Source organism: Castor canadensis, chromosome 3 (assembly GCF_047511655.1).
Source record: "Castor canadensis chromosome 3, mCasCan1.hap1v2, whole genome shotgun sequence".
Taxonomy (NCBI): Eukaryota; Metazoa; Chordata; class Mammalia; order Rodentia; family Castoridae; genus Castor; species Castor canadensis.
Genome location: NC_133388.1, coordinates 164,996,619 through 165,140,797, shown reverse-complemented (window position 1 = coordinate 165,140,797; position 144,179 = coordinate 164,996,619). Strand labels below are relative to the sequence as shown.

The following is a 144,179-nucleotide window of genomic DNA, read 5'->3' as shown; positions in this document are numbered from 1 at the left end:
TGGGTTCTGTCCCCAGAGATTCCTATTCAATTGATTTGGGGTAGAAAATATACTAGTATTGTTTGAAGGTTCTGTAGGGGATGTAACATGTAACCAGTATTTAGATTTAAATTAAATCCAGATCAACCTATCAAAGGGGAGAGGGAGGTGTCTGGGAATAGACTTTCATGAATTAAACAAAATGGTGTTGTGAGCCACTGCTCACAGTCACTTTTGTATCCTCTTAGGAAAAGGTGCCAATAATGAATGCAGGGCCATAGACTAGGTAATCACAAATCTTTGCTTTTAAAACCAATGGGGTTTATATCCAATTTATCAATTTTCATTTATATGCCAAGATGCATCATTTGGAAATAAAACAAAACACCTGAAAATAATTTTCTAGACAATGGCTATCCCATCATTAGCCTATGGCAAATAGTGATTCAATATACTGATACATTCAAGAAAAAAAATAACTGGAAAGAAATACATATTTTGAAATTTGCTCTGCTTTTTAAAAATATAAACTGTTCATACTTTGATTTTCCATCCCCTAGGACACATGGACATGGGCAAAGTTACAAGCATAATTTATGCTTTTTTTGGGTGGGACTGAGATTTGAACTCAGGACTTTATTTTGCAAAGTAGGCTCTCTACCACTTGAGCCACTCCTCCAGCCTGTTCTGGTTATTTTTGAAGATGGGGGGGTCCTAATGAACTATTTCCTTGGGCTGGCCTTGAACTGTGATCCACCCAATCTCAGCCTCACAAGTAGCCAGGATTATAGGCATGAGCCACTGGTGCCTGGCTACATAATTTATTCTTAACCAACCCTTATGAGTTTGTCACAGTTGACAACATATTGTATTTATATGAAAGGAGCCTTGCTTTTTGGTTAGGTAGGAAAAGTTCCTCCCAATTTATTTCTCCAGGGTACTCACTGCAAGGAAGTTCTTGTATGAATATTTTCTTTTGAGAATAGTGATATTTCTTTCTTTAGTAAGTTATCTCCCCCACCCCCATCTATAAGCCTCATTTGAGTTAGAACCCATTTGATGAGATGTTCAGCTTATTAAACCCAGAAAAAATATTTCAATGATATTTTATATTCACCTTTCAGTTCCCTGGAAGTGAAAAAGGGGCCCTTGAGCTGTTGTCTATGATACTCCCGCCATTCATTCTCAGCTTTCAGTCCCCCATGCACCTCAGTGTGCTAAACCTTATATCCAGATGCTGCAGTCTTGTGACTGCCCTTCAGAGAGTTGAAAATAAAGATGCTGTCATGCTGTAGAAAGGCACATTTGTTCACAATGGGAGTGTAGGTCTTGATGGGAGTGACAATAAATTCAAAAGCAATATGCTATCAAATTATTAGCAAAATTAGGTTACTGTTGTTTCCGGAATTTTTATAAGGCATGAAATAGCTCAACTAGTATGCCTACCTGAGTACATTATTAAACAAAAGAAAACAAGTACGGTCTGTAGGATTTCTGCAAAGGAAGGAAGAATAGCTGTATAAAACACTTATTTCTAATGTTTGAATAAAATTTATTCAAAAGGAGTTATTTCACAAAGATCATACCTTTAGTTATCAATCAATAAATAATAACACAAGTCTCCAGAACAGAATAAAAGCTCCAGCATCCACTGCTCAAAACCTGCCAGGAAACAAATCCCCCAAGGAAGAACGGTAAAAATATCAGAGGAAAAGTGGCAATATCTCCCAGGCATCTACAAGGTGTCTAGAAGTGAATGTCATTTTCTCACCAATAATCTGCACTTTAATCTTACATGAAACAATTTTTCACAAAAAAGTCTCTGTTACCTTGTACTTGATAAAGAAAAAGAATTAGAAATAGCCCCAATTTCTTTAGAAAAGTAGGTTTCTTCAGCTTTCGATTGGCCTTTCTCATGACCTCCTATACAAGAAGACAGATAATAAATATAATGATTTATACTGAAAAAAGAGCAGTGAGGATAATGGCCCAAACAGTGCTGTCTTTTATTATGTTACCATAGTAAATAATAGCAGTGCCATTTGCACTGTCATACTTAAGGTTGTAGCAACGATTCCATTATAATTCCTGTTTTTCAGAAGTTTATAACTTGGGCCTGGCAATATACTCCAGTGTGAAACTAGCTATATACATATATATTTTAGTCAAACACTGTTTTTCCTTGATTGCCATGCTATTATTGAATAATCAGATTGGAATTAAATAGCATTTTGCTATTTTTCTGCCTATATTTTTGCATGTGTCTTTTGAAAACCAGTTCTGCAATACAAACACACACACACACATATACACACACACTCACACTCACACACACACTTACAACCTTAGCTTGCCTACACATTGAACACTTGTATTTAGGAAAATGGAGCATGTTTAGTGTATTCAGTGTTCATTAGGTGATCATTAGGGTCACCAAGATAACATACTACAATATGCCTAAGAGGCATATAATAAAAAGTTTTCAAAGAGACTTGCTAATTCTGTAAATAGCAGGAGATTTAACTAAGGTATATAGCCTCATTTGAAGACAGTACACAAGTCAATTAAAGGCTGGCCAATCCGACTCAAGAAAAGACACCTGTAAACAAGCCATACATTTGGGTAAGTCTGAAATGAAAATGAGTAATTTTTCTTTCACTGTGTTTCATTGCACCCCAATTTGAGGTGAGACATCAGATTTAGGCTCTAAGTTTAGCTTGTCTAAAATTTTATTGTCCAAGAAATTTACTCAGTCCCTCCGCCCCTTTATTTTGTTTTTAAAAAATTACCGATTCACAAGAATTAAGAACCACATAGAAAACTATAAAGAGTGTATAGAGTATTATTACCTGTGTCCCACAATGTTTGAAAATTCCAATAAGTTGACATTGATGTTAATCTGCTAATCTAAAAATATCAATAGTCTTTTGATAAAAGAAAAAGAAAAAATATTTTTATGAGAGAATAAAGGTAAAACTCTTAACTCCATAGCTCTTATTTGGGCCTAAGAAAATAAAAGCCTAAATCCATACAGTTCCCTATTTTAAAAGAGAGAATCTCTCACTTTAAATTAGAAGGTAAGTAAAGAATGCTGTCTTACTCATTCTTTGTGCTCAGTACCTAGGAAACAGTTTTGCCCTATAGCTGGACAGAAATTGGGATCCATACTTTCATAGTAGGTGGTCTAAGACTTAAATTCAAATATCAACAGCTCTTTTAGTTTTTTAGGCTAACCAAAAAAAGGGGGGAAAGAATTTCTACATTTCTAGAAGTTCTTTAAAATATTTTAAGTTGGAAGAAATTTATTAATTTTATATTTTTAATTACAAACTCAAGAGGACCCTAAATATTGACAAAAATTAGAAAGAGTGGAAAAAGTCCCATCATAATGGTAACATTCTTTTAGCAATTATTTTCATTATAAATTCACCAGATCAGACTCCGCTTTATAAGATCTGTACATAAAGATAATGTGGTGCTTATGTGTCTACTTGACTAGACATGGAATGCCCATCATTGAACACTATTTCTGGGTGTGTCTGTGAAGAAATTAGCATTTAAACTGGTGGACTGAGTACAGCAGGTAGCCTCCCCAGTGTTGTGGGCATCATCCAATCTGTTGAGAGCCTTAATAGAACAAAAAGTCTAGGAAGAGTGAATTTACTCTCTGCCTGATTGAGCTAGACATGGATCTGCTCTTCACTCTGCCTCCAAGTCCTCAGGTCTTCATTAGTTCATTGGCTCCTGGGCCTTAAAGCTTACATGTCTGACTTTCTTTGGTCTCTAGCTTGCATTTGGCAAATTGTATTAGTTACATTTCCATAGCTGTGAACAAAACACCTGACATAAACAGAACTTATTTGGTTTTATGATGTCAGGGGGTTCAATTTGTGATTACTTAGCTCCATACACTGAGCAGAACGTCATGGTGATAAGAGTGTGAGATTCTCCTATCCCATGGTGGATAGGAGAAAGAGAGGCAGGGACAAAATAACCCAAAGGACTTCCCCAGTAACCTATCTCCTCCGGCAAAAGTCTATCGCCTAAAGTTTCCAGAATTTCCCAAAGTAGCACCACCACTGGGGACCAAACTCCCCACACATGAGTCTGTGGTAATATTTCACATTCAACCCTTAAACAGATTATGTAAAACAATGCTTTATTGCACACACACGATTTATATATGTAATATGAAAAAAATGTAAGTGACGAAAAGTCTACCAGAGATTTCATTCAGACAGTGATCCAGAAAAGTAGAAAAGACATTGAGGGAAAAATAGGTAGTCTGCATTGGCTAGATTGGAACTGTGTGTAAAACAAATGTTTGAAATTATAAAAAAAATCTCACATTGTGAGTGTCTTTTAAATAAAAATATAAGGCACTAAAATATGACTGTAAATTAAGACTACAGCATTCAGTAACAAATACTTGCATTATTTTCCTTCACAAAATCTATTTTATATGACACAAAGTCTCATTCACTTAACACTTTTCCTTGTAACTACCCAAATCCAATACAATCAACACAGTGGAAAACCATGAATTCTTTGCCTACTTTTATTTTACAACAGGGCATAAAGGCACATCTAAGGTTCATGAATAACACAATGGGCATGATGGAGACACTCAGATGTGGGACAAATGAGGTTTAAATTTGGGGGTAAAAATAAGAGTAAATAAACAAAGCACAAAAAGCCCAGGCAGAGAATGGCTAGAAAATGACTAATCTTTGCAAGATTCACCAAAGAGAAATATCACAAGTGGAAAGCAGGATGGTATAGTGGTCATCAGTGTATGTTATGAAATCAGGTTGCCTAGGTCCTAAACCAGTGAAACATGTGCTGCCTGGGTAAGACCAGACAAATCATTTTATATCTCTGTATCCCAGTGGTTTTGGGTATAAAATAGGGATAACAATGCCAACTTTCAGTAAAAAATAGATATCATTTGCTATTATTTCAGTTTTATAGAGAACAAAATAATGATCAGGAAATGTCTTCATTCTTTTGGGGTGCTATGGCAAAATACCACAAACTGGATAGCTTATAAATGACAAGCATTTATTTTTCATAATCTGAAGGCTGGGGAGTCCAAGATCAAGATAGGGGAGACTTTGGTATCTTATGAAAGACTTTCATGTGGAAGGTCCAAGGACCTCTCTTGTGTGTCTTTTTATAAGGACACAAAGCCCATTCATGAGGATTATACTCACATGACTTAATCACCTTCCAAAAGCCCCACCTCTGAGTGCCTCACATTTGGTATTAGATTTCAACATGTGAATTTTAGAGATGCACAAATATACAGATCCTAGCAGGAAGGCAAGATATTAGTTTAAGATTGCATTCCTTAAAAAGTAGAATCAGAGGAAAGGTTACAGTCTCTGTTAGATTCCAGTGATCTGAGTCTTTCCACTACTGTACAACACCTCTTTATTTTTCTTGAGGATTTACAAAACTGACCCTTGAACTTTGTATCTTCAAAAGTTTGGGATAAAAAGAGAACAATGACGTAAGGTAGAGCATCCTGAGAACTGAAAACCATGGAGGGTCACAAGGGCTCTTTCTCACTGTCCATCCTGAAGGTCTATCCCCTGGCAGCCTCTGGTTATTGGACTGGGGCTCAGTGGGATACAAGTGCTAGCTAGCATCAAGGAGGCAAAATCATCCACTGAAAGGATAATTTCCTTCCCAAATATTTATTCTTGACTTTGTGGCTGTGAACTTTTCCACCATTAGTAGTCACAAAATACTAGTAATGCTCTTCACCAAGTTATTATTTGCTTAAAAATAAATTCCTATAGAATAACTAATGTTGGTTATGAATGTTTCTGTTATTGATTTAATTCTATCACACAGTGGTATGATTCTTTGATTATTACTGCAAAGATGTATTATGTTTTCAAAATGATCATTAAGATAGCATAATTACCATCAATTGTTCAAAGAAATGAAATGCTATTTATTGTATAACAGCCAAGCACAAAAATATGTTTTTCCTATTCAATTTGTGTTGATTTAAGTGCTTATTATAAGTGAAAGATATTGATCAAGGACTTTTGCAAATGGCCTGAAAATATACGAAGAATTCCTTTTTCCTTTTTTTTACTACCAAGAATTTCAATATAAAATATCTTGCCAGTATGCTATGAACACCAAAAATATAACATAAACCATGGAAAAATTCTAGGCTGTGTTGACATATTTTATGAATGTTATGGGATGCCAGATTGGAGGTGTACATCTGTGGGGTTGGCCAGTCATCCTACTGCCGTCTGTGTATCTGCATGCTTAAATGAATTAGCTAATATAAAAACAGTGCATAAACAAGTTTAATGTCATGTAATTTTCTTTATAGAGTACAGAATATTCAAATCTAAGTAAGGAAGTAGAGAATTATGTACAACTGCTATTACTTGGGGGAGAGAAATGTATAAAATGAAAAAGATAGAGCACCCAAACTGCCTTATGTAAAGTGCTTGGCTGTTCTCCTTTTTCTCCCTCTTATTATGCCATCTTGTTTTACTGGCAGCAATGTTTTTTGCAAGGATCTTTTATTAGAGGACTGAAGAAACTATCCCATACCTCCAGGCCCTTAAGTGACTACTAAATCCCTTTCTTCTTAAGGAAAATCGAAGCCATGATGTTCAACACTCAACTCTAGATTTCCATCTCTGAATCACTTATTATAAAACTAACATTGTAATCACTGATCCAGAGTGCCCCCCTTGATAACTGATCTAAGAAAAGAACCACTTAGCAATGTGACATTCTTGTCCTATCCTTTACATACATATAAACCTCGCTCAAAGATAAGCCCCCCAGCAACAGGGTTTGATGTCGACAGCTTCACAGTGAAGTTTCTGCTTCCCACCCCTCTCCTTGTATTTAATCTCTGCATGCTGCCTCTTACTGGCTAAATAATGTAAGTGTTTTGTTCTGATATATTGGTTGCCCTTCACTTTCATTATGTTTTTTTTAATTCTTAAATATTATTTTGCTTGAGTCATTATTTCTCCCTTGGTTCTTTTATCTGCTAAACAATGTATGTGTATGTGTGTGTGTGTGTGTGTGTGTGTGTGCAAGAACTACACAAATGAATAAAAGGAATCAACCAATGATCCCTTGGGGAGAACTATACATATGCATATACAGTAGGTATAATTGGTGTTAATTTCAATGCTGAGATTTTTAAGTTGGACAAGAAACAATAAAACTTTTATTTTTAGCTAACAGTTTGTGGGTTAATTTAGTCCTTGAAATCCTTCCAAGCATGATAGCTTAAATTTGCCCCAGATGGACTTTCTCTTCTGTTCAAATTGCTCGACAGCAACATAACAGCCATTTATAACAAAGTCTGCAGAAATGGGCTGGCGCTTCTAGTCTTCCAAATACATTGGTCTGTTGTAAGGACAGTGCCCCCATAAATCACTATGAATTAAAGAGGAACGCACCCGTCCCAATCAAAACATCAGGAAGAAACCATTGCCCAATAGATAAGAACACAAACAAGTGCAAAGCATCACTTGAGTTTTTATAGAAGGGCCATATTTTTGGAAGGCAACCAGTGCTGTGTTTCACATGCTGTACTTTTTCTAATCTGACTGACTCACAGTCTTGTGATAGTGAGATAAGCTAGGTAGGCAAATTTTTATAGAGTTGCAATTACTGAAATTGTCATTACGCTGCTCACTGTAAAATAAATATAGATAGAAGTGAAATTATGCACAGGCTAGAAGTAGAAAGTGTTTTGCTTCTGTTTGCTAAATTAATCTCTTCCTAAATGGCTGCAGGCCAGGTAGGTTAGCATTTGTGGTTTCAAAGGTTTTCAGCGCTTGCAATGAGCCATGAAATTACTGCATGCTGCTGAAAATGGCAGCTGATGAAAGGAAAAGAGTGAATCCCAAAGGCAGAAAGACAGGAGGAAGCAAAATTACAGGCATAAAGTCTGATTTTTGATGTTGCTCATTGTGAAATGTACACCCAAACTTTTAATAAAACATAAAACATTAATAAACCTGCTAACAATTCTTTACAATTTCTTTTGAAGTCTGAGTATAATTTCTGAATACTTATTAAAACAGGCAATGATTCAGAGGGGGGTGAGCAGGTTTCTATGTATGGGATGTGCTATATTGGTAGAGACTCTACTGGTGACTTTTTAAATAAGATTTTTATTGATGTTTTTAATTGAATCACACAGAAGGATTGATTTTCAGTTAACAAAAGTAGCCAGATTCTTTTAGTTCCTGTTAGGATTAGGTAATCTTAGTTTTGATACTGTCATCAACATATACTATAAACAATACTGATATCCTGTTTTAAATTATTTGCATTTCCACAGAATAAAGTCATACCTGAGTCTTCATGCATAGTTCTGAAAGCTCTGCTGGCCTGAATCTGTGTCCCAAGGGTCTTTCTTAGGAAAAATAAGAATCAGTTTGATTTCACAAAACCACTAACATAACACCTTGCCATAGACAGGCAAGCTACCCATGCCAAAGTAAACATTTTCCCAATCCCCAGGTTTTACTTCTTGAGGATCAATTTCAAATTGAGGGCTGCAGCCGTCCTTAAATATACTTATAAAGGTATTTTCCATCTTGTAATGAAAAACCAGTCTTTAAGACTTTCAGGCATTTCATTGCCAAGACAGATTCCTGAGAAATGAACTGATCATCAGTCAGAATTCCAAATTTCTGGATATTAAACAGTCTGTGTGCAACTGGAGTTCGTTCCTACTAAAATAATCAGGCTACCACAAAAGAATGCAAAAAAAATTACACCTTCTTAGAGATTCTAAGCACTTACACTTGCATGATTTTATAGATTAATTACTAGGAAGACAGCATTGTAGAGATTTTTTGGATTAAATTCTGTTATAGAAGGCATAAATAATATAATGATTACTATGCATGCCTGGTCAAATAGTTACTGTCACCAAGTTATTAGAGTGCTGTTTTCACTTCTAGCAAGGAAATGATCTGAACTGAAAATTGAGCTCAGCTGTAAGGAAGCGATGCTTCGATCTGAGCTACCCAACCTTCAACAAAGAGTGGAGCAGGGAAGTTAGGCACTTACTCATGAGATATTTAAAAAATAAAAGCCTCACACAGGAAAAACCTAACTACCTACTGCAGTCATTTATGCATTCATTTTTAAATGCCCATAAAATGCCTTCCTTTCTGTATTCTTAGTGTACTCCCAATTTTTCTTCTTTTAAAAAATAATCACAGTTATGTGATTTCAGCAAAAGTGGTTTATTGGAAAGTGTATTTGATTTGGAGTTGGAAGAACACAGCTTTGCCACTTAGCCATGCTATCACATGGTGAAAGGACATTTCTTTACTGAGTCTGTTTTTTTTTTTTTGCGTCATCCAAATAATGATAGAAACACTGACCTAATAGAATTAAATGAGTGCATGCTGAGACACTTTCCATTTTCTAAACTAAAACTTTCATGCAATTGTGAGAGATGATTGGAAAATGAATGTTTGAGACATTGTTAGTTTTCAAATAAGACTGATGAGGAAGGTAACCAAGGAGTCTGGAAAATTAATCAAGCCGAGGATATAGACTAAGTGGCCATGTGCAATGCGGCTTCTAACGGGGAAAATCCTCCACCCTGTCACATACCTGAATTGTTTCCTGATCTCTGGGAGACATTTTTTTCTCCCTTTTTCCTATTTCTAGCTCACCAAATTTTAAATTAACTACAATTTTTCAGGTAAGCCAAATTAAGTTTCCATAATTCTAATCTGTACCTGATATGTGTCAAAACCAAAGCTTCAGTTAAAGGGGGAAAAAAAGAAAGGAAATCATTTATGCCCCTTGCTCAAACCAGCATGAAAGCATAGTTCCCAGTGTAACACTCAAATCTGGATCCAAAAAGATGTTGACATTAGAAAAATAGGGTACAAGTTTTTTACCACTCACTTCAATTTAGTCACAGTCATACCTGCTGTCAACTTTGATCTAGAGTTAAATTATAAATTCAAGAGCAATGGACCTGGAGGATGTTATTCATATTGATGATGCTGGAGGTCTTTGAAAATACGGCCATTTTCCATGAATTTTTCTGTTGTAATTGCTATAATGCATGGCAATTCAACAGAATTATATTTGCAGTTTTTAAAAAGTTTCTCTTACAATGAACCCTTGATATCCAAACAGCATCAAAATCAAAGATTTCCCTTAATAACATCATAGTTACTAGTAAGTTAAAAATGTTCAAAAATAAATATTCCGTAAATACTTCATTAAAATACTACTGTGAATGTGAAAGTTGTTTTAATCTCCTTTGAAAACTTTCTGCCCACTGTTATTATTTGTCTTTCATTCAGCAAATGTTTACTGAGTGCCTAGTATATTATATGATTATTGTAAACATCAGAAAACAGAATAGACAACTCCAGAATCTACTGGAGCTCATATTCTAATGAGCATGGATATATGACAGGGGCCTTAAATCAATTTCACTTTGATTATCTATGCATGTTCATTAGTGATGAGCTTAGAGAACTCTGATTAAAGGGACCATGTATTTAAGTTCAAGAGGAAAGACTACCAGATTGACGAGTGATGCCTATCATAGAGCATCGCTTCCCTGTCATAGGGGCAGAGAAGTATGGCATGAATGCTACACTGTTACTTCTCCTCCTTGATGGAAAAGTGACACAGGGCTCAGGCATCAAATTCATAATTGTTTCCCAAGAAAAATATTTGTTCCGATCATATGTTACATCTTGACCTTCTTTTGTGAGCTCCTTTGTGATGTGAAATAGAGAAAAGAATTGCCTGTTATTTCTATATGCTCTGAAGTAGGCTCCTGAGTTCTCACAAAACATTAACCTTTCCTTTCCTTTGGTTGTTTACCAAAACATGAGGCTATGTCCTTATTCATCAATAGAAAATATTGGCTCTTCACATTCTTGCCATATTATGCCTACTACTAGTTCTCAGCTATCAAATTCTTAACCATACTTACAGGTTAAGCTCACTCTAGGATAGTAGCCACAAACTAGATAATTGCCAAGTTGACAATAAAATATCTGTGAAAACATGCAAGCACAGAATATGAACTGGCCATTCAAATAAGAAATATAAACACAACAGAGAAAATAAAAATCTTCGACCATATTAGCGATCAGGAAAATGCAAATTAAACAATGAGCCACTATTTTCCCTGGCAAATCAGCAAATGTTTTAGAAGAGTAAACACACTGTGTTGGCAAAACAGACTCCTTGGAATAGAACAATACTACCTCTTGGAAAGCAAATTTTCACTACTGAAAAATATATAATTATGCTATGTTCTTAGAAAACTACCATTTTTAAGAAACACTCATACAGGTACATCTGCATAGTAGATCCATACTATATAATACTATGTAACCACTTAAAAATAAGTTCAATAATGTAATGAGATAAGATCCATGATATATTCCCAAGGTGAAATGTAACTTGCAGAGCATTATGTATAACATGTACTCATTTTTTAGAAAAATGTGTGCATTTCTATACATTGTATTAAATACCTATATGTATATAGAAAAATATCTGAAAGCATGGACATCAAAAAGTTGAATACTTTTCTTGATGAGTAAATATTGAGGGGTGTAATCTTTTTTGTTTTCACTGTATAAAATTCTGTGTGATTTGAATGTTATCAATGAGAATGACTACGTTGTAATGAAAACTGAAGAAAAGTAAGAGCAAGTTTTTTCAGAAATATTTAAATAAAACTCACATAAGAAGTAAGTGCTAATTTCAGACAAAATAAAATTAAGCCCCCCTCAGCCTCATCTGAATAATAATTCAGATTAATAAAGAGCACGTTAAAGGTATAATAAATGCTGTGTACCAAAGAGCATTATCAACATATACAAAGCAAAAACTGCTAGGAAAAAATTAAGAAAAAGTAGGTAGAAATATGATCTTTAGAGACTAAAAAATCCTGCATCTTTTGTATTTAAAACAGACTAAATATAGTGAGATAGTAAGTAAAGGAAATGCCAAGTAGTTATCACATTTTCCTGCATGAGTCAAGGTAATCAAAAGGATGATGAGGGGAATTTTCTCTTTATACAAGGCTTCCTGTTAAGATAAGAAGAAATGATAAAATAAAATAGTCCTCTTTTGCAGCTCATAAAGGACAGATGGGGCTGGACAATGATGGCAAACTTGTAACATCACAAAGATCAACAAGTAAGCACGGTGTGTCTCCTCTTGGAAGGGCCACACTACCACATGCTAAGCAGGTTTGCTTTCAAAAGAAATTGAATCTGAATCTGATCTAGTTATCTATATCTAGTTATCAAATTATAGTAAGTACAGAGAGCAGAGGAAGATTTTAAACCAGATTACAGGGGTAAAATTAATAATATTCAGACTATGGGACATGATAAATCAAACCATCTGATTTCTTCAACAAACAGATTAAAAGAGGAAAGAGAAATCTGTAGTTTCAGAGAAATACTGGATACAAAAAATCTCATGCTGTTTGGACTTTATTTGGATCCTTATTTTAACAAACCATTAAAATAAAGGAAAAGACAAAATTATGAGACACTAACCAGGAGATATTTGATATTGCATAATTATAAATAGTAATATTATGATTATTTTCAAACAGTCCTGCTGTTTTAGAAATATATATTTAAATAATTATAAATAATATTATATGGCATCTAGGATTTACTTAAAATAATTCAGGAATTGAGAAATATTATAGATAAGGATGAAATAAAACTAGCTGTAAGTTAGTAATTGTTAAGACTAGGTAAAAGAGAAGTATAGTATTTTATATTTTTTTAAATGTTTACTGTTTTGATAATACAAGATCTTAACATACAGCATAATAATATTGATATTTACACTGTGTCAATGTAAGTATTCACAAATTTGGTTTCTTATAGAAAATTCTTTCTTTAAAGTATCCTTGGAACATTTACAAAAATTAATCATTTAAAGGCCATAAAGAGAATCTTAATAACTTCTAAGAAAGGAACTATTTAGCTAGTAGTGATCACTTACAATATTACAAGAAATTAGCAGCATTGGGAAGAATATCAATTTTCCCAAGTTAATTTACAGATTTCACCGTTTCAATGTGATTTTGATTGAGGGCTGCCTTTAGAAAATTCCACTATATTTCATCTTGAATTAAAATCCAAAATAATAATTAGAGAACTTGTGAACATTAACAGAAAAAGAGGGTTGCCTCCAAAAATTGTTTAATAGAGATAATTAATTAAAATGCATAAGTGGTATAAGAAGTAACAGACCAATGCAATAATAAAATCTCAAAATAGACCTTAGTGTTTAGAAGAATTTAATATTTCATAAAGGAGGCATAAACAGTGAGAAAAAGAAGTAAATTATTAAATAAAGATGTTTAGGAAGTTAACTAGAGAAAACATAAATCCTGTCTGATAGAAAACTAGAATGTTTTATAGGGTCTGCATATTCTCCAATTTAGGTTAGGTAACTTGTATAAATCACTGAATAGCCACCATCATCCCTTGTATCATGTGATCATTATCCCTCTGGCCATAATTTTTGAATAAATATATATAATTTATAAGACACATATTCCACTATTGCCTGGACTGCATCACTAAGTTTCAAAAATATGAGCTCGACTATCAAACCATCTTCTTGAGAATATGAAACTAAACACTGAAGGATTTTAGCAGTTAGCATCAGGGGCATAAGGATTCCTAGAAAGCCACAACTGAGTACTTATGCCATGCAATATTGTTAGAGTCTAGCCAATGTCTAAAAGTCTCTTACTAATTAATAAAAAACAAAACTCTATTAGACACTAGAAAAAAATACTACAGATATTTATAGAAAAATACAACTGGTAGTCATTTGGAAAAAATGGTTAATCTTCTTTAATAATCATAGAAATGCAGGTAAAAACAATGACATATGAATTTGTTCAACATCCCTGGCATAAAGGAAATGCAAATCAAAACCACATTAAGATTCTACCTCACTCCTGTTTGAATGGCTACCATCAAGAACACAAACAACAACAAATGTTGGCAAGGATGCAGGGAAAAAGGAACCCTCATACACTGCTAGTGGGAATGTACATTAGTACAACTACTATGGAAAACAGTATGGAGGCTCCTCAAAAAACTAAAAATAGAACTGCTATATGAAGCAGCAATTTTACTCCCAGGGATATACTTGAAGAATTACAATAATCCTTTGATTATTGTCAGGTTACAATAAATGCACCCATGTTTATTGCAGCACTATTCACAACAACTAAGCTATGCAAACAGCAAAGATGCCCCACTACTGATGAATGGGTTAAGAAAATATGGTATTTATATACAAAGGAATTTTTTTCAGCTACAAAGAGAATGAAATTTTGTTGTTTGCTGGTAAATGGATGAAACTGTGGAACGCAATGTTAAGTGAAGTTAGCCAGGTTCAAAAGGTCAAAAACCACATGTTTTGTCTCATATGTGGAATATAGATCTAATATAAATACAGCAATATTGTGAAAACAGGTCACACTAAGGGGAGGTCACATATGAGAGAGGGTGGTAAAAGGAAATTAATAAGGTGAATATGATTGATGGTTGGTGTACTGTTTACAAGAATGAATATAGAATATTTGAACCTATTGAAATCACCATAAGGAGACTAGGGTAGAAAGATGAAAAACAGAGGAGATGAACCAATGCAAGTTATAATACATACATACATAGAAATATCACAAAGAAACTCCTTGTGTAGGTTTCTTAAACAAACAAAAATATCATTTTTTTCTTTTACTAAATCAGAGAAGAGGAGAGTGGAACAGATCCTGCCTGGGGGTAGGGATTTATATCATTGGAAAAGGGGAGGAGGTAGGGAAAGGATATGGGAGGGTGAATATAGTGTAAATACTGTGTACACATGTATGTAAATAGAAAAATGATATCTTTAAAATTATATCTGTTGAAACTGTTCCAGGAATGGGGAGAGAGGAGGATAAAGAAGAATGGTGGAGGGGGTGAATTCAAGTATGTTATATTGTAAGAACTTTTGTAAATGCCACAATGTACTCCTACCTAGTGCAATGATAAATTAATTAAAAATTGAGTTACTAATTTTACTAACAGGTTGGAAATGATAAAAATTAGTATCATACCTCTGAGATATGATATCGCCATAGTTGTACTGAGATAAATTATGCCTTGTCTACTGCTGATGGAAATATAAATTGGTAAAAATACCCAATACATAAATTTTCTTAAGAAAAATTTATGTAGATTCTATCAAGAATGTTAAAATAGCACATTCTCTTTGATTCACAAATGTCATTTGTAGCTTTCTACTCTAGTGAAATAATCAGAAATATTTACCAAGTTTCATGCATAAAGAATTTTTAGTATCCCATTTTGTAGTAATAAAAATTTAGGAAGTGAATCTTAATTATGTTGTGTTGTAATAACACAATTGATCACTGATATTGGCAAGTGTATTAAATGCCATAAATTCTTTGTATGCATCTTGGTTTAATCTAGCAACAAACATGGATATGTGTACTAATATTACTTTATTTTCCAAATAAGGAAACTGAGACACAGAGAGGTGAAGACAGTTGGTAAACTGCTGAGCTGGAATAAAAGTCTGAGCATTCTGACTTCACAAATGCTGCATTATTGCAACATTTTCTGAGTCTTTTAATATGTCACATGCAATGCTAACGTTTTATGCTGCATTATTTAAGACAAAGAAAAAAATCTGTTGATTTTGTCATTATGAGCATCAGAAAGTCAAAACACAGGAAGTCAGTAACTGAGAAAGGATTATAGAGCCAATACTGAGAGTATCAAAGGCCAATTAATGCACATAAAGATAGCCATATTATAACATGAACATTTAAGTACAATGCTGAAATGTAGAGTTTGGGGGAAATTAATTTTGTCCCTGGGGGGATACAAATAGCTCAAATGTTTGGAGTTTGGTACTCTCTTTCAAAACTATGAATATGCAGGACCACTTGTGAGCAATCCCAATTTTAGGATTGCATCCTATAGAAATGCCAGCTCATGCTATGAAATATGTGAACAATTGATGTCTACTTCAGTATTGTCTATAAACAAGTTATAGGAAACATATCAAATACCTATGAATGGGGGAAAGTTAAATGAACTATGATAAATCAACACAATTTGCACCATACAGCTGTGAAAATGATTGAAGTTGATTAATATGTGATGACTGAGAGAAAGCCATCACTTGATATATAAAAAGAAGGTAATTATAGGAAACAAATATGTATGCATACATGTACTTGCTAATATTTGTGTGAAAAACACCTTACCTATATCTTTCAGTATGTATGCAAATATTATATACATGATTATACTTTAAAATGAACATTTATGCTAAACTGATAGTATGTATTACTTCTGGGGAATATATTGAAAAAGTAGAGATAGAAGAAGGTTTAGTTTCTATTTTGATCTATTTCCAAAAGCAAGAAAAAGACTAGAACTGGGATTTGAATAATATTTACTTTTTTGCTTCTTTTCATGTATTTTCTAAATTTCTGCTATAAAACTATATTTTACTTTTGTCATAAGAGAAAATAAAATCATAGAATGTTGAATGTTAAATGGTTAATTTCTATCTAATTTTGCAAAATAAAATATAAATTTCTATATAAAATAGGAAAAGAAGATAAAGAAACCCAATGAAATTCTTAGCTTTCCTTGTCTTTCCAAGTTCTTCAAAATGAGTTCATTATGACTAGAAAAATACATACTGAAATGACAGAGCTAGGAAACAGTAGTGCATCCTTTTCTCTAAATAACCGAAATTCTATTTTTGAAGAAATCTTGGGGTTCTAGAAATGCATCCACTTGGACAAAGTGAATGTGACACCTGATTAAATTGATTCTCTGTTTCATGACTTTATACCATCAGTCTTCAACATGTGGTATTCTAAGGAAGTAAAAGACTTCTATTGTATTCAACATAGATACATTGTCAAGAAATTCACACAGAATTTCCTTCATGGTTAAACATGAACATAAAATTGGAACAGAAACATTTGTGCTGAATAAAAAGTGTCTATACTGTATGACATTGTGCTTCTACAGAACTAACAGTGTTCCCCTCTTTGCCTGGAGTCCCAGGAAGCCCACCTTAAGCAACTGTACTGAATATGAATCAATCATATTCTACATCAGCTGTCACCTATGGATTGGACTCTGCTTTTCTAATTAATTTATTATTTTATCATTTATTATTTTGTGCAGATTATATTTCTTGAAACTACTTAAAATTCTCTTTTTGAAATAATGTATGGTGGGGGAAAACATCTCAAAATATCTTAAATATAAAGGGAGAAAACTACGCCTCCTTTCCTCCCTTTCTTCTTTCTCTTCCATTCTTTTGTTTTCTCTCTCTCTCTCCTTCCTTCTGTGCTTTCCTCCCTCCTCTTCATTCAACCCATTTTAGATCAGTGGTTTGAATCTAGGACTTTGAAGCACAGAAGTAAAATTTTTGGTAGAAATATTTTAAGTACCTGTAGTAAGTGTAACATCAATGTTAACCAGAAAATCTCTTTAATGGTGAAAAGTAATAATCATTCTCATTTTTCTCTTTGAGGACTTTGCTTTCAAACATGAATTTTCATAGGTATAGTGAGCTTTTTAATGTCTTGTTTATTTTTAAAAAAGAAGAAAATCCTGTCATTTGCTATAATGTGGATGAACATTTTTTATTCTAATTATCTTATGGCATTTACAAGTACTTTAGCCTTTGTTTAGGGTATGATATAATGATTCCTTTTTAAAAATAAATATTTCTGAGCAGGATCATTTAGGTGATAATAGAAAATTATTGTCTAAAAAAAGTGAAATTGTGTTGCAGTTGGCTGAAATGTAGGGAGCACCAAGCTTTACCATATGTGAGGCACATGTCCATGTGCTGGTTACTAGTTGAAGTCAAGAGATCAGGAATGTGGCTCTAATGATTAGGGCAGGGGTATGATTCTCTAAAATGAAGAAAGTATGCTGATAAATGTAATCTGAACTTGATCAGAAGGAAAATCTGAGTGTGAATTGAAAGATTTCCTAGAAAATCAATGGAACTTGCATAATTTCCACAATCCTCACTTCCCACTATAGCCTACCAAAAGAAAAAAAAAAAAGGAATTCTACCAGAATGTGCACGTTTGTACCAGAGGGTCTTGATAGTTCTTTCCATTAAAGGGATGGAGCAACTGGTGTTCAGGTTTCAATTTAAATATGCAGTTGCATAGGGGCAGATTTTTCTTGTCACCTTGAACATGTTTCAGTAAGTTATGACTATGTCCTTTATGTATATTTGATCTCATTTAAGTAAACTTTGATATACAAAAAAGTGAGATGACTGCATTGCAACATTCATCTTTGTAGTTTGTGGGGAGGCAGATTTCATTGTGAATATTGCCACATAGCAAAACTGGTAAGTTCAGAGAAAAGTTATGTTCATTGCAGGTGGGAATTGAGAACTTCAACTTGCACTTTGACAAAGTAGTTTGAGGAATAAGTTCCATCAAAAAATTCATGCTCTGAATGTCCCCTCATCCTCTAATAATTTCAGTGCATGAATGGAATTTTTCACCTGTCATACATTGCTACTTGATATTAAACAGGTACAAACTCTTCCAATGTGACAGAACCTCCCTTCTTTGAGCAGAAGTTCTACATATCCAATGAATACCTCAGATCTATACCACAGGACACAAAGTAATTTGTGGTCTATTGTCTATGAATATATCTTATGCATATAGAAGTTACAGACATTTGACAAGTTTGAAAAAATCTCTGGAGCTTCTTTAGCTCCAAATTGGGAGGTCTCTGGTTGAATTGCTTGCTAAAAAGTGGGTTGGAGACATAGAAAATCATGAACTTCCCTTCACAAAATACACTTGTTCCCTTTTATTTTATCAATTATAGAATAAGTCATTCATATTTGAGGATACATCTTAGTAGAACTATCCCTCAGGAAGAATATAATTTAAACCATGGATTTCAGTACTCCTCCAAATCCATTGACCTCGTAGGAACTAATTAACTTAGGTTAAATGAAGTAATAAGGGTAGGATCCTTATCCAATATATTAGTGTCCTTATCAGAAGAGATGCTGTAAAGGACATATGTAAGGACATAGTAGAAATGTGTCTAAGCCAAGAAGAGAATCCTTTACCAGAAGTTAACACTGATGCAACACTGATCTCAAAACTTCCAGAGACTCAAGCAAAAAGATAAAAGTCTATTGCTTAAACATAGAAAAATCATTAGCATTTCTATACACTAATAATGAACAAACTGAGAAAGAATATATGAAAACAATTCCATTTACAAAAAAAATCAAATACCTAGGTGTAAACCTAAGAAAAGATGTGAAAGACCTCTACAAGGAAAACTACACTTCTGAAGAAAGAGATTGAGGAAGACTATAGAAAGTGGAGAGATCTCCCATGCTCATGGATTGGTAGAATCAACATAGTAAAAATGTCTACACTCCCAAAAGTAATCTACATGTTTAATGCAATTCCCATCAAAATCCCAATGACTTTCATTAAAGAAATTGAAAAATCTACCGTTAAATCAATATGGAAATACAAGAGGCCACAAATAGTCAAGGCAATACTCAGTAAAAAGAACAACGCTGGAGGTATCACAGTACCCGACTTCAAACTATATTACAAAGCAATAACAATAAAAACAGCATGGTACTGGCACAAAAACAGACATGAAGACCAGTGGAACAGAATAGAGGACCCAGATATGAAGCCACACAACTATAACCAACTTGTCTTTGACAAAGGTGCTAAAAATATACGATGGAGAAATAGCAGCCTCTTCAACAAAAACTGCTGGGAAAACTGGTTAGCAGTCTGCAAAAAACTGAAACTAGATCCATGTATATCACCCTATACCAATATTAACTCAAAATGGATCAAGGATCTTAATATCAGACCACAAACTCTAAATTTGGTACAGGAAAGAGTAGGAAATACTCTGGAGTTAATAGGTATAGGCAAGAACTTTCTCAATGGAACCCCAGCAGCACAGCAACTAAGAGATAGCATAGATAAATGGGACTTCATAAAACTAAAAAGGTTCTGCTCAACAAAAGAAATGGTCTCTAAACTGAAGAGAACACCCACAGAGTGGGAGAAAATATTTGCCAGCTACACATCAGACAAACGACTGATAACCAGAACATATAGGGAACTCAAAAAACTAAATTCTCCCAAAATTAATGAACCAATAAAGAAATGGGCAAGTGAACTAAACAGAACTTTCTCAAAAGAAGAAATTCAAATGGCCAAAAAACACATGAAAAAATGCTCACCATCTCTAGCAATAAAGGAAATGCAAATTAAAACCACACTAAGATTCCACCTCACCCCTGTTTAGAATAGCCATCATTAGCAACACCACTAACAACAGGTGTTGGCGAGGATGCAGGGAAAAAGGAACCCTCTTACACTGCTGGTGGGAATGTAAACTAGTACAACCACTCTAGAAAAATTTTAGAGGCTACTTAAAAATCTAAACATTGATCTACCATTTGATCCAGCAATACCACTCTTGGGGATATACCCAAAAGAATGTGACACAGGTTACTCCAGAGGCACCTGCACACCCATGCTTATTGCAGCACTATTCACAATAGCCAAGTTATGGAAACAACCAAGATACCCCACCACTGACGAATGGATCAAGAAAATGTGGTATTTATACACAATGGAATTTTTTGCACCCATGAAGAAGAATGAAATGTTATCATTCGCAGGTAAATGGATGGAATTGGAGAACATCATTCTGAGTGAGGTTAGCCTGGCCCAAAAGACCAAAAATCATATGTTCTCCCTCATATGTGGACATTAGATCAAGGGTAAACACAACAAGGGGATTGGACTTTGATCACATGATAAAGTGAGAGCACACAAGGGAGATACGAGGATAGGTAAGACACCTAAAAAACTAGATAGCATTTGTTGCCCTCAACGCAGAGAAACTAAAGCAGATACTTTAAAGCAATTGAGGCCAATAGGAGAAGGGGACCAGGAACTAGACAAAAGGTTAGTTTGAGAAGAATTAACTTAGAAGGCAACACACATGTACAGGAAATCAATGCGAGTAAACTCCCTGTATAACTATCCTTATCTCAACTAGCAAAAACCCTTGTTCCTTCCTATTATTGCTTATGCTCTCTCTTCAACAAAATTAGAGATAAGGGCAGAATAGTTTCTGCCTGGTAGAGAGGGATAAGGGGGGTAAGGGAGAGGGCAGAGGGAAGCGGGGAGAAATGACCCAAACATTGTATGCATATATGAATAAAATAAAAATTATTTTTAAAAGTCTATTGCTTAATCCATTCAGTCTTTCATATTTTGTTACAGCAGCCCTAACAAATACACAATCCAAAATGGCACTCTTGGTTTTCACTACTAAAAATACTTCTATTCTACACTTCCCTTCCAGTGTAAAGACCCAGCATCACTCTTGATCAAGACAAAATGCTTGTTCTCCACTTCCCCTCACTCTGACTTCCAATACTTCATAGAGTCCTGTTGTTTCTACTTCCGAAGCTTACTCTAAACTTGGGTATATGTTCACTCTTCACTGCCTCCATGCAGCCCAAAGCATCATCTTTTCTCATCTGGGCAATTGCACAACTTCCTAGCAGTTTTCCTGCCTTCACTCTTGTCTCCTATACTACTCTACATTGAGAAACAAACATTCTTTAGAGGATATGATTCAAGTGACATCATATCTGTGCTTAAACCTCCCAATGATGAGGTACCCCACTAATAATAAATTCTGGTCTCTAATAGTTTATGAGCCTTATAAAAATATCATCCCCATCTATCATTCCCAATTGACCCATGACAGTCCCATTCCCATGACACACCAGCCACAGTTATTTTCGTTTTTCCCATACACCTTTAGCCTTCCATTATCTTAGTTCTGATGTGGCAGCAGTTATTCTGTTTGAAGTGTCCTTCCCTTAATTTGAATTTTCCTAAGTCTTCATGTCATTTATATAGCCACTTGTTTTTCATTTCCTATAAAAAGTCTCCATCATGTACCTGTACAGTAATTATAGTATTATTTTTATATGTAAAGCACTTTTCCTTGTATGAATTCTTATTTTTTCAATATTTTTATTATTTTCCACTCACCCTCACTAGAATGTCAACTCCATGAAAGGAGGATCTTGTTTAGTTCATCCTGTCAGCTTCCACATTTTAACCTAATTTTCCCTACTGTATACGTAATAACATTGATCCAATTCCTCTTAAAAAATCATTTATGCTGACATTGTTGATATGAATTTTCTAGATAAGCCCTATTTTAAACCATGTTTATAATAATCTAATTCTTTTAAAATTACTTCTCCATAGAGATGGAAAGTCCTAGGAAATAAATGAATAGTGGAGACTGTACATCTCTTTGCTGGTGAGATGCTATCACAAAATGCCTTGTACTTCACTTGGTAAGTAATATGTAGTTGTTCCCTAAAAAGTCTACTGCTATAAACTATTTATAATACAACCATTTCCATTATGATTTCTTGGTTCTTAAATCAAAAGCATTTTATTGTGCATTATAAATAGATAGGACAAGAGGGAAAAACAGGTAATCCTGTGGAAGTTTCTAAAGATGCAGGGGCATGGGGTGCTTCTCCCACAATCTCAACCTTGTGAAGTAGACGTAGGAGTATCCAGCAATTAAGGTCAGCTTGGGCAAACCCTATCTGAAAAACAAATTAAAACAATGGGTTGAGTTGGGGGTGAAGGGCTGGCTTAAGTGGTAGAGAACTTGTCTCACAAACTCAAGGCCCTGAGTTCAATTCCCCAGTATAGCAAAAACAAATTTTTAAAAAGCAGATTAAAAAAACCTGGTCTTTTTGTTAAAAAAAACCCTGCTTTTTTTGTACCTTACTATACCTTATAAAATAGGCTCACCAATGTATTATAGCAAAATTCACCTGCCATTACTCAGTTTTTTTAAGTTAACCCTGTTTTCATTGTTGAATGAATTGTACATACTAGTATGAAAATTTATTGTGCTATTAATATTGTTCTTCATATCTATATTTCAAGTGTTTTGAGTCAGGACAAAGGAGTTATATTACCCTACATTAATCTATTATTATATATTAATTGTCTTATTCAAATTGTGTTCTTGACGTGAATACACAAACCAAATTAGAAAATGTTTCCTTATAATTTTTTCCTTGCAAGTATATAAAAATATAATTTGTGACAAAACATTAAAATAGTAACTATGATATTTTATAATTAATAGTCAAATATTTATCCCCAAAGATTTTTAATAAATCCTTCTTCAGATGGAAAAATTAAAACATTTAGACCTAGCATGAGAAATTGTTTAGCAAATTATTTACTTGGAAAGTTGAAGATGTCTATAATCAGAAAGAATTTTGGTGTGTTTAGTTGGATATTCAGTATATACTTAAAAATGCAGAAGCAATTATATCTGCTCTTAGTTTTCATATTTCAAAAAATAGAGCTTGGAAATCTATCAATAGACAGCTGATTATTTGTGTACGTATTTGATTAATTATATACACTCAATTATAACTCTTCCTTGTTAGTGACTAATCACTGAAAGTTACCTTTGAAACATTTAAATAATGTTTCTGGGGCCACCATCTCCAAATCATCCATAGTAATAGTCAAATACATAACTGCTCCTCCCTATACAAAGGAGGAGAGTTAAGGATTGAGGCAATGCTGGTATGATGTATGAGTTCATTTCTAATCCTTCCCATGACTCCTGACCAAATCCTGGGAATATGTACCAGATCATAGTTTATCACTTTTATTGAAAATGTTCAAAATTTCTTTCTTTTTTGTTGTGTCCTTGTCTAGTTTTAGGATGAGTGTAATACTGGCTTCATAGAATGACTTTGGCAGCATTCCTTCCCTTTCTATTTCATGGAAAAGTTTGAGCAGTATTGATATTAGTTCTTCTTTCGGGGTCTGGTAGAATTCAGCAGTGAATCCATCAGCTCCTTCTCTATCAGGAATCCTAAACTTATTTTTGGAAGTAATAAAGCAGAATTTCTGAATGTGCTTTATATAGCAGATTTAAAGTAGTATTTAACATTTGGATATTAAATTTGTTGCTTTAAATGTGTTTTAGAGTCAAGTGTTTTGTGTATACACAGAGGGCAGAATAATGCAGATACACAAAATAGTCAGTGTGTCCTTAAATGGTGAATGCTTTAAATCTACACAAGCCTTTGGGACACAATGGTAGTGATGCATCTGTGAATATTTATTGGAAACCAATTCTTTCCTTAGCTTTGAGGAGAAAGAATATTTAGTGGCATTAAACAATGTTGCTTTCTGCAGCATTCCTTTGGTTTTGCCACAAATCAGGCTCGCAAAAACATATTCCATAATTCTTTTATAAGATCATAAATTGTCTTCCAAAAGTATGTTAAAAAGTAGTTTATAAAGATGGTACATTCTTGCAAGGAACAAGCTAAGTTTGTTTGTTCCACTTTATTAGCTTTACCTTTCATAATTTAAAGTACAAAATATGACTTAACCATCTTTTATGTGTTTCTGTTAGTATTCTATTGCTTAGTAATTATGTTTTATAAGATTAATTGTATGCTTTAAAGACTATAGATGGGTATGTTATTAGCTTACATAGATGCTTACCTTCCCTAATCTACTAGAGATAGTTGCCAAAAAATAATAAATAAATACTTGTTCTGGTTTACAATATTTACAGCATGATAAAGTACATAAATTTAATAAATTAAAAGATAAAAACAAAAAGGAAAAACAATCATATTTTATATCTGTAAATCATAGCAACATATAATTAGGTTGCCTTAATTTTACCAATATATGCAAATATTTTTCATTATGTTTGTAAATGAAAATATAGAGTAAATAAAAAGGAAAAATCCAGGGACAGCATTTGTTAATCCTATAGTCATTAAAACCAGCATAGTTAAATACAATACAGCTTTCAATATCCTCTCTATGCCAATGACTCCTGAAATTTGATCATTAGTCAACATCTCCAGCTAACTCCAGCTTTTTTATTAAACAGTTCCCTTATCTCTGCATTTATTTGTCTAATAAACCTCTCAAACCTAATTCATGAAAAAAGAGAACTTGTTAGCCCTCACAGCAGACAAATTCTCCCCTTGTCTTCCTTATCTCAGTAAATGGAGCCACCACTCCCCTGATGGTTGACATCAAAAACCTCATTGAGACCTTTCTTTGCTTCTTTTTTCCCAACTCCATACTGCATCTGCCCTTCTGTCCATCTTCATACTCTCATCCTAACCCAACCCTCATCAGCTTTGTCCTGTCCCATAGCTTTCTAAGATCATTTTCCCCTTAACAGACAGAATTATTTGTCTCTTGCTATCTATCATCTAGCAGGTGTCAAATCAAATATTTTCTTAATAGAAAAGACTTTACTTTACATTTCTCCTTACTCTACTCCTTTTATACCACTGTAGTTACCTTCAAATATTTTGTCACAGTGCTTGATGGTATATGTAAAGTATTTGGACTTTTTAAAAGTTATGTGTCTCTTCTTCCAGCCCCCTGCCCCACAATTTCATTTTAAAAGGCAAGAGAGCAAGGGCCATGTTGGCTATTTGTATTAACTAGATAGGTCTCTAAAACATAGCAGATGGTATGAATACATTTACTGAAGAAAAGGTTGAAGGGAGTCAAAGAAGAGAGGAAGAAAAAAGGAAAAGAAGGAGAAGGAAAAAGGAAAAGAAAAGAAAAGGGGAAGGAAGTAAGAGAAGTAAGAAAGTGATGAAAGGAGGGAGAAGAGTAGGAAGGGAAGAAAAAAGGATTGTATCCTTGCCCATGTGACAATTACTCTTATCATTCAATGAACCTTGATAATTCTTTAAGACAACTAAAAGTATAAAACACTAAGATTCATGAAAACTACCTTGTTTCCTTTCAAATCAGCCCCCAAAATTGTATAGTCTGGCATGTTTGTAAATGATTGAAAATATAAGAGGTAAATGAACAATTGAAAAAAAGTCTCTCAAGTGTAATGAAAAGTAGCTTTTGCTTAAGTCAACTACTGATTTTGACACTCTTTTTATTTGTCATTTAGAGTATTTTCCAGCTAACTCAGAGCCCTAACCCTAAAACTATTTTTAACACTCTAATGACACCAAAGTGTCAATCAAAAAGAGTGATTGTCCCAGAGATGCCTAGCTGGTTGATACTTATCTTAGCAATTTTTACTCACTGATCATAGCTTTAGATTTGGTAGAAAGGAAAAAGTTGTGAAGTGCTTTGCATTGACCCCAAATTAAAACTTTTAGTTGGCTTCCACTCAGGAATTCAAAGAATGAAAACCATTTGTTCCTCTCTGAAGCCTTCCCTGATGCAGCTACTGGCCACTACCCCATGCCACTCTGGGACATGGTCGGTAAAGCATAAGGGGCTCTGTGAACAACTGTGGCCAGGAACCAACAATGAATTCATCTCTTTCTCTCCAGTACTGAGGATGTATTCATTTTTGTTTCCCTTTGGAAATATGGATTGGGTTCTCAATAACTACAGAATGATTAAAATGATCAAATTTATGATCTATGATATCTAATTCCACCTTTTTCTTGGTTGAGCTCTTAGTAAGCTTATTGCCAAGTAGATCTGAACAGTAATTAGCAATGATGCTATTTATTGAGTCTCTAAGGGATGACTTAAGGGATGAAGTTTGTCTGAAACTCAGTCTCCAAGATCCTCCTGAAGTCCACCTTTTCAGACCCTCCTAGACCAAACCAATGCTAAAGATTTTGATTTTCTCTAAATGATTAGCTTCGCTGTTTTATGAAACAAGATTATAAATAAAAAAATAGAAAGTACATATACCTTTGTTTATCATTTATATCACCATTTAGGTATTTAAAGCTTTCTTGTGATACACATATTTTATTAGCGTATAGTAATTATACAAAGTGGTTTCATTGTTGTATTTCCATACATGAATGTAATGTACATGTATTCACCCACTCTGTAACTTTCTCATCCCCCTCCAATATATTTTTTATTATTGTAAATTCTTAAAATACATTTTTATTTTTTATGCCACACCACAATTGCCTTTTGATTGTTTTGAGATTTCTATTCCAAACTATAGGGCTAACTGCTATAAGGGCAGTATGTTATCATGTTTACCTTCCTAATGTCAACTTATAGCCTTAAATATATTTGTTGTTAAATGTATGTTTGCTGAAATAAAAACATTCATAGGAAAGCTCTTTTTCATAATTCACACTGAAAAAAACTAGCAACCGCTATAATGTAGGATCATTTCCTCTCAGTCTTCTCACTGAGAGGAAAATATTGAAGATAATAATGCATTAATAATTATTGTGTACTTACTGTGAGTCAGCAACATTGTAAGTACTTTATATTATTTCCTGTTAATTTAACAATCCTATAAGTACCATTATTGCTGTAACTTTCACATATGAAGAAATTAGACCCAGAGATGGTAAAGAGTTTAGGACCATAGAACTGGTAACCAGAGCCGACCCATCAGTCACATTCTTTTTTTTTTTTTTATTGTTGTGATGGGTGAGGGTACATTGTGGCATTTACAAAAGTTCTTACAATGTATCAAATATGTCATACTTGAATTCATCCCCTACCATTCTCCTTTATCTCCCCCTCCCCCAGTTCTTGGAATAGTTTCAATAGGTATCATTTTCCACTTCCATACATGTGTACACAGTATTTGCACTATATTCACCTTCCCACAGCCTTTCCCCACCTCCTCTTCCCTCCCACTGGTACCAATCCCCCCCAGGCAAGACCTGTTCTGCCCTCCAATTTTGCAAAAGAAAAAAAATGACATTTTTGTTTGTTTAAGGTAGCTATACAGGGAATTTCCTTGTGATATTTCCATGTATATATGTGTTATAACCCGAACTGGTTCATCTCCTCTGTTTTTCTTCTTTCTATTTTAGTCTTCTTCTTATGGTGGTTCCATTCTTGTTATAACCTTATACCAAGCTTCTTTCTAAAATGACTCATTCTTCTCAGATTATGCTAATGATGATTACAATCTTATTTAAACTTTCAAAATCAAATTTATGAAATCACTAATGTACAAGAGAAAATGCCAGTGCTCACTGTTATTTGGGTTGGAATATTCCATAAAGTTTACAGCTGTCAAACTAGTATGTTATAAATATTCTGGTTATAGAATTGCAATGAATGTAAGTTTGTATAATTTAAGCATATATAACTCTTAATTACACTTGCCTTTAAATTTTGATAAGGAAATATCCATGACCATTTTTAGGTTTAAAGAGTCAGAACAGCAATATAAATTTAAAATCTGAGAATGTACAAATTAAAACTGAAAGGTATAGTGTGTCTCCATGAACAGTCTCCATAGTGATAATTTTGTAAAACACTGAAAAACATTCAAGGTATTTAGAAAGACTATAAAGATGTTTTATGAAGATGGCACAAAAAAACACTTTCTCATGAGCAGACAGGAAGCCCAACTTGGAATTTCAAATTAACTTTTTGTATGATGCATTATTTAATAAATGTTAGCATTAATTTTTAAAGGGTTTAATTTGCATACCATTACTGGGCCAAATGGTTGATGAGGATCACAATTAAAGAAAGATGCACCATTCATTTACTAAGAAGAAAAAAAATCCAACAAAGTCAAGTCGTCATCATTAAACTGAATAAAGGCAGCCCATAACTGCCAAAAAAAAAATGTAGAACGCTCTGACAGATGCAATTTAACTCCTATGATTATTTAAATCAACTTCCTTTATGTATGACCCTCAGCAAAATCTCAGCATCTTCTCAAGGAATATTTTTTTTAAAATACTTTGGACTGCAGAGGGGAAAGAAAAGCAAATTGTGGATTTGGGTTTAGAAATATAAATATAATTTGAGAGAATAGGATATCACTTAATGTAACACTATAGCCATGAAGCATCATGCAAACTAGAATTCACTTCACTTGCACATTAACTAGCATTTAGCTTCAACATGATTCAAGCTGTGTTTAATTCAGTTATGAAGAAAAAGACACAGAGCCCATTGTCACGGAGGTTATCATTTCATCCAAATTCATTGTCTTCACATGCACCCCTCCCACAATCTACTAAAGAAAAATATAAGTGCTAAGCAAAGAACTATTGATTATGTACTGAGTTGCAAAGCCATGGATGTGTGATAAAGTTTGTGCGTGACCTGTTTGTACTAACTTGTCAACAGAACATACCCTGGTGTGTAGGGAGCCCCCAAGTGCCAGGTGTCAATCCTTCCAAGTATGAATATTTACACCCTGGTTCTAAACATTGGTTCAGGCACTAATTATATTTGTCTTCTGTAGTGTATGTTTTGTTTGTCATGATTTTTGAGTTATTGGTAAACAGGAAACAATGTTAGGATATGAATATCTCTTTGGCTGTGTCCTTCAGGGCACAGAACCGAGAGCCTTGCAATCAGGTCACCAACCTTCACAAATTCCAGCAGTTGGTCACAGCTGCAAAAGCAAACACCTCAAATCATCATATTTGCTCACCAAACAAAATTCTTGACTTTAAACCTTGTTGCTGAAGCAGTCACCAGTGATATTTAAGCAATTACACTGGACTGGACAATGCAGATAGTCCACTGGACCAACAATGGAGATAATATAACAATCTGTAGTTTTGAGGAATCAACAAACAACAATAACAACAAACCCTACTAGACAACTAAGAAGCGAATCCTAAAGGACAAGACCAATGATAACATTTTTTTCAAGGAGTAAGAAGAGAAGTGAAGAGGTTCCTTTTTGTTTCAAAGAACTTTTAAATTGTGGTCAAAGTAATTACAAAACTCACTATAAAAACTGGAAAATAAATGTTTGAAGGAAAAAAGTCATGATGACTATAAAGAGAAACCACTGAAAATTTTGGATGCTGAAACTTACAATTGTTTTTATACAAACACATACAGAAGAAGCCCACTTATTGGATAGTCAGCAAACTTTTGACTTATCCAAAAAAATTTTGTAAGATGCAAAACAGTTAAACATTATACGTATATAATATGTGAGTTTAACATAATTTACACATAATCATTTATTCATTGATCTTTTGATGTGAGCATGTTTTTTGTTTGTTTGTTTTGCTGATTATAGGCCTTCATAAGCTCCATGTTACCTTTATAAAAACATGATATTCCTAATACATCACAAATGACTTCTACATCAATTTTCCTGAGATGGAGACAGTAACTTAATGACACATAAAGAAATATTAGTGTAGAATGTTAGAAAAAATCATTCCCTCCAGTATTTCATATTTCTCTCAGTTTACATATTTTGAGCAAATTCTCTTAGTTACTCAAATTTATACAAAAACAACTCTCTTAGCATTCAGAGTTTACTTAACATTTTAATTTGTAATTATATTTTATAATTATACCACCAAGTAAAATGATCTTTATAGGCACAAAAAAAACAGACACTTGACTCTAAATCTTACATATCAATCTACAGGTGAAACAAAAGTGGAAAAAGGAGAGGAAGGATAAGTGTGGGTAATGGGGAAGTAAATATATATACATTATATACATTTATGAAAAAGTCATAATAAACCATTATTCTGTAAAATTAATATATGCAAGTAAAATTTTAAAGGGTGTCTATTCTAGATAGCAGCCTGTTGTCCATATCAGTGAAGGTATTTTAGATATAGAGCTATTACTATAAAGTAGAGGTCAGAAAAATGATCTTCTCTACATATGATTTTACAAATTGGATTATTGTATACCAACATCACAGAAATGTTTTCTGACTTATAATGTTTAGTCTTTATGATATTTTTCACCTTATGATGGTGATAAAGCTATATACAGCCAATAGAAGCTATACTTCCAGTTTTGAATTTTGATCTCTTTACAAGCTACTAATATCTGGTATTGTGATACTCTTAGTGCTGGGAAACAACAGTGAACTGCAGCTCCCCATCAACCATATGATCAGAGGATGAGCAACTGAGACTCTGTAGTGTACTGCAAAGCTAAGCTATAGAGTTTGATAGGTTAAGTGTATTAAATGCACTTCTAACTTAGGATATTTTCAACTTTATAATGAGTTTATTGGGATTCAACCCCATTGTAAGTAGAGGATCATCTGTACATTCTTTATAGTCACTCACATATATTATAGTAATCATTGTTCCATACCATTAATGATTTACTTAAAATATGATTTAAAATATCAATATAGACTCAATTAATATGCACCAGAAATATTCAACCAATCAATTGTTGGGTAATTAGGTTGTTGCTATATCTCCACTATTGCTTAATATTGCAAACTGAGTGTGTACTTCTATTTTCTTAACTGTATTCTTAGAATATTCCACTGATCAAACAAATGAATATTTTAAAGACATTACTTGTTTTCAAATGTATTATCAGAAACATTTTTTGTTATTTACTTTCATTACTAGGTGATATCATGTATTTTCAACACATAATTCAATATTTGCTATTAATTTGTTTCTTATCTTTTGCATCATGGTGTTAAAAAGAATATATGAGTAAAATTTTTATTGACTATTAGACACATACATGTAATATTTCAGGTGGTTCTACAGTTTATGTAGAGAATTTCATTTTTTACATCAATAACAGTTGTGCATTAGATTTTGTTTTTATATCAAGATTTAGGTCTTACTTTTAGATTTTACATTTATATCAAGAAATTTTAGATTTCTCAGATAGTAATAAGACCAATCTTTTTCTTTCTGTTTTCTTTTATTCCTTTTATGCTTTTCTGCCCCAGATTTTCTAATAATTTTATTGTTCATTTTGAGTTTATTTTGCTGTAAGTTAAAGGATAGAGATAGCATGATATTTTTCCAAATTAGCAAGTTAATTTGAAACAAGTTGGCATGTTTATTGTATTTTATTTCCATTCAGGTATAAGACATTTCTCTCTGGTTAGCCAAAATGTCTAGCACAGTTTACTGTAAATACTATACCTCACAGTAAGTTTTAGCTAACTTTAAACTTCCACTATAACCACCCCACTTTATTATTCTCAAATAAAACGTGTAAGCAGTATTATGATTTTTCCACCTGCAAGAAAGTAAAGTTTGACAGGATATATGACAAATGATGGTACATTCAAAAAATATTGTTTGAATCCCATTCTTATAATCAAAAGATAGAGCCTAAAATGTCTATTTAAATTTAAAAGGCAAATCTTATCCACCAGTGGTCTCAACTTACCAATTGTAGGTAAATAGATGGCATAAAAATTATTTTTTTCCAGTGGGTACCTATCCAATAAGCTTGAGCTTAACTTGTCTCTATTGAATTAAAGTTAGAAGGTGGCTTGTTTTTGAGGCAACCACCATACAAATTGAGGGCTGCCTTGTGTGGTGATTTTATTTTATAGTTGATGGACACTGGGTCCAATGCTCTCAAGAATGAAGGTGGAACAACTGTCAATTTTTACTTACCTGTACAACAAAAGAAATGGTCTCTAAATTGAAGAGACCACCCACAGAATGGGAGAAAATATTTTCTAGCTATACATCAGACAAAGGACTAATAACCAGAATATACAGGAAACAAAAAACTAAACTCCCCCCAAATCAGCGAACCAATAAAGTGGGCAATTGAACTGAATAGAACTTTTTCAAAGGAAGAAGTCCAAATGATCCAAGACACATGAAAAAATGCTCATCATCCCTGGCCATAAAGGAAATGCAAATAAATACCACACCAAAATTCCATCTCATCCCTGTTAGAATGACTATCATCAAGAACACCACCAATAACAAATGCTGGCGAGGATGCAGAGGAAAAAGGAACCCTTTTACACTGCTTTGGAACACAATATGCAGGTTCTTTAAAATAACTAAACATAGATCTAAACATAGATCTGCCATATGATCCAGCAATACCACTACTAAGGATATACTCGAAGAAATGCACCTCAGATTATTACAAAGGCACCTGCACACCCATGTTTACTGCAGCACTATTCACAACAGCCAAGTTATGGAAACAGCCAAGATGTCCCACTGCTGATGAGTGGATTAAGAAAATGTGGTATTTATACACAATAGAATTTTACTCAGCCACAAACAAGAATGAAGTTTTGTCATTTGCAAGTAAATGGGTGGAAATGGAGAACATGTTAAGTGAAGTTAGTCAGGCTCAGAAGGCCAAAAATCACATGTTCTCTCTCATATGCGGATAATAGATCCAAAACAAATACAGTAATATTATTGGACATGGGTCGCACACTAACGGGAGAATGCACACAGGAAGAATAGGAAAAGGAAAGGAAACCTAAAATTTAAATGTGGTTCATGTGCTCACTGTAGAGGAGTGAATACAGTAATCTTAAACTGGCAGAGGCCACTATGGAAAGGTGACTGGGAAGTAGTGAAGAAGTCTGGCAGAGATGAACCAAGGTGGGTTGCAATACACATGTGCATGGAAGCAATGCTAGGAATCTCTCTGTATAGCTATCTTTATCTCAAATTAGGAAAAACACTATGTCTTTCTTATTATCTTCTATGTTTTCGCTAACAAAATTGGAGAACTACAGGGTGGAAAAGGTTTTGCCCAGAAATGAGGGGGTCGGAGGGAGAGGTGTCATAAACAATGTATACACATGTTAAGTAAATGAAAAAATGATAATATAAACTTTAAAAACTACAATACTTGAACTGGTGGAGTGGCTTAAGTGGAAAGAGCACCTGCCTAGCAAGCATAAGTCCCTGAGTTCAAATCCCTGTGCCACCAAAAAAAAAAAAAAACCCAAAAACCCAAAAACAAAAAAACTTCAATGCAATTTATTCACATATATAGGTATTGAAATGTTTTAAATTTGATCTAGTCTTAGTAGATGAAGGTTTTTAGATGTCTCTACTATCACAGAAACAAGATATATGACAAATGCAAAATAAATTCATTTTTGTCTTATGGAAGAGGTGGATACAAACAATTACCAGAACTGCAGTCTGGGCATCTTTCCTTAAAAATAATCGAAGGTGTATATATTCTGAGCTGGCACAGATCCATTTCAACAAAGTAGAGAGAAAATGTATCCAATCACCTGTGGTGCCAAAGGGACTTTTTAATTATTGGTTTATATTTTCAAATTTTACTTCAAATTATTTGAAATATGCACAATAATTTTAAAGTGAATTAACAAAACCCAGAGAACAGAGCAGGTACCAAATTTTCATGAATTTGTACAAATTTGATAACTTCTTAGCAGATCTGGACTTAAATATCTTTATTTGTGTAGCAAAGCTTTCATGTGAGGTCTCATCCAGCTTTAATAGGTCATGATTATAACAGAAATTGTACACAGTTTAAAGGAATAAAAAAGCAATAGATACATAAATGATGATTTCTGTGACACAGGAAATACAGAGTCCATGAATATTTATGGGAATATAAAATATTATGAATTGTATTCGTTTCTGAAAATCCCCAACAATAATTACAATAATAACAGCAGCAACAGAATTAAGTACCAGTTGTATGCCAGGCACTTGACACAGAAGATCTTGTTTAATCTTTCCAACAGCAATATAAAATAAGCATATTAATATCTCTAGTTTATGGATACACAGAGTGAATCATAGAGAGGTTAAGTAAGTTTCCTAAGGTCATCTGGACAGGAAGTTGCAGAAATGTATCTCTAACCTGTATATCTTGAACCCAAAACACTTTTTTAAAACTCTGATGCTAATAGCCTCTCTGTAGAGAAAATTTTCTCTGTAGAGAAAATTTGAGCATTTCTTATCACATTTATTTTCTGGCTTTTATTTTTAAAGTGGGTATTGATACTCTGAAAGTTATTTTTTTCTCCAAAACCTACATTGCATTTTGTTATTAAACTTTATAAAATAATATTTAAATAATAAATATTAAATAATATTTAAGGAAAAAACATTTGTAAATACATAAGGTGAATTAAATGTCCATTTTTATCAAATCTCCCCATATGACTAAAGGTTGACTCCTAACTCAAGACCTTAGCTTATCAGTGCAATTTTGAAGAAGTAATTAATCTCACATGCCTAAATATAAGAAAAAATTTCAGGAAATTAAACAAGAAATAAAAATTAAAATGTGCTTCTAAAATTATTTTGAAGAGTTGGTGGCATAATAAATAAGAAAACTCTCTGCAAAAGTTAAATCCTTAAATGCATTGTTAATCAAGAGAATACTCTGCTAGACTTTTTGTCTTTTTGATACCATTTCTTTCTAGAGGCTCTAATATAGAAATGAATAGGTTAAATATTGAAAATATTGATAAAACCAGAATTAATCTGAGGAAATTAGTGTCCTTATAAACTGTGGCTGGGATGTTAATTCGTATAAAATTGGCAAAGTCTTTTGAAATTATGGAATATGCCAGTCTTTGTACCATCATTTACACTGTAGGAATATACCCAAAAGGGAATACTTACAATATTTCCAAAGATAGATAGGTTTTTAAATAGTGACATAAAAGGAAATGACATAAATATACACTGAAATTTGTAATATATTCATATAATGGAACAATAAACAATATATATGAAGAGGAAGATCTTCTAAATATCAAAATATGCAGATGTTTAAGAAGTATTAAGTATTGATAATAAAAAGGGAAATTATAGACTTCTGTGTTTACTGTAATACAGTTTTTGAAAAAATATCATTTTAGGTTTGAAAATGCAATGAAATGCATTAGAAAAATATAATATAAACCATGATATTAATAGTATATGCCTTTATGGTCTGAAATGGGTGATGTTGAGTGAAAGACAGCTGGGAGAAATCATTCTGGTTTTGTTAATTTTTAAAATTATAAGCATGAAATTTTTTGGAAATTTAGTAAGACATTTGAATGATATTAAAGAAAATATACAAGGGCTGGGGACATAAATCAAGTGGTACAGCACTCGGCTAGCAAGTGAGAATCCCTCAGTTCAAACTCCAGTGCCATCAAGAGAAAGAAGGAAGGAAGGAAAGAAGGAAGGAGGGAGGGAAGGAGGGAGGAAGGGAGGGAAGGAGGGAGGGAGGGAAGGAAGGGAGTATACAAATGGTGTGTTAGTTGGGAATGAGGCAAAGGAGAAAAACAATAATTTGTTTATGCAAATGAGAAGACAGCATTATCTACAACATGCTCAGAGGTAATAAAGTAAATGGATATCCATGAAACAAATATCAGAGGGAGTCTTAAACTATGAATGATGATTTTAAGTAGATATTCCAAATGTTACAATCTATTGCACCACATTTTTCCATATTATTTTTAACAATTGAAAATAAATTGCATAAATTTATGTATGGTGCTTGGTCAACTTTTGATCACAGCAACCACTGAAAACTCAGCTTTACAAAGACACAACATCATTGAAACAAATGTAGTGATCTAATAGTGAAGCCATACACATTTCTGTGCTAGTGTTCATGTTATATCCAACAGACATTGCTTAACTTACCTTGAATATATAAATTATGCCTTAATACTCACCAGCACATTGTAGTGCCTTGGGTCATAGTTTAATCTAGTCAAATAAAATGTGGATCCCAGTTCATGTAATAAGTTTGATGCTGCAGATGAGTCTCAATTGCTTTGGGAGGAAGGATAGCTTATATTTCAGAGTGTATGTGTTTGTGAAGTAGAGAGTCAGAAAGTATATAATCACAGTGGGAGAGAGGAGGATATAAGAAAAGGGTGGAGGTTGAATATGGTGGAAATGTTATGTATTCATGCATGAAAATGAAACATGACACCTGTTGAAACTATTCAAAGAATAGGGGAAGGGAGGGATAAAGGAAAAAAGATGGATGAGGTGAATTTAAATAAGATTGTAAGAACTTCAGTACAACAATGATATGATAATAAAAATTTTAAAAAGAAAGCATCTAATCATACTTAATCTGAAGCTCAAAGAAGAAATGGACCATGATTTCTATGAAGGAAATGACTGTATCTTTCTCAGTCACCACTATACCTTCAGTGTATGTCATACTGCCAAGCACACAGTTGACATTGAGAACACACTTTTTATCTGAATAAATGAATGTCCATAGAAACTAGACAATTAAAATAGGTAGAAGTTAGGGTTAAAGAACACTGTTGAAAGAGGGAGTAATATATTCAATAACGTGGAGACATGAGAGCACATAATACATTCTGAGAAATGTAGGTGATTCTGTATGACCAGAATAAAGTGTTCAGTTAATGAAGGACCCAGATATTTAGTGGTCATATTTTCTATGACCACTTTGTCCCTTTATTTTGAAAACAATGGATATCCTCTGGTCTGTTTCAAGTACAAGAGAGAAATAGTTCTATGAGTGTTTGGAACTTTTTCAACTGCACCCAGACAATTTTGTACAAGAGTAAAGTTTCTAAAGAAAATGCTTAGATTTGAACTAAGGAAGAAGACAAATAACAATGGCAACATTTTATTTAAAAAAGCAAAAAGATTGTATTAAGCAGGTAATAATGACAAGGATAAAAACAATATCTGATATAGTCAGACGACAGGAATCTCAAATGAGTAGTCATGTTAAGCCCGAGGATGCAGGAAGTTTATTGTGTGGAATGTGGAAGAATTAGTAAGATGTGGATCCTAGTCTTCTAGCCTCAACACTGAGTTTCTCCTTTCCCAATGCAAACATGCCCATGTCATCCAGTCTTAGAACAATCCCATCCAGATGCGATTTCTTTCCCTCCCCATAGAATCTTTCTCTTTACTGTGTAATCTGGAATCACCACGCTGGCTAGACTGGCACTCCCACAGACATCATTCCAGCTATGCAAAATGTCTCAGAGGTGCTTTTTAAATAGCACTGTGGCTAAGGTCTCCTGGCCTCAGGCACTTTTCCAGGCTCTGTGCCTCATTCTGTTTCAAGTCACCCACTCAGCTCTTGCTCACCAGATTATTATTTTGTCTGAAGCTGCACTCTCAGGTCCACCTTGCCCTGTCTGTCTGCTTAAGTTTATGATCAGACCCCACTGCTTCGTCATCTCCCCTTCCTGTAGCTCATCAATGCTCAGCAGTGTGACTTTTGTTCATATCAGAGTCATCACCACTCTACTGGCTCTTGCAACAACCTCTTAAACCTCATCTTAAGTGTCAGTTTCTTGCAATCCATTCTCCACAATGCTGTCAGGTATTTCTTTATAGATTTGATCATATCACTTTGTTGGTCAAAACCTTTGTTAGTTCTTGACTGGCTAAAGAATAATGCATAATCAGTTCTTGAATAAATAAAAGCTTTAATAATTACACTGACAATTATTCAGAAATCAATATATATTAAAATATATGGAAGAAGGCGAAGGCTGCTTTTAGAAAAAAGCCATGATTTTAAACATTGTATTATGAAATAAAATGAATGAATATAAATGAACAAAGAATTATGAACCAAAAAGCCAGAGAAAGAGCAACAAAATAAGCTAAGATATAAGTTTAAATTACAGAAAATGTGGAATTGATAAATAAATCTAATAGCTGCCCCGAGTGGAAAAACAATAAAATAGAGGCAATCTGGTAAGATTAATTTAATGTAAAAGAGAAAACACTATATAACAAATCATGCAGAGCATATTTAAAATTATAACAGAATAACATGTTTAAATCTATTTAACTCTATGCTTATAAAGCAGGAAATCTTGGTAAAATATTACTAATAAATAATTTTAAAGGAAATAGAAATTAACAACATTAATTCAATAATCCTAGAAGTAGGGAAAGTTATCAAATACCCATAAGAGGGAACATGACTGGATGTTCCAGTCATGTCAAAATACCCAAGGAATTTATACAACTTCATTAAAATGCCTTAAAGCATACAACAAGGAAAACTTTACAATTCATTTGTAAGCTAACTATAATTCTAAAAACAGAGCTTAATACAGATAAAGCAAAGAAGAAGTGTTTAATCTCACTTTTTAAAATCAGTGCAAAACCCCACACTCAAAAATAGTACATAAAAATAAGCATGGTCTGCTGGGCACTGGTAGCTCATACCTGTAATCCTAGCTAAGGAAGCAGGGATCAGGAGGGATCATAGTTGAAAGCCAGCCTGGCTCACGAGACCCTGTCTTGAAAATACCTAACATAAAAAGGACTGGTGGAGTGGGTCAAGGTGTAAGTCTTGAGTTCAAGCCCCAGTACCACAAAAAAAAAAAGCATAGTCTAGACTAACATTGCATAACAGATTTATTATAAAATCTACTAGCATAATGAATATCCAAAAACCAAATAAAAATCCATGTGATCTTGTGGATAGGTGCCAGCAGACATTCCTGTGAAAACACTTAGCAAATCAAGAAAGCAAAATACTAGTTTAACACAGTGAGGACCTTTAATTCCAAACCAGTAGTCCTTCATCTTATCTACTGTGAAACAACAGTCATGTAAGCAATGAAATCAGGAAAAAGCCCAAGGTCTTTCTACTACCATTATTATTTATATAATTCTAGAAATGCTAATCATTGTCATTAAACCAGAAAACAAAGTACACATTTAAAAGTATAAATTTGTACTTTTAAACCATATTGACATTACTTACATAAAATAAAACTCACCAATTTTAAGTGTACAATTCAATGAGATTTGACAAGTTGATATAATTATGTCATTGTGACCATAATTGTGATACACGCCCATTTTATATATTTTTATGTACAACCTTTCTATATATTGTTAAATTCAATTGTTCATAAGAGATGTTTGTCTAAAGTTCTTTCTTGTAATGTTTTTGGTTTTGGTACTAGATTAATACTGGTTTCATGAAATAAATTGGGAAATGTTCCTTATTTTTTTATTTCTGGAAGAATTTATATATAATTGCTTGTTGTTTCTTCTTTAAATTGGGAAGAATTCACCAATATATCTTCTAGACCTGAGGTTTTCACTATAGAAATTTTTAAAGCATAAATTCTATTTATTTGAAAGTTACTGAGATATCCAAGCACATTTAGTGTATACAACCACCCTTGTTACACCCTTGAAATCTTCAAGGTCCCACCAACTCTCGACACCATTAAATTGGGACTGAATTTCAACATGAGTTTTGGAGGTGCCCAACCACATCTGAACCAGTTCAAGTGCTTTGATAGTTTAAAAAAATCTGTTGATTCTGTTTGGAATGATGAGCTTCCTGAATCTACACATTTATAGTTTTTAATCAAATTTGGAATTTTTCCAATTATTGTCCTGCTCCATCTTTCCTCTGTTGGTGGTACTGGGGTTTGAACTCAGGGCCTTGTGCACTCTATTACTTGAGCCACTCTACAAGCATCTGCTCTTTTTCTGAAACTTTAATTATACATTATATTATGCTGTTTGATATATATTGATGATCTCATTCATCCACTCTTTTTTCTCTGTTCTTTACTTTGGAGATTTCTATTACTATCTTTTCACATTCACTGGTAATATTTTTCTTCAGTGTCTAATCTGCTTGTAATCCTATCACAGTATAATTTTTACTTTAGATAATGTATTTTTACATGTCTAGTCCATTTAAGCTTTGTATATGTCCCATTTTTCTGCTTACCATACTGGTTTTCTCTACATGAACTACTTACTTGAACTTTTGTCTAGTTTCATTATCTCTTTTATTTTAGTTCTGTCTTTATGGATTTATTTTACATTTCTTTCATTCTTGATAATCTTTTATATTTTGGAAACTGAATTTGGTATTGCTGGATGTTGGGTTTTGTTGAGTTCCTCTAGGTTGTTTTGTTTTAGTATAAGCTGAATTTCTTAGAATTAGTTAGATATTTGCAAAAAAATGCTTTTAAGATATTTTAGGGTGACTCCACCTAACCCTTACTCTGACTACAAACAGATAATCATTCCACGATTCTGTTAATATGTCTCTGAAACTGCACATTATATTTTGACTTCTTTTGACTCTGACTTTTGGAAATACAAGCCATCCCAGCTCTTATGACTTCTAGGAATTATCTGGTCTACTATGTACAGTGATTTTTATCCTGGCTTGTATAATTTCCTGCCAGACAGCAAAGTATAGGTGCAAACTCCAGAGGACCTTCCTGTAGGTGTCCAGAGTTTGTATTTCTGTGTGTGCAGGTTGCCTCTCTGTTGTGTTCTGCATACCTTAGCTTTTTGACCTCTCTGAACTCTCATATATTTCTTCTTACTGGGATGGGTTCTGACTGGTTCTGATTGATTGCTCTCCCTGTACTGCAGCCTGGAAACTGTCTTAAGGCTGCAAAATGGTACAATTTATATGACTTGTTCTGTGTCATCTGTCACCCAATATCTGAAAGTTACTTTTAATGTATTTGTCCAGTTCTCTAAATGACTAAAGGGGGTGAAAAAAATCTAATTATTACTTCAACTTGGCCAGAAGCACACCCAAGTCATAAATATTTTAAAATAAAGAAATAAAAATAAGTATTATTTACAGATGCTGTGATTACTTAATGGAAAAACTTAATAAATATAAAAAGCTGTTAGGTCTAATAGGTTAACTCATTCTTGGGGCTAATTATATAACAAATTGTTAAAACTCAAATTTGTAGATTACAATTTTAAAAGGTACTATTCACAGGTCATACAAAAAAATAGAATCACTAAAAGTAAATTTAAGAAATGTGGCTGGATGTAGTGGTACACCTGTACTTTCTGTACTAGGGAGGAGGCTGAGGCAGGAGGATCATGAGTTCAAGGTCTTCTCAGCAAGTATTGCTACATAGCAAGTTTTTGTCTCACAAAAATAAAAAGGAAAGAAATGTGAAGAAGGAAGTTTGAAGAAAACTCATCAATTTCTTGAAGAATATTAAGTAAGGAAATACATATTTCCAGATGGCAATATCAATAGTAAATTTTATTTAGCAATCAAAATAATAAAATCAGATGATTGCCTTGAGTGACAACAAAATTTAACAATTTATATGTATTCTGAAAAAAGTCTCGAAGAATAGGAATATAAACATATTATTCTACCTCATAAACATATATATCTCAAAATAAAAGTATTGTAATAATGATGAAACACTAAAAATATGCCTATTAATTTCTTGAATAAAACTGGATTTTCTCTTTTACCATTGTTTATCATGATTCTCTTAGCTATAATTAATAATGTTAGTCATAGAGTTAGGGAGGACTCCATAGATTTGAGTGATAGTTATGTGTTGGAAAAACAACTATGGTTGCATAATTTACAAATGACATAAAACAAACTATTTCTTTAATAAAGAAAAAAATAAGTTAAAATATTGAAGAGTTTCAGCTAAAGTATGAAGGTAAAATTAATTTTTAAACTGAAAGTTGAAACAGAAAATGACCATTTTTTAGCTTTATATCAAGCAAAACAAAGGTATATTACTTACAGATGTACATATAGATGGCAGAATTATAAATAAAGCAAGGAGATGCTATCACAAAAATTAAGTTACTGATCTTCTCTGGAAGGAGGAAGAGGGTTATGGGATTTTAGAACATAGAACATTGAAAATGTTATGTCTTTGTCTCAGCAGTGAGTAAATGACTGTACACTTTTTAAGTACTATTTGCACTTTTGTACTTTATTAGTATTTTTTCACTTTTAAAATTCATATTTCATTTTTCAATATCAACTTAAATATACATACATGTATGTTTGTGCGAGAGCCTCATTCATATCTCCATCTATAAAAAAGCATGAGAATAAACTTAACAAATGTGCAAAATATCATCATTAAATATATAAGAATTTCATGAGAATCATGAAAGAACCATTGACTAAATAGACAACAATTTTTTTTGGATGAAAAACCTCAGTATTATTAAGCTGAAAGCTCTCAATCTGTAAGTTTCAGTTGAGGCCTCTGAAAATCTTAAAGGACTTAAAGTTAGAATGAGATTAAAGAATTCCAAAGTGTATAGGGATGACTAAGAATCTTAAGAACATATTCTGTCTATATTATGGTTTATATTAAACATTATTTGCAGAAAAGATATATATGATGGTAATGAAAGCATGGTAAAAGTAACATCTTAAATTTATGGAGGAGATAAGAGATTATGAACTAATGATTGGTTTCTAGATTGAAATAAAATGCCATAGAAAAAATTTCGTAATTTAATAATTTCAGGATAAGGAAAAATTCTATAGCAAAAAGTACAACACAAAAGGCTGACTATTTTTTTACATTATGTTTAAAAATTCATCTCAGAAAAATCACCAAAATCAAAATTAGAATTTGAACAATACTCTGGAGCAGATGATGCAATAATATCTTCTAATATTTCAAGAATTCTTCAAAAGAAAGACAAACTATTAGAAAAATGTACCAAGAACAACAGAAGACATCATACAAGTGAAGAAATAAGAAGTCAGCAGATATTAAAGAATAATCAATTTTGCTGAATCTAAAATATACATTTTAAGATATACTTTGCCTTTCATATTGGTACAGATTTAAAATATTATATTCAATGTTGGCTTGTTGTGCGTAGAAATAGATATTTATATCCCTTGCTGATAGAGGTAGGAATTGGCATCTATGTATAAGAGCAAATTTCAGTACATACTCTTTTGCACAGCAATTCCAGTTTTAGAGAGGAATATTGAGAATATATTTGGACAAGTGTCCAACACTCTGTATGAGGATATGCATCACAGTATTATTACACAGTACCAAGAAGGTGAGGCAATGTAATGCTCAACAGTAAGGAAATGGTGAAATACACACAAGGAATATCATTTTTGACATTAGAAATTATTTATAAAACCTATTATTAAATGAAAATATTATGTGCTATGTAGACCAATTTATTTATTTATTTATTTTACTTTTAACATTTTTTTTCTTTTATTATTCATATGTGCATACAAGGCTTGAGTCATTTCTCCCCCCTGTCCCCACCCCCTCCCTTACCACCCATTCCGCCCCCTCCCTCTCCCCCCACCCCCTCAATACCCAGCAGAAACTATTTTGCCCTTATTTCTAATTTTGTTGTAGAGAGAGTATAAGCAATAATAGGAAGGAACAAGGGTTTTTGCTGGTTGAGATAAGGATAGCTATACAGGGCATTGACTCACATTGATTTCCTGTGCATGTGTGTTACCTTCTAGGTTAATTCTTTTTGATCTAACCTTTTCTCTAGTTCCTGGTCCCCTTCTCCTATTGGCCTCAGTTGCTTTTAAGGTATCTGCTTTAGTTTCTCTGCGTTAAGGGCAACAAATGCATCTAGTTTTTTAGGTGTCTTACCTATCCTCACCCCTCCCTTGTGTGCTCTTGCTTTTATCATGTGCTCAAAGTCCAATCCCCTTGTTGTGTTTGCCCTTGATCTAATGTCCACATAAGAGGGAGAACATACGATTTTTGGTCTTTTGGGCCAGGCTAACCTCACTCAGAATGATGTTACTCCAGAGGCACCTGCACACCCATGTTTATTGTGGCACTATTCACAATAGCCAAGTTATGGAAACAGCCAAGATGCCCCAGCACTGACGAATGGATTAAGAAAATGTGGTATCTATACACAATGGAATTTTACGCAGCCATGAAGAAGAACGAAATGTTATCATTCGCTGGTAAATGGATAGACCAATTTATTTTAAGAAAGCCATATGCACGTATGCATTGAAAAGTGTTCAAAAGGCTAAGCACCAAGATCTTAACATAATTATGTCTTTATGACAGGGTTGTGAATGATGCGCTCCTGCTCCTTTACAATTTTCAATAAAATGCAAAAAGTATCTAGAAAATACAAATGTCAGCAAGAAGATATTGTCCATCTATTAAACTGTCAGGAGATTTTATTAAATTCAGTATTGGCAGAAGAATAGATGTATCTTTTCTAATATTAATTTGGAATTACAAATTAAGAATTTTCAGAAAAAAGAAAATTTAACATGTATGTTAAAAGTATTGAATTGTCATAGTGAAAAATTATCAGTTGTATTTAATGAAGTTTGGTTAAGTAAATAATATTAAGAGACATTGATGGAATTCTATGCAGCCATTAAAAATTATGTGGTATGTATTTATCCTTAGCAATATTGAAGTATATGAGAGAAAAGTCATGTATAAAAAAGTAAATTTATGGAATCTGTCATTAGATATATATGTATCTAAGCTTAAGGATATGTTAACAATAATTATTCCTACAGTATGGACACTAGTGTGTATAATATTAATCTTTTATGATTCATACTATGAATGAAATATTTATAATAAAGCTATTACTTGAATATGAAAATCTGACCCATCATTTATAACTCTCACTCTGTTCTACTCACACTGTGGTCTTGAATTTGGGTTGACATCCAACTCCCAAGAGATAACTGATTCCACCCAGTATTGTGTTAATTTAACTTTAAAAAAGAAAGAAAGAAAGGGAAACAGCAGGCTACAAAGCAACAGTAAAAAAAAAAAAAAAAAAAAAAAAGAGGTCAGGTGTCTTCCAGCCATTTCTGCTATCTTGAACACCCAATCTTCAGGTTGTTATCACAACAGAATTAGAGCTCCCTCATAGTTAGCCAGGTAGCTCCTAGAAGATGCATAGCTAGCACTCATTTTTCAGCGTAGATCCATTTTTTTCAATACCAGCCACTCATTACCAAATAAACATCTGGACAGTGATGTACAAGTGTTTCATATGATGTATAACTCTTAGGTGTATTCTCATTCATCTTAGATCCAGCAAAGGTAAAAACCTAACAAGTTACTGAATTAATATTGCAAGGATGATTCAAACTCCCCTATGCACTTGGAGCTAAAGAAAAAGCCACAGAACCAACTGCTGTCCTTTTCTTCTGATGTGTTGTTGAAGTCATTTGAAAAATCATATTTTATTCTTTCCCACCCACCCCACATTTCAGGCATTCTAGAATGTAAGTAGATTCTGCAACCAGCCTTATATGTCCAGGATATTTTCATGTTGCTCATTCTCCCAGGAATACTTTCCTATCCTGTCATTTGCTTTAATACCTGGATTAAATCTGCCCCTCAGTTTGCCCAATCCACTAAACAGACTACTTCTAATTCTGTGTTCCTGTAATTCTCTGCTCATACTTTACATTAGAAATTAATTCATATTTCAAACTAGCATCATCTCACAATCTGGCATATAGAGCCACCAACGTTTATTTTATAAATAAGAGAAGCTAACAGCAAAGATAATTATATAGATACAAGCAGTAATATGCATATGAAATAATTTTTGGAAGGATATTGGTGGTTTGTATGCTATTTCATGCACATGCACACACAGCTTTTCTTATACTCTTCTTCTTTCTGCCCTAATTATGAGTTCACAAAAAAAAATTATCGGAGTGATTGTGAAAGATATTTTACCTTTCAAGACTTTACAGACTCTTTGGCTAAAGCCTGCAATAAAAAATTAGAACAAAGCCAACACACACTTGGTTGGTAATCATAGGCAGTGGTTCTTCATTCATTATTTGGCCAAACTTTCTATTTTGATAGGAAGGTGAATTGCAAGATTAGGTCTAGAGAGGAGAAGTGTTTAGCTGAAGTCTGGAGAATCACTTAATGAAGCAAACTGTCAGGGGTGGGGAGATGTAGAAACATGTTGTTATTGTTGTTTGTCTTGATGCCTTCCGCAGACATTCTACCAGTACTAATAGTGATGTCATTTCTTCAAAGAGCCTCATGATTGCGGCTCACATTAGTTTAAATTAGAACTGCAGAGGATAGATCCCAGCCAGCCAGTTCTCCTGCATTCAGAAACACAGTAACAGCTGAGAGAAGCCTTGCAACTATTTGTTACTCAGTGATATTGCCTCTGGCCACTGTAGAAGCAAGTGTCTCTCTGGGGAAATTGCTGATGTTACTATTTTAATTTGCAAACTACATTTCTCTGCATAATGATGAGATCAAAAATAACCTAGACAAAGCAGATCCTGGACTAATAAACTGAAAAAATACAAACAAGAAAAACAAAATCATTTTTAGCTTTTCTTTCTAGTCATCATTTAAAAATAAGCTATCCTAGAAAGCATCTTACAAAGGTAATATCATAGTAGCCACTGATTGAAAATGCTACCTAACCTGGGTACCAATCTAATGAATACAGGGTTTAATCTAGTGCTACCCAGACCTAAAAGGTAAGCACAAAAGTGAATAATAACTTAGAAAAGCAAAGAAATATACACTTTAAAGAACACTCCACTGTGACAGAAGTTTCATATGATGGGGACCATTTGCTGTGTATACTGACTGGAAGATTCAAAAGTGTTGAAATATTCTACTTCTAGAATGATAAACAGTTTATAAACAAACTGTTGTATGCATACTATGATTTTGTATTATAACAGCAAAATGCACATTACACCAAAGACCATTAAACCATAATGTGAAGTAGTCACATTTATGAAATGAAAAACATATCAAGAGACTATTAAGTTCATCTGTCCCAAACTTTACATTGAATAATCTTTGCCATAATACAATAAGAAATGTGCCAGATCCAAAAAAGAGACAAAGCAGTATAAAAAAATTAAAGAAATAAAATTTTCAATAAAAATTGAGTTGCATTTGGTCATCTTTTTATCATTACAATGAAATACCATCTTCAAGGTTCCAAAAAGTGCCACCCTAGAGAACAGTTTTGAATACATACACCTTTGGGGACATTAGTGACCCAAACTATAGCAAGCTGCAAATAAGTGCCACAGATAACTATAGATTATTTATTACTATAAAGACAAGTAGTTATTGTGGCTCACAGTTTTGGAGTTCTCAGTCCATGATTGGCTTGGGGTGAGGCAGCACATAGCAACCAGAGAATAAAATGAATAAAGCTGCTCACTTCATCATCCAGGAAGCAACAGGGCAACAGGAAGGGATAGGGATCCAAGAATCCCCTTCAATGACCTGAGGCATCTAAGCCCAACATCCTCAAGGTTCCAAAAAGTGCCACCCTGGAGACCAGCTTTGAATACATATACCTTTGGGGACATTAGTGACCCAAACTATAGCAAGCTGCAAATAAGTGACACAAGATAGCTATAGATTATTTATTACTATAAATAAATTTTTTAAATTCATGGAAAAGGGTGTAACAGGGTGAATGTAGGTGAAATATTATGTATGAAACTGGAAAATTGAAACTATTTCAGGAGTGGAGGGGGGCATAAAGAAGAGTGATGGAGGGGTGAATTCAACTATGATGCATTGTGTGAACTTTTTAAAAATGTCACAATGTACCCTCAGTACAACAATAATATGATAAAAAAATTCACAGAACCACGCTTCCTGTTTTATCATTGAGAAGCCACTCATTGATGGTCACTTGTAGTGGATTTAGGGAGATAAAAATCAGACATGAACTAACTCTTCAATACTGCCTGGCATGTACTCATGACCATTTTCAGGGCAAGACTATTAGAGGCTCATTTTTCTATTTCCACCTTGACAATCTGTGGGGAAATTTGACAGCCTGCTGCTTGTCCTGGAAATGTGTATGTGACCAATATTGTCATAGAAAGCAGATTGCTTCCCGACTGGGAGGAAACATTTTGTACAGATACCTGTACAATATTTACATGACTTATCTTAATAAAAAATGCCCTTTCCAATATGGCAGGTTCTTTCTTGGCTCTGTTCTGGGAAGAAATGTTCCTCAGGTAGGAACCTCCTCTCCCTTTTCCCAGATTCTTTTCTTAGTCCAGGCATATGTTCAGGTGAAAAGGACAATTGCTTAGTTGCTGTTTGTCTCCTTATGGTTATTCAGCTCTTCAAAATCAAAACTCCTGTCATTTTTCTGGCCATTTAAATCTCCTAATCATGGTTTTCTTACTAGTAAGTTGGGACTTTATATAGATCCCAAAGTTCTCCTTTGGATCAAATGACATGCATTTTCCCACTTTTCTTAACTGATTTTTTGTTATGGGTATGGATGACGATGTCTATAGAAGAGACAGGAGGAACAATGGTTCGTGTGTACACATATGTATGTGTATATGAATTACACATGTATGTGTATGTGAGTTTTGATGTATGTTAAACTGACTTATGAATGCTGTGAATCTTGCTTTTCTGAAATTTCCCACCATTTTCTGGGAACTAGAAATGTGTCTTTGCATCTGGGATAACTTTTCTGAATGACAGAATTCCAAACTTCAGAGGCTCCTATGCATTCATTTGTTTAGAAATTCCACTAACTGAAGCAGGGCATAGGGGTAAAGGGCACTGCATTACATTGGAGTTAGCCCCTCAAATGTAAAAATCAATTTATATATGATCGCATCTGTGAATATAGATACAGTTGGTTCAAAACAAAAAATGCTTTGGGGTTTAAAGGAACAGAAAAGCAATCTGGCGCCTGTCCTCTAAGTTTTCTCTTGTATTCCAATGAATTCCATTCATTAAATTTGACCTAGCTTCAACTCTTTACTGAGTTTAGGGACTCCATGTCAAAGAGCTGGAAAAGACTAGGATGCACTGGTATAGAAGAGAGCATGGAACTACCCAGATGGCTGCAGGAATTGTCTTAGGAACAGGAAGTAGAAGGAAACTCAGGCATTTCCAGATTAGATATGTGCAACAAAAGGGAACCAATCCTCTTTTCACCTCTAAAGAACTATGAGTACACCAAGTACCCAGTCTCCACAGGAGCATTAGGTTGAAAACTGCTGAAGTTAACACAGCAGAGGAAAGGGAGCACAGGTATGTATATCTACTACCCAAGGAACTTGGATACTCTTACGAAAGGTTTATGGAGAGTGATACTTTTGGCAATGCCTGTGCAAAGTCTCAGAACTTAAACATTCCCAATTAGAGAATTAAAAATGTTCCTCTCTATAAGTAAAACATGTAAAAAACTAGGTGTGTGAAAGATAGAAGTACAAAAAATTTGAAGGGGTAATTTTAATGCTGAGATTCCTTGGAGAAATAGAGGCATCAGAAAAAAGTAAAAAGTTTGGGGGAGTAAAGATAAAACAGTGGAGAAAAATCAACTTACTAACACCTTGTGTTTAAAAAAGATTAAGATAAAAGATGAGGAATTTGAGCCAAGAAACATTGGAGTCAACTGAGAAATGTCAGCAGCAAAAAGAGGCCCCAGATAACACTGTGTTGTTAGAAGCAGCTGATATATGTTCAGAAGAGAGTGGCAAGGAAGGAGAAAACATGAGTAGAATTCATTACCCCTTATTCTGCCCCTCCAGGGTTAGCCTAATCTCTGGCTTCCCATCCATACTGATCAGAGTTCAATTAGGAGACAGAACCATGAATTATTTGAATTAGGGAACCAGCTTCATGGATGTGACTAATGTCCTTGTACAGAGCCCCATGTTCAGAAGGGTCTCACAGTTGGATTTTAATGCTCTTTGGCCTCTGCATTTTGTAAGTGAAATCCACTGGGAAGATGGAGTACATCCCACAGGCTTAAGGCTTCAACTTACAAGTGATCCCACCTCTCACCACTTCTCCAGACCAAGTCCTTAGTCACCCTTTCCTCCCCACTGTGGTGCCCCAGACACTGACTGCCTCCTTCTCAATGACTGCTGCCTTCTCCATTCCCAGTACAGGCCTGATGCAGGGACACAAGGGGCAGAAGTCGGTGTATCTCATGGCTTCATAGAGCAAGGCATGGTAGCAGTCATCCTTTCCTTCTGCTGGCAACAGCACAGCCTTTTATGTAAGTGATGGACTGCAGTACCTGTCTGAGTGGGCCAAATTATGTGTCTGGCATTGATTTTATTGGAGGAAATTTAATATAAAGGAATGTTACCTTATCAAAGAACTGAACAGGTTATAAGGGATCACAGAGGCAGCAACTATAGGAAACAGCTACCACCTGGAGGCAGGGAGAAACACAAGGAAGCAGTTGAGGTTATGAAAACTGAGAAAGCCTGAAGGAGCTGAGAAGGCGTGTCAGCACTGCCGCTCAGAAGAACCTGTAAGGACAGAAGTGCTCTTCATAGTAACTAATGCACCATTCCTGCACTTCCCTTGGATTTGACTTCTGGATAGCATTATATCACCTCCTCATGGACTCCCAACTCAGCCTCAAGCCAACCTGTGCATCATTGTCTCAGACTGTGTCTAGTTGTGCATAGCGGGTACTTTCCTTGCTCTCTTACATGTATCTTTGCTCAATTCCCATGTTGATAGGTATAGAAAATGAAAAAAACAGAAGAGAAACAAAGCAAAGTAAAAGTAACTCAAGCATGCAGATCTTAGATGAGAAGAGGAACAGCAGCCATTGTTGGAGGAGTTCATCTTGCACTATGAAAGCTCCTGGTTTTTTCTGAATGACCCAATCCTGATTTAAAATTTCCTCCAATAAAATCAATGCCAGACACATAATTTGGAGACAAATGCATAAAGAATATACAAAAACTATGTTAAAAGTGCTGTGAAAGATATATAATAATATTTCTTTCTCTTCTTGTCATGATGGTCTTTATTTGCAATTTAGTGTCATTCTGAATTTTAAAAGGGATTTAAACACTTAAAAACTTAAATTGTAAAAAATAAGGTTTTACACTTTAAAAATAAAAATTTGAATGTAAACCATTAGTATGGATGCTATTATCCATTTTTCTGTTGTGTAATGTCAGTTTTAACTGTAAATGTCGGAGCACATAACTCCTATTTGGAATCTACAACATTGCACAATTTACCTTTTGCTGCTCACATGGGTGTCTTGGGCTGGCCACAGACAAACTCAGGAAAGACTCAGGAAGGCTGGAGAGAGGAGGAGAAGATATTTTCAGGCATGAAGCTGGTGAAGGGAGGGCCTTTGGGGCTGGTGATACTCACACAGTGAGTGCAAACTCTCACAGGAACCTGGGACTTTTTCCAGGACTTGTTGACTCTAATGGATACAGGACTCCCATTCTCACTGGCTGCCAAAATGTTGTGGCATTTGTCAACCAGAGATGGATTATGAAGAAGTCAGCCTGGTGATACTCTTTATGTGCCTGTCATGCAACCCATAGCAAGTGGATAACACCCAAGGATCTTCAAACCTCAGTATTGGGATATACCGAGTATCTGCTATTGACCCCAAAGGCTCAAGAATTGAAGGCCTGATCCCCAACTTGTAGCTGCTGGAGCCTTTAAGAAGTGGTGCCTGTGGAGAGGAAGTTATATCACTGGGAACAGTTTCTTGTAAACTGTAATACTGTGATTGAATTTTAAAATTTGAAGGAGGTTATTGCTAAAATTCACAATTTAAACTAGAGATTTCTTGGAAGTTTTTTGTCTGTTTAATTTTTATTTTTTGTTATTGTTACAAATATTGTTTCTTCTTTTCTTTTTTATAATTATATTATTGTTGTACTGGAGTACATTGTGACACTTATAAATATATCTTAGTGCTTACAATATATTCTTATTGAAATTTATTCCATCACTCTGCTTTATCCTCTCTACCCCCATTCTTAGAATAGTTTCAACAGGTCTCATCTTTGCATTTTCATGAATGAGTACAGAATATTTCCACCATATTCACATTCCTACATTGTTTCCTCATATCCTCCTCCTCCCACTGGTACCAACTTCCAGACCTATTTTTCTTCCTGGCTTTTTGTTTTTGAAAAAAGACATTTTTTGTTCATTTAAGATAGCTACACAGGGAGTTTCATTGTGACATTTCCGTGTGTGTGTGTGTGTGTGTGTATTACATCCCAAATTAATTCATCCCCTCCATTTTTCCTCCTTTCTACCTTAGTTCCCTTCTTAGGGTGGTATCAGTAGGTTTAAAAATTCTATGTTCATTCCTGTATAGAAAGTACATCAACCAAATTCACCTTCTTTACTTCTTTACCCTCCCTCTCCCATTATGAAAACCTACCTCCAGGAATTAGGCCCATATTGTATTGACAAAGTATGTGTCTTCACTCATGGAACTTGCAACCTGATGAGAAATTTAGAACTATAAATATAAAGAGATTTTAATTAGGACTGACTTGACATCTTAAATCAGACCAGAACAGTATCTTAACTTGTTTTGCCATATTGCAGATTTAAAACAAGTGACTTGGGAGGAGAAAAACTTAAGGAGTTTATGCATCTGAACTGAGGATGTGCCTCAGTTCATCTCAATGTGTCCTTGAAGAACAACTAATTCCAAGTTTCCTGCAACTGGCATTTTAACATCAAACATGGACTTCATCAGCACCTGCTTATTAAAACCTTATAGGGTGATACTCACGTTAATTCTCCTTTGTGGTGTGAATTCTTCTCTGTAATATATAGCATTTCCTATCCTTAGAAATCAACTATGTGCACAGTCACATTACTCACTTTTCCAAAATGTGTCACAGCTCATGCTGCATCTCAAATGGTTAAACTAAACTCTTCTTCATGCCAGAAAAAAAAAAAGATAAAGCATTGCTCACTGGGGGAAAAAATAACCTATTGAACCACACAAACAACTGCTATTGGTGTTAGTGGGGGCTGTACAAACATAAGAATTGAATCTAAACCATACCATTTCATGAGAAATTAGTTCTATTTCAATAAAGAAATTCTACTCACAGTCAAATGCAACAAATCAAATTTTCAGTGTGTTTTTTCTAGAAGGAATTTTTCCAAAATAATATTTCATTACACATTATTTCCAGAGATTTTATATAAATCAAATCTACGGTTATAAGTGAGATATCAATTAACATAAGAATCAATTTAATGGTAATTTAAATAGCTAACTGTTATAATTTTTGCATAATGATATGGCCTCTGGGCTTAAAGTCCTAATCATGTCTAATTAATTTAAACGATGTTACTTTTTATTATCATTGAAATTCCTGACAGGTGATAAAACATTTAGGGTTGCCATCACAAACTTTTTACATCAGCTATACTGTAAGTTGACAAGTCATAGATCATCCCTCTGAAAATGACTATTTAGAATAAAAATGAAAACCTCAAATGCTGTTCTAAGATTATAGCATGGACTTTCCATTTTACCATGAAAAGGAAAATAAATCTACTCACCAAAATAATAAAAGAGTTGACATTTTATTTTCATGATCTCAATAACTATAATCAACCTTCATAGGGAATAATCAATTTCAATTTCAGAAAATATTCTTCACAACCTCTTGAGTTTATATACTACTTCTATTGCAGAAGTATTAACACACTTTCCATTGTTGATATTTTTTTAAAAAGCTTGATCTTTTGAGGCTCAGTTAGCAAATAAATCTAACTATGAGTAGATTAGCTAAAGGGTCTGCCACTGTTTAAAAGTAGAACATTAAAATATCTACTACTAAAAGCATTCTCAGAAATGTAAAATAATGTGAAGAAAATTACTCTTTCGCGATTATAGTTTCTCTGCCTCCAAACTCGAAGCGTGGAAAGCTAAAATAGATAAGTCTAAAGCAGATACAGGGTAACATGCAATTCAACCAATGATGGAAAGTGGAAGATTCCAGCTAGCGTGACCCTAAGATCTGCACTACAGTGCTATTCTTTAAAAGGGAAAGAAAAGAATTATTTTACAAATCCCCAGGAGGGATTTTATGTAAGATAAGTACAGTCAGAAAATGGAGTGAGCAGTGAGTAGCTGCAATGTGAAGGTCAGTCCATTGGGCAGCATTTGTTAGGATAAGGGTACTGTCCAGAGGGAAGGAGAGTTGGAAGCTATACACAGAGGCAGCAGGACAAAGCAGTTAGAAACATGGATGTAGACTCTGGCAATGGGACCTTAGGCAGATTATCCAACCTCTTTATGTTCCAACTTCCTGCATTGTAAGATGTCACCTATTCAGGTACTTTTGCGGGGAATTAAGTGAGTTAATATGAGTAAAGTATTTAGTACAGCACTGAACACCTAGTAAGTATGTTATGTATACTAATCTTGTGTGTTAGGCTAACCCATTTAGTATAGCCAAGAACTTCTGGAGCTCTCTGCTTGAAAATTGTAGTAAGACTATGCTTTAAAGCCATAAAAACCATACTCTCTGAAACTTGAGGTCAAATGTGATCTGCCTAGGTTCAAGCTAAGGGTTTATTATGATACCTGAAAGAAAAAATAGGAAATTTATGATGATGGCAAAGTAGAAACTCTGGATAGGTGGTCAGAAATCCATGGAGCCCCTCCTTACTTCCAGAGACACTAAACACACATACACATCCACACACACACAAAAGATCTTTAGAGTCAGTCACAGCAAAGTTTGAATGCCATCATCAACACATCTAGCTGTTTGACTTTAGACAAGTTACTTCACCTTTCCTGTGATCAGTTTTTTCATTCATAAAACAAAAATGAGGTCTTAGTCCATTTGTGTTGCTATAACAAAATACCTCAGACTGGGTGATTAATTAAGAACAGAAATTTATTTCCTTATCATTCAGGAGTCTATGAAGTCCAAGATCACGATGTTAACAGGTTCGGTTCAGGTGAGGGCTACATCTCTGCTGCCAAAATGGCACCATGTGACCATATCCTCTGAAGGGGAGCTCCATTGTACATTCACATGGTGGAAAGGAAGAATGGAAATTGCAAAAAGGAATTTAGCTGACTTCCTGCCATCCCTTTTACAAGGTACTGATCCATTCACAAAGACAGGGCTCTCATGACCTACTTCCCAAAATGCCCTACCTATTAATACCATCACACTGGGGATTAAGTTTCAACACATGAATTTGAGGGGGACATTGAGATCGTGGCCATGCTACTACATACTTCACACAGCTTTGACTGTTTTTGCAGAGCTGGGGCTAGAGTCCAGGCCCTCATGCATGCTAGTGAGCTATACCCTAAACCCTCGCACAGTTTTTGTAAACACGAGTGAATATTGTATTAAACATTAGTGGAATGCCATACTTGTCAACTATAAAACATTGATTTCATTCCTTTTCTCTTCTCTGAGCCTCAATTTTATCATTGTAGAAAATGGAAATATCAATATCCAATATAAGATACGTTGGCACTAGTGATTTTCTGATTTCTCTACTGTCTTTTTCAGATGGTTATTGTGGGAAATGAACATTTAACCCACAAAGTGTGTGTGAAACAGCAAAAGAAAGCTACTAAGCTTAGTCTTAGGGTAAAAAAATTCCAGAAAGCCATCTGGAATGAACAACAGTTATAATCATAAAGAGCAGTAATGAGGGGCAGATTTTAGCCCTCAATCCTGTCAGAGACCAATATTTTTTCTTCTTAGAAGAATGAAAACCTGTATGATCCCTTCCATGGCAACAAGACAGGCTTCCCAGGAAGGAAATGTAAAGGAAACCATATAAAACATGCACATCTAAATTACTACAAAAAGAGGACACATTTCAAAGTAAACTGAAGAGCAATTAGAACCCAAGAGGTAAATAACAATATTATATACAAGAAATCTGCCTCTGTTCAGTTGTTTGGTGATTCATGGTCGTTTCCTCCTTGCTTTTAAAAGTAGACTTTGAACAACTGCATATGAACAATTCTGGGCTGAGAATATTTTACAAATAAAATTTTCCCAGGATAGTGAGTACCTGACCTAAGGGCATCTATAATCCTCTTCAGTCCCCGAGTAGTAAACTTTACCTGCCTGAATTCTTTTCTTTGCTGATTCTTAGACTTAGCTCAAAAGAATTCTCAGCATAGCCAGGTAGACCCTCCATTCAACTGTATTTGTCAAGCTAACCAACTCCCTTACTAGGGGATACACAAACTGGAAGGGACCAAAACAGGAACTCAAGGCAGATGATAGGTTGGATTGAACTCACCTTACTGGGAAGCATCCTATCTCTATTCCTCTCTAGCTTTATTCATATCCCTTTTACCTCTCTACCATCTCCACAGTCATTGTGCTGGGAAATGTACCTTGTGGGTACTCAACTGAAAGGAAGAGAATCCCAAGCTCATGGCACCAAGCTAGCATTATCAGTCATGCAGAGAAAAAGCACCCAATTTCTAACCTGTCCAGAGATGTCAATGGACCATCAGTGGTACTGCCAATCCCAATGGTCTGGCATTAATTCAGGACATTAATTCAATGTTTCTTGTAATAATCTCTAATGTTACTGGTTCTCAAAATTGCTGTATATAAAATTTATCTTGGGAACATATAAAAATTGCAGTACTCAGTCCATACCTAAGACTGGTTCAATTCAGATGGAATTCAGGGATAAGTAGTTTTTTGAAATTTTCCAAGTGATTCTTATATACAGACAGGTTTAAGAACCAGAGTTCTAAATGGCTCCTTGCCTCTTCAGAGTGAATTGAGGTGGGGAAGCTTTATAATTTCCATTCTTAGTAGTCGTACCAGATGATATCCATGAAGCCTAAATCTGAGAACCATTGATCTCTAAGATAAAGAGGCAAACCCCTTAGTATAGCCAAAGATGCTCCTTAGTGCTATCCTTTCCTCTTTTTTGATCTATCTTGCTGAATCTCTCCACTTTACTTTCTTCCCAACACCTTATGCTCCAACGAGTCCAAATTTGCCTATCAACTTTTGCCCCCTCCACCTGCAATATCCTTAGGCAAATCATTTAACTTCTCTGAGCCTTTTTCCTCATCTTTAAAATAGGGATCATAATATGCTTCTTCAGGATTGTTTGATGATTAATTGAAATAATATACTGAAGAATGTCTAGCCCTGGGCAGGGTCCAAGGTAAATACTTAAAACTTACTCATTCACTATTTGTAAAGGTAGAGTCTGGGCTGAGCTGGCTATATAATACTAAAGAGGTACTGAGTGCAGAGCTACTGCCTGAAGCCAGGAATGCAATGGCAATCCTACTACACTAGAGTAAGCATATTTGCAATATGAAAAAAAAAGTAGGGGAAAGAGGGCGGGGAAACTGCCATACTCATAGGATTTCACAGGCTACCCATCAAATGCACTAAAAAAAAAAATAATAATCCCTCAAAAAAATGGGATGCCTGATCTCCTTAGCTCCAAGGCAGCTTATTCAAGAGTGAAGTTTTAAGACTGAATAAATAAATGCCCATATTAAACACTAGGTTAAATTCAGTCTCTGGCCTAAAGGTCCTTGCAATCTGAAGGCAACAGCAGACACAGATGGACATATGGGCAGGGAGGAATTTCAAAAGTTATTTTTTAAAGCTTTGTTATTTTTCTCACTGTATCCAATATTACTGACAAACAGAAGGAGAAAAAAATGACATGGGGAAATTTGCTTCTGGTCCCTATGCCTCCCAAATATTTATCTGAAATTTATTAATACAAATTTGCTATTATGTCTATTGTTTTATGTGCCCCTAATAAATTATTGAATTTCTTATTAATAGTAAGTGTTGGTGGTGGTGATGATGATGATGGAATCTGGGCAGGTTTTGAGCATTTAATAGGTGCAAGGCACTTTGGCAAGTGCTTTAACTATGCTGTATAATCTATAGAACGTCAGTTAGAGAGAGAGATTATCTCCATTCTGTCAGATGAGAAATGGAAACAAAGATAAGCTCTGTCACTTGGCTATGGCTCTTCTGTTTTCCCTGCAGATTGAAGATCTGAAATGCTATCTCTTAGTCCTAAGGCCCATTTTCCTAATTGCAATAAAATTTACATCACCTTTAGCAGTAATGGTATGATTATCTTCTTTACAACAAAACTGCTTTAGGAATAGGCAACTAATAATCACCAGAAGGAAATCTCTGCCTTAACAGGTAAAGAGGCAACACTTGCCAAAGGCCATGGAAGGGTGTAGTTAACAACATATATACCAGTGAGGACTCTTCCCCAAAGCCCTCCAGCAGCAATTCGCACACACAGTCTGTCCAAAAGAAAATAGTTCCCATAACCCCTTTGAAAATATTCTTTTTTGTTGTTTTTGGCTCTTGGGGTTTGAACTTAGGGCCTTGCACTTAGCTAGGCAAGCATTCTACCACTAGAGCTATGCTTCCAGCCCTTTTTCCTTTAGGTTATTTTTCGGATAGGGTCTCTTATTTTTTACCATTGAACTGATTTTTTTTTAAATAAATCAATTTCAAAGTATTTTGCTTACATTTTCTACTTATTAAAGATACTGTGCTGGAAAGTTTAAAGTGAGTATGATACAGCATCTAAAGGAGCTTAAAATTTAGCAAAGGTATACATTTATACCGCTAACCATACCTAATCTGATAACTTCTACACTGATGCAGATATTGTAGACAATATCTCTAACATTACAAGGAAGAAGGCTATTAATTTTTCCCAGAGAGGGAATTTCAAAGATTATTAATAATAACATAGGATCACTTGTAGAAGAGATGAAATTTGATTTTATCTTTAAAATATCAGTATGATTGTGTTTTATGTAAGTAGGAAAAAAAAAACATTCTAGGCAGAAGAACAGAACACTTCAGGTTTGTTCTGGTGATCCAAAGGGTAAAATTAGAAACAATAGTAAATGTTACAAAGGAACAAGAAATAAAAGAGAATTGCTAGCATTCACAAAGTTGAGAGATGATCACTTGGTAGGAATACTGTAGGGAAAACTTAAATATCCATTAGTACTTGGATCAGATAAAAATCATATTTACAAACCTGGACTTTATTAATGGGTTCTACATACTCCAAAGGAACATGCAAACTCTCTAACATCAAGGGAATGCTCAATTCATGATTCTTATAAATATAATGTTGCATAGTAAACTCTGGCTTGGGAAAGATAACTTTCCCAATTACTATCCCATGATTTCCCTGGACTACTTATCATCCATTTCTTTAGGCAAGAGAACACAAATAGCAATAGAGAAACTGAGTTTTGCTCAGTTAAGACTATTTTACATTAAAATAAAAATAAGGCAAACAAACTAAAAAATAAAAGAATAATATAATAAAGTACTACTCAGTTCTTCATATCTGATTCATTTTTCTATCTTATTACTGTAAGTTTCATATTACATAGAAGACTTTTTTATATCTTCAATAAACATCATACACATGAAAAAATCTGCTTTCTTTTTTGTTAGGCTATCTGGTAAAATGCCTACCTTTCTCATCATTTAGAAAATTATAAACATTTAAAGAATCTAAGAGAGAAGTAATAGGGTTAATTACTGAGCATAGTGAGGCTTACATTATTTCAACAAAGGAAGGGTCTTGAATCTGAGTTTATGATCTGGACTTAACACTAGAGGAACTTGTAGAGTTCCTAGAACTCATCTGGTTCCAGGTTCATCATATTCCATGTCAGAATACCAACCTCTGTGTATTGTTTTTAGTATGACTTATAATCTTTGAATTCTTGGTTTTTCTAGAAACCCTTTCACAGGTGCAGCTTATTAGTCATAACAATAATATTAATATTTGCATTTAGTATTGTTTTATAGCCTTATTCCCCACAATTTGATTAGCAAGAATCTATTTAAGTTAGTACATTGTTAGTCCCGCTCTGACATTCAAAAACTAACCTTGCTTTCACTCAACTCCTTGAGAGGTGAAAAACAGAACCAAGATTTTATGAGCTTAAGTTCTTCAAATTGAGAAAATAAATAGCTTTCCAAAAGTTAAAGTAAAACATCTCACCCATTGTCTTAGCTTGGACTCTCCAGTAGCAGACTTGGGTTTAAGTAGTTTATTTACAAGGGGTCTTTGGAAGCTCAAGTGAGGAAATGGGAGAAAGTAAGAAGGGTAGAGAGAAAAGTTAACACAGGGATTACGAATATATTCCTGTAATACCCACGTGTTACAGTATCATTCAACACTAAAATAAATGACACTAATCAATTGGTAGATATCTCAAATCCATATAATTGAGTTAGAAAAACAAAACAAAACAGCAGGACATGTTGGTGCATACCTGTAATCCTGGTATTCAGGAATGCGAGCAGAAGATGGAGAGTTCAAGGCTAGCCTGGCCTACACAATGATACTCTGTCTCAAAAAAAAAAAGCCAGCAGCACAGTGCTATGTACCTTTTTATACCAATGATGTAAATTTTAAAATTAATTCAACATATGGTTATGATAGAGGGTAAAAATCATGGACTGAAGACCCACAGGAAGGGGAAAAGGGAACTGAAGGGACTTAAGAGAAGTACGGAAGAGTCTGGGAGGCTGGATAAGAACAATTATCTATACTATCTCTTATGTTTTCTGTTTACCTACTAAGAATGTTCTGAATAAAAATGACTGGGTGTTGATATTTACTCATGGAGATGGCATGTACACAAGCTTATAAAATGTATCCCATTCAGTTTTGTAAGATACAGTGAGGGAGATGGATGGTGGTGATGGCTGCAAAACAATAAGAATGTACTGAACTGTATGCTTAAAGATGGTTAAGATGGTCAATTTTCCTTATAGCACAAGGTAATTGGAGTATTTGGTTAGGTTGATGACTGTGAATTCAAGTCCAGCCTGAATTGTAGGCCAACTGGGCTAAATTAGATCCGTCCCCTACACCAAAAAAATAGGTGGTCATTTTTATGTTACGTTCATATCAATGTTTTGCCACAAATTTTTTTAAAAGGTGCCATGAAAAGGGAAAGAAGCTATATATATATATATATATATATATATATATATATATATATATATGAATATAATGTATGTATATGTATATGCATATGTGTATTCTGTTTTGTTTAGTAATGGTTGGTTTAGGTTTCTGGTTTTGGCCTTCAAATTTTAAAGTTAAGGAAAAAGCAGGATAACGAAGTCAGAATCCTGTTCTCAGGAAAAAAAGAAGAAAAAAAAACAGATATAAGATAAGGAAAAATGTATAGGCAGATAAAAACCAAAGACCTGCAGAAAGATACAAATGCCTGAGAGCCATTCTGAGATAATTTCTGCTACAATTACAATTCTTTTGTGATTAGCATAATTTTACCACCTACCAATTTATCTCAATCCATTAAAACACCATGGAATGTTCTGGACACTTAGTTTTTAGGAATTGACCTTGAGGTCCTGACAGAGGGCACAAATATGAAAATCAAATGCAATTATAAACTTTTTAGTAGCTAACAGCATGGGTTTTGTAGCCCAGACACACAGGATAACTCCACCTCTGCCACTTCATGGCTGAGCAATTTTGAGATGGCTTTTGCCCTAAGTCTTCTTTTCATCATGTAATAATGTTAGTATAATATTATTATTAAATGGGGATAATATTTTACACTTTATACTATTGTGCAAATTAAATGTGATTATGCCTTTAAAGCTTCTAGCACAGTGCTTTGCACAAGTTGTTCTTCACTGCATTTAGTGAAACCATTGTCCTTTATTTACATGACAGCATGTTTTAATTTTCATGTACTCTAATAACATGACCAATATTAAATAGGCAATGTTTTCAGAAAAACCTTTCGTGTCTTCCAACCACACCATTGATTTGTGTGTGCTCTCGGTGCACGTGTGTGAGTGGTGCATTGGATTGCCTGACTAGCACTCCTATTCCTAACAATTTCTCCTCATAATCACAAATGTGCAATCAATCCACAAGATTTCAGAAAAAGCTGCCATGTAGAAACAAGGAGATTTCATCTTGTGGCCATAGATGAATAGCCAGTCAAAGTAGAATATGGCAGAGTATGGAGGGAAGAGAAAAATGAAGCAGACAGTCAGAGGACAAATAGACAATCCAAACCAGATGGAATTTGAACTTCTTTCTTTATTATCATATTATTGTTGTACTGGGCATACACTGTGACATTTACAAAAGTGCCTAAAATATATCTTAAATTCACCCCCTCCATCATTCTCCTTAATTCCCCCTTCCTCTATCCTTAGAAGAGTTTCAACAGGTCTCATTTTTCCATTTTCAAACATGAGTACATAATATTTCTACCATATTAACCCTCCTACTCCTTTTCTTTATATCTTCCCCCTTCCACTGGTACCAACCCCCAGGCAAGATCTGTTTTACCTTCCTGTTCTCCGTTTTTGAAAAAAGACACTTTTGTTTGTTTAAGGTAGCTTTACAGGGAGTTTCATTATGACATTCCCATGTATATTACGTATTCAACTCATTCCTTAGGCTCAGCTGCATTCTTACGTTTGAATTCTATGTGAGGCCTTATATTCTCATATTAATTCATGTTTTTGCTAATGCTTTTTTGAACAGGATTTCTGTTACATATCACCCAAAGAGCTCTGTTTGGTATAAAATGAAAGCACTCCAGACAATTATAACCACTTGCCCATGGTTCCCAAGTAATGAAGAGACTTGATTTAACCCTAGAAAAGAGATTAATAAAACCAGGAAGAGAGATTGATAATTTATTTGTAAAGCTACATTCTACACACATCTTACGTGTTAAAAATAATCACCATGAATCCGATGAAGTGGGAACATTCAGAAGAGAATCAAACAATAACCAAGTAAGTGATTGAAGTATATGTCTGTGGATCATCACGTCACCCAATTCTGTTTATTTAGACATCATAAAAGCACTTATTTAAGACAGAGTTCCTCTAGATTGAAAAAAAGGTAACAGAGAAATGACATGACTTGCCCTAAATACAGTAAAGTAATACAAGGAGACAGAATGCAAATGAATATATTTTGTGTGAGGAATAGATATGCTGCTAATTGCGTTCACTTATTATCATAGAAATGACATGTTTTCAGCTTTAGTTATATGCCTCCACAGTTAATAATTGAAACACAAACACATGAAACAGTAATTTAGTGGCAGACTTTGTAATTACAAAAGTATAGTAAGGGTTTGTTTTGTAAACATACGTGAAACTCCTTTGTACATAGTGTAATTAGCATGAACATAAAAATATAAGAAACGCTTAAAGAAGAAATTCTGCCATATTCTTACTAAAGAATGGTCAAAATTAAGGCATGAAAGTCTCCGTGGACTCAAAAATCTCTTGCTTGGGACAAATGAACTATCCAAGAGATCTTAAAAAGAGTAGGTATGTTTTAAATATTCATGCATTTAGTTTATGTCAATAAAGACGATGATTCTGCATTGAGTGGTTGTGATCTGCAATCCCAGACTGTATTTTAGCTTCTTTGAAGAGCTGGAAGTGAATCATGATATTGAAGACAGACACTGGTTTTAAATTTTTGCTCTGCCAATCACTCTGATTGATCATGGGCAAGATTTTTACTGTCTATGAGCCTTGGTTTCCTCATTTATAAAATAAAAATAGGTGCTGAGAAGGATTCATTTAGATTATGCACATCTTTGGGAGAAAAGCATAAGCCCTGTTAAATCAGTTGCCACAAATGTATTAGGTACTCAATAAATAGCAGCTATTATGAGACATAGCTGTTCCTTTTGGGTGCCTGTATTTCTAGGCAAGAGAAAACAAGCTATTTTTGCTTAACTAATTTGGACTTTTTTCTCATGTTTTAATTATTTCAAAAGTGTTTTTATTGTTGTGGTGCATGGGGAGTACATTGTGGCTTTTACTAAAACTAATTTGTAATTGCAACACATTCTGCACCTGAATCCAGCTGATCTTCCTCATCCTTCAACTCATGCAGATGAGGACCAAGGAGCTTTACTAGACTCCTAGAGAAGCTTCTTAAAGACCATCTCACTGGATTTTCAAAACAACTGCATCAAATGATAAATTATTTCCCCCTTTTTAAGGTGAAGTAAATAAGACTGAGAAAAGTTAGATGACTTATCCTTAATCAAATACAGTAAATGATGAAGCTGGAACTTGAAATCAGATAAGCTGAAAACTAAACAATTATAAAAACTGATTCTATCTTTTTTATGTTAGCCTTAATCACTTCATAGCATGTTCCTGAGCCACCCTGTTCCCAAAAAAGGTTATTTTGAAATAAAATAATGTGATCTGGAATAGCGATATTTTTTCTAAAAAAATAATAAAAAGGGGCCCAGATGTGGAGGCTTATGTCTCTAATCCCAGCTACTCGAAAGGCAGGGATGGTTCAAGGCCAGCCTGGGCAAAACCCTCATCTCAAATAATAAGCTGAGTGTGGTACTTTACGTCTATAATCTCCAGCTGTTAGGTAGGCATATGTAGGAGAATTGTGGTACCAGGTCAGTCCAGGGAAAAAGCAGGACTATATCTTGAAAATAACCTAAAACCAAAAGAAGCTGAAGGTGTGGCTCAAGTGCACAGTCTTGCCTAGCAAGCACAAAGCTCTGAGTAGCAAAACTTAGTATCTTAAACAAAAAACAAAAACATCAAAATAAAAACAAGTAAAAACAGAGGGGAGATTCATGGGACTAATGTAAGGGAATTTGAAGAAGAAAACAAGTACAACTTAGTATCTAAGGTTGCTTTTATTCTCTGTGACCTAAAAAATGTGAGGTCTCCTTCCTAAACTACAAGCCTAAATACTTAGAGCAATCGTGCCCTAGGTGTGCAGTTAAGAATGTAGAGGACATGCTTTGCAAGCATAAAGCCGAAGTTCAAATTCCAGTCCCACCAAAAAAAAAAAGAATGTAGAAGACATGGTGAATATCAGTTAGGCTGGTAACTCAAGGGTCTGCTCTTGATGCAAGGGACAAGCCAAATTTGAACTCTTTGCTGTCCCTGGTTTAGCCCATCGATCCCCCAAAACCAAGCCTAACAAACATAGGGATCAAGGCAAGAGCAGCCCGTGAACCATATGTGGGTTATCTCTGTCTGAGAACACAGAAAAAAGGAAAACCATCAAGGAAGGCAGATGGGTTTTCAGCTAATCCAAGCAGACACACTATTATTTTTTGACAGAGATGAATATTAGCAAAGGAATATTTGGGGAACTTGAAAAACTCTTCATTTTCTTTGGTGGGCACACACATGCATCTTAATGTGAAAAGCACAGAAATCCCTATCTCCCAACTCTACATTTCTGAACACGCTCAACAAAGGGTGCACTCAGATGAAACATCAGTTGACTTTTTCTTTCACTGGGAATGTGCTTATTAACTGTTGTTCAAATAGTTTGTAGACATAACAGCCCAGGTAGTGAATATGGCTTTGTATTTACAAGGTAGTCATTTGTTGTTATTTATAGTTCTTTTAATTTTCACCTTTTTATATTTAAATTTTCTCCCAAAGGTTATGATTAAAATAGTCTCTATTTAAGAGAGGGAAAACTCTCTTTAATGTGCATGTTTTTCCATAAAGGTTTTCAGGCTTCAGAACAGATCCAGGGGTGCCCAATTTGTTCCTTTGTCAATTTCATGAACATCTATAATTTGTTTCCAAGAAAAATAATCATGGTATCATTATGTAAAACTAAGGCAGGAGCCTCTTTTAGCAGAAGTCATCGTACTAAGCAGATGTTTTTCTTTTCATCTGTTGGTTAAATTACTCAAAATAAGACAAGTAAAGGCAACCAACATTTATTTACAGTGTTCAGTGCAAGACTCTCCACTGGTTGATGGAAGGTCATTTTTCTGTGTAGATCTTAAACTAGTAATGCAGGAATTATTGCATACCATAGTTAAATATAGAGCACATTAATGTATATGGTAAAAACAGTATAAAAATTTAATGAAAGGATGTAAATAGAGGTCTTAGCACAGTGCCTACTCTTTACTGTTATTACTTCTTATTTCTCAAAGATGTAAACTGAGTCATAAGACTCCACATAGTCAATAAGTAGTAAAGTGATCATTGAAGCTGGGTCTTTTTTTACTTTAAAAACCAATATTCTTCACACTATAATTCAATACAAGAAGTGATCAGTAGGTGCAATGTAACAGGAAAGAACAATACACATTGACACATACACATATATAACATCACGTTTTGTTTGCCAGATGATTTCATTTGGAAGTGTGAATGATTTGGAGCTTCAAACAACAATAAAATAGATAGATAAATAAATAAAACCAATTTAAAAAAAATGTGACCACCTCTCCTTACACAGGATTGCTAGACAGAAGAGAGTGCTGTTAGTGTGTGTGGACCTACAGTGAATTCTGTGAAGTGGGACAGTAGAATTGGGTCTTCTTCCTAGAAATTGTCATGCCAAGTGCAGAATAGACTCATCAGGATGTGGTTACAAATACTAGGAATTTATTCAAATAGTCGTGGCTACCACTCCACCCCTGCCAATGTTCTTGACTACACACACACAGAGAGAAAAAACTCTATACCACTGCTAAGAATATTTTCTGGAAGTGAAGAGTCAAGGACAGAAGAACACAGTCCTTTCATGTCCCCCACCAAACACTCATCTCATTGTACTGGAGGAGAAAAGACCCTTTCCTTTACCAACCCAGTGAATATCAGTCATGGAAACAGCTGGGAATACTCAATTCATGCCAACATGCAAAAAAGGAACTTAAAAAGTCCAATTTTCTTGGAGAAGCCAAATCTAGTAAAAGGCAGTATCCTCCCTCATGGAGTGTCTGCACTCCATCCATGTCAGAGTAATTTTCAGATTATCTCCTTCTGCTCTTGCAGTCATGATTTGAACAAAAAGCACATATTAAGATAAACAACAAATAGATCACTTTAAATTAGCTGTAGCATTTATGGAAAGTCTGATGTTGTCTATTTGTTTACTAAAGAAAGTTTTGAGAAATTAAATATAGACATTCGGAAACCAATTCTATTTTTAAAAAAATCATGCGTCTATTTTTTCCAGATAAAATCACAATCACCCCCATCCTATCTCTACCTTCAGAGTTCACTGAAGGGCCATGCACACCAACAGCATTCTCTACTATCATGTAATACTGTGGAAAATGTTGGTCACATTTTTTGAAGCTCAATCATTTCCACTTTACAAATGAAAATGTTTGGCAAGCAATATAATTTGATATTATATTTGTGTTTGTTTGATGACAAAGAAACATGAAGCAAAATTTCTACCAGTTGGCATCCAACAATATCTGAGGAAGGAAAAGTTTTATATATAAGTTGGATGAAAATTAGGGGGAGGAAAAATGAGGTAGCAACCTCCAAGAGGCCCCCAGTGATCCCAGCCCGCTGACAGTCACCCTATTATGCATTTTCCTCCCACATTGTACCAGGCTTGGTCTGTGATCAACAGAACACAGCAGAAGTGATGTCATTTCTCAGATTGCCTTATAAAAGTCATTGTGGTTTCCATCTTTGTCAGCATCCCTCTCCACATCATTTGACTTGAAGAAAAGCATATGATAAGAAACTCCATGGAAATATATGCTTGGTGAAGAGCCAAACCCTCTTACCAAGAGCCACATAAGTGAGATGGGAAGCACAGCCTCCAGCCCCAGTCCAGCCTTTAGATAACAGCAGCCCTGACCAACTGTCTGACTTCAGCCTCTTCAGAGACTGAACCACCTTGCTAAGCTTCTCTCAGATTTCTGACCCTTGAAAATCATGTAAGATAATAAATGTGTGATGCTTTAAATTATTAGGTTGGGAACGATTTATTATATAATAACAAAATTCATTCAATGGAGAAGAGGAAGACAAACAAAAGGATGAGGAAATGACACTATGTGCCTAAGTTTCCCCTTTCATTTTTATGTTTTTTTTAAAGTTAGGATTCATTAATATTACAAGGGAGTTTCATTGTGAAAATACTATAGACATATGCAGTGTACTTTGAACAAATTCATCTTTTCTATTATATTGCCTAAACCCCTCCCTGCTTCATGCGGTATTTAGTGGGTTTCATTATGCTATTTTCATATGTACATATATGTAAGGTACTTTGCTCTTCTTCACTTCTCCAGCACCTTCTCTTTTCTCCCTCCTCCTTCCTGCAGTTTCCGCCTGAATGTCACCCTTTATATTCATGTCCCATTATTACTGTTACTATTTTCATTTTAGACCTAGATTCCACATATGAGTGAAAATGAAATATTTGGCTTTTTGATCTTGGCTTGTTTCACTCAATATAATGATCTCCAGTTCCATTCATTTTCCATTAATATATATTTGGACCCAGTGACAATATTTATACTGTTTGCTTTCTAACACTATCTCTCATCACACTAGAACAAACAACTGTGTAAAATAATAATACTTACAAAATGAAAGGAGAGATTTAATAAGTGTATATATGATTGCCTATATGTGTACATACACATACAAATAGGTACATTTGAACACATGTGTATATGCCTTTCTCAAGTTTAGAAAGGTAAAATTAAGTCAATTTCACAAAGAAACACAAAGTCTTACTGGACATTCCTCCACAGAACACTAGAAAACTATAATTGAGCTCAATTAACAGCCCTTGCTTAGACATATGATTCATCTCTGGGAAACATAAATTTCTTGAATAACTTGAGTGAGGGAAAGAGAAGAGAAGGTAGCAAGGTCATAATGTAGAATATCACCAGAAAAAAAGGCAGATATTCTTTCAATCTCTGAGATAAAATTTGCTATTTGAAGAAAAAAGTGCACCTCTACCTTTAGTGGGTTTTGTTTGGTAAGAAACTTAAGGCTATGACACTTTTCATCTTATTATAGTATTTAATTTAGCTCTTTGCTGTGTGCTCAGCCACACAAGGTCCTACAGTGAATATCTAAGAAGTGTAAGACAACTTTCCTATATTTGGGGGAATCTTGATTTCACTTGGAAGACACATCTCTGGGAAAGCAATTAGCAAACATTACCATATAGTATGTAATATTACTATACAAACAATACAATATAAATGGAGGTCATTGTTAGAAGAGACAACACGGGGGAAAAAAAGGATAACTCAGGTGGCCTCTGAAAAATGAGTTGAACTTAGAGGGGAATAGGATAGAAAGTACATTTCAGGTTAATATGACTTCACTCTATGTCAAATTTTGACTTATAAAAAACAAAAATTCTGAAATAAAGGTCAAGTTCTTCCATCAAGTTAAAAATGGGGTAAGATCATCTCCTGAACTGGGAAGCATCCCCACTGGTGGCTCCCCAGTATTCCTGCTTCATCTTTGTTTTTATTCAATATTTTTCTTGTTGTTATCAGTACTACTAATAACAGCAACAATTCACATTTTATTTATTTTTTCATTTTTTTTTGAGACAGGATCTCACTATGTAATTCAAGTGGTCTAGAACTCTCTATGCAACCCAAGCTGGCTTCAAACTCATGACAGTCCTGCTTCCACCTTCAGAGTGCTGGAATGTGTGCCATGAAACTCAGCCATTCCCATTTATTAATCACCTACAATATTCTCATTGTTTCATGTAATTCCCCAAATTACCTTGTGATGTAGGTTTTATTCCCCTCATTCTCTCTTTCTCTCTCTCTCTCTCTCTTTCTATCATTGGAGTCCATTACCATCTCTGCAGGGCACAAACAAGCAAAAACACAGACAAGGTGAGGGAAAGGGTCTCATCAGGAAGTCCCCTGCTCAAGCATGTCAGATATATACCATAGTTGCTGGCTCTAAAATGTAGCCAAAAGAGAAATTAGTGCGAATGAAATAAAAGAGATGCTTATTTCCAAGTATTAAGGTAGAATGACAAATAGGCCCACAAATATCCTGACTCCCAAAGAGGGGGAGTGCTGACAGATGACCTTCACCTTACTCATAGCCATCTGGCTTGTCACAGGAGTGGATGTAGGGCCAAGACACCAGTGTCAGACACCCTGAACGACTGGGAAAGTGAATGGGGCAGCCGTTCATAATTGGGATTTCCTTAAAAGTGTGGAACATTTTTCACTATTAAACACTATCTTCAAAATCCTAGGGCAATGTTCCAAGAGCTTTGATTCACCCTGGAATGATTTGGTTCTCAGAATGTTTCAATTTTTGGATTTAGCAACTCTGAGCTGTGGTGCAGAAAAAAATATATTTTGAAAAATCCTTGAAGCTAGGGGCTCAGCAGAGCCAAGTAACCAGCTAGAAATTGCAGAATATTCCATTTCATTTTCTGTTTTAGCATGAAGATTTCTGCATGATGGTATGCAAACAAAAATAGGATAAAGCATCATACAGATTAGATGTCAGACTTCCACCTTTTCATATATATGATTTTTAACAGGAAATGAAGCTGCTGTTGGTATTTTATAATTTCTATCTCAGGTGTAACCTATATGGTTTGCATTCTCATTGTGCATGTAAGTCTGTGTAGAAAGCCCCCGGCATATACTAAGTGCTCAATAAATGTTGGTCCTTCATTTTACTATTAAAATAAGAAAATATTGTCATAATCTTTTTTGCAACAAAGCAACATCCATTTGGTTCTGACTAAGCAATGAAGAGGAAATTTGCTTCTTTTCATTTGGGGGGACAGTTTTTAGCGCTGTCATTTTCAGATTGAGTTGACTTTATTCATTGATCCAAATTCCCTTTTTCTACTTTGTCATCAACTCATTACCATTGTGATGCTGTCTCTGTCACTTACTAAAACTGTTTTCTTCAAAAGCGTCAAAAACTCAATACTTGCCAAATTTGACCTGTGCAGTGAAAGAGCATAGGTATTAGAAAATGCCCCTTTGAGCATGCCTCTCAATTCATTCATTAGTAAAGACTTCTATTAACCCTACTACTACCACTGTCTAATTGGACTGAAAGCTCAAATATTGGTGGAATCTTAATTCATTTTCTTCTATCTACACCCTCCTTTCAGTTACCACTTCCTCTTTCCTAATTGGAATCCTCCCACCCTAACAATTACAGCGGTTGCCTAATTGATTTCTAGTCTTTTTCCTTTCCAATGCATGCAAAAATTACCATCAACATTATTTTCCAAAAGATTAATCCAATGTCACTCCTGTGGTACAAAGCTGCCAGTTGGCCTCCTTCACACACACATAATGTCTCACATGTTGAACCTGTTATTTAAATTACTTAACGTGTTCTTTACCTATGTGCCTAAATTTAACTCTAAATCTACAGCAATTTTTCTTTCTGTTCTTAGAAAATGACCTTATATGCCTACCTTAATGTCTAGGTGGTTTATTTGTTTGATTCAGGGAGGCTTTGCCATCTGGTCCCTCTTTTCCTCTGTGAATGTTATTTTAGTTTCAATTCCAGTTCTTCCTCTTTCAAGAAGCTTTCCCAAATCCTTTCCATTATAATTCCCTCCCACTCTTTCACAATTGTGTTCTCTTTTCTCTCCTCTTTCCTCTCCCAATCCTCATAGCATTTCACTTATCATTTTAATATCTACCTAATTGTAATATTTATTTTAAATGTTTGAATCAGTTCACATTTTGATTGGCTAGAAGGCAAGAACCATTGTAAACTCCTTCTGTAGCACCCTATGCTGTCTCTAGCATGTGTGTGACTTCTTGCGAATTCATCATGAATTTGAAGTAACCTTGTGTCATTGTGATTGAAAGTAAAAAATTATGTGTGATGCGTATTCCTCATATCATGTTTAAGTTCCATTGCATAAGGTAATCCATTTGTCATCTTCATTTCTTATACATCCTGCAATTAGCACAAAATTTGTCAAATAATAAACATCCAAACATTTGTTGAATCAATGACTGAAAAAAATGAATGAATAAAAATCTAAATAAAATAAGATAAATCATAGAATAATTTGTAGTAAATATTAATTGCCTCAATTTACAGTTTCTTCTACCTCTTCAATCAGAGTTCAATAATTTTCCCAAAAGGTCTAATTAAGAAAATGATGCTAAAAAGAGTACTCAGTGTGGTTGTTTTTAAAACTTTACTTGCTGGTAATTGCACCAGAAAATCCTGAGCATCTACTGGCAGCTCAGCAAAGGTAGAAAGCTGGTATATTGTGGTCTTTTTTAGGTGTTAGAAGCCTGGGTCTCCCAGGAAACAAAGGCATGTATCAGGGGGCCAGTTTCAGAAACCAATACTTGGCATTACTTTGCTAAAGGAAGAGGAAGCTCGTCCAGCTGTTCTCCTGAGAAAGAAGACCTCTGAGAACAAGTCGGGAGCAAGAATAGAGTATGCAGCCGTATCAATGCACCATATATACACCTTCTGGCATCCTTTCCCAAAAGCACATAGCATAATGCTTAGCACAGAGAGAGATAAAAATTCTGTTGATTATTTGCCTAGCCTTATTCTGTGTGGCCAAGAAAGGTGGACAGCGATTGGAAAGGATTCAAAAATGTCTTTCACCAACTGAAACTATAGTACTGACTCCCTGGAGAAATACACAACTGCCCAAATTTTACTATGGGGACAGTATGAATCACTTCCTACATTTCTTTCTTTTGTTGCTTCCCACTTATGAAAACCATTTCAGTCTGCATAAGCACTTAGGATTCAGATTAGTGGATGTTTCAAAAACCCTTCCTTTGATGAACACATGGCATTCAGTTTGAATATAGCTCTAACATGAACATTTTATGGTAGAAAATATTACAGAAATCATCACAAAGAAATATCAGGATGGAATCTCACAGAGGAAATACTTAACAATTATTAGGAAAACAAAATATTTGTAGCATCATTCTATTCTGTAGGTATTGCTAGTATAATGAATAATTTCATTCCAAAAAGTGATATACAATCTCCTCTCATTTTTCAACTTCTTGAAAATAGGCTATGCACAAAATAAATGATCTTTCTCTAATTCATCTGTGTTTTATATTCCAAACAGTATTTTACTTAATTTCCTCTAGACGACAAAGAGTTTAAGAGTTTCTCTTCCCTCCTTGTCCTTCCCTTTTCTTTGCCTTCTTTATACAGAGCTGACGATGAAATGAGAGAGTGACGATATTCCTGTTAAACAAGGTAATACTGCAGCAAGGTCAAATCAACAGTCATGAGTAAATCTTCAACTTAACATATTCACTATTAATGCTTATTTGTGATGAATAAAGTCAATGAACTGGGCTATAAATACCTCATCCCATCCAGTGGTACTATAGCAAACTCCTAAAAACCCATTACTTCTTTTTAGGATGTGTCCTGCCCTCTGCCTTTATCCTTTCCCATGGCTACTTCCTGACAAGACTTCCTTTGCTCAAATCAAAATTTCAGTTTCAGAAAATGTACTGAAAGACCTGGAAAATATCTTAATTGCAATCAACCCAATGTTATACAAAAAGAGAACTCAAAAATAGAATACAGAGGCTCTTAACCTCTGTAATAGAGAAGTTAGCCTAAATCACATCTCCACAGATTTTTTTATTCTCTAATATCATGCAATTCTACAAAATTAAAGCATTTAATATCATGTGGGCATAAACAAAGGTTAAATTTTCACTTTGATCAAAATACTCTCCATGCACATTAAATAATATATGATAAAATATGTGATCTGTGCTATCATAAAAGATGATAAAACAATAAGGAATGTGGAAAGTACCACAAATGTCTGCTCTAATGAAGGTGATGAGAGAGGACTGGGGTTTCTGGATTTTTGAGTAGGACAATAAAAGCTATATCTGAGTCCCCTATACTTGATGGGAAAAGGTGCTACCAAGACATCTTCCCTGGGAAGACAAGGAAAGGACAAACTACAGATCAGAGCTAAGAATAAGCCACACATTTGAGCAGAGCACCTGGAGACATTTCACAAGTAGGGCTCTCTCAGCACATCTCAACAGGTCTTATGGCCATGCCACTGAGAATTTACCAGCATTCAAAAATGAGTGACATATGAGGTAGTACCCAGTCTATTTCTAGAAGGAGGAGAAGAGAGGCCCTCCAGTAATTCAGCCACTAGGGAATGCTAACTAGTAAAACAAGTGGATCCATACAAGATGGCAGATTTTTAACAGCTGAATGTGAGTTATGGTCTATTAAGAAGGAAACCATGTAATATGTTGCTCACCCTGGGACTCTTTTGAGGAAGAAAGGTGACACTAGACAGATGTGAGCCCAGGACAACAGACAAACTTGGGGTATCCAAAATAACCAAGACATATGGTTACTCTAGTGACAAAGTCATAGTCATTAGAGAAGAAAGGTGAATATGATTCAGAGAAATCTGGGGAAACTTCCTGTTTGGCATATGAAAAGATTGGGATTTGAGCTAGATCGGAGAGGTACCAGTGAAAGCAGTAGTAACAAGATCAAGGGATTCAGGTAAGAGTAAGACCTGGTAAGGCTGAACTTCCTGGTGTGACTTTAAATGGAGAGATACAGCAAGATTCCAAGCAGGAGCACAAATATAAAATATCTATATCAGGAACAGTAAAATTGGTTTCAACGTATGTGTCCATTCAAATCAACTCAAATGGCTACCGAAAGTCAATGTCTGCCTCAATGATAATCTATGACATAATCAGTTAGCAGTGTTAACCAAGGGTACCAGAAAAGAACACAGCATCTTACCTGCCACTTACAACAGTTGACATCTTTAAGTTGGATACACCTGTTATGGTTATTAGACTTTAAAATATTGGTAGGAATGATATGAAAAATTAGATTTTATTTCATATAAGCCATTTGTTGATTTTGTCTGATTATTAAAGGCAAGAATCACCCAAAGGTATATATTTCAATGGATAGGACAGAGTCCATTAAGAAATTCTCATCCAAGGGCTAGGGGAGTGACTGAAGTAGTACAGTATTTACCAAAAAAGCATGAAGCCTTGAGTTCAAACTCCAGCACCACAAAAAAAGAAAAGAAAAAAATAGAAAAGCTCATTCAAAACAACTCATATTGCATCACAAAAGTTAAACTCAATGCTAGAACATTCCTAGAAAAATGAAAAGTTGTTAGGAAAGAGGGCACAGCCTGGCATACGATGTTAAAATATTAATATTGGTAAACATTCATTTGTTTAGATTTAATATAAAGCATAGAAAATAGATTGTAGAAATAGGCAGGAAGCTGTGCCCCTAAGGTAAAATGCAGTTTTATAGTTATGAAAATTTAATTTGACTGCTTTCTCAATAATTGCTCATATTTGTAGCAGCAGCATGCCAGCAAGATAACGGTCAATCAAATGGACATCACCCTATAAATGCTCTTAAAAAGCCTGCACTGTTTCCTGATGGGAGAATGGCATTGCTTCCAATTGTTAAAAGAGACCCAGTTGAAAAGCAGAATAAGAAATTGGACAGTAGGAAATCTTTATATATTGCCATTTCTCTTTCTTTCTCAAATTAAATTCCTGTTGGGAGCTGGAACTATTTTTTTCCTTGTGAAAATGGAAAATCTGTCACATCATAAAGCAAACCTTGAGCACAGAATGTGTGAGGTTCTCTTTTTTAAAAGTCTGTTTGTGGCCAGGAAAAATTAGGATATGTTATGAATACGGGCTGGGTGAATATTTCTTTCATAGGCAAGTAAAGGACATCAATATATCCTTCAATGTATGAAAGATCTTCCTGGATCCTAGGTGAAGAACAGCAACAGAAAGATTCCTCTCTGTCTCTGTCTTGCTCTGAATGTCCTCTAATTTCTCTCTTCCTTTTGTTCTTTCTCATTCCCTATTTCCCACACTCTTCATGACCGTTGAGAAAATGCCATTAATAACTGGTACAAAGAATCGTGCTCGGTGCATGGAGATAAACTGGGGATGACAAAATATCAACTTCCCGCTGCTCAATTGAAAGCCCTATCTGTACAACTGGTAATTACTTTTAATTTAATTAGGACTCCTGGTATTGTTTCTATCTCATAGATTACATTATAACATGTAATGTGTTAAAGCAACAAGACAAATTGAGGTGAGAAAACACAGAAAAATATTACCTTTTTTGTCTATAAATAATACCATAGTTTAACTCTTCAAAAAGCCCTCAAGTAGCTTTGCTATGGACTAATTATTATTTTCCACATTCCTTTGGCTTGAGTAAGCAAAAATCTTATATAATCTAATGAAAAACTACGTCTCATGGGCTTTTGAAAAGAACTTTTTAACTCTATACTTTCTCCTTTTGCATGCTGAATAAATGATTTATGCCTTTGCTTGCAGAAACAAAATTCACATACCAAGAAAGAACAACCAATCGCACTACAAAGAGAGTGCGGCCTTGCTGTTTAAATTTGGGGATGTAAGAGTGGCTTGGAAAGGAACCATTTTTTGGAAGAAACACAGAGTGAACAAGATGAAAAAGCCTATTTGAGATATTTGCAGACTTGGAGGAATATGAGGGACTTATTCCTCTGTGAAAGAGTTAATTTGTAAAAGATAATTTGAGTTTACCTATGGAATTCACAAATACATTGTGAACTACTAAGTAAAATACTCCAATGACTCTCTAAATCATTTAATTACATAATAAGGATTATCATTAGGTCCTTAAAGGTTTATTTTCACATATTGCTAAACTATAGAACAAACAGTGGAACTGTATGGTGGGATAAAGAGAGGAGTAAGAAAGGGACTATGGAGGCACCATTGCAACCAAGCAGATGTGTTAATTAGAGGAGTCCCTACACATATAGTTTCTATCCAAACAAAAAATCTAAATAAATGCCAAGCTAAACTATGATTGGAAACTCCTCTAATAATAACTTATCTTTTTATCTAGTCAATTAGACTCCATGTCTAATTGCAAGACAGATTCTACTAGCTTAACAAAAACTTACTCTGAAAATTTCATAGCTCACTGAAAACAAAGACCACTCTCTCAAACGGTTGCTTTTTCTAAGACAAAAGCTACACTTTCACAAATATTCATAGTGGCAAAAGACCTTAAGTATCATCTTATACAGTAGCCTCATCTTGCACATGATAAAACTAAATTATCAAAAAACAAAATTAGAATATATGTCTCAGAAAGACAGAGCAAGGACCAAACTGCAGATCTCCCCTTATTTAATTCAGAGTTAGTGCCCATGTACTAACTAAAATTCAAGCTAGTGAACTTCAGAAGTTTAACAAAGATTTTTACAATTAAATAACACCCACTTTTACTTTTATTTTTGATTTTCCTGACAAATAAAAGAAATGCTTCAGTTTACCTAGATTGTTAAGTTGGTTGTTGTAATGTCTCAATTTCTACAATGCCTGTTTGACAAACTCATACCCATAACCTAGTGTAGAAGGGACAGCTGTTGCCCTATTTGAAGCCCAAGAAATCAGCAGTTGCAGCCAGTTTCTGCAAGACAGAAGATTTTGGCAAAATGGCAGTGTTCTTTTACAAAAATAGCAAGCCATCATCTGGGTAAATTCACAAAAGCTTATGCCAATGTGAAATGTTGTGGTTCTGATGGTAATTCAATATTATATTAGGACAGAGATCTAGATAAAGGACAATTCAGATTTAAGGAAAATGGGTGCTAAATATTTAAAACCAAATCCCTAGATGAGCTGTGACATTTCCTTCAAAATCATCCAAGCAATTTTTATTAAATATATAACTGCAAAATGGTGTTTTTAAATAGTCATATTTTAAAATAAAGTTGTATAGCTACATGCATAATTCTGGAAGCTGAATGCTATTGAATGGGAAGTGTGAAGAAGGCTGATGGGGAGGAGTGATACTAGAGCTAGATCATATTTAAATATTGTCCTTGATAGCATAGTATGGTGAATATGATACCTACAGATCTGGGGATAAAAAGAAAACACAGTACATACTCTCATGGAGCTAACAATCAGACAGCTAAGTTGAATAAGCAATGCTAGAAGGAAAAGGATGATTATTTAAAAAATTGTTGTCATAATAACTAAGAAAGAAGAACCTCAGAGAATGTAAGTCTAATAAAGTCGCACAACACCTTATGGAAGTAGAACATAACTTTGAAATACATCCTAATTTCCTCATGCAAGATTGTATGTAAGTCATGCCAAGAATAAAAATGAAAGTGTCTGTGTGTTTTTTGTTACTACTTGGGAATTCAGTGAAGTTTTCACCTCCCATGTATTAGGAAAAGGAAATAAGATTCCCCATTGAGAAATCAAAAGTAATATTAAACTACAATGGAGCAAAGCAGAGATGTACAAAGTCACCCAACTGAGAAAAAAATGGCTCCTAAGTCAGCAAGGCTGGACTGTGTCCTATTTGAATAAACAAACATATCTGAAAAAGAAAATATCATCTAATAGGGAGTCAGTCAGCAAAGAAAGCATACAAAAGGAGAGTCATAGAGGCAAACATTGGCAGCGCCTACTTAAGCACTCTCCAAGAGAAAGAGAGCTTTTGGATGTCAGTCCATCCTCTCCAGATGGAGTGAAAAGCCATCCTTGTATGGGGATGGATGCGTGAAGTTAAAAATCAAAAGATTTGGCAGATTTATGGTTTCATTAACAGTAAGTCTCTACCCTAAAATGGATGCCTCAGAATTATCTTTATTTACTTAAAAACTCAGTTTATCTAACTCCACACCTTCATCTCCTTTTTCTATCATTACCACATAACCTTCTCATATTAAGAATATCTGGAGGGATAGAATGTGTAACATACTAAATCAAGCTTTCCCATATGTGTCACTGTTATTTTTCTTTCACTCTCTCCCTGTTCTTCATTGATCTGCTTTCTCTGAAAGGGTTGGAACTGTGACAAAACAAGGCCTGTGATCAGAAAGTTTAGAAAATCAGTGATGTTTTCATCTGCTAAAAATTGTGCTTAGTGCAAATAGCCTAATCTTGCCCATATATACTCATAATTTATGTTTTTCTGGAAGTTATCATGATTTCCTATCACTAAACATATATTAGAATCATAGTGCTAAAAGACACTTACAATCATCTAGTGTGAACTCATCACTCCATGAAGAAGAAAAGTGAAACACAGAAAAGTCAAATGACTTGCTTGTGGTAGTGTTTTAATAGACTACAACACAGGTCAGTGCTCTTTCAGTACCTGGTGTGGTTGCCTTCAAAGCCCATTTTGTGGAGAAGAATCTAAGCTAAGGTTGTGACAGGTGACATGGTCCTAGCAAGGTGTAGCTTAAGTGCCATATTGGATTTATTTTGACTCTGTATTTCAAGTCAGCAGGAAACACTGATATTCTCTTCAGAAGGACTAAGATGCCTCTCTCTCTCTTTGGATATGCAAAGTCCAAATTCACCCTCTCTACAATCTGCATTCTTGATCAATCCATAAAATTGAGTTGGAACTTGACTATGGACACCTATTGTGAACCAAGCATGGTGAAACCAGGCATGTGAAAATAACCAAGGGACTGAAGAGACTGGGATTGATAAAGGTGGAGAAAGTCTCAGTACTGCCATTTGGAGGAGAAAAAGTAATCTGTGGCTAACAGTAGACATTCTCATACACAAGCTATCTGGAACCACTGCCAAGTTCCAATTAATGGAGAAGAATGTTACGAACTGGATCATCACCTAAGGGGAAAACTAAAGAACTGCAAGGGATTCAGTGAGAAGAAACTGACCCATCAAGGGAGTAGGGTGTGACTGAAACTTTTAAGATAAATTAGATTGGTTATAGGAGATAATATCATATAATAAAGTCAATGTGCATTGATGCTCATGAGTGTGCAACAGAAAGACGACAACCTGATGGAAACCAAGCTTTTGAGTCAGAGAAATAGCCAAGTATTTATTCTAGATATGCTAAATGGGACAATGGCCCATATACATGGCTTGCAATAATATTTGTAGGTGATGTTAAACCTCTTGGTTCTCTGGACACACAAACACTGAAATAAATGCCCATGTCTTAGGTTCATTCTCCATTGAATGGGTACTATTGAGAAAACCTTCTGACATTCATTTTTTCAAAGAATGACTTACTCTATTACATAATGCTTTGTTATGACATGCTTTCATAGCAAAGGATGTAAAATTCCTAGCACTGCTGGTCCTCTGTATCCCAGGCCACTCCTTCATGATTTCAAAGAATACTCATTCTCCAAACCCACCATCTTTTCCTCTAGCTTCAGTTTCTCTATGGAGAATATGGCAAGCATCAATTACCCTAGCATTCCTTATACGTTCATGTACTACTTACTGGTTAATACAACTTTTATTGTTTTTCATTAAATGGATTTAAAATTTTAAGAAAAGTCATCCTTTCCATTGTATCACAATGTTAAATCCAAAATTTCCTACTAAGACTATAATCTCAAATTCAAGAGCTATCATAATCTTATCTCACTGCTTGAATCACGCTTACTTTCTATTCCTCTAACCAATCTTACTGCCTTGTGAAAAATCTGTGATCATAATTAATAGCTTTTTTCCCCTTCTACCACCAGTGAAAGCCACTTCTAAGACTGACCTTCTTATGCGTAGATCCTGCTCCAATTCACCACAGCACATGGCTCCCTACTGAAATGTACCCCACTATCTTTTCTCATTTAGGTACCTGTCAGGCCTCATGGATATTTGGGTTTGTGATTTTTGATCTCTTAGAGAAATAATTTTGAAACTGTGCTTCTCAGAAATTTATCACCTTTACCAGATAAATAACAACAACAAAAGACTCAAAATGATTGTCTTGCTCAAAGCTGCCTTCATATGAAGGGAAAGAAGGTTGCTTCAGTTTTAAAAGCCCCATCTCCCTCAACATTCTGCATTGCCTTCAATCATATCATTTCACTTATGTTAACAAGGACAAATAATAACAGTGATGAAACTAGCGAAAATAAAAACAATAAAAGTAGCAACAACTAAAAATTGCTGACCACTAATTGTGAGGCACATCCTATTCTGTTCTTAATGCATTCAATCCTCATGAGAATCATATAAGGTAGGTGTCATTGTCTACATTTTACAGATGAAGAAATTATAAGGACTATAAAGCAGAGTACTGTTTATTCACATTGTAAGGAAAGTTTCCATAGTCATATGTTTATCCCTTATCAAAAAGCTGAGATCAATATTCTGAAAGAAATGACATTTTTATAGCTGGCAATGGGAGAAGATCTTGGTCCCACCTGGCTCCTAGACTTCAGATCCCTCCTTTCAAACAGTTGAAGTTTATGACCCCAATGTGGTAGATTCCCAAATGGCCACAGTTTACTCTTTGCCCTATCTATCTATGTTCTTTGCAAAATTTCTTTACCTGTTTTCCAGTGAAGAGGTGGAATGCATTTTCCCACTCCTTAAATCTAAGCTGTGCTTGCAACTCTGAATAATAGAATGAAGGTGAAGTGACAATGTGCCAATGCTGGATCTAGGCCTCAAAAGACCTTGGAGGTTTCTGCTCATTTTATAGGAAACCCAGTCTAATGTCATGAGAAAAAGCTTCAGCTAAGCCTGTTGGATGATGGGAGACCTAATAACCCCTAAAACCCTACCCGACAGCTAGGTCTCATCAGTAAGACCACCTTTGACCAGCCATCCCCAGCTAGCCTATGTCAGCTGACTACTGACGCATAAGTGCTAACCTGCAACCAGCCAAACCTGGCCCAGATCAGCAGGGAAATGGCAAGTGCTTATTTTTCTAAGCCTCTTAATTTTGGGTGGTTTAATATACAACATTAGAATACAAAAGGAAATTGATACAGTAACTTGATAGGGTCAATATCATCACTTTCCTTAGAACCAAAATCCTTATCTTGAGTAGATGGATATAAGGAGTTGTCAACTAACTATGTCCGCTGTTCACTCTTTAACTTTTTACCACCAGCCTTGGTCTTAGATATACCTTGGCTTCTCCTTGAGTTTAAAATCAGTTGCTCTATGTCTGGGAAACAAAATTGCTATTTTCTACAGTTCAGGACTAGAATCTGACCTAGTCACTGGAGCCACAGAGTTGCAAATTAATTGCAAGGCACCATTTGCCAACTGTGATTTCAATGTATTCTCCTTTCCCCCTGAATTTCCTACTGTAAATTTCCCCCATATCACTCAGTCATTTGACTTACGGAGGCCAACAGCTTTGTTGACTTGCTGATTGCCTTTATTTTTTTTTTTTGTAGACCCCATGTTCTATAGTCACAGCAGCAGGAGAGACAAATCAATCCCTCAAGCAGGTCCCTACCCATGACACCTTATTAGGTTCCCTACCTGTGTCACCTCACTAGGATCATTCTTGGTGTTGTCCCAGTGATTATTAGAAGTATTTAGTTAACCTGAGGAAAAGTAGTGCTGGATAAGGAACAAAACCTTGGGACCAAAGAGACAAAATGCCCCAGGGCAGCAACCTATTTCACAATTTTCTGTAACTCTTCGAGAACTTTGTCTTATTCATCTCTATATGTATAATAAATAATAATGTTTTGTGCTTGTCCTATATTCAGTAACATTTTACAAATAAAACTGACCATGCTGGGTATTGAGGGGTGGGGGGGACAGGAAGGGGGCAGAGTGGGTGGTAAGGGAGGGGGTGGGGACAGAGGGGAGAAATGACCCAAGCCTTGTATGCACATAAAAAAAAAAAAACTGACCATGTCATCTTAAGTGAAGGAGAGCATATTTTCTTCCGAAGAATATTTTATATTTGTATGTTTTGTAAAACCAAAACAAAGACAAAAACAAAAAAACTTCTACTTTTGTCTTATAAATTGGAAAAATCTACAAAGTCTTAGAGTCTTCTAAATAGCACATGATCTCACTTATACGTAGTTTTTAAAAGTCCAATTCAGAGAACCAGAGAGTAGAATAATGGCTACCTGGGACAAGAAGGGAATGGAGGAAAAGGAAAGAGCTGGTAAAAGGACATAAAAGTTCAGTTAGACCAGAGGAATAAGATGAAGAGATCTGTTGAACAACATGGTGTCTCTAGTTAAGAACAATAAATACCAATTGTTATACTTTAAATCATATAAAATAAACATCCCAGCATCTTTTGATTACCTGCTTTCAATGAGAAGTAAATGTAAACAAAACAAATTCAAAGGGTTTGAAAGGACCATTATGTCATTTGGAAAACAATATATTTTTTTCAATTCTTTCAATACAAAGATGAATAGGAAATCATTCCTGCCCTTTAGAAACTCACAGTTTAATAATGAAGGGGGTGGATTAAAAGTACCATCAAATGACATATTTTGTTCCTTAATCACGTGACCCACCATATCTAACCACCAAATAAAAATAATGAGAACTATTTTATAAAGCTTTTACCGACAGTTAAAAGAAATTGCTTATTTAAAAATCCATGTGCCTGACATTTTACCATCCTTTAGTAGGTTTTTTAAAAGGTAGCTTTAAATGTGATTGTACAGATCAAAATCTTACCAGAATGTGATTTACTAGGGAAAAAATAAGAAAGAAATAGGTATATTTCCAAGAATATTTCAGAAATTTAGCGTGGAACCTTCCCTTGAATATTCATTTCATCACCTTGTTTATTATAGCTTTCACTAGTCATGAAGTAGTTATGAGATTAGAAATGCACTGACTTGTCTTATTTCTCTGGAACAGGTTTCATAAATGTAGAGACATATTACTTGGATAATTCTGCAGCCTCACATTTCTATAAGTACATTTGTAAAACTTAATTAGGAATAATATATACGGTTTGGCAGGTAGTTACTGAAACAGCTCCATAGTTTTATGAAATATATTAGATTTGGTACACAAATAATGTAATCATTTAATGGGTCAATTTCAATTACACTTTTCTGCTTGGCACCCTAGAAATCGATTTTCTTAACATGGAGACATTAGTCTTTTTCATATCCCTACATATATTTTGGTCTTATAATAGAACTGAAACTAAATTTAATAAATCTTTTCTCCATTTTCAGCCAAATGTCCCGCATTTGATGTACATTAATGACGAAGCAGCTTATAAGTATCACAAATATTAAAAACTTAGAACAAAGTGCTCTGTCATGTGTTCATAATATTTTGAAAGGACTTTGAGATTCTTTAGCATGCAATTTGAAGTATAAGTAATTACCAGTTTGTTAAATATTGTGATAGCATATCTCAAAGGAGATATGCAATCATATCAAGGCCACATCAGACCTTGATCGTTGCTTTATTAACTTATAAAATGAAAGCTGCACACATGAAAGCAGGCACCTTTCACCATATTGCAAGGTACATCCCTTTGGTATGGATAAGTAGGCAACAGTAAGGTCTTAGGTAAAGGAACAATGTCAAATGTAGAAAGAAAGAGTGAGGTCTTATTTTTTCTACTTAATTTCAACCCTTTCAAAATTAAGATGTTACTCTTCATTTTTGTACTTTGAGGTGAGTTTTTGGAAACAGGGGTACTAGTGTAATAGACTAAATATGGACAGGGTGTGTAAGTTTCCCAGTTTGTCTTTTAGGGCATCCAGGGAAAGATGCATTACTCAAGTTTCCACATCCAACAAAAGAAAAGAAAAGAAGAATGTGTTTTATTTGGCCTTTCTTTTTATTTTTCATCTTTAAGACAGTGTGTGTGTGTGTGTGTGTGTGTGTGTGTGTGTATGTGTGTGTGAATTAAAAGAGAGACTGTTTTTGTTCTCAGACAGACTAACAATGGGTATAAATGTTCCTCAAAGAAGCTTGGTCCAACCTCAGGAAATCATTTGGGGGTAATTATCGCTTCGCATGAAAGCAGCATCTAAAAAGCTTGCCTTTTTCTTGTCAAGCATGATTTCATTGAATGCCAAAGTGTACTTTTCTTATTCGTGCAAGTTTTTTTACATTGGTCTAGACTCAGATTAGTTAGGATGGCAACTCAGGAGGTAAGACAGGAGCCTAGATGTTTTAACAAAGCAGAGAATATTAATTTAACTGTTATTTTGCAATAATTGATGTTTACCATAATATGGCAATGTCTGACTTCTCTGAAGAGGAGTAAGTACAAAATAAAAGGAGAAAATCAACACACATCAGTAGAATTAACTGTATGTTTTGACATTTATATATGAATGAGTGAGACACACATATATATCTCCTTTTTTATTTTATCATTTTTACATTTGCTTACATGTGTATACTTTATTTAGGCCACTTATTGCTCCTTTCTTACATGCAAACTGTTCACTGATTTGAATTTTTAAGTATTTACACAACTATTTTACCCCCAAAGTTTTTGATTATTTTTGAGTCTAGTCCTTAAGTTACTAAGAGAATCAAAGTTATGCTAAGCATATGAAAGGAGCCAAGGATCCTAAAAAGTAACAGGAAAAGAACAGAGTCAAAAGGCAAGACAAATGAAAAAGGAGATGGAGAGTGGATGGAAACCTGCCAAATAGGAAAAGCGTTAGGAGGGTCCAGGTAAGATATTTTTCAAATGGATAGAAAACTCCAAGGAAATCCTGAGAGTATGTTTTTCAGCAAGTCCAATCATGACGATGGCAGAGGCTGAATCTTTGAAATGTCAAGTACCCCAAAGCAGAATCAGTTGAATGAGGATACTACAGTCTTTTTCTTAATATTTTGCTTTGTGAAAAACCAGGAAAAATGCACAGCACAGGAAGATAAACGCTTATGTAAGCGCGCATGCAAAGTGCCTTCCAGGAAATTGTTGTAACCTTGCTATTTCCTTCTTTGCGTCCACAGCACCACTCCCTTCCGATCCACTGCACCCCCATCCAGATATGTGCCTTTCTTTTTTCCTGCTTTTTGAAAAATGGTGTTGAGGCAACATGGCTGGTCAGCAACCATTAATGGGTTAAGAGGGTTGGAGACTCATTTGATTTCATAGCTGACTGTTTGCATGACTACAGGTTAAGCTGTGATTAGATTTCCATTTATAGCTCCCTCATTTTCAGGCATTTAAAACTAACTCAGCCCTAAAAGTTCTTTCTAAATTGATTGAACCGGAGCTTGCCAATGAGTCATAGATAACCCTCAACCTCAAAATACACAAACAAAAAAAACAATATTAAAGTTAGGGGAGGAAGATGACCAACACACCAGTAAATTTTTAAAGCATTTTTTTTCACTTTCAAAAAAATCATTTTGGGAATGCAAGCCAATAAATTTATGTCAGTTGTGTGTAACCATTTTTAAGACATTTTGCAAAGACTCAACATAAGCTAAAACATTCAACTTACTTACTGGCAAAAGACTTTACCCTCCCCCCACCCCACAGGCACACATGTACACATACATATACACAAACACCACATGTTTCTCAATGTATAGATAAGAATTCAATGACCTCATGGGGATTGTAAAAGACACATATTCAAAGTCAAAATGGATGTTTTGTGGTTGTCTGTTCTCTGAAGAAAATCCAAATAACTTTAGAACACCTGATAAAATATCCTTTTTTCTCTGTTTTCAGCCTTAAATTCAGTGCTATTCAGGATTCTCCTCAATTTGCCAATTCACAGCTGTAGAACTACCTAAAAGTGTAAGTTTTTTTCAAAGCATTCAGTAATGTACAGAAGTTCAGCAGGAGAGCCCCTGGTGGTAGCATCTCATTAGACCTCCAGCACAATGCTGCTATTTTTCTTTCCACCCAGGCTCCTTAGAGGAGGAACTGGTCTCTTGACCCATCCTATGACTTCCAGATTCCAATTTCCTAAAGCACTACAGCCTCTTATTATTGCATGTGGAAGATTTAAAGTATTACTTTTCCTCATGCCAAGGAACACAATGATGCTTTCAATAAAGTTAAGATCTGTTGAGCCATTACTGTTTACAGGCATATTCTTTACATAGACTGATATTTCTGTCATTTGGAAAGTCATTTGTTAAATAGTTTTCCTTTATAATGAAGGGGTAAATATTCACCCAAATCCAAACTAATAAATTGGGGAATAGTAGAAAAAGGACAGGAGTTTGTTAAAGTCAAAATTTATTAATTTGGCTTCCACTAATGCAGAATTCATAATACTGTATCAGAGGTTAGATCAAATGCTGATTATGAAAAAAACATTATTAGGTGAATTAAAAGAGAAAAGAAAGTGAGGAGAGTTAACAAAATTGGAGAGGCATGCTAAACCTAAATATGAAACCTATAAAATGAAAAGCTTCTAAAAACTACATGCTTCAAAATACTTGTCACACACTAAGAGGTCTAGCATTAAGTATTGGTTTCTACTGAAACAAGGTTCAGAATATTTGAGATCTATTGAAACCAGGTAAGGTGTTGCCTTTTGGAAGTTCAAATCCAGTTGACTCTAGCATAACAAGGACACAAATGGAATCTAATATTAAAGTGCATGCAAATTCTATCTTAGTTGTTAATTTAAAAGTAAATACAATAGATGTTAGTTTAGGAATTGAATAGGGACTGGAAATATTGCATTCATACATATAGAATATATGACAGTATATATGTACACATACAATAAGCCTGTCTTATTCACAGATTTAGTACACACAATTTTCATCAAGTGTGGTCAAAAAATAATAATCAATAAAATCAAAATAAATTTCAGAAACAAAAAATTTAAATTCCTGTGAATGACTTACTCAGTTCAGTGGATGCATACATGTTCTCAGTCAGTTGTGTTTAAATCATTGTGTGATCTGATGAATGCTTCCCTTCTCTTAATTTTTTGAAACTACAACTTCCGTAAAGCAAATGGTGTCTCAAAAGCAAGGTAAATGTTAATTGCTTAATTTAAATGATTAAAGTAAAAATTTTAGATCTGTTGAAAGGCTGCATGTCTTTAAAGGAAGCTGGGCAACATCAAAGCAAAAATGAATCAACCATCTGCATCTACAGTACTGACCTTTACACATCCTGACCGTTCAGTTTTCCTCAATGGTGCTGTCCTTAGAACCACAGATCACAATTACCAAGTGTACACTGTGTGCATGTACACACATGTACACACACAAAGACAAGATAAAGAATGCCCTCAAAGCCCTCTAATGACTTTAAAAATTACTCAGAACATCTTTTCAGCTTTGGTTTCACTTCCCATAAAAATATAACACTATAACTTTTTGTGTTTGTTCAGGTTTCACACCAATAGAACAAAAAAATTGCTAAATAACTCACTTTATAAAAATTGACTGCTAGGGATTAGTACCAGTAGGAAGGGGGAGGACATAAGGAAAGTGTTCAGGAGAGTGAATGTGATGGAAATACTATGTACTCATGCATGAAAATGGAAAAATGAGACCTGTTGAAACTATTCTAAGAATGGAGAGAGGAAGGATAAAGGAGAAAAATGAATGGGGTGAATTTAACACATTGTAAGCATTTTGTAAATACCCGATGTACCACCAGTACAACAATAATATGATAATAAAAAATTATGTTAAAAATGCCGGGTCACTGGATTAGTTCAACCCTCCTTTCTATTGACAAACAAATGGCACGTGAGAAATTTGTTCAGCCATCCCTTGGGGCCCTTCACAGAGATGATATACAGATTTTTGGCTCCTGTGTTGTCAACACAGTTGATCCTACTAGAAGAACCAGGGAAATCTGAAATTTTCCACCTAAGGGCCTGCTACATCCTGGCTTCATCTTTAGTATAGGAGCAGGGCAGAAAGGAGGAAGATACAAAGGACACTGAGTTATGAACTTTAATGCCTGCCCACTCTGCCACATCTTAGTTCTCTGGTCTTAAAGATTCCAAGCCACTAAGCATGTTGTCCTTAAAAATCTCTTTTAATCTGTAAATTCAACTGGATTAAAAATGAAGTTTAGTAATAAGTAACATTTACAATCTCCTGACACCTAAACTCCTAAACTCTGGCAACACTATTGTGAGCACTTGACATAAATTAACTCTAAATAATGCATATTTTATAGCTAAAGATGCTGAAACTCAGAGAACCTAAAATGTCATTCATCTTTGGATAATCAGTAATTGGCAAATCCAGTCTGAAAGCTCAAGCCATCAACACTATTTTATGTCCCATTGTGACAAAAATCTTTTCACAGTCTTCAAATCACTTCTTTCCTTCTTAAAAGAAGAAAATAAATTGATTTTATAGCTCATTGTCCATCATTTTCAGCTATCCAGAACCTAGTTTTTAATTTCTGAATTATTAATGCATCTTACTAATCTTTCTTTTTATGATGTTTCCTTTTAATTTATGCAAGGGATTAAGAGTACATTATATGAACCATGAAATGTGGAAGGACGAAAGTTTGAACTCAGTGAATATTTTTATTCAAAACTATTAACAATTCTAAAATAAGAGAAACATGAAAGCAAAGTCTAAAGTGAGCTCTGGTTCTGGATTCCTGCTCTTGATATAGGAGAGTTTATTACTGCCTTTGGTGCAGCATTCTAATTCAGATTTACAGTGTTTTCATTGGATGAGTAGTTTGTCTATTCATCTTCATATTTCTAGTACTTAGTACAGTTCTTGGCTCATACTAGAAACCTGATAAATATTGACTTGAAATGATGAATAAAATTAGGTGATAATCAAATAAAGGTTATCATTCTTAAACCTACTCTTTTGAGTTTTCATATAAAATGAATTAACATTTCTAAATTTTTCACCAGAAATTAAATTCTAAAATGTTTAATGAGTCAGAGGTATATTAAGCACCTGTGCCATTTTTCCCTGTCCCTGGAATTTCTTGGTTATTGCTAACATTTTACCTATTAGAATATTTGCAACAAAGAAAACAGGAGACACAATCTGTTGTTAAAAACTTTTGAAGTGAATCAATTTGTCACAGTAACCAAAATTTACAAAGCAGATCAATTAAGAAAATATTTAAATTCAAGCTAGAAAGTGAATGTTACTAGCAAAATAAGATGGTTTTTTATTTTTTTTTAAAAAAAGCAAAGATAATCTTCTTTATGCCTCAGCTAGATTTCCCAAGGCAAGAATACAAGCTATCGAGAGCCTAAATTGACTATAGAAAGTAAAAAATGATAAAGGATAATGATACCCACGAATCCAGCAAATGTGTGACTGGAGCCCCTGCTCTGCCCTGTGCCTGCTTGACTCATCTCCTCCTTCAGTTCTGCAACATCCTTCCGATTCCAGAAAAGCTATCTGGGCTGTAAAGAGCACTCTATCAAACTAGTCACAGCACCACGTATGTCTTTTCTTCATACTGATTGTTAATTTATAATCATACTCTAATTTTGTGATTTCTTGAGTGATGTCTGTCGCTCCTTGTAAAAAGTGAGTTCCTTAAGTTCAGTAGTTGGATCTGTCTTCATAAGAAAATACAACTGCTTTACCAAAACATATCATTCATATCACATAACACAATGGATGTTGATGCACAAATGTGTCAAAATGATTTCGTGGAGAATGGCAACCCTAAGGTGCCCAGGATCGCAATAAGAAAGGCAAAATTTTCTTCAGAAAGGAGTTCGTTCAAGGACTGCTTTCATTCCTAGCAAGTTAAACGATATTTGACTAAATTCCTTTTCTTGCAGCAGAATACAACTTCCTTAGAGGTTTGGATAATCAACAAGAAGTCAAGAGAAGTAAGCTCAGAAAGGTAAGAGCTTCGAGAGATTCCTCGTTGAGCCAAAAATGAACAGAAAGTGTTTTAGCTACACATTTCCTTGTTCTTGCATCCACTTTGTTTGAAGCTCAAAATTCAGATGAGTCCACTGGCTTATTTGGCCCACATGCCCATACAGTTTAGGGAAAGGCAAGGGAGCCTGCTTTGTAGTCCCACCAAGAACACACAGTGAATGGGAGGAAATTCTCAAGTGAAATCAGATAAGTGTTGCCAAAAAAAAAGATACATGAATACTGCTCATTACCAGTGAAAATTTCAAACTTAGACCAAAAATAAAAAGAACTACTGCACTAGCACTTCTGTATTATTCTCTTTACATGGTCTCATTGGCCAACTCTTTGTCCTTCATATATTCAGTGAATTGATGACAGAAAAGCTTAAGTTTCCACTCTGTCACTTGACCATGAGCCTAATTCAGGGACTCCAGTTGCATCATGGGCATCTGTGTGCTGGCCGGTTTTCACTGCATTTCCTCTTGATGCATTTCCTTCTACCATCCTGTCCATGTTGACAGACCTCTCAGAAATGTGACTGGAAGCTTTCCCAAGGATTCTGACTATCCACATGCTGCCTAGATTTACCTGCACTCTATGAAAGATGCCCAGGAACTGAGGGCATAAGAATCGAGACTATTTCATGTACCCCCATCTCCTATAGACCCTGGGTCTAATGGCTGATGATTTACAACCTCAACATTTTATAAGTAGATATTGCCAACTGCAGACCATCAACAATTAGGTTCCTTACTGGTGTTCCATGCCTGTTGCCAGACTTCCTGATGAACCTACCAGAATAGATAAACTTCTATTTTAACTCCCTATAACTATATGAGTTATGCTCAATTAAATACAATCAGTAAACTTCAGTCTTAACAGATTTCAATCTTATTCTATTGGATTATTTTCTTTTGATCCTGATTCTATTACTCTTTATGTTAATCCTTCATTCAAGTCTTTTGTCAACTGAAACTTTGGTCAGGGTATTAGATGAAGAAGTCAGCTAAAACAAGACAAAGAGGAAAACCCAGTTGCACCCTTGCAGACTCCTTTTTAGTCTGGCATTCATCTTCTGCTTACTTTTCTCTGGATACAGCCATTTGGATAAAATCAGTTCCTTCTAGCCATATATATTTTTTCACCTCATCCACCAGAATGTCATACGAGATATGCTAAGGCCCTATATCTAAGAGTTTTTCTCATCACTTCCTATGATTTAATGAGCATATTAGAAAAATGACAGCAACAGGAAAAATTTGGGGTTGTTTTGGTTTGATTTCTAAGCCATCACTGATTTTGCTTCTAAATGTCCATAAATAATTTACTTAATAATACGTTCCAGTCTTTCCCTAGGCATTGAATCAAGTATCCTGAATCTCAGTTCTTCCTTTTGAAAATTTAGAACAATTCCTCTGTCATTTCTTCTGAGTTCAACTGAAACACTTCTTGAATCCCTCAGGATGATATCATTAAAGGTAGGAGACTTGAACTTTTAAAACATCTTGGCACTCTTTTCACCTGAATTTTTTGCTAATCTCTGCACTAGCATTGTTCTATTACTTCTAGTACAAAGAGCACTCTTTATTGACAGAAGAGATGGGGAAAAATAGGACTGTTTAGTTCCCTTTATGCCTTCATCTGTTATCATAGTGTGAACTATCCTATACAGAAAATCTGTTACTTATAGTTAGTTGCCTCCTGAACATATGATAGAAATTCTTTAATGTAATCCAGCTATAGTAGTTGTTGTTGTTGTTGTTGGTGGTGGTGGTGGGGTGTGTGTGTGTGTGTGTGTGTGTGTGTCTGTGTTTTACATTTAAACTACATACACATACAGTTTTTTTTACCATGCCTTTGATGTAAGAGGAGGGTATATTGAGTATGAAAACCCTATTTCTAGTTTAGCCTTACTTTCTTCCATATACCATACCACTAAAACATAGGCTACCATGTCTCACTTATGGAATCTATCTCAAACTTCATTTAGAATTAATCTGTTACAGGCTTGTTTCCCAATCACAACATGAGTTTGCATAATATTTACTACAACATAGAGGACTGGCATAAACTAGGAAGGAAACAAGGTAATCATGGGAAGCAGGCAGCTCCTGTGGCAGGTTTGCCTGGTCCTCACTGACAACAAGAAAGAGCCTAGAAACTGAGTGCTTTCAGTGAGTTGTTGTCTTTAGCCAGGATGTTTTCAAAACAGAGTGGAGAGTGCCAGTTAAGCTATCATGTCATTTGGTTAAGGTAAGTTTGAAGAGCATTTTCTGTAACTTTTCAATATGTTTTCTCCTGATCATTAGCAGTTTTCATAAACCTCAGTATTTTGAAGTTTTGTTCTGGAATAGGATGGAATTTTTGCAGGGCTACTCTATGCTGTCATTTTCCTTTTGGGATCTGGATTCTTAAAGATGGAAACTTTCCTGTAGCTGTCCCCTCTTCTTCCTTACAAGTATTCTCTTAATATATAATCAGATTTCCAATAGTAGTCAACTTAATTTAACCCTACTCAATTAAGCCACTATTGCAAGCTATGTGCGAGGCACTGGGCCTCTTTTCTTTCAGCAACTTCTTTCTCTGATCTTTAGAGTATGGGAGTATGCTTGGATTTCTTTTATTTACTTTTTTTACAATTTATTATTCTTAAATATTATAAATTATTTGCCCATTATCTTATTCGTAAAGAATCTTTTTTGTCTTAAGTGTTGGAACTCTCTAAATGACTTAGTAAAAATGAAGCTATGAGTGTGAACATGTGTTTGCACGTGTGTGTGTGTAAGTGGGTGGGGTGGGGGCAGCTTCTTTATTTCCAGTAGCTGAAAGTGCAAGGGTAGGCCTCCAGCCAAGATGTAAACCAGACTTTCACAGAGTCCTCAGACCTCTAGCTCTACCTCTCTGCAGTTCCTTCATGTGGACCTCAGATCTCTAAGTCAACTTTGTCCTTAGGGCTGGCTCCCCTCATGCAACTAAAACTTGACTAAGCCCCATTCACTGAAGCAAGCTTCATGAGCCCAGAGACTGTGTCCCATTTTGTTAGGCCTCACTATGCCCAAGAAGTGCAAAGTGTCTGGTCATAAGCCTGTCGTAAGCATGCCTTGAGCTAGGTGCTCTATAACTCTCTCCTCCAAAACACAGATCAATTTAAGACTGGAGCCTTAGGATTTGTTTAAGTGACATAAAAAAAATTCTCTGAGTTAAATTGAAATTTTTTCCAAGTCCCCAACCTCCTGGCTGATGAGAATTTCAGTCTTAGTCATTGGGGCACCTCTTACCCCTCTGTTTTGTGCCATGAAACATGGTAAATGTAAGCAGCGACAGACAACTGGGTAAGAAGCAGTTTCTTTCATTCATGGTTGCTGTAATACCCTATGTCCTGGGCCACCACATGCAGTCGAGTGTTTGCCAACACTGTCTCAGCAACCACCAATCTTGGTGGACACTTAGAGATCCACAATCCTCACTGCCAATTCCATACCCCATACTCATTCTTCATCTGAGGCTCTGTCTGCCAGCGGTCTTTGTCACCATCCTCCCCAGCTAAGGAAACATGAACTCTCCCCTAGGGATCATTTCCTAACATCTCAGCAGAAAATTTTAATTTTCCTTGATGAGCCTTTCCTGAAATAGAGTAGACAAAGAAGATGTTAATACTGTATTTCAAACTTAACAATTTATTCTTATATTTCATGAGTCTGTGTTTTAGCTGTTCTTCAAAAAGAGGGCAAAAAGGAAAGTAGGCCAGTTCACAGCAGGCTTTACACATGTGTCCATCTGTCTTCTACACGTTCTCCACATTCTGGGTCAGAACAAAATGTGAAGTGGTCTCTTGGCTCTGTTTATTTGTCTTTATCCCTTTTTCGTGCCCTCACTAGAGGGAGCTGTGTTAAGCAAATGCAGTCAATTAGCTTAGGAGAAAAAGCTTTTCAAGTGACTCTTCACCCAGATATATGCCAGCAAAAAAATACTTCTCCAATCTCACTCTAGTGGGCAGTAATTTGGTCACTTGGCTGTCCTGTGTTGCATATTTTTTCTCCTAGTCCAGTGGCTATTGGAAGCTATAACCAATTTTATTCTACCCCTCTAGTGATGTAGGAATATCACCTAGTGGTGTCATACAACCACAAACAAAAGAATCTTGCACAACCACATTCTAGCTCCTAAACACTGAAGTTTTCTTTTCCAGAGAAGAAATTAACATAATCATGTCTCCCAAAGAAGTGGTCCCTAAATCCAATAAGGAAATTAATTTGCCTTTATGCCAAAATATGAACTATATTTTGGCTAATGATATTGAGTATATTTTAAACGTAAGTTAAAAATAACCAGAGTTTTGTCTTGACAGGTTTACAAAGCTAAAGAGACGTGGAGTGTGCAATAATATCGTCAACCCAGGTCAAGGGTGGGCAGCTTGTGTGATTATCTAAGCACTGGTACTTAAGCTACCTATACTATCTGAATGAACTAGAGAATCTGTGCACATACAGGTCTAGTTAGGTGCAGTCTTGGCTGACATGTATCCTAGACACTAAAAAGAAGAAAAGAAATAATAATACACAAGCTCACGCTTACAGACATTCTCTGAGCAGTAAATCTTGGCAATCCCTCCTTGTCTTTATTCTGGAAAGGTTTTTAGAAAATCTCATAGCATCCCTGTACTTATAATATGTCCTAGAAAAAGTGTAGAATAAGAAAAGATGAGTAAATAACGTTTTTAAGTTCAATCCAAATTTTTAAATTTTCAACTCAGCCTTCTTTAGTGCTGAGGAAATATCTGGTCTCTCCTCAGCTCAAGTTCTACATTCACCAGTATGTTTTTATTTTTAAACATATAGAAACCCTTTGGGGTGAACAGCAGAAACTTCAGTAGTACTGTGTATCAGGATTTCTATTAAAGGTTAGCTAGCACCAATCCAAAAGAAAGAAAGTTCCCTGGGTGCTGTTGTTAAGACTGGTCGTCCTCTTAGATAAGATACCTTCTTTCATTAGCTTACTTCGTCTGCCTTCTAGGCTTAGAAAAGTATGAAGTCTTTAGCCTCAGTCTAAAATCCATTCAAAATTGCCTTACATAAAGTAAGGCAACTAAATTTGAAGTTTAAAATAAGACAATCCTTGCAGGAAAAATCAGTCACTTATCAGTAGAGTTCCATGCAGCTCATTGGAAATTCAGAATTTGGAACACAAATTTAGAATATTGAACATGGCATTATTCATTGCCTGGCACTGACTCATGCAAGGCAGTTAGCCAAACAAGCTATCTCTCTACTTACAGGTGAAACAACGGTTTGGAGAATCTTAAAAATTTGAAAACATTCATAAATCAAAATAGGAGGTTTTCTAAGGGGGAAATGAATACTCTGCCAAGTTAAACAAACTAAAGAAGAAAACAAGCCGGCCGTTAAAATGGATTTCATGACAGACACTTACACTTCTTCAAACAATATCAATTAGTGTCTTTAGAACAGACTTCCCAAATGATATTTCAATCAGTATATTTTCTGGCTGTAAAGAGCTTTCTTCCATTATTGCATGCTGCAGGAAATAAGACAAAGGGTAACAGTAGCTTTGCTGACACAGTGGAACTCATCATTCCTCCTTGTCTGGTATTGAAATACACAAGCCAATTTAAAAATTATAGAACCTCTGATGAAAAACTTTCCCCTGTGTACCAAACAAGACTTTTTAATGTGTGGAGGTTCTCAGCTTCTATGTGTGCTCTCTTCTTCACCAAAAACATTTTTTTTCTTTTAAGGAATAGCTAATTTGTTGTTTTTTAAGGTATGTTCTATCATTGCCATCTTGTAAGGAGGTTATATCAAGAATACTAATAAAAAGATACGGAATCCTAAAGGAGACAAAAATAGAAGACAAATTCTTCCTTGATAGGTCAGTTACCCAACCACCCTTTATTACAGACAACCTAGAAGGGGCCTTAAGCCAAGAGAATGAAGTTGATGCTGTGTTAAAAGTTGAGGAGGAATAAGCAGGAAGTGGCTGACAGAAGTCTCATGAGCAGGGGTCTGGGGAGATTTTTTAACTTGGCATGTGCAAATCACTAGAGCTGCAGTTGAGGGAAAGACAGGAAGCCATTGAGATGTATGGGGGTGGGTTATATATGAGTTCCTTAGATATATGAAAGAGGCAAGTAAAGTCTCAGTCTTTTGTTTGCTGTGTGTTTGCTTGAATATCTCTTTATGTAGAACCTAGTTGGTGCAATGTACTGGGTTTTATTCAGGTTACATCTAAATCACCAATGTCCAAAATCAGAGCCCTAATGCTGAATAAATCTCAACAAACCGTCCGTTGGAAAAGGTAACAAAGATCTTCCAGTGACAGTGATACCACCCACAGCAGAGTTGCCACGCTTGGCCTTGCATTTGAGTTCATTTTCTGAGCACACCAGATCACATGGGTTTTGACAGAGAGTGGTTTCCACAGTGCTAATAATCTTTCTGGAAGATTATGATGGTGGTGGCATTTTGGAAACACTGCAGTATTCACTTAAAATCACTCAATATTAGAGAAAAAGTAGGGCTTTTCAAAATCATCTGGTCAGTAAAAACCAAAACAAAACTCCTATGTGAGAGAAATTGCTGCTAGGTAGAGATATTATGCTTTTTACTTTTTTTTTCCCCTTTAAAGGAGACACAAAGTAGCCTAGCATTTTGGCCTATTCACAATCTCTCTGTAAATTGTTTCTTGTTGCAGAATGTGGTCTCTTTTGCTCTTCACTGCTGTCTGCAAACAGGATGCATCTGTGTTGATTGACCTGGAGCCTCCATGGCTGGATCCGAGTGGTTACCTCGGCATTTTCTTTGCTGTCTTCCCTCTAAGAGCCCCTTTTACTTCTCCTGGCTCTAGATCTCTTTTCTTTCTTGCCTCTCCCAATAGCTTCCTAAGAAATGATGCTAAAGAGCTAAGTTGTTGAGACTTTGCTTGACTGGATTTGTTTTTATTCTACTTTGACAATTAATTGACAGCTTTGGTGAGGATAGACTTCTATGTTGAGAATCATCTTTCCTCAGACTTTGAAGATATTGTCCAATTGTCATCAGGCTTCCAGTGTTGATGTTGAAAAGATTGAAGTCAGTTCAATCCTTGCTCCTTTCTGTACATGAGACCACGTGAACTATTCAATTTGCACATTTCTCTCTGAATCTGCTAGGATTCTCTACTTTTACTATTCTGAATTTCACAGAATACTGTTCTGGACATCTTACATCTTTATGGCCTCCTTCATAGGTGGGGCGTTTTTACTTGGTAAGACTTTTAGATCTAGAAATTATTATCCCTTGGTTCTTGAAAATTTATTTTTATTGTTTATTTAACAATTTCTTCTCTACCACTTTCTTTGTATATTCTGCATTAACTTACTTGCTTACTTACTTTGTTTCTTTCTTTTTTGTATTTTGTTCTCTATGATAACTTTCTTTGTTTTTTTTTTCCTTTTTTCCCCTCTATTGTGCTGGTGGGGGTACATTGTAGCATTTACAAAGGTTCTTACAATATATGAACTATATTATACTTGAATTAATCCCCTCTACCTCTCCCTTTTATCCTCCCCTCCCCCAATTCATGCACAGATAACAGTCACAACAGATATCAGTATTGCAATTGCATGCATGTGTACACATGTTTTGCACTGGATTCACCCTCCTACCCCCTTTCCCCTCCACTTCCTCCTCCCACTGGTGCCAACTTTCCACCCTGCCCTCCTGTCTTTTTCTTTCCTTCTTTTTTTTTTTTTTTTAATATTAAAACTTCTAGAATAACTTTCTAGCTTTTTTTCCCTTTTCTCCTGTATTTTTATTATGGGCTTTTTGTTCTTTCTTTCAGAAGATTTTTCCCTATATCATCCAACCCTGCTTCCACAATTGCTTAAATCTTCAAGAGCTCTTTTTCATCTTCCCAAATGATGCTGAGTCATGTTATATACACAGTAACTTCTTTTACCTTTCTTGGGACAGAAAAATATAGCTTCTCTAAAAATGTCTTCAACTCTCTGTAAAGTCTCCTTACCCTGTCTTCATTCTTTCCTGTTTGTTTTGGTTGAGTCTTCTCTACTAGAGTCTTCTATGCTACAGTCTTATCTGAAACACCAAGTAATCTTTGAGTTCAATCCATTTTTATCAAAGTAGTAAAAGCTTGTTGAAAACACCTGTATACATGGGCAGAGATTTCAAATAAGGGACACTGAGTGGAGGGTGTTTTCCAGACTAACAGAACTGTAGGGAAATTTCACATGTATGTAGATCCTTTTTTTCTTCAGTTGGTCAGTTTCCTCACAGAAAAATCTTTCCTTCTTTTGTCTGGGTTGGGAAAAGAGAGCTTCCCAGTGCTCTGGGAAGCAAATATGAAAAAAAAAAAAGAATTGGGGGCTTCATTTCAGTATGGACCTTTCACTTCATCCCCATTTCCATGTAATACCTACCCTCCATTGACTTTCCCTAGTGGTACAGATTCCAAATCCTTTGTTATGCATTCTGTTCAGAAACAAAACCTCCAGTCTTCAGCTTAGGTGGAGGAAGATATATAAAGAATCTTAAGCAACCAAACCAGCACTGAACTTATCCCTCTGTTCTTACCTTCAGAGGCACACATTACCTCCAATTACTGACTCTCTTTTTAACTTTCAGCCTACCTCTCCAAACCTTTTCTGTTCAACCAAGTCGCTTACCATTTACTTAACTACTTTATAATTTCCAAGTTTTTTTGTCATGACTCATTAGCTGTCATCTCCTCTCACAATCTCTTTATCTTGCATGTTTATGTCTTTCCTGACATTCACTGAAACTTATAGAGAAAGTGGAATTAAATAAAAGTGGTCAATCTACCGTTAAAACCAGGAATCTGTGGAGCCTTTTAATAAGTCTGTTCTCAAATAATGTAATGACTACAAAGGGTCAAGAGCTTCACCATCATGAAGCAGCATTGTGCATGTGAGAAGATGATTTGCACTCAGGCTACTGCCTGCAGCCCTGATTGAAATTGCTGATATTGCTATTGCTATTAACAACATCAGCCTTTGTGGGTGCTGATGATGATGTAGAAGAGGCTGTGTGTAGAGATGCTACATCAACTATACACTGTTCATCATAATTGCCCCCATGGGCAGAAACTAAACTTCTATCCACTCTCTAGCTATTCTAAACTGAATACTTCTGGCTTTTTCCAGGCAGCATACCACCCAATGCCAAAGGCAATAGCATTTATATGACCAGAGAAAAAAGTCCCAGGCTACAAAATGTTAGTCTATATTCCAGGCAATCTGAATTTGATCTTCTCATGCTTTCCTTTACTTCTATCCTTCACCAATGTCATTCCCTTGTTCAGAACATTCCTTGCCACCACAATTCATCTTGTTTGACTAACACATTATCAACTGATTTGTCTCAACATATTAATAATCATGACAAGAATGCTAATAATAGCTAAATTTATTGAGTGCTTATAACAATCAGGTGTGTTATTATCTCTTTGCATATACAATCATGTGTCATTTAATGACAGAGGATACATTCTGAGAGATGCATCATTAGGTGATTTTCTCATTTGTCACCATCATTGTGTGTCCTTATACAAGCTAAGACGCCTACATTATCAATAGGCAACATAATTTTCTGGGACTATCACTGTATTTGTGTTCCATCATTTGACCTAAATGTTGCTATGCAATGCATACCTGTATTATCTCATTTACTCTTTGCAACAACCCTATGGAGTAGAAATCTCCATTGTCCCCATTCTATAGAGAAGAAAACTGAGGCATACTTTCTATGGCTCTTTCTCACAGAATTCTCCAACTACTTGGGTTCAATTTATTCACTTCTCCTAATCTGCAGTGATTAGGATGCACTCAGGAGCTGGAATTCCTTAGGAAAATTGCTTAACCTCTCTTTTCCTTGAATTTCTATCAGCAAAATGCAAATAACAATAATTTTAATCTCACATAGTTGTTTGGGAGATTAAATATGTGAAGCACCTTGAATAGAGCCTTGCATGCAATAAATAGTTAATATATGCTAGTTATTACATGGTCCCAAAGCTCCTGTACCTTTCTTGTGCTAACACTCATTATACTATATCGGAATCTGAGTTTTGTACGTGTTTTTCAAAATACATTGGTTTAATAAACACACACATACATACACACATATGATTTACAACACACAAAAACCTAGAAGCGAATTATTTAGCAGTTGAAATGACAGCGCCATGGTTGTAGATCCTGAGCCCACAGTCCTGCCTAATGCAGGTAAAGTCCCCTTAGGTTACACCCTTTGGATCCCTCTCCCCTTTGCACTAGGTTAAGTGGAATTGTTGCTGCTCCCTCTGCAACATAATGGGCAGAATCTGAATTCTTATTTTTCTGGATCCTACTCCTCACCTCCAATAGGATTATGAACCCAAAGAGAGCAAGCATCATGCTATGCTAGCACTAAGTACACAGCATAGAATGTAAAAGTACCTAGAATATAAAGAGTGCTTCATAAATGGTTACTGAAAAGGGGAACCAATGAGTGGATGCTTGTAGGAATTTAACTTCTCTGGGTAAGTTTCACAAAGTAGAAAATAAGTGAGGGTAGAATACTCCATTAGCTCCCAACAGAAACAGAAACACAGTCATAATAAGCAGCAAAGACAGATACCGTAATGGTTCTAACTAGACACCAGAAAGACTGGCTGTAAGGGCAATAATTTTCTCACTTTGCGATCCTGGATGAGCCAATTAATTCCTGAGTTTCAATCACAAAATACTTTAGTGAGAAAGTCAAATGATATCATGTACATGTAAGCATTCTGTAAACTAGAAGTTCCTGTGAAGGGTTACTCTGAAAGATTCTCCCACGCCATATCAATCTGGAAGTACAGTTGGAGTATTAGTTTAATAAACTTGTCATTCTCTGGGGTGTTTCATGAATTGTTGCCATCTCCACAATCCTAAGTGCCTGTTAGATTCCTTGTTGATGACGAATAAATGTAGATTGTGTGAGTGGGGAAAGGGAGGGGGAGAAAGCTGAGGCTACTCATGCTACACTCTGTCCCCAAGTCCCTAGAAGAGATTTGGAATGTTTTAGAACTGCCAAAAAGAGCATAAAGTCAGCTGTAGATACTGTTAAACATAAGTGATGATTCTATTTGCTTCAGGAATGGTACAAAGGGGAAAACTTCAAGTTGCTTACTTATTAAGAGAGGAAACAAAGAAATGCAATGATTTTCATCTTACATAAAGACCAGTGACAACCTCCTTCCATCAATGAGCCTGGTTAGTTGATCATTAATTAATTAATTTATTTAATCAATATGAAAGATAAAAACCATCTGCTATGTCTACCATATATTACACTTTATGCTTGATACTTGGCTACACTGGCAAACAAAAAGAAACACAATAACTTCTTTCATTTGCAGGCTGAGGAACTGATCACTAACCATCCCATCATGCCTTTGGTTCTGAGTTGGAATAACTCTAGTTTCTCAACTAGGCTGTCTATTTTCATTAAAGGAAATATAATAGTCAACAATGAATTTTTTGAAGAGAATATTATACAGACCACTTGCTACACTATATTTTCAGTTTGAGACACCATTGAAAAGAAAAATGAGTTCCAGTTACAAGGATAAAAATATTTAACTTAAAAATATATAAAGAAAAATGAAATGGTTTTATCTAAACAGGTGAAATCAAAACCTGATTTAACTTCCACTTTCAGAAAAAGAGTTTCATGCAGGAAATGCCTGAAAATACTACAAGAGAAACATGGACCTTGAATCTCTCAGCCCTGGAAGATAAAGAACAGGAATGGGAAATGAAGGGATCTTAGAGAACCCCTGGATCCACATCTAGTTGTTTCATGACAGAAGCATGAGTAAGGGAATCTTTCCCTGTGCTTTTCAGCTTGTAGATAAGTGAGAGACCAATTAAAATAGGTGGTATTAGCTGTTTAGAGAAAAAATAAAATAGAGAAAATGAATTTGTTTTGATCCTGATTACATTTCTATTGTAAAGACCAGACCAGCTTCTATTCATCGTTTCAGCATTATTGGGCCTTTTTTATGCGTCAACATCAGGCACTGTACTGAGTGATGGAAATCTCCAAAATTCTACTTTGAAAAGTTATGTAATTTACTGGGGAATCTAGCTAAAGGTTAGTCACGGTTTAATAATCTCTTACTATGTGTCAGGCATTTTTTAAGTGCATTTTATGTCTGCTTTTATTTAATTTGTTAAACAATCATAGGAGGTACATATTAACATTATCTCCATTATACAAAAACATGACAACACAGAGATTTGAGAGGTTAAATAATTCATTCAATGGTCCATAACAAATTATGGAACCAGAATTCAAATAGTCTACCTGTTTCAAAGTCTGTGTCCTCTTGACCATCACTCTGCACCTTGTGCTATACTCCAAAACAAATGGTGGTAATAATATTGTAATATAGTAATATTAAAGGAGGTAGCATTGATAGAAGCTCAATTTTGTCTACCAGCATGTGTGTTTCCATTTTCATAGCAGAGCTATCACTTCAGAATAACTGTCCGGCCAGGGAGGATATTTTCCAGCCCCCATGCTACATGGCTGGTTCTCACCACTGTGGATCTGAGTAGAAATAATGTGGGTCCTCCTTTGCACAGGTACTAAAGATGTGTCTTCCTCAACTTCTCTTTCTTCCTACTGGTCAGGATATTTAGATGACTGCTGCCTAAGAAGTAAATAGAAACTTTTATTCTGTTAAGTCACTAGCATTTGGTATTTATTTGTTAAAGTCACTAGCATTACACTAATATTTAAAGTATTCTAAGCAAGGAGTTGAAAATAAGCAAAATCACAGAAGCATAGCCTATGCAGAAAGAGTGAATAATCCCTGTTCTTTGGAGTATGGATGTGGGAGGGAAGCAGATCAACTGCAAAGGTAATTTGGATCTATGAATGACAGCACAACGTTTGAACTCTCAAGTAAGAAAATACTCCTGAGACAAATCAGATAAGTGATCATGTCTCATTTAAAGCTATCAAAATATTTATACTTTTCATAAGAGATATGGGTAGCACGAATTCTGAATCATGAATGACTACTTGTTCTCTCCTATTAAATGAATAGGCCTAGGTTTTAGGTGAAGTGTCTACACATCCACACTCCCATATACACACATAGGCGCACACACAGGAAACCACACATGTGTGAGCACATCTATATGCACACCCACACAGCACTTTCATGCAGACCCATGGGTATCTGCACACACATAAAACACTGATGTGTTTCATATGGAGATTCATGCACCTACACATATACATGTTTTCATGGGGTATACACACACAGGTTTTCTCCTCAAAAGTGTTAGATGTTGTCGATGTAATCTCATAACTGGACATTTATGTAGTCACTTATTCTTTTCTGGAATTGCATCTGTTTAAACTCCTAGTTTAAACATTTTCCTGAGGGGGTAAATGGCATTTCCTGTAACTATAGTGCATGACTTAATACTTGTGTTCTCACTGCCTTTGTGCTTTCTATTTCCTCTTTTCCTCCTAAAAGAGAGTCAGAAATGGAAGGGGTACTATTCAAGGGAAGAGAGTGAGCACATGTGTTTTATTGTTCTTTCTCTCTTTGCCTTCCTATTCTTAAAACTTTCTTCTACAAGTCTCCATAAAGTCTCTTAGGTGAGTTCAGGAGGTCTCCAGAGCTGCCAACACTTCTCCAGCAAGAAACTTATGCAAAAGGCCGGCTGCTACCCAGAGGGATGTGACAGATGGCAGGATCACCATGCCGAGCTCAGATGGCTCACCCAGGTGGAGAGGTATCAGGGAGCTGGAAACAGCTCTGGAAATTGTTCCTGGCCTGCTTCAGCTTCTCATACTGACAACTCCACACCCTCCTGATCTGTGAATTTTGGAGGCTGGAGAGTGCAGATGCATGCTTTTATTCTCCCCTGAAAGAGTAAATTTGTTTGAGTTCTTCAGAGCCACCATTTCATTGAAAAATATTATCTCTTCTGCATTATACATTATTTGCAAGTATTCACTGATTCCTAACTCAATCTAATTTTCTTACCTGGATGTGATGCTGACTTACAAATGGCTAACCAAGACCAATCTCTAACCAGTAAACAAAACCAAAACCAAGATGACACATGGAATGACATACCTAGGGAGTAGCCCAACATCAAGGCTTTGCAACTGACCTGATAGACCAGTGGCAAGGGCAGAGTGGTCAGAAATTGTAGTTTACTTAGAGATCATGAGCATTTTGCCTATAAGATATACCACTTGTGATTCTTTCTTTCTCCAAAGAGCCATGAGGGATGACAGCAGACAAGGGAACTTTACTCTTAGACACCATCCCTTAATTGGGAAATTATTGCTAGGCACACTCACATCTGACTTTCACCTTCAAATAACAGAAATAGTAGCAAATGTCAATGCCCTTATCTTCACACAGTTATTTAGGTTGATATTAGATCCAGGAAAATGACTAGATTGGCGACGTTTACTGCCAGAAAGGAAGAATTCTGTTTACTTATTGCTTCTTTGCAAGTGAGGTACTATCATAATTTTGCCATATTCCACAGTTGTACTTTAATCTCTTTGTCACAAAAGTAAACCCAGCAAAAACATGAGTATCTAGCCACCCTCCAGGGAGCAAGTGACCCTTTGTGTCAGGATTACGAGTACTTATTCTAAGTGGAAGAGCTTAGTATTTGAAGAAGACCCTGAAATGTGCTTTTTTTCCCTCAAGTTGAGGTCACATTGAGCTTTAACAAAGGAGCATAGATATGTGAATAGATTTCGGCAATTTGTGTTTTCAAGAAGCTTTACAAGATTGGTAAAGAAATATATTGAGTTATATATTTGATTAGATTAGAATTTTTTGGTGATCAACTAATTAATGTTCAAGTGGATTAAAGCCACACCTTTGGAAGCAATATAGCCATATTTCATCACAAATTCTTTTCAAATGCCACATACAAAAAAACACCCGGGATACAATAAAATACAGATTCCAAGTTCTCACTGCAAAGGCTCAGCAAATAAGAAGTGGGCTCAAGAATCTTCCTTTTAGGTTAGATCAAAAAGAATTAATCTAGAAGGTAACACCCACGCACAGGAAATCAATGTGAGTCAATGCCCTGTATAGCTATCCTTATCTCAACCAGCAAAAACCCTTGTTCCTTCCTATTATTGCTTATACTCTCTCTACAACAAAATTAGAAATAAGGGCAAAATAGTTTCTGCTGGGTATTGAGGGGGTGGGAGGGAGAGGGAGGGGGCGGAGTGGGTGGTAAGGGAGGGGGTGGGGGCAGGGGGGAGAAATGAACCAAGCCTTGTATGCACATATGAATAATAAAAGAAAAATGAAAAAAAAAAAAGAATCTTCCTTTTAATAAACCTCTCAGGTGATTCTTGAAACTAAACCCAGAAATTGTGTTAATTGAGCCAATAGTTATTTTAAAAGTTTGAAATGTCATTTTTTAGTTATAGACAGGATTTCACAATATCGTATTTTCACTAGGAGTAAATATTATGGGCTATGATAAAAGTGGGAAAGAGAAAGAAAAAGGGGAAATGACACAAAGACAAAGAGGGAATGCCTTATGTTCAATTTCCTAGAGGCAGAGGTAAAGATGGGGATTCTTGTGTAAGAGATTTTTGAGGGAGTTATCTTGGAGGAAAGGGGGGAAGGAAGTAAAGTAGGAAAGTAGAAGGAGCTAATCAGAAAAGGAGATCTCTGTGGTCATCTAGCATCAGCCTGAATTCAAAGAGAGTTCTAGAACTTAAATCCTACTAGATAGTTGGTCCCACTTGGAGACTAAGGGTCAGCTTCTTGTACCCCTAGTGAGTGGCTGTGGGCTACCCCTGAAAGTGCGGCTTAAGTACAGAGCATCTCTGTTTGGAGTAGTTTCCTTCAGCAGAGAACAATTCTTTAGGGAAAGAAGCCTCTGGAACCTGCCTACCCGACACTCTCAGCACTCGGGGGAAGGATGCCCAGTTCAATAAAGGACATTTTGGGCAGTAGCTACAGGGAGGAACAGAAGTAGGGGAAAGAGAAAGAGTGATAAACACTTCCCAGTGAAGGGTGTACAAACAAACAAAGGTTTTCCTGTGCTAGGCAATGACATGGCTAAGGACCCAGCTGTCCTCTTCTTATGGTACATCCCACTGCGAATTCACAGGTTTCTGAATTCTTGAGCATCTGCGGCTTTGACACTAGTGCCTAGACAATTCCTGCTGGAGTAAAATGTGTCCTTGAGACTGAAAGGTTTCAGGCACAAAAGTATGAGTGGGATAAAATGCTACTTGGATAAATCCATTCAAGTCTCATTTTTCATTTTGTCCAGCATTGCTTGAATTATTTTGCCCAAAAAATGCCTTCTGAAACCAAATATACCATTATTATGCTCTTCCTCTCTATTGCTCCAGTGACTTTGTTTCATATTAAAGCTAATTGGATAGTAGCAATGAACCAAAATCACTCCTAAGTATCACTATTTTTGTACAAATGCTAATAATAAACCTGTGTGATCATCGTTCCTCAAACATCACCGGCATTTTATTTCTTTTCTTATTTTTTTTTTTTTTTTGTTTTCGGTCCCTGGAATCATACCCAGGGCCTCATTCATACTAGGCAAACATCCTAACACTGAGCTACATCTCCAGCCCCTGTTTCTCCTTCAGAGCAGGCCATACACTTATTTACAGTACTTTACTAAGTCTTTCAATCATCACAGTTTCAAAAAGAGCATCCAGAGTAGTGCTACGATATTCTCTATATGGTCTTTAAGCACCTAGCAACATAATTCATCTGAGCTTTTACTCATGTAAAGCTACCATTTGATTCTTTATAGTTTTTTTCTCACCTAACTGGGTCTCTAGTTCCTCTTAGTAATTCTTATTCTACCTTGTTCATCTTGAAAACAATCAAGTGCACACCTGTAATCCCAGATACTGGGGAGAGGGAGAGAAGAGGATCATAAGTTCAAGGCTGGCCCAGGCAGTTAGTGAAACACTATCTCAAAAATAACATACAAACAAAAGAGCTGGGCCTATGACTCAAGTGGTAGAGCATTTGCACGGTATATTTGAGGTTCTGAGTTCAAATTCCAGCAATCTTCCCCCAAAAATTACCTAAAGAGTTTTGCTCTTAGATTGGGCATTTATATGGTAACACTTACAGATCAACTTATGTGTTTATTCTTTGTTCTCCGGACAGCAATAAGCCCTTCGGGTTGTATTCAACTGTTTTTGAAACCTATATCTCACCCTGGACTTAACCATTATGACATTCTTTCATAGGCCACTTCTCTGTCCTGCCTGCAACTGGGCCAACACCTCTCTTCTACTTCTGAAGATGCCCTACTGCAGGATGACTTCACCAGAGGGCTTTCTTGTGGCTGTATTGCTAACCTTAGGTGCCATTTTCCTTCTTCTCAGTTATGTTCATTTGTGACTAAATTTTTAGAATTTTTACCTTTCACAGATTCCCTCTTGAGCTACATGAACTTTTGACTCCACTGACCACGGACTATGGCTTGCCCTTGCTATAAACTCTAAGCAATGTATTTCTGAAAGCATGAGATATCATGCTGAGTCTCTCTTGTAATCTCTCTCTCTTTTTTAACCTATGTCTCAAAAGATTTGACTACTTCCTACAAAGGTTCCTATCACATCTCTATCAAAAAACAGTTCTTTCATAATTTGGTCCAGAATATTGTTTTCTTTCTTTGCTTCTTCATCTTTCTAAGTTGTCAGCAAGTCTAGAATTTATCAGATGCCCTGTTTTTTGTAGAGTAAGACTTCAGCAGACATTCAGACGGGTGTATTTTCCCTTCTCTTCAAGGCCAGTTTTGTAATCTGCCTTCGGAAACCTTTATCCACATCCTCTGTCTCGTCTGTTGGCCTGCAGAATACCTCAAGAATAATATCACTTCCAATTCTCTTTTATCTTATCCTCCCTGAGAGGAAAATTTGCAATGTTCATTCTTTGTGCAGAAGGGAAAAGATCTCTCTAAGTTGCAACTGTCACCTGGATTTCCACAGGTCCATGTGCCACTGAAAGTTTGAATACTCAAAAGAAAGGGAACACAAAAGCCAATAAAAAATATGTCCTCTGACAAAGAAGCAAAAAGATCACCTGTCATTTTCTCTTAAAAGTTCTTCATACCCTGTGATATCACTTATATCCCAGGTTGTATTAAAATACATACTTATGTAATGAAAACAGAATTACTTAAAGAATCATTTAGGTAAACAAAGGGTTATTAAGAACAAAAGCTTTGAAAGTCAGGCTGACTTGACATTCAGACTCCACTCCAGTGCCTGTTAGTAGTGGACCTTTGGTAACTTCCAAATTTCAGATGTTCACACCTATAAAATGGACATAGTAGTATTTCCTATCACATAGGATTTTGTGAAAGTTATTTTTAAAAGGTTAATCACAGCACCTGGATTTTTATTTATTTAATAAAAAGAAATTAACAATTGTTCACTCTGCTAAAACCTAGACATTTTTATTATGACAGTGATCAACTGTAACAAAATTATTCATCTCTTTGGAAGGGAGTCAAGTGCAAACTTTAAAGTCATCCATGCATAAAGCATGTATAAATTATTGGCAACAGAAAAAGCCATGAAGTAAACAAAATCTGTAAACCAGGGACAAGGACTGTATGTGGGTAGGAAACAACTTTAGCTGGAATGGTGAGGAAAGGCTTCCCTAAAGCCTTTTTCATAGCTATTACCAAATACCTGACAGAAATGACTTAAGAAAGGAATGATTTATTTTGACCATAGCTTCAGAGAGTTTAGCCCAAGGTTATTTGGCCCCATGTGCTTGAGCAGAACATCATGGTGGCCGGAACTGGGGTGGAGGAGGGTAACTCACATCATGCAGACAGGAAGCAGAGAACGGGAGACAGGAAGGGACCAGGGACAAGATACTGCCAAAGATCTGCCCCCAGTAACCTACTTCTTCCAGCTAGGCCCCACCTCCTAAAGTTTCCATAACCTCCCAAAATAGTGTCACTAGCTGGGAACCCAGGCTTTAATACATTAGCCAGTGGGGCATTTCATAGTCAATCCATAACAAGCATCACTTTCAATTGAGCCAGAATGATGAGTAAGCACCAGCAATACAAAAATATGGGAGAACTTTCTTAGACAAAGATGTGAGTAAATGTAGTTGTTAGTAAAGTTCTCAATACCTATGTCCTTCAGATAGATTTTTGGCCAAATATTTAATCTGATTGTATATTTTTTATTTGGGCTTTATCAATTTTCGTTTGAAAATGAACAGATTCCCCTTGATCATTCCCTGTAATGCCATTCAATCAATCATCAATTCCTAAGCACTTGCAAAGTGCAAGCTGATGTTTTCCACGTCCATGTTTTATCACTGAGAGACTGTCGCTGAATGCCACACCGATGAATTTGACTCTGGAAAGCATGTCCCTTTAATTATCTGTTAAATGCCTCTTTTACACCCAACCTGCTGACAAAAATGAGAAAGCAAACAAATGAGATGAGTTGCAGTGAGGACACAGGATGCCAAGAGAGCAGAGTATCTAATTGGAAGAGCACAGGAGAATGTTTAAAATAAGTTTCAGAACAATGATAAGGATGAAGATGATGTTATCTTTTGGATAAAAGAAGCTATTAAAATACACCAGAGTGTTTTCAATCACTTAATCAGAAAGCCCTTTTCCTGAGAACTGTCTTTTGTCCGTGTGCCATGAACAAACATAAATATTTTGGACTTCCTGCATCCTTCACCCTGATAATGGGTGCTTAACTACAAGCTCTTCCCACCTCAAAGAAAAAGCCCAAAACAATGATAAAACATGAAAGATAGATATGAAGCCCTTCCAGATGAATTATTGAGTCATTAAATACTTTTTAGTGTCATTCCTCCTCTAGGCTCCTGCTTTTGTTAAACAGAGTATTTTTAATGATTTTTATATATAGTGCAAGAGTTGAATTTAGGTAAAACAAATAACCTTTTTAACAGTTTCTTGAGAATTTCTTTCAATATGCCACATAACTGTAACCTTTCATGTACACAAATTTTCAGTTCACATTTGATACTTGAAAAACTCTTAAACTAATAAGCTCATAAGATAATGTTATGACATATTCATTTAGACTTAAACAATAATGCAAAACGTTTAAAGGCAATAGGAGTAACTGTGTCTAGAGATATTTTAACAAAATAAATTATATCAACATAAAAAGTTAAAAATACTAATGTTAATAGTGCTATTTGGGGAAAGATAAAAAGCAAAGACCTTTTTGAAGTTATAATTAAAACAAATAATTTGTCAGAAGATTCTTTTACTGTTATAAGAATAAGGTTTCATGAGATGTTTTCACTCTTGTGAGATTTTGAATAACATTTTCTGGATCCAAATAAAGATGTGTCAATCATTTAAATCATAATAAGCCAGAACTTCTCTTTTGTGTTAAACAAATAAACCAAAGTGAAATTCTACTTGGGCAAAAGGTGAAATTAAGTTTAAGCACCATATTTATGAATAAAATCACTATGAAGTATAATTAAATACATTTTGCTACCATCATAAATGACAAATTTTCCCATTATACATATATTTTAATTTATAATTGGAAATTGAAATCCTAGTACTCAGATTGATCCCATCCAGAGCCCTCCTTTGAAGTCTGACCTTAGGATTTGTGCAATAACATCAAGTAGATGATGAAATTACAGGGGACACTGTGTAATAATAGCGTGCCTGTAGAAGTCTTTACTTGTACAGCCATGGTTCTTATATGCCAACCTGGCCTTGCTTTACATAAGGAAATACTACATCTATACAGTTGAACCTCATATTACCAAACCATTAAAATACGGATCTGGTTTAATTAAACAGCAACACTTAACAGAAAGGATCCAATCAACATGAATAATAATCCTACTTCCCTTCCCAAAACAAAATAGACAGCTTGAGTGGTTGAGGCTCAGGAGCAGCAAGCCCAGTGAGTTCTGGGTACCCTGGAACATGATAACTCAAGGGTTAAGAAGGACCAAATTATCACTCACTTATGAGAGAACTGCTCCCAGCTCCTTTATTGACCTTATGTGTACTCAAGGATAAGATGCACTGTTACTTCTAATAAGACGAGAAATGGATTTATCTGGATAAAGTGTTAGAGGAATCTGATGGTCTCATTAGTAAGGTGGCTTCCCAGCCCTTGGCTCTGCCACTTCTGAGTAACATAACAGTCACTAATCAAATGTGCTCCTAGACAACTAAAATGGAATTTGGCACTAAATTTCCAGATAATGATGGTCAAGTAGGACTTGATTTATCCTAGGCTTTGCTTTTATCCTCTTTATTGATTTCTACAAACTAAAGATGGCTGTGCTGGTTACAGAATTTGAAATAATAGCAATCGGTGTTGTTTACATACGATTTCACTTGTGCAGATATTGGGGAGTGGATGGGGAGGGGGTGGCAGGCAAGGGGAGACATGTCCTTTGAATAGCTGCCTTTGGAAGACATGTTCTGGTAACAACACAAAAAACAAAAACAAAAACAAAAAACTGCCTTCAGTGTTTGCTTGAAATAAAGAAATAAATAAATGTCCTGTCGGGTGAATCACATCAAAATCTCAAGACAATTCCAAGATGAACCAACTCGGAGAGTAAATGACCTCTTCATCTGGGTGATAAAGTTCCAGCCAAAATATTCTCTGGGCCCGAGACGTGATTCATTAGAAATATGTGCATGGTGTGGTTCTCTCCTCTCTATCTGGCAGAGTCCGGTCTGCACACTGATAAGAAGCAAATGCAAATGTCCTGATAAGAACTGAATGCAAATATTTATGATATGATATTCCCTGGGAATTATGTGCAGATAAAACAAAGTGTATTATTTTCCTGCTTCTCTTTCAGGTTTGCCAAAATGCCCTTTTTCGCTTTTGGAATTTGCATTTCTTCAAAATTGATTCGGCTTGCGTATTATGTTAAGCTATTTGTTTGCTAAGGATGGTAATTAGTTACTGTAATTACAGCAATGACAGTTGCTAAATTGTTTTTAAAGCATTACAGTGAGCCTGTGCCAGAAGATTGCAGTATTTTTTTGGATTTAAGCAGAGGCTGGAAAAACTCCCACTCTAGGGCCAGCATGGGATTTTCAACTACAAAGCTGCTTTTCCTGATTGAAAATTTTTTTAAAAAATCATTAATGTGCATTGATTGCAAGTGCTAACTTTACGTTTAGGTTTATTCACATATCACAGAAATATTAGCGATAGTGGACCTTGGCGTAGAGGAGAAACAAGGGGACATGCATCGTAAATAAAAGTGAAAGCTGATAGCAGAGGAAAAATGGTATAACTATTACTTGGAGCCTGTTAATTAAACTTTTTTAGCCTGTTTTTAGATAAATTAAAAACAATTAAAAATGTTCCTTTCAAAGTCATTCCCCAACTTTTTTGAGCACTCCTGGTTAAAATGAATAATGTGGAAAAGAATAATTTGGCCATACTCTGTTTTTGACATGTGGAAAATAAATAAATAAAAATAAAAGGAGAAAGGTTATTTGCTCAAATACTTCTCATGGAATTATCAAGGAGGAAGGTTTGATCTGACATGGGTCACGTGATTTGTGTTTTATATCAATTATGACTCAGAGGTTAAAGGTAGGGAATGTGGTTCTCTGTGCTATCTGTTCTGCAAAAAATGTCTTCTAATAGTGTTTTCTAAAGTTAATAGAAATAGGTAAGCTCAAGTTTTATCCCCTAGTCATGTGAGGCCAAAAATATTTCCAAATTTGAATGGATACTTAAAAGTTGTATATCTTTGAACTCATATATTCTCACTCAGAAATGTATCATAAATTATATATACCATTCCTATTTTAAATGTTGATCTTCTACTGGAAGAAAATTAACTATTATAACAATAGTAACAAAAGTAGCTAATATGTACTGAGCTCTTTTCAAATTCCATGCACTATGCTATGTTACATGCATTCTCTTGATAATTTTTGAGACATTATTATCTATTTTTATAGAAAGAAATATTAAGATTCAACAATGTTAGACTTTGCCCAAGGTCAAACTTTTGGTAAAAATTGAAAATGGAATTCAAACCCAGGTATGTCTACAAACCATACTTCAAACTTAAGAGGATATAACTTTTTATTCCAATCTAAATAAATAAATTGTACTTTTAAAAGCTTTAACTTCCCCTATAAGTGACAGCTAAACTGAAGGTAAGCCATATAGTCAATAAGATATCATGAATCAAGTTTTTATCACTTTGTTCTCCTGATATCAATTCACTTGTTACAGATATAAATATAATTTTCTTGGTGACTTCAGTGGAGCAATTTGACTATCTACAAAAAAAAAAAAAAAATCACCTCAAAAGAACTAGCTATCTCTGTTCCAAAAAGTCTCAACAAATTTAGTTTACATATTTTCCATCCATTGAGAACTATAAATCCTAATTTCTATAATACAGTTCTTATATTTGTGTAATGCAGATGAAATTGTTGAATTAGCATTGTACAGCATTTTAAAACTGAATTTTGAAAACGATCTAATACTATGGATACTTAAGTTTGCACCTTGTTCTATATAGCTACTTCATACTTCACCCCAATTACATAGCCCCAATGTGGAGGCAAGTTTCATAAATGTACACATATGCAGACATATGATACACACATAGACATAAATTAATGAAGCATTCACAAACAATACCTCCAACTAATGTATTTAACAACTTCTCTATGAAGTGATCCCTGATGCACTCCCACCTCTTTCAAGCTGGATTTTATTTCTTCAATTTCCCAATCTACATGACACTGTACTTTAACTTCTTACAACAAGTATCACAACTCATGGTGCCTTACATGAACCTGGGTCATTGTGTACATATCTGTCTTCTTGGGTAGACTGGAAGTTCTTTGAAGGTTGGGTCTTTTGTGTCTCCTGGGTCTAATATAGACTTTGTTCTATAGTAAATACCCAATACCTATTGAATGCATAAACACTGAGCTCAACGGGATGACCAAAAAATGACCTAGATAAGAAGCACTGATTTCTCATTTGTGGGTCTACAGAACAGCTAGAACAACTCTGCTTCAGGGTGTGGATCAAATGATTGGCAGACTTTGTCTAAACTTGGAAACCAGGCTAGAGAGACACACCTGTCTGGGGCATATTTTTCTCACAGTGGGAGGTCATAAGTTGCCAGAAGGGCGAATGAAGAGATACAATGTCTTTTAAGGCCTATACTTAGAATTGGTACCATTCACTTTGATCCACATTTCATTATCCAAAGCAAGTCAAGAGCCAAGCCCAATATTGACATAGTAACAAGTATATTCCTCCCATGGAGGTGATATAAGGTCACGTGAAGGTGCAGTAAAATGTTTGTTGAGCAATAATATAACCTTGCCACAACCAACAAATATTTGTATGTTAAAAGGTATAGCCAATCTTCCTTTCTTTAATGTAAAGCATCTAATATATGAAAGACGGAGAATTGCTTCATTATCACAATCTTAGAAAACAGTTCATAATTTCCATTGCTAATATTTTTGGTTAGATAAACTTAACTGACAGAAATTTTCTTTTTAGGTTCAGTATTAATACAACAAACTACAGTTTGGCATTTTGCCCCTCTGTACATCTGGGGAAGTAATCAGCCCTCTTCCTTTTATACTTGAAGACCATTAGTCAATTGTTCCTATGCTTCTGCCTTCAGGGCAATACTTCTTTCATCTCCCCTCCTATATTTCACCTGTCAAACCATATCCAACCTTGTAGCTCTTCCTTGCGATCTCCCCTAAAGCCTTTAAAGCCAAAAGCTATATTGGACTCTCTTCCTACTATTGATCAATCAAAACAGAAAAGAGAATCTTATTTCCTTAGAGAACAAATACTGGCAAATTCCCAGATGAAGGAAAACATATGGATTCACACCCCCATTCCCACATTTTCTAACCCCTATTCCAATCTGCAAACATATCAGAGTCAATTTAACTAAACTGTGTTAGATCAAAGAAGAGCTCTGAGGAGTGTGAAGTCAGGCTTCAAATATCAGCTAAGCACAGTTTGGTTACAGAAAGGAAAGCATCCCTCCTGGAGTGAGACATCTTTCTTGTCCAGACTTTCAAAGAGTGTTATTCATTACTAAGTTTATGGTACCCACACTGGGAGCACAGTTCATGGCTTCAGAATTTCTGCCCAGTTTACAGGAAGGATCTCTTGTCAGTGCTTTTCCACAGTATATTTGGTCTTGGTGAATAGAAAATAGAACATTAGCCACTCTTGAGCTGCATATGGTTGCATGGTGACTGTAAATACTTACTCTGGATCCCAGAACTTCAAAAATTCTCATTTAAGTCTCAAAACCATGAAGATAATTTATTCTGTATTCTAGAAAGTAAGATTCATTCATACTTTGTTCATTTAACTCACCTACTTAACCAAATTCTATGGAAACAGAGAACATTATATTATATTAACATCAAAGCATGCAGGAAAGACCACATTTTAGAACATAACTTGGTATAATCTATGGTGACAAAAAGCAAAATGAAAGAGCATCCAACACTCTGACAATTATCAGTAACTCAAATTCACATTCAAGTTCCAGATCACAATTTGGGGAAAACATGACATAAAATTCTCTTCATTCTGTTGCTTATTTGACCAATAAGCATGCTCTACACATCCACCACAGACTTAGAAGACACCAGAATTCCTGGGAAGGTTGTGAAATTGATTATTCTGAATTAATGTATACTTTTACTTACTCTTGAAAACATCAGGAAACAAATAGATTTGGAATCAGATCTAAATTTGGTCTCTCCTAAAACCTAAAATAAATTAGCACAAACATGAAAAACTAGACAAGAATGCCAAAATAAACTTACTTAGTCCTATCCAAAAAAGAGGCACCCATTTTGTAGACTATACTACAACATATTCACTAGGGTACAAGCCAGAAAAATTTAATCAACTAATGAAATACACAACAGCAGTTTGTAGGCTGGTAAGAACACTTCTTGGATTACACATGTTTATAAGGCTGCTTAAACTAAATCATCATATCTCCTTCTAAATCAAAGCATGAGTCAGTCTCTTTCCTCAAATTGTGCCCTCCACATGTAACACACTAAGTTTGCGAACCTCATACCAAATACTACATACAGAAAGGTCACATATATTGGTGTACGAAAAATTTTGAGATTCATGAAAAATGAGAAATTGAAATTGACCAAACAATATACAAGTCAATGAAAGAAAATGTGACTTTCTTACTCAAGGCTGATCACAGGGCCCCCTATTGATTGTGTTGCTTTAGGAATTCCTCCTGGTATCTTAAGAGTTCATAGACATACATGGCCTTTCACCATGGCACCTGCCTAGACTACCAAGACCTGGGGCTTTTCAGAAAAGAATGAAAAAACTCATCTAGCTTCCCAACTAGCAAAGAATTATTTTTATTCATCAAAGAAAGCTCAGGTTGCTAGAAAAAAATAGATGATAGATAGATAACAGATAGATAGATAGATAGATAGATAGATAGATAGATGATAGATAAATAGATAATAGCTGATAGATGATATAGATAGAAGATAGATTAGATAGATAGATGGTAGATAGATTAGATGATAGATGATAGATAGATAGATGATGGATAGATAATAGCTGATAGATGACATAAATAGATTATAGTTAAGATAGATTAGATAGCTAGATGGTAGATAGATAGATTAGGTAGATGATAGATAGATACACATTTAGACCATTGCAAGTTTCTTATTTAAGCTTCAAGTGCTTTGTTCACATAGGATTGCATTAAAACCCTAGGACATGGTAGCTGTAGCTCTCCCCAGTACTTATAGCCTGCACATTTCATATAGTGCTCATTGATGCTCTCAACTGCCAAGAGGCTTGCTGAACCTAAAAGTAGGTCAAAACTGCTAAAATAGACATAATTAGGTGTCTCCCATCTGTCAGGAGGGTGCTCTGTCACACCTAACATGCTACTCAAGCCTTATCCTCTCAGATTTCTAACACATCTCTGGATTTATGTATAGAAGTCAGGATATTTCCCATCTTATCTTCCAGACTTCTTTTCCATTTTATATGTGTGTATTTATTAATATATCCAACTAAAATTTATTTCAGAGATTCCCATGTCTCAGACAGTTTCTATATTCTGAGAGTCCAGTGATGGATCAAAAATTATAATCTTTGTTCTCAAGAATTTACACTCTAATATGAGAGAAATGTGATAAATAAAATGCATATTATATTTAAAATTCTGATAAGACTTCTGAGAAAGATGCTAATGCTAAAAACACATTTAGCTACCAGTACTTGGGAGGTGAGTACAGGAGGACCATGAATTCAAAGCCAGCCTGGGACTATATAGCAAACCCTGTCTCCAAAAAGACAAAGAAATACATTCAGCAAGGAAAGAAAATTTAGACAAGCGAGTTAGGAAAAACTTCCACTGAAAAGTGATATATTCAGCAATCAGGAGACTGACACAAGATTGTGAGTTTCAGACCAGCCTGGGCTACTTAACGAGATGTCTCAGAAGGCAACAAACAAAAAGTGATATAATGATTTCTCCTGAAATTTAAAGAATTGCCAGGTGATAAGGAAGTCTGGGGAGAGGGATTTAATTGAGTCAGTGGGAACAACATGTTAAAAATCTATTTGAGAAACACAGAACAAGCTTTTGCATCCACAAAGGCCTTTTTTTCTTTCTTTTTCGGCAGTACTGGGGATTGAACTGAGTGCTTTGTAATAGCTAGGTAAATACTCTACCACTTAAGTCACACCCTAGTCCTTTTGCTTTTAGCCTGTTTTGCAGATAGAGTTTTATGCTTTTGTCCAGCTGGCATCAGACTGTGATTCTCCTCCTCTGCCTCCTGAGTAGCAGGGAATTACAGGCATGAGTCATCGTGCTCAGCCTCTCAAAGGGCCTTTTAATTTGTGTTAATGACTTTAGATTTGAACAGGAGGATTATTGAAAGGTTGTAAACAGGTGAGTAACATGACAATATCTGCATTTTTTTACTTTTGTATTACCACATTATTGTTGTACTGGGGGTACATTGTGACATTTTAAAAAGTTCTTACAATATATCACAGTTGAATTCACCCCCTCCATCATTCTTCTTTATTCCCCATCACCCTATTCCTGAAATAGTTTCATCAGGTCCCATTTTTCGATTTTCATACATAAGTACATAATATTTTCTCTTTATTCACCCTCTTATACCCTTTCTTTATGTCCTCCCCCATTCCACTAGTACTAGCCCCCAGAAAAGACCTGTTTTATCTTCCTATTCTCTGCAATTTATGCACTTCTGAATAGTTATTCCAGTTGCCATATGAAGAATGAGTTTGAAGGAAACAACTAGATACTGAGAGGCTAGTTAGGAGGCTACCACAGTAGTCCAGAAAAAAGGTGGTGGTAGACTAGAGATAAAAAATAAGTGACAGAAATGATGTAAGATGTATTTTGTTCATCAAGTTCACTAGGAGTAGGTAATTTTTAAAAGGAAATAAAGAGTGAATAATAGGGAATGAAGACAAGAAAGCAAAGTTACAGAAAGAGTGAGAGGACTGCTAATTTCAGTTCCAACATGTCAGAGTTTGAAATTATCACTCCCATTCTTGCAACAAGAAAATGTTACACAAACTAATAATAGGGGCCTTTCTTGGACCTACCAGAAACTGAGATCTCAGGGAAAACTTCTCTTCACCCAAATATGGAGATACAGGTACATCCAGAGTGTCACAGCCAAGATCTGAAGCAGAGGTAACTGAAACATAGACAAATAGAAACATTTAAGCAGTCATTTTAATCATTTTCTGGAGACTGAATACATATGAGAAAGAGTGAGAAAGTCCTCGGACTGTTCTTTCAGGGATGTCCTACATTTTTGTGGGCTTCACTTGCAGGAACTCTGACAAGTCATCATGGTGAAAATCCAGGAAAGCTCCCACATGGTTCTGGAATGGTGATCAAGAAAGTAATCATGATGACATGCCCTGAGTCTTCTCCATAATAAAGGCCTACCCATCTAAGTGAAGAGAATTTACCCAACCAAAGCTCCCTTTCTGTCTCACTTAGGGTAGAAAAAAATGGTCAAAAGAGGTCTGGGCCTAAAGAAAAAAACAGGTTACAAATATCTCAGTCAGAAGGGATAGGAGTAGGGGATGAGAGCCAGTTACACAGCTGAAGAAACTATATGCACCACAGCCACAAGACACAAGCTCACTAAAAGATTGAAATTTACTAATGTTATAGAATGTTCCTTCTTTCCAACATGTCCCCAGTATAATAACAGTGGATTATAGCTGATAGAGCTGTAAGGTCCAGACTCTCTGTAAGGTAGAGCAGTTAGGGAAGCCGAAAGTCAAACAAAGGTACTGAAGAAATATGAAGCCCCTGCAAAGTCAAAGGTACTGAAGAAATATGAAGCCCCTGGAAAACATCAAACAATCCAATTCCTGTACATATAAATTCCCATTTTGTATGAATCTTCATACTTGATTTCAAATCAAGCTAGATTTGAAATCTAGCTTGATTTCGAATGAAGAAAGAATTGAAAAACATGAAGAAAAAGCACACCTTGAAGAGACAAAGCAATCAAGATTATAACCTGATGCAGATATGGTATTGATGTTGAACTTATCAGAATGGAATTTAAAAACAACTATGATTAATGTACCAGAGGTTTTAATTGGCAAAACAAACAGCATGCAACAACAAATAGGTAATATAATCAGAAATGAAAATTTGAAGAAAAAAATTAAAAGAAAGCACTAGAAGTCAAAACACTGCAGCAAATGAATGCCTTCAATAGGTTCTTCAGTAGACATAACATGCCTAAGGAAAGAATTAGTGAATGGAGAAGATAGGTCAATTGAAATTTCCCAAACTAAAATACAAAGGGGAAAAGGATAAAGTAGAATATTCAAGAACTGTAAGAATATTTTAAAGGTGTAGAATACATATAACTATATTCCTGAAGAAATAAAGGAACAGAAAAATATATTTGAATGGCTGAAAATTTCCAAAATGAATGACTGACAGTAAGCCACAGTTTCAGGAATCTCAGAGAACACTCAACAGAATAAATACAACACACACACACACACACCCTTAGCCATATCTTATGAAGCTACAGAAAACCAAAGGTAAAGAGCTAGGAAAAAAATCCTTAACAAGGATAAAAATTATAGAGGACTTCTTATCACAAACTGTGCAAGCAAAAAGAGACAGACATGAAATATTTAAAGTGATGAAAAGAAAAACCACCAACCTAATATTATCCCCATCCAGAAAAATTGTCCTTCAATAATAGAAAACAAAAGTCTCCTCCAATGATTAAAGTAATAATGGGAACATTGCATGGTATCATTATAGTGTATAGATAAGTGAAATACATGATAGCAAGGGCAGGAAGAAAGAATTGAGGAAATTATTTGACAATATGCATCTACTACACATAAAGTAATAAAGTAATACATGAAAGTATTCTTAAATTAGTCAATAGTGTATACTATCTATCATATTTGTTACTGTTTTCTATTTGTACTTTGTTACTTTTCTTTTTCTGAGGAGGGAGGGTAACTACAAACAGACCCGAGGGTCTCCCACATGCTAGGTTAGCATACCAAAAGAGAGAGAATAAAAAAAGATGAAATGTAATTATATAAAATTCTCAATTAAAACCAGAGAAAGCAGGAGAAGAAGAGAAAAAATATAAAATAATAAATGTAACACCAAGGCAGGAAGATAGCAAGTTAAAGACCAGTCTGGGTAACTTGGTGAGATCTTGTCTCAAAAAAAAGGTGGGGGGGGGGCAGCAACAGTAGCAAAGACTGGACTTGCTATATAAATTTTAAACAAAGTATATCAAGATAAGGAAGATTATAAGGAATAAAGTAGACAATACTTAAAGGCAAGGGACTCTCTCAGAAGATAAGGATACTAAGTTTATATGTATTTAACAACAGTGCATCAAATACATGAAAAAAACTGACCTAAAAAATGGACAAATCTACTAATATAGCAGATATTTCAGTATCCCTCTATCAGTAAATGACAGATCGAGTTGACAGAAAATGACTAAAGATTCAGATGACATGAGTAGATTGGGGGATATAGCTCATTGAGAGAATGGTTGTCTACCATGTATACAGCCTGGGTTCCATCTCCAGGAAGGATGGAAGGAAGGAAGGAAGGAAAAAAGGGAAGGAGGGAGGGAAAGAAGGAGGGAGGGAGGAAGGAAGGAAAGCTAAATGACTTAAATAGCACTAGCAATCCATTTGTTCTAACTGAAATCAATAGACTCCATTCAACAATGGCAAAATACATATTCTTATCAAGCTCACATGGAACATTAACCAAACCAGACCAAGTTTCAGGCCATAAAACTCACCTGCAAAAATTTAAAAACAAATAGAAATCAAGCTGTATGTATTTATCACATCACAATGGAGTTAAAATAGAAATCAATAGAAAGATAGCTGTAAACTCCAAAATATTAAAAAATGAAACAGAACAGTTCTAAGTACCCCATGAGTCAAAGAAGAACTTTCAAAGTAAATGAAAATAAAACTACAACTTATCAGAACTCGTGAGTCAAGCCCAAAGCAGTGTTTAGAGGAAATTTATATCATTGACTGTAAATGTTATAAATAATGAAAATTCTAAAGTCAATAACCTAATCTTCTGCCTTAAGAGAAAAGCTGAGCCTAAAGTAAGCAGAAGAAACAAAATAACAGAATAAAAATGAAAAATCAAATCCAATAGAGAAAAATCAATGAAACTAAAGGCTAGTTCTTTGAGAAAAAAAATCCATAAAATTGCTAAATCTCTATCTAGGCTACACAAGAAAGAGAATTCACAAATTTACAATATCAGAAATGAAAGAGGCATAATCACAACTGAACCATGAACAATAAAGGAATATGACAAACAATTAAATCTATAATTTTGATAAATTGGTAAATTGGACCAATAGAGATGAAAACTATAAAAAATACACAAGAATAAATAGATAGCATGAATAGCCCTTAATCTACTAAATTCATTAAATCACTAATTAACAGCCTTCTCAAAAGAAAGCACCAGACTCAGAAAGTTTCACTACTGAATTCTGCCAAAAAGTTGACAAAGAAATAGTAACTATCCTCCACAATCCCTTACAGAAAATGGGAGCAGAAATAACACTTCCTAACTCATTCTGAGGTCAACATTGCCTTGATAAAAACACCAGATAATGAAAAGATAACTATACACCAATGTCTATAGTTTAAAAAAATGAACAGATGTAATTGAACAATGTACACAAAGAGCCTTTATACAACCTAAATAAAGAGACTGAGACAACCTAAAATGAATTAGAATCCACAAGCAAGACATATTTGTCCAATGTGCAAAGCTGGCTCAATATTTGGAAATCAAACAACATAATCCACTATATTCACAAGCTAAGGAAAACAGATCATGTAACAATATCAATCAATGCAGAAAAAGCTTTTAAAACTATCTGGTCCCTACTCATGATTTAAAAAAAAACACTTAACAAGTTTGAAATAGTGAAATTTCCTCAATTTTATAAGGAACATTATGTTTCTATAACAAAATACTCAAGACCAGAACATTTACAAAGCGTAGTTTATTTGGCTCATGCTTCAGAAGGTAGGAGAAGAACAAGAACACAGCATCACATCTACCTAGCATCTGGTGAAGGCTTTCTTGCTGCATCATAACACATCAAAGAGTATCATATAACAAGCCTGTTAGCTCTCTTCCACTTCTTTAAAGCCACTAATTCCATTTGGGGGACCTCATTCTCATGACCTCACATAATTCTAATTACCTCCTGAAGGCCCTTCCTCCAAATGCCATTAGCATATGAATTTGTGGATGAAGTTTTCAATACATGAACACATTCAAACCTTTAAAAAATTCCACAAGCAATAACAGCAACAAAATTCTGCAGCTATCATTATAGTTGATGCTGAAATTCTGGATACTTTCCCCTAAGGTTAGAAATGAAGCAAGAACTCTATTCAGTTTCAGACTCAAACCAGATAATGCAATTAAACAAGGAAAAGAAATAGAAAGAATAAGATTGGAAGAGAAGAAAAAGAATGGTTTATTCACAGATTATATAATTCGTGATCATCTACATAGAAAATGAAACTAATCTATGAAATCATCTCTAAGAACTAAAAAGAATTTTCAAAGTTGCAAGATACAAGGTAAATATCAATTATTTTCCTACATTACCATTAATGAGCAATTTAAATGTGAATTTTTCAAATAAAATCCACTTACAACATCACCAAAAAATTTTAAATAGGTACAAATATAATAAAATATTCATAGAATATATGTGAGGAAAACTACAAAATACTGCTGGAAGCATTCAATACACAAAAAGTAGTACTTGTTCAGAGGTTGGAAGACTCATGGCAATTCTTCTCAAATTAATTTATAGATTCAATGAAATCCCAGTCAAAATCTTTTTCCAGATATTGAAAAATTGATTCTAATGTTCTATAAATATCAAAAGCCTGGTATAACCAATAAGCATGGAAGAAGAATTAAAAATTGGAGGATTCCACTATTGGTTTCAAGATTTAATATAAAATTAGAATAATCAAGACAGTATGGTTTTAGTGATGGAACGGAACCTAGCAAAAAGCCCAGAAATATACAAACATATTTGACTATTTTGACTATTGACAAATATTGTCAACTGGTGATTGTTTTGCAAAGTGTGAAGGTAATAAAATGGGGAAAGGACAGACTTTCCAAAAAGTAATATGGGAAAGTGGATGTCCATATTTTAAAAACTGAACCTATACAAAGACCTTACACAAAATTAACAGAAAATGGGGGATGGAATGACATCACCCATTTAGTAAAATGAGTTCTAAAATGTAAAACTATAAAACTTCTAGAAGGAAAAATAAGAGAAAATCTACATGACATTAGACTTGGTGGTGAGTGTTTAGAAACAAGAGCAAAAGTGCTACTCATGAAAGAAAAAGTTAATAAAAATATGGTGGGGAAGATTATAGAGCCATAAACAGATAAACGATTGTTAGAGAATGGAGAGATAGGAGCATTGAAAAGAAACATGAGATGCTTTAGGCAGTAAGAACTATTTTGTATGATACCATGATGGTGAACATATGACATTATTGTACATGATACTAATATAATAGAACTCATATTGCTAACAACTTACATTACTATCCATATTTGTCATAATTAATGAAACAAAGTTGATACATTGTCATTAATTCCATACTTCATTCAGATTTTCGTAGCTTTGCCCAATGTCCTTTTTCTGTTAATGAGAAGGGAAACAATGTGAGGTATCTGGGGATTCTTTTACTATGTATACAACTTCTATATAAAGTAAAAATCTTCTAAAAATATAAAACATAAGGGACTAAGTACATAGCAGAGGTACAGTACCTGCCTGGGATGCATAAGACCCCATATTGTATCCCAGCACTGCAAAAAATAATTGTGTGTGTGTGTGTGTGTGTGTGTGTGAGAGAGAGAGAGAGAGAGAGAGAGAGAGAGAGAGAGAGAGAGGGAGAGAGAGAAAAAGTTTATGTTCATGTATGTACATGCACATGTTATAGCTAGAAAGGTCATATCAACTCATCTCAAAGTCAAAGTTTCTATGGTACACTTAAGAGATTTAACACATTTATAATTTTCAAAAGTTGTTTTTGCAATCCCAGCATTCAGGAGGCTCAGGCAAAAGGACTGTTTGTTTAAGGCCACCCTGGGCTACAAAGTGAGACTGTCTCACTAAACCAAAAAGTACAATTTTGTAAAATATGGATATGTTGGTTTCAGATTACCTTTACAATTTTTAAAGAATCTTTTTAAATTAGAAATAATTTAAATCTTTTTAAATTAGAAATAATTTCAGGGTAAAATGCAAGTGGGATGTGTGTAGAGTGAGCCTCTCCTACTGTGCTTCTCCTTCTCATTCTGCTCTACTGATAACATCCTTCCTGCTGCTCTCAAAAACACCTACACTTCTGCCTTAAAATGTAACCATTTCCCCATGCCTGGAATAATGTTTCTAGATACCTCTTACTTCCTTAACTTCTCTGCTTAAATGTCACCTTGAATCAGACCACCTTATTAAAATTATAGCCCCAGTCTTCCTTTCCATAGGAAGGACATAACCCCTTCCTATATATTTTATTGTTTCCTTATCATTGTGTTAATCAGCTTCATGTGACTATGACTGTAGCTATTATACCTGAGATAATCAACTTACAAAGAAACAAGGCTTGTTTTGACTTACAGTTTAGAGGTTTCAGTCCATGATCATTTGGACCAATTGCTTTGGGAAAAACAGCACAACATGGCAAGAGTGTAGAGTAGAGCAAAACCACATACTTTATGACCAGGAAAAGAAAGAGATCAAGAAGGAACCAGGGTCCCTTGAAGAAAGGCATGCCCCTAATGACCTGAAGACCTGCCACTAGGCCCCACCTCTCAAAAGTACCACTACTTCCAATAGTGTCACTTTTGGGAGCAAGCCTTTGTCATATCAAACTTTGAGACCAAGTAAGATCCAAAATCTAGCACTCATTGTCTTTATTATTTACTGAGTGTTTCAATGCAAGAAAGTGAGGGTTGCAGGACAAACAGTTTTGTTTTGTTCACTGTCTTATCTGACATGTCTGAAACAGTGCTTATCATGGAGTATGTACCCAGAAAATATCTGCTGGATCAATTGATGCTGGTTTCTAAGAAAAATTATTTCATAAATAGGTTATTTGTGTGCATGTATGTATGTTGTTTCTATTTGAGTCATCTGTGTGTACGTATCTATTATGTATGTATGTTCCAATAATCTCTTTATCTATCAATTGACCAATCAAATTATCTATCTAAATGTCCTCAATCTTGGACTGGCCAGTGCAGTTCCTGGGACAGCAGCTAAACCCACAGCTCCTCCATCCCTCTACTAAATCTCCTCCATTAGCTTCTACTCCTGGGCAGTTGTGTGTTTAACTCCAGGAATAATACTGCTAGCCTTACCTACAGGTTACCAACATCATCAGAATTGGGAACTTCTAAGTGAGTGATCAGCATGGTCCCAGGCTGTCAGTGGGGCTCCCGGTTCATCCTTGCAGTACCCAGTTTGCAACTGCTATTTCTGGTTTCATGCCTGTCTTCCTCTCCAACTGCCTGTCTTGCTGATTTCAGATCCCACACAAGTTACGAACAACTGTGCATAAACTCGTTTACCAGTTCCTGTAATTTCATAAGACTGAATCCTATAATAAATCTCTTATTATATTTCACTTCTGGTGGTTATGCTTCTAGAGGAAAAAAAAAGAGTAATCACAACTAATATTGAAGACATACCGGGCTTTACATTAGGTACTTTTCATATATCGTATCACTTGAAATCCACAAAAAGCCTACGTGCTCTGTACAAAGGATATTTTTGTCCCAGTATTTGCTTGTTTGTCCTCCCCTTATCTATTCATTAGGGTATTGTAGTAATTGGAAGGACATATTCCTCCCTGACACACCTATGCCAAGTAACCAAGGATTGGACAACTGGATGTTCCTGCATAGGATTCAAACTTTGGAGTGTATGATCAAAGAAATGATATATCATGGAGCTCAATCATAGGACTGATGGGGCAACCTAACATGACTGTTCCACATCTGACTTGATTATGTTTCCTCCATCCAGGATAACATGGCTCCTGACTATCTTCTGAGCATACTTTTCCAGATTTCTCATGAATTCTGTGGACACTCCTTCCAAAATATTGCTTTTGTGCCTAAGTTTGCAATAAAAACCCTACAGGTATCTATATTTTACAAATAAGGAAAATTAAATATCAAGGTAAAATTATGTGCTGTTCCATCCAGATTCAAGACCTAAGACCTTAACCACTATTTTATGATGTCTTGCTTCATCAATACTTATTGATTGTTTGATTCATTTTCTCACTAGATTTATTTCTTATTGGTTCCATATTAAAAGTTACATGTAAATACATTGTAAATCCTCCCCTGTAAATATTTGGAAATGGGTATTGATCAACATTTGTCATGTACTCAATGTTTTTTATCATCTGGCTTAAATTTGTTGATGATTACATTACAATCTACTGAATGCATATATGAATTGGATTATGTAACATAGAAAATAAAACAAATCAGGCAAATAGATTAATGACAAATTAGTCTGTTTCTTAACATAGATTTTTAAAAAAAACATGACCAATTTCTTCTGTATCATGAAGGCACAAACATACTTCCAGGAAAAGCTCCTGCATTGTCTCTCTCTCTCTCTCTCTCTCTCTCTCTCTCTCTCTGTCTCTCTCTCTCTGTCTCTCTGTCTTTTGCTGTCAACATTTGTAGCTCTAGATAGAAAATCTGAGTGACTTGGGATCACAAGTGATTGTGTTTATCTCCAATTACTATAAGGTCATGACTTTGGAAAGGAAGAAGGAGGACCAGCTGGACATGCAGACAATACGACTCAGGTTACTCCATAGGCACCTGCATACCCATGTTTATTGCAGCGCTATTCACAATAGCCAAGTTATGGAAACAGCCAAGGTGCCCCACTAGTGACAAATGCATTAAGAGAATGTGGTATTTACACACAATGAAATTTTACTCAACCATGAAGAAGAATGAAATCTTATCATTTGCAAGTAAATGGATAGAACTGGAGAACATCATCTTAAGCAAAGTTAGCCAGGCTTAAAAAGCCAAAAACTGTATGTTCTCCCTAATATGCGGACTTTAGATCTAAAACAAATGCAGTAATATTATTAGACTTGGGTCACACACTAAGGGGAGAACACATACAGGAGGAACAGGGAAAGGCAGGAAACCCAAAACTTGAAAGTGTTTGATATGCCCACTGTGGAGGAGCTAATACAGTAACCTTAAAATGACAGAGGTCAATATGGGAAGGTGACCAGGAAGTAGCAAAGAGGTCTGTTAGAGACGAATCAATTTGGGTTGTAATACATTTATACCCTTGTGCATGGAAGCAATGCTAGGAATCTCTCTGGATAGCTATCCTTATCTCAACTAGAAAAAAAGCTATGTCTTTCTTATTATTGCTTATGTCTTCTCTTCAACAAAATTGGAGAAAAGGCCAGAACAGTTTCTGCCTGGAAGTGAGGGGGTGGAGGAGAGAGGGAGGGGCGGGTGATAGAGGGGAGAAATGGCACCAGCAATGTATTCACATATAAATATATGAGTAAAGAAGAAAAAGGACAATGCTCATCAGAATTTGTTCTGAGGTCACAGGTTGTAGGGTGAGAACAATGAGCTCTGGGTAATGGATTTGGTACCTCTCATGAAGAGAGGGAGGGATAATTTTGGCAATAGGCTTGCCCACCTGACCAAAACAGTCCTGCTCAGAAGGAGAAAAGTCCACTGATTACACCCTATAATCACTATTATGCAAGGGAAAATCTGTTAAATGATATACAATAATATTATAAAGCCTGCAAATTTCTTTTCTAAAGAATAATGCAGAGAAGGAGATTTGGACCAATACTTATCTCCCATCTATCTTATGCTAAATGAACAAAGCAATACATTTAAAAAGATTGAAATAATATTGAGCAGTTTTCTGACCACAGTGGAGTTAAATAGAAACCAACAACAGAAGGAAATTGGTAAGTCCACAAATAATTGGAAATTAAACAATAGATTTTTGAATAACCCATAGGCCAAGGAAGAAGTTATATGGGAAATAGAAAGTATTTTCATCTGTCTGAAAATAAATTTAGAGAACAAGTAATAAAGTAAACTTGAAATACAAATAAAATAACAGCACAAACAGTAGCTAACATGTCCTGAGAATTTACTGTGTGTCTGATATTTTACATACACTTTCTTCTTTAACTCTCTTTGCATCCCTGAGATAGATACTGACTTTTTATCCTGTTCAGAAGACAGACAGCAGGGTGCAGTGGCTCAAAGCCTATAATCCTAGCTACTTGAGAGATGGGGATCTGGAGGATCATGATTGGAGACAAATGTTTGTGAGACTCCATCTCAACCAGTGGCTAGGGGTTGTGGCCTGCACTTTTTATCCCAGCTCTGTGGGAAGCACAAATAGGAGGATCAAGATCCAGGCAAGCCTGGGCTTAAAGCAAGACCCTATCTCGAAAATAACCAACACAAAAAAGGGGTGGTGGAGTCGCTCAAGTGGTAAAGTGTGTGCCTATCAAGTGCAAGACCCTGAGTTCAACCCCAAGTACCACCCCACAAAAGACAATGAAACTTTGGGAGTCCATAACTCATGAAAGTGGTAGGGTAAGTCTTCAACTCAAGTCTGACAATACCAACATTGTTTTCAATCAGTAAGCTGTTCTGCCAATACAAAAACAATGTGACCTATAATTATTGATTACTTTTTCTTAAAACCTAGTAAGCTATTGGAAATATGCTATCTAAAAGAGAATGGCATTTTGTTTTAAGAAGGCACTCTTGGTTTGTAATTCCAAGCTCCTGAGATTGGGGCTATGTTGAAGAGCATTTAGGTGAGGATGAAGAGAAAGAAATAGAAGGTAGTTCATGGACATATACTGTGAATTACTCAGTTGGAGAGAAAATAAGTTATTTCCTAAGATCCATTTAAAAATTCTCACAGAGAATACAGAATATCTCTGTATTCTCACAGAGATACAGAAGCATTTATTGACTAACCCCCATCTTTGGGGTTATAAAGATGAATAAGACTTTCTCTGCCCTCAGGGTATTGACACTCTTCTAGAATCAGATGATGAAGATAAAATTGCTAGTGATTTGAATAGGACTCCTCCAGAAACAGATTTTGGGATACAGATTAGTGACTAGTGACTAGGAGTTTATTAGAAGAATTCTCAGGAACACTACTCATGAGAGAATGAGAATGTTTGTCATTCTTCATGTCCAATTTTCACATGTCAAAAAAAAATTTCATGTTCCAATTTCACACACACACACAAAGATCACACTGAAGACTCACCACTGCAATTGGATATTGTTTCCTCATGATAAAAGTCAAAACACCAATTAAGCGGAAGTTGACTTGTGAGCAATAAGCAAATAGTATTTTATTCCATTCATGAAAAGTTGCATGTAACAATGCAAACAGATTTTTGAATGCCATATTAGATTAGAAAAGTATCAGCCCAATCCACTTTTCCATTTTAGGAACTTCCTTTTAGAAAATGTGTTCTTAGAGATGAAGTTACTGCAAAGCTCAGTTTCAATAGCACTGATAAAGGAAATAAATTTGTTATGGCAAAGACAGACTATGGTAGGAAATAATAGTGACAGGTCTATAAATTCAGACTTAACAAAGTTTTTACATAATTTACATTGCAATTAGGGATTAGATTATGGAAAACTAAATGTAAAATTCCTCAAATTCTGTGTGATTTTCAACTTCCTCTGATGATGAATGTCAAGTCAGTCATCTCTAGTCACAGCCTCTCTTCTCTAAGCTTCAGATTTGTATATCCAGCTGGCTATTGTACATTCCCACTTGCGTGCTCCATAGACACCTGGAGCTCATTCAGTTCAAGGATAATGATTGCATTATCGCTACTTCAAAGCCTGACCTTCCTATAAGGCTTTTTCTTTCTATCAATGTCCACTGTATTTTATACTGCAGACAGGAAGGACCTGAAGAGCAGAGAAACTTTGTCCATGTACAAAAAGGAAAGAGGTGCGGGGAGAGAGAATACTGTGTTTGCTTTCAAGTTTTCACCTTCATCTTTTCTGATCGCTTGTATAAATTTCATGACCTTAGGTTCTCTGTATTTATAATAAAACCTCACATTTATTTCTGTTACTTGCAACCAGAAGAGTCCTAACTAAAACAGAAACAATTTGCTATAGTTGTGGATATTTACGTTATCAGCTGAAACTACATTTTCTTCAACAAGCACTTTTTGAGTGTCGACTGTGTGTCAGACACTCTGCCTTGTACCAAGGATACAAAGATGAGCCCATCATTTTCTGTGAATAAAGCTATAAATCTGAGCTTCAGTTCCCTCTTCTATTCAATAAGAAGAGTGATAGTGATGATAGTAACATCAGACTCAGGGCAAGGTTCAAATGAGATCATATATGTGAAAGAAATTTGTGAACCATAAGTACCACATAAATGTTATTCTATATAATTATGATAAAACTTTGGCATTCCAGCCTTTTTTTTTCCTTTTTGTAATCTCTAGGATAAAAGTGTTTCCAGCTTGACTTTTATCTTCAAAACCTGCCCCAACTAATAAAGCGTGGTACTAGCATATTCCCAAATCATTTGGCTCTAGATCATAAAGCTACTGTACTGTAAGTGTGAGTCAGGGGACACCAAGATCAAGGCAAGACTCGGAAGAAAGTTAGCAAACCCAGAATCATCCAGTTTAACATAGAGTTTGCTACAGGTCCTTCTCTCCATATTTCTGTTCAGTTACCTTTTTCACCTTCAAGTCCAGTCAAATGAGATGCTTGGATTTCTTCTTCACTCCACTCACTTTTATTTGCAGCCCAACTTACACATCTATATCTTTTTTTTGTCTGTGTACCTATATCTATATTTAGTTCTGTGTGTTTGTATATATTTAGTTTTAGACTGCTAAGTTCTCTCATCAATTAATGAAGCGGGTAAGCCTTTCTTGTTTTCCAGGTCTTTACCCTAGTCCAAATTCAAGGTCATTCTAGTTCTGAGTAAAAACATTGTCTCAGAGCAATTGTCCTTACCAGCTGTAGAAATAAGACCACTCAGACACCAAGATTTTCTCTGATGTGTCCTTCCCTCTGCTTTTAATATCTTGTTTTTGAACATGTGGGCCTTAGGGTCATCTTTCATGCATACCATACCACTGTCACTCCATCTTCACATTGTTCCCTTATTCAAAGGAACTAAATAGTCTGTATTTAGCAAAGGGATGGTCAAGGTTTTAGTCAAGTGCTGTAGCTTCATTCTGTGTTTGGTTTATGAAGAAATCAAGGGGCTGATTGAGTTGAGGTTTATTTAAAAAGTTCTTGAGAGGATCTTAATATCAGACCCCAAACTCTAAAGATGATATAGGAAAGAATAGGAAATACTCTGGAGTTAGTAGGTATAGGTAAGAACTTTCTCAATGAAACCCCAGCAGCACAGCAACTAAGAGATAGCATAGATAAATGGGACCTCATAAAGCTAAAAAGTTTCTGTTCATCAAAAGAAATGGTCTCTAAACTGAAGAGAACACCCACAGAGTGGGAGAAAATATTTGCCAACTATACATCAGACAAAGGACTGATAACCAGAATATATAGGGAACTTAAAGAACTAAATTCTCCCAAAACTAATGAACCAATAAAGAAATGGGCAAGTGAACTAAACAGAACTTTCTCAAAAGAAGAAATTCAAATGGCCAAAAAAATACATGAAAAAATGCTCACCATCTCTAGCAATAAAGGAAATGCAAATTAAAACCACGCTAAGATTCCACCTCACCCCTGTTAGAATAGCCATCATCAGCAACACCACCAACAACAGGTGTTGGTGAGGATGCGGGGAAAAAGGAACCCTCTTACACTGTTGGTGGGGATGTAGACTAGTACAACCACTCTGGAAAAAAATTTGGAGGCTACTTAAAAAGCTAGACATCGATCTACCATTTGATCCAGCAATACCACTCTTGGGGATATACCCAAAAGACTGTGACACAGGTTACTCCAGAGGCACCCGCACACCCATGTTTATTGAGGCACTATTCACAATAGCCAAGTTATGGAAACAGCCAAGATGCCCCACCACTGACGAATGGATTAAGAAAATGTGGTATCTATACACAGTGGAATTTTATGCAGCCATGAAGAAGAACGAAATGTTATCATTTGCCGGTAAATGGATGGAATTGGAGAACATCATTCTGAGTGAGGTTAGCCTGGCCCAAAAGACCAAAAATCATATGTTCTCCCTCATATGTGGACATTAGATCAAGGGCAAACACAACAAGGGGATTAGACTATGAGCACATGATAAAAGCGAGAGCACACAAGGGAGGGGTGAGGATAGGTAAGACACCTAAAAAAATTAGCTAGCATTTGTTGCCCTTAACGCAGAGAAACTAAAGCAGATACCTTAAAAGCAACTGAAGCCAATAGGAAAAGGGGAACAGGTACTAGAGAAAAGGTTAGATCAAAAAGAATTAACCTAGAAGGTAACACCCACGCACAGGAAATCAAGGTGAGTCAATGCCCTGTATAGCTATCCTTATCTCAACCAGCAAAAACCCTTGTTCCTTCCTATTATTGCTTATACTCTCTCTACAACAAAATTAGAAATAAGGGCAAAATAGTTTCTGCTGGGTATTGAGGGGGTGGGGAGGAGAGGAAGGGGGCGGAGTGGGTGGTAAGGGAGGGGGTGGGGGCAGGGGGGAGAAATGACCCAAGCGTTGTATGCACATATGAATAATAAAAGAAAAAAATAAAATAAAATAAAATAAAAAGTTCTTGAGATTACTGACTCTAATAACATTGGATGTGTCTGGATATAGTAACTAAACCGATGCAATTAAACAGTACTTTTGTAGTATTATTACCAATATACACTCTATCCTATATGTCATTTTTCAATATCACACTATGAATTAATAGTAATCAAAAAAGCAAATCAAGAGTTTACTAAGAAGCTAAGCAATGTACTTACTAACGGCCTCACTCTTTTCTCAGAAGGTGATTGGTCTTTGCTTTCAAGTCTTTATGACTTTTATCTATGGGAGACATTTTAGCGACAGCATTCAGGAAAATACATCAGAGACTCATACAGATTTCAGATTACTAATCAGCACACATAATTCATCACTAAATACTAACTTAGCCTATCTTCTTAATGTACAACTTAGTTAAAACAAGAAGACTCATAGTATACATTAACTCCAAAGGGTAACTGTGCCTCCAGAGAAGGGTGGTTGTACACAGTTTATTAACAGTGGGTTACTGATTCCCAAATGGTGTGTTACTGATTATAAAACAGTTTGACTGTAATCATTCTGTTCAGTGTGTAACGCAATGCACATTAACAGAAGATGAATTTTTTCTAGTATGGTTATACAGTACAAATGTAAACACTGAAAATTCCCCAGTCTGATACAAAGCAAATATCACACTAGTTCCCCATATGGAACTTTGATGTGCAGAGAAAACTTAAGTGCCACAATATAACACTCAAGTTTGCTTTCTGGAGACTGCCTCAGAGGGTACGCACAGGGTCTGTGAAAGAATTCTCTTGTCCTATTTACTCTGAAAGTATTCAGCACCACTAGTTTATGTAGCTTTATCTAAGTTCTTTTAAATCGAAGAAGCGGAGAAGCCATTTTCAAATAAAAATGATGCCACAACATTTTATTTTTTTTCCTCTGGAGACTTGAGTTACTATATCTGGATACTAGTTTTAAAACTCAGAATCTTGGTCCCAGCCTCAGAAAACTTGGCAGAGCCACTTTTTCCCTATATGGTTTCCTACTGAGTCCTAATCTGCAGGAAGCTCCCTGTCCTTCATATGGTCAGAGCCCTGGGTACCATGAAATGTCTTAAGGACCACCCACGAGATCATAGAAAACTCACCTGGGAGTGTGCTTGGCTTCTCATGCCCACTTCTATAAATTTTATGTGTTTGTGAGTGGTTTTGTTCTGTTTTGTTATTTTGTAAAATGATTCCTCTGGCAAACAAGTTTAAAACTCACTGCTCTTAGTAAAATAGCTAATAAACCAACATATGAGGCCAATATATGTCCCAGATTACCTGAGGCCTCTAACAGGATGTAGCCAGGAAAAAATGAAAATTAAAAAATAAAAACCTGCTCACTTTTGCCACAAGCGTACCACATGTTTACTCATCAATATAGGGCTGCAATTTCAATTCACATGCTTATAGCACTTTTATGACTTTAGTCTATTTACATATATGGCTTTAAAAAAGTTTGGAGAGTAAGAACCATACTATGCCACACATTAAAAATATAGTGAAAAACGTTTTAATGTTTTGTGTTTTGTACCACTACCTACTTTCAAAAAGATTCTGGATGTGTGTGAGATCCTCCAAGGCTGCTGTGTCAGGTCTCAACCAAAAATAAAAGATGGCAACAGCAGCAAGACCAACTTTTGAACCTGCCAGAAGTGGGAGAGGAAAAGGAGAAGGTGATTTGAGCCAACTCTCAAAGCAGAGACCTTCCCTCTCACACAAAGATAAAACACAGGTATACTACTCAGAGTTGGAAGAGAGAGAGAGAGAGTGAGCTGCTGCATGAGAAAAAAATAGGGATCTTCCCCAAGAACATACAATTTCCTCTTTGTGTCCAAGAAGCCTCGGTTAGACCAGATCCCTCCTGCCAACCTCGATGCAGACAATCCTCTAACAGACAGGGGAGATGAAGATTCTGAAGAGGAGAGTGATGATGATGACACTGCAGCTCTTCTTTCAGAACTGGAAAAGATTAACAAAGAAAGAGCTGAGGAGCAGGCCAGGAAGGAACAAGAACAAAAAGCAGCCTGGCGCTGGTGGGTGGCTCAAGCCTGTTATCCTAGCTACTCAGGAGGCAGAGATCAGGAAGGTTCAAAACCAGCCTGGTCAAATAGTTTGAGAGACCCCATCTCAAAATACCTTTTACAAAAAGGGCTGGCAGAGTGGCTCAGGGTCAAGGCCCTGAGTTCAGGCCACAGTAACACACACACACACACACACACACACACACACACACACACACACACACACACAGCAGAAAGGAAGATTTGTGTGGAAAACATTCAGAGTGGAAACCCTCTCCTTAATCTCACTGGCCCATCCCAGCCTCAGGCCAACCTCAAAGTAAAAAGAAGGTGGGGTGATGATGCTGTCTTCAGTAACTGTGCAAAAGGTGTGGATGTCAGAAGAAAGACAAAAGCTTTGTAAATGATACACCTGTGATCTGAGCTTCACAAAAAGTTCATGGAGAAGTGTATTAACTAGTACGGTGTTATGGGCTTAATTGAAGACTAAAGTAGGAAGGATCAGCTGGACTTCTATTGTTTTTTTCTTTCCCACTGTATAAATTGTATACAGGCTCCCCTAATTTTAACTTGCAACATGTCATCCTTTAGTGATACTGTATTTGATGGTGGACTTGAGAACAGGTTCCACAGTTTCCATTCTCTGAATGCTTCCAGTCATATCTTTTCTAATTAATACAGAAAAAAGGAATCTGCTTGCAATAAATATTTTAATCTAAATAAACAAATAAACAAAAAAAGATTCTGAAGCAGAAAATAATCACAAAATGAGGAACTAGCTTAAAATTTTCCAATCCCCCCCGCAAGTTAGTCGGTTTGTTAGTCAGTTTTTCATAACAGTGACAAAAATACCTAAGCAAAAACTACTTAAGTGAGAGAATTGCTTACTTTGGCTCGTAGTTTTGGGTTTTCAGTTCATCATGGTGGGAGGATGTGACAGTGCAGCTCACATCATGGCAGCCCGAAAGTGGAAAGTGAGAATGTCTGTGTTAGCAGGAATGCTCCTTTCTCCCCTTTTATTCCAGGCAGGCCCCTGGTTTATGGGATGGCACAGCCCACATTCAGGGCAGATCTTCCTTCCTTAGTTATTCCTGCCTGTCACAGGAATAACTCACAGTCATACCCAGAGGTGTGTTTTACTAATTTCCTAGGCACTGCTCAATCCAACCAAGTTGACAGTCAATATCAACTATCACAGTAGGAGAGAAAAGACACTTGTAAAAAGTACAAATAATCCAGGAGGATTTGATTGAGAGGCAACTGATACCCATGCTTAAAATAAATGAGAAATTTTCTCAGCTCACAAAAAGGGGAAAATTAGAAATCACTTTATGTGCTTTCGGAGACTGCCTAAATTATGCTAAAGGGAACGTTTCTCTAAGGAAAGTAGACTGTTATTTCAACCACTTTGGCTATGAGAGTCTAAGAAATTCTCAATTTTAATCACATGAGGTTTTAGCTTTATGAAGTTACTTCTTATAGAAAAGAATGTATTCTGATACTTTCACTTCCCAATGAATTAGCTCATCTCCCCAGTTTGCCCTAGTATGAGGAGCTATAATCTGAACCTAATGAAAGGTAGAGTCGCCTCAGTGTCGGTTTTAGAAGAAACTAAGCACAGTCCTTAGGACCAAACATGAAACAGTCCTGAAAAACAGCCAATGATATTGACAGGATGCATTGGATAAATTATTTTCGCCATTCTGCTGTGAGAGGGATGCTACTTTTTGGCTCTGGTGGTGAATAGTCTTGCTAAGATGGACACATGAAGATTTGGAATCCTAGTTCAGCTTTCACCATGTCTAAGGTTCTGCCTATTGATGCCATATAGCAAAAGCTTCAGCTACTCCCACTTGGGAACTATTCTCACTGCATTTTTCTGAGGAGGCCATTACAGTACTTTTTTGCAGACATAAGCACTTGATTTTTCAGTCACCTTCTGTGCTCTAGACAAGTACCCAAGAAACATTGATGATTATATACATACGTATATATCTATAGCATTTTCAATTACACTATAGCTACCTTCTCACCCAAGAACATCCCCACAGAAACATCCGAGATAATAGTGGACCAAATATCTGGGCACTGTGGCCTAAACAAGTTGACACATAAAATTAGTCATCAAACCTTTGAACCTAGAAGCATAAAATTTTATCCTTTTTCTGTTCTGTTGTTTTTAAGCTTCAATTCTAATAGTTGTCCCTTAGGGCTAATGATAGACATTTGTCTAAGAGAAGAAAGCACTGATTGCCATGACTGGGGAAGAATAGAAAAAGAAAGACTAGTCTGGCTAACATGCATTAAGCAAATACTTACTACCTACTATATACCAATTCTTCTTAAATAATACTGACCTCAAATCTAGAAGTATACCAAAGATACATATTTTTTAAATCCAAAGTTTTTTTATCTCACTTCATAGATTTACACTATGAATTTTCCAGTTCTAGATGTTAAAAAACTTTTACATTCCTCAGTATCAACTTCATTCCAAAATGATATTTCTATCTATAACCAAAATTCTGCCCTAAAATGAAATATAGAACTAAAAAGACTGCAAACTATCTGGATCTTAGTGATTTACCTGGAAAAGTAAATTCTGGAGATTAATCTGGGCCCTTCCTTTGCTCTACCGTACTATAACACTTGCAGTCCATGCTAATTTCCCCCAGGAAACATTGCCCAGTCTTTACCTCAAATGCTTACATAGAAAATTGTTCCAAAATACCTGGAGAGTCACACTTACTGGTTTCGCTTGCTCTCTCTATAAATAATTTCTTGAAATTGCATCCTTGTATAAGAGAAAAATGGACTCCATCTAGGAAAGATTCTGTGTATTGGTCTCTTACAGACACCTTTCACTTAGGAAAGGTTCTAGCCCCTTCTCTCATCAATAAGAAGACATTGTGTTTTCAAGGCTGTAAGAACAAAGAAATTGTTTTCTCTTTCCTGGGAAGCCACTCAGACAGGATTGAGTAGTACAATCCAATGGCCATAACAGAGACAGATGGGTGGATCATATACGATGGATAAACTGGCTTAATGCCTGGAGAGACTGTGTCTATCACAGGTGACAGAGAATGCTTGACAGTTCTCAGAGGAAAACTAAAGAAATCCAACCACCCCCTAAATCAATGAAGCCATTGGCCACTTTCTTCTAAACAGCTGTGCTGAGGCAATGTTTCAGTGAAATTCCTCAAAATATCTCATTAACAAGACTTAAATCCATTCACAAAACTCTAATAACTTTTACTAATGGTCAGAATAGAATAACAATTTTCAAACATTTCCACATATGCCCTATAAAGCCTCTTCATTTAAAATTCCTCTAAATATAAGCCTTCTAAATAGATTACATCTTTCAGAAGTAACAAAAATTTCAACATTCATTGTTGACCTATATTCCTGGGTATATAGTAAATGCATGGGGATTATTCATTAAATTGCTCTAAATTTCCTCAATTATTTCTACCATGTTGCTGATCATCCTTCAGTAGAAGTTCAACTCTTAAAAAAAAAAATTCTTCCCGTCAGCTCAGAGTCAAGAGATTTAAACAAGTTTTTGAAGTTCCAGGAAGTCAAAGGTTGAGGTGCTATGGCTAAAGACACCTTCTCTTCAAAATAATTCCACTAATATTTTGTTACATGTATTTGGTGGCTTTATCTTTTGCATAAGAACAGAGGCAAGAGTTAACACCAAATGCCTGGAACTAAAATCATGGAAGATGTTAAGGTTGTCTTAGGGTAAGCTTCTTGCAAAGAAGTTTCCTTGAAATACATATAAATCTAAAACCATTATAAAAAGAACATTTCAGGTTTTTTTTTTCATTGCTGGCAGTTAAACCCAGGACCTTGCACATCCTAGGCAAGCTCTCCACCAGAGCTATATCCCCAGCTCTTGTGTTTTTGAGATAGGGTTTCATTATATATCTCAGGCTGCTTGTGAACTTACAATTGTCCTTCTTCAATCTGCCAAGTGCTAGGATTTCAGACGTGTACCACCAAAGCTACCAAGTTCAATTTAAATACTGAATGTTTGAAGTGCATTAGATTGATCCTCTTAATATTGGACCTGATAGCGGGAATAGTGCGTATTGAACAAATGTTTATCAAGCAGCAGTTATATGCAGGGCCTAGCACTACATGCTACTTCAGTTACAGTAATCAATAAGCAAAACCTCAGTAATTCCACTTTCTAGAATTGAGAGGGGGAAAAATCAATCGTATGAATATCCATAAGATGAGATTGTATTTGATACATGAAATAAAGATATAAATGAAGTGATACTACTGCTAAAATGAAGAAGGAAATCATGAGTTTTTAAAGGAGTGATAAAATTGTGAATTGTGAAAAAGACATGCAAACTATACCCTGAAAAGATAGTGTCTTGCATATAGCAGGAGCTTAATAATGCATAAATAAATTAATTAATTAATGAGATTTTTACAGGCAGAGAGCTAGGAATGAGAATTTCTAGGCCTAGGTAATCTTATTAGTAAGGGCTAAGATGCAGGAAATTACACAGTGACACTGTGTATGGCGTGGTTATGATGATATTTATAGAGTATGAAGAGTAGAGTAGCCAAGTGTGGTGATGCATGATTATAATCCAAGCACTGGAGAGACTGAAGCAGGAGTATCATGAGTTCAAGGCCAACTGGACTACATCATGAGTTGGAGGTTAGCCTAGGTTACACAGCAAAAGCCCATTCAAAAAAAAAAAAGTAGAGTATATAAATCTGGAAATATGCATTTGTTGGGGCAGCATAACAGAGCTTTTAATAATCATCTGAAGAGTTTTCACTTAGAGAGGTAATCATCATAACAATGTAAAAATAGAAAATATTTATAAATCCTTAAATTAATTTTAGATTTGCTCATGTTTTGTATTATAATTGCAACATTTGTCTGCAAATACTATGGAGTGAAAACTCAAGAGTATTCTAAAACTCTAGTGTCCTAACTTACCCAGCCAATGGTTTTCATGGTGCTCCTAAAATATCTGTTCACATGTTGAAATCCCTGTCACAAATCTTCAGTGCAGCAGCTAATATTTTACAATTGATCAAATAGTCTTGGATATGTATTCCAAATATGTGACTTAATGAAAACAATGTAAAGATTTATGCTCCATTTAATGTGCTTAACTAAACTGATGGGATTTCAAACAAGGATAAAAAAACAGAAGGTGACATTGGTTAATGCTTAGTTATCTTTTGGTTAACTTGTTATACAGCTTTGTAACCAAAGAACATGAGAGAGGAATCTTTGACAAAACTCAGTTGCTTTTCAAAATCCATAAAAGGCAGCTGAGTTTCCAGGAAGGCCATATTGACATTAGAATGTACAACTTTTAAACAACAGTTCTCACTACGTTTCACTTATAATTGACAGCCAAGAAGCATTTTTCAAGTTATTGCCATTTCATGCCAGTAAAATGAACCTAGAGCAGGAATATCTCTACGAGTCATGTATCTGAGCCTCCAGGTTCTTCCTCTGCATTTCTTTGGGGGAACCCTAATAGCTAAGAAAGAGCAAGTGTAAGTTTGGGGGGCTCACTGACAACAAGTGCAGACTTAATGGAATAGAAAGCATACCTGGGAGCCCCATTTTAGAGTGGCAAATTCCTGAAAGTAATTAAAAGCAAATACTAAAGCTCCCATAAATTTTCAAGTATTTATTCAGTCTAAAACATCATTATGAAATGTGTTATCAGTAGATCTAGAATTTCATGAGTCTCTCTGAGAAGCTACCATGAAAGGGAGAACTTTGGACCATAGGAGGCTGAGCTGTGATATGTTGGTGAAGTCTCAGGAGAAAACACAAAGGGTGACTTGATATTGGAAGGCCACTGTCAATGTCTCATGACATTCCAAGGGCTGGGACACAATAATGGGGACTGATGATAGGACTCCCTCACTGACCATCAAAACCCAGGTTGCTTATTCCCTAGATACAGGCTCACCTATACCTTAAACTATAAACTCGATCCTGTCCTCATCCAGGGGAAATAAAGGAAACTCAAGAGGTTAAGTAAGTTTTGCTAATTACTCCAGAGCAGCAGCTATCTGATGCACCCTGACACATTCCCAAGCCACCAATCAATGTCCATTGTACTTCCTAGAACTTTGAAACTGACTTTCACTCAGGTCTGAAGTTCTTCCCATGGAATGCAGATCTCAATACAAGATCTGTGTTAGAGATGCCTGATGTGAGACAGGCAACCTGTCAAATGTACCTCTAACTTCTGCGTCTTAGAAATCTTCTCTAATGTGAATTCTACCTGTCTAATTCTCCATCCTTTTCTAGGTACCATGGCACTACTTGTTTTCGCTATTATGGGTTGCCAAGTCTCCCTGCACCTCCTAATGGTCTCCCAAAGTGCCTCACTTAACCTTGGTGACTTGTCCCTTCTATAAGCACGTATCTTCATTGTCTGAGCCATTCTAAAGCTCATTAACCTGCATTCTGTCCAGATGAATGATATGTCTTCTGGTGAATATATAGTCTACTCAGTACTGAATTGGTGACATTACTGTATGTAAACACCAGAGATAAAGATAATATAGGGAATTCTGTGTGGATGGCACTATTCGTCTTTGATGGGTATGAATTTCCTAGACATACAATCAATAAACTGATATTTACAAAATATGAGCTAACTTTATTTTCAGAGTTTGAAGCTCTTGTCTCTTTGATACAGAAAACCCTAGTCACTTCCAAACAGGCCCATCAAACTCAGTATCTTCTACATCTTTCTTCCTTTAAATGTTTTTCATATTCAGGGCTCTCCAACCTGCTCCCTTCTCTCCAGAATTGAGGTCACCCTCAGGTGACTTATCTGAACATAGTCCATGGGAGACTTTGCAGTCAACTTCTTGAACATTGATCTACCACAGCCCTGTGCTGCCTCTTGCTCCTTAGGTCTGTTCTGTTCCACACAAGCAATCACTGACAACATTCTAAAAGAATCCTCAACTGAGCTTCTTCTCTCCCTATCTTGTCTCTCTTCCCTTTCTTGCTGGGCACAGGTTATTTCTTTCTACACACACACACACACACACACACAGGTGCATTCTTCTTTGCTCAGATGTGCTTTCTCTCTTGCTGTCTCTCAGCCACTTTCTAAACCCTTCCTCATGAACCCAGAAAGGCTGACTCTTCTCACTTACATCCTTCTGGGGTCTCAGAAGGAGTGGAAGTGTCAGTGGGCACTCGCCCTGCCCACTGATAACTACTCCAAAGGCATCTCTTCTCTGTGCTCTTTCATCACATCCCAAACCACTTTTGTGGTCCAGATGGGAACAGTAGGACCTGTCCTCCCTCTCATTGCCAATTTCTTCCCAGAAACAGGACAAAATAAGTTCTTGCATTCTTCCCATCTCTCCTGTAACTGACTGGCTAGGGGAATCTTCAGCTGGTCTGGAGGATTTGGGAGAAACGGATGAGGGACAGAAAGCCAATTGTGACTACATGTTTTCAAATCTTTCTTTACTCACAGATGTATCAAAGAATCTATATTTTTAGGGCTCTTCCATTGACATCTCTAGTGTGAAGTTTATCTTCTATTTTATCCCCTCACATAGGGATACTCACCTAGTAATAAGATTTAAAGTTTCACAGATTTTTCCTCAAAACCTATGGGAAAATTATTTTTTAAAAATAGTACTGTGTACATATCAAACCCAGTCCCAGATCAGGATCATCCTGTTGAATGGAAAAT

At 35.5% G+C, this 144,179-nt stretch overlaps 1 long non-coding RNA gene and 1 pseudogene across 1 annotated transcript; one reads left to right on the top strand and one right to left on the bottom strand.

The window, feature by feature from the left end:
* Positions 1-42,636: 42,636 nt before the first annotated feature.
* LOC141421360 (uncharacterized) lies at positions 42,637-119,688 on the bottom strand. The gene is made up of 4 exons (XR_012445951.1): positions 119,598-119,688; positions 52,837-52,899; positions 51,662-51,725; positions 42,637-42,708 (listed from the first exon to the last, which is right to left on the bottom strand). It is a non-coding gene; the product is annotated as an uncharacterized lncRNA (long non-coding RNA).
* A 16,355-nt stretch (positions 119,689-136,043) lies between these two features.
* LOC109679061 (spliceosome-associated protein CWC15 homolog pseudogene) lies at positions 136,044-136,912 on the top strand (annotated as a pseudogene).
* Positions 136,913-144,179: the final 7,267 nt, after the last annotated feature.